Source organism: Marmota monax, unplaced genomic scaffold (genome assembly GCF_021218885.2).
Source record: "Marmota monax isolate L192 unplaced genomic scaffold, Marmota_monax_Labrador192_F-V1.1 WCK01_AAM20220418_F8-fsc00015, whole genome shotgun sequence".
NCBI classification, from domain to species: Eukaryota; Metazoa; Chordata; class Mammalia; order Rodentia; family Sciuridae; genus Marmota; species Marmota monax.
In genome coordinates, this window is record NW_026692194.1 from 22,433,024 (window position 1) to 22,554,919 (window position 121,896).

The following is a 121,896-nucleotide window of genomic DNA, read 5'->3' on the forward strand; positions in this document are numbered from 1 at the left end:
CTGATTTTATTTTTCTTCTGGTTCCCTTCCCATGGATCTTTTCTATAGTCTCTGTGGCTTTTTTAACCAGACTCCAGCATGGACACTGCATGCTAATGAGACGATACTTGGTCCAATCTCAGGCACTTGTATCTGAATAATTAGTCTGGCACTTTACCAGCATCTACCAGCCTTGGTTTTTCTGATGATTAAATAAAAGGCCAAGGCTCTTAACAATCGCCCACTAGCTCTTGGGTTAGGTTTGGCTTCATGTCATATTATCACATGGGGGAACCTGGAAAGATCTGATGAAAGAACACTCACTCCTCCCCTCCCTTCCTGTTCCCCCTCTCTCTCCCAAAGCATAGCTCAGGCTGCAGGAGGTTCAGCTTCCAGGAAAATGGAGGGAGGATAGGATGTCCTGACAATTCCCACCCCTCCCACCCATTTCCAGTGTCATCTGGATCCTCCTGAGCCCCTTCCAACCTCTGGCAATCTCACCTCTCCCTCTTCTGCTATCTCTTGTTTCTGAATGTGATCACTATCAGCTTAAGTTCCCCAGACTCTACAACACAAACCCTAAATTCAAAATAAAAGAGAGTCTACTTTCCACTGGGTGTGTGTGGGGGGATTTGTTTTTAAACAACAACGGGTTTTCTTATCTTCAGATGTGAAAATGCCGAACAAAATCTCCACCTTTTAAACAAGCTTCAGGGCTTCATTAAGGATGACTTTGAAAGATGAAAGAGAAAGAAGATCGGTCTGCAATCGGTTTTTGTGAAGTCCTGCCGGCAACCGCACAGCTTCCTGAATTCATGTGGGACAACGGAGGCACTGAGATGGCAGAGATTGTTGTGGCAGAAGCAACTGGAAAATGTCCTGAGACTGAAACACAGACAGATTAACGTCACCCTGGTGGACACTAATGACTTGCACTTTGAAATGCCAGAGGCTCATACTGCCAGTTACGCAAGGAAAAAACACATTTCTAGTCTCCAAAGACTTTAGATCTTTCCAAACTCTGCAGGCAAATGGAGGCCCATGAATTTCTGCAGTGAGGCTGGGCAGCCCCTTCCTGCCGCTAGGGGAATCATTGCCAGAGTTGCCATGGGCAGCAAAGTCAGTAAAGCTGAATAAAACAATCACTGAAAACCTCCCAGAGGTTAAGTTAGTAATGACTCAATTTATAATTCAATGCAATCAAGCCTTCAGCATTTCCAAATACCAGAATTATTTTAGTAGTCCGAGGTAAACTACTCTTTCCTCACAAGCTCAATAAATGGGTTTCCAAACAAGTTTTATGATTTACCATCGACAGATAATTCGAATGTTTTTCAATCACTGGCATCTGGGTAAAGTAATTTTGTCCCAGCATGGACATTTCTGGGAAGCAAACAAAAGTCGAACAGGAAAGAGCTTGCTGGAGGCTTTCTCAAAAGGAAAATCTTTCAAGAACTGCTCTAAATTGCAGGAAGGGACCACTGCCACACTGATTTGATCAGCAGAACAAATGTGGATTTCAAGTAATACAGATCCGGCAAAAGGATAGCTGATGTGACTGACAGAAGGATCTGGTTAAACATCTAAAATTCAAGTGCAATGTAAATCTCAAAATTTCAGTCTTAAAAGATTATCTAAACTTCATTAATAACAAGGATTTTTTTTTTTAAGGTTTATTTATTTGGGTTCTGGGGGATTGAATCCAGGGACACATTACCCTGGAGCTAAATCCCCAGCCCCCTTTTAAAAATTCTTATTTTGATATCAGGCCTCACCAAGTTGCTGAGGGCTGGCTTTGAACTTGCAATCCTCCTGCCTCAGCCTCCCGTATTTCTGGGATTATAGGTGTGTACCACACACCCAGTAATAGGTTTCTAAAGCTAAGTTAGCACTTCCAAATCTGGAAGGAATAACAGGATACTGCTCCAGGTGCCCTAAGCAAATGGAGACTGGACCTGAGTTTTCAGTAAGTCCTCATATAGTTGAGAAGGCAAAACTAACAGAAGCAGAAACAATTAAAAGTTAAATAGTGCTATATTTACTAAGTACAAGAAGTTTGGAAATGAGAGAAACCAGGATTGGCTGGAATGAAAGAATTCCCGGGAAAGAGAATAGCAAAAGACATCAAATGAACCTAAATATGTCTGCTACTGGCCTGCCTGCATTGTTATCATTATTGCTGTGTCTTTGTACTAAGGCTGTTTTTTGAAACTGTTTGTTTACCAGCAGTGGTTAAAAACTGGCTTGAGAGGGCTGGGGCTGTAGCTCAGTGGCAAAGCGCTTGCCTAGCATGCGTAAGGCTCTGGGTTTGAGCTTCAGCACCACATAAAAATTAACAAAAAAAATTAAGGCATTCTGTCCATCTACAACTACAAAAAAAAAAAATTGGCTTGAGAACCAATCTTCCTGGATTTCAATCCTGGTTCCACCACTTACTAGCTATGGAATCTTGGGCAACCAATCCTTTCCAAGCCTCAGTTTCCTCATTTATAAAATAGTGGGTTTTTTTTTTAACAGCATTTACTTTTTGGAACTTTTATAAAAATTAAATGAGGGGTTGGGGCTGTGGCTCAGTGGTTGAGCACTTTTCTAGCATGTGTGAGGCACTGGGTTAGAATCTCAGCACCACATAAACAAATAAGATAAAGGCATTGTGCCATCTACAACTAAAAATATATATTTTTAAAAAAGTTAAATGAGTTAATTTATGGAAGACATCTAATACATTTATAATTTGGTGTGCAACAGAATCACTGGGGGAGTTTATGTCGTGGAATCTGTAGAAACTGAAGACACTAAGCTCTCTAGAGTATGTGATTATATTTGGGAAGATGGAGGTAGTGCATAGTATAGAATTTAATTGAGACTTTTATCTTTGAAAGTCTCATTTCTAGGCCATTTCATCACAGGCCATTTCACCTTGGCTTTAGGGTGTCTTTCTTTAACATTTTGCACTATTTTGCTGTGGATTATTTTTGGTATGTTAGTTTTTACTTAAAGAGTAACTGATTTTTTTTAAAATTCACTTTCTTAAAAAAATAAAAATTCGCTTATTTTTGACTTGTTCTATTTGCTAAAAGGTTGGAATATGGCTGGGGCTGGGGCTCAGTGGTAGAGTGCTTGCCTCATACATGTAAGGCACTGGGTTCGATTCTCAGCACCACATAAAAATAATTAAAGATATTGTGTCCATCCACAACTGAAAAATATTTTTTAAAGAAGTTTAGGATAAAGCCAGTTCTATTTTAATCTTTCACTATTTTCAGTGTATCATTTTTTAAAAATGTAATGAAGTCATGTTCAACAAAATGAGAAAATTTCATGGGAACACAGAAGATTAGTTAGGACATTTAATTAATACTAATAAAGATGAACATTTATTTGTGTTTAGAAGCAGAGTATAGAAGCAAGCGGTCTAACACTAGAGAGAATAATGATCCTATTACAAACTCAACATTGTATTAAGTCAGATCTTTTCCTAGTGCAAGCAGCAAAAACCCCTCTCAAACTAGCTGAAGTACAAAGGTGGGAAGTCTACATCTGGATATGGAAATACTGATGATGTCATCAGGCCTGTCTCCATTCTTTGGCTCTTATTCTCTTGTGTTGTCCTATTCTCCTACCACACACAGGTTTCTTAGTGGGTGGGAGAGAGGTAGGGAGAGTGGCCACCAGCACTTACTGATTTCCATTTTCATGCCTTAGGACTCAAAGATTAGACATCCTTTTTCTTAATTGCAAATAGTGAAATCCTAATTAATTATTCCAATTGATTAGGTTTGAGTTCCCAAAATAATCACTCCAGTCAAAAGGAGAAGTTTCTCTCATAGGTTAGGCCTGTGTCACATGCTGATCTCTGTGACCAGGGGGTTGACATTGAAAATCAGAAATATGTCTATAGAGAATCATTATAGAACAACAGTAAAATGCTGACATAATCTATTCCTTGACTTCAAACATGCAGGGATAAACATATAACATTCTTTCCACAATTAATTTTGAAAGTGCTTTAATTTAGTAAAATTCAATAGAACCACACTCAATTGAAAAAAATACCACTCACTCTACAGTAGGAGATAACCCAAAGATAGACATCATCTCTACATCCTGCTCTATGAGCCATGTTTGAGTGATTTGCGTTCCCCCCTGGATATGGCTCATTATGATCTAATAACCTATGGCTGAATTACAAATTTACCTACCCCCAACACGCTCAATACACTGTAGTGGAAAGAAAATCAGATTTCCAATATAAATTCACACTTAGGAAAGGAAAAGGGGGTAAATAAACAAAAGTGGTCACTGTCACCCTAGAACACAAACCATTTCCTATTGGCAAGGGTTATAAAGACAACTTTCACTAGTAGTGGAGTGATTTTCTTAGTCTGCAATCTGGCTGTAACAGTTCGACCTGATGGAAGGACTTTTTTGTCCCTTATCCTCCATGGCCATATCTGAAATCAATATTGGAAAGAACTTTTATTCATGTGTTCAGAGGGCGTGAGGACAGCCTTAGGTTTAGTGTAATTACAAGTCCCTATTTATGAGGGCCATAGATTTCTCATATAGCACATTTTCATTGAAACACTAGTCAACTGACCGATTTTTATGGTTACATTGGCTATAACCAATGCCAAAATCTCATCAAGTTATGGTCCCTGAGTCTGAACCCTGTGTTGCCATTTCTATCCCTTGGTCATATTTCGACAGCTTTCATACAACTTCTCCCTCTGAGTGAAGTAACAGCACAGCACAGACTGGCATGGTGGATGCTATAGATCACTACCAAGATATCCCCCTCCATGACCAAGGCACTGATTTCCTCAGCTGCTTAGAGTGTTGGAAGCCCATGACTCTCGTTAGTTCTTTGAGAATTGCCTTCGGCCTCACCAGGTCCAGGCCCTTGCTTCCCCCCTGAGGAGTCTATAGTCAATGACTGATCAGGGAGGGGGGCATAAAGGACCTGTCACAAGATTCTAATATGAATCCTAGATAATCACTTGACAGAGGCAGGAATGTTGCTTTCATCAGGGGAAGAAGTACAGGAAAAGGAGCGTTGAGGACAACTTGAATCTTGAGGCTTCTATTTTTTCTGACTTCTCTTGAATCCCAGTTATTTCCTCTTATGATGTCCACTTCCTTGACTTTGCTCACAGCAACTAAAATTAAAGGTAGAGAATTCAGGCCTACATATGAGAGAGAGGGTGACTGGAAGGAAGTTACTCAGAAAAGCTGGATGCCATTCTTCTTCTGCTTTCAGGTGATTAAGCATGGAGGGAAGTTTTTTCTTTCTTCCAGAATGCTAGTGGAGACCATAAACAGGGTTGGGGATATAGCTCAGTGACAGAGCATGTACAGAGCATGGGCAAGACCTTGGGTTATATCTTCAGCACCACAAAATAAGTAGAAAATAAATAAAAATAAAAATGAATAAATATGTTGTATATATATATAATACTCTAAGCACATTTTACAACTCCGTTTCTTCATATCAAATTCTCCATTTCTTAGGATTCTTTCAGATGTAAATAACAAAAATCCTACTCAAGGCAGGTAACAGAATCAACAAAAATGTATTAATTCATTTTCCTGGAGAATTCAATAAGCTATCAGAATGTTGATCTTATTATCTCCCATTGAAAATGGATGCTCTTCACATGGTAGAGAAGAGACCGTCTGCAGGCAGGTCTTCATATCTTTCAAGTTCCAAGACCTTAAAAGTAAAGACTCCCCCTACAATCTCCTTTAGAGGAAAACTCTTTTTAGGCCAAATTTGGTCTTATATCTGGGATTATTGCAGAATCACCACTTTGACCTGGTCTAGTAAAGTGCCCATCTTGGGTTCATGGGTCAGGATCTATTAGAAGAAGAAAAGAAAACAAGGAGAGAAGCCAAAAATAATAATCATACTAGTGTCTTGTGATTTAATGTGATGGAAAATGTGTGTGTTTGTGGGGGGGGGGGTAGAGGGTGGAACCCAAGGCCTCATACATGTGAAGCAATTGCTCTACCACTGAGCTACCTCCTCATCTCTTCATATGTATGTACATAATTGTATTAAGCCTACATGAATTCTTTTAGTCTTTCTTCTCCCAGTTAAAATGAAATTATCAGAAGGCAAGTTGCATAAAAGTGTCCAAGGGAAATTATTTTTTAACCCTTAGAAGGACACATGCTAAAACAGAAGTTCCTCATTATATATGTTTAAAGAACATTAAATACACTTTCTATTTCCTTGAAAAAAAAACATACAAAAAACATCAGCTAAATGGCAGATTTGAGAAACCCATGTCACATTTTAATAATTAACAATGATTGTTTAATAAAGTCTTGATAAAGTTTAGTTTTTGGCTATCATAAGGATTACAATCATTTTCTGTCTTAAAGGGACTCAGTTGTGTGTATGTTGAAAGCCCATTATGTTTGACTACCATTCTTTATTGATTTATCCAGACACTATCTGCCCTATGGGAAACACATAAACTTTCCAGCCTTCACACATGGTAACACTGGGAAAATATCAGCAACAAAGCCTTGTTGCCAGCATGGGTTACTTTCTTATAGTAAATGACCCTGCATCTGTCTTCCTGGTTTGTATGCTTGTGAAAGAATCATCCTTTGACAGAACTGTTGCTGAAGGGTATAACAATGACCAATTGGATCTCCACTTATAATGAGAATCTCAGAGCGGTATGCAAACAAGGGTCTGAGCAGAATATTTTTTGAATAATTAGAAATTACATACATGAATAAATTTGGATATGAAAAATGTGGTCACAGATGGGAGAAGCCCTTGATTTATCAGTTAAGTTGCCTTAAGAGAAAACACAACCACAGCTAAACATTAAATCTGCTGCTTAAAATATGTTAAGGCTTTTAAGCAAAATAGGCATTTACACTCAAGGCAATCACTTGATTCTTTGCTCACACTATTTTGAATGTGTTCATGTGAAAATTGGAGGGGACTCCAAAAAACACAAACAGAAACAGTTATGAGTGATCAGTTTTATTTTCTGATTCTTTGTATTCTCGTAAATTATTGTAAGGCAAAAAATAAATCATTGACCAAAGAGAAACAAGATTAATGTCCACTACTTTGTATATTTGCCACTAGGTGATGAGTACCATACTCTCAGCTCAGAATTTTGAAGATGAAAGTTTTACTTTCTTTTTTAATTTTGGTCTTAAATGAAAATCTTTGACTTAGAGAATAAAGGATATCCTCTCAGATACTTAAAACTTTATGTAAAATAACTTATAAAACAACTGAAAGTTTTGATATTTGAGCAACTATTCTTTGGAGAAGTTAATCAACCACATTGTTCCTAAGGACAGGTCACCAACTGCCAGGAGTACAGCCTGGTATATTTATTTGTCTATCTGATGCTTTTATCTATTTTTTCATTTATATCAACATGATTGAATATGATGTTTTTCAAACTTCAAATCATGCTGTATTAATGAGCAGTGAAATAAAAATGCAACCAGCATTTTAAATTATTTTTCTTCATGAACATTTAAAAAAAAACACAGGTTAGAATAGTAAAATGACCTCCCAAATATCCATCACCTGGATTCAATTGTTAAGATATTTTCATATTCTTTCTTCTATTCTATGGTTTTCTTCTCTTATTTATTGGGGAAGTATCTTAAAGGCAATTTCAGACATCATGTTAATTTACTAATACATATGCCAATATGTTTCTCTACAAATACATATTTTTTTAGGTAACTACTAAGGCATTATCAGACCTTTTAAAAATTAGCAGTAATTCTTGGTATTGTGTAATACCTGTCCATCATCAAATTTTCTTGAGGGCCTCAAAAATGTCTCCTGATAGCTGGTTTGTTCATATTAGGATCACTCAAGATTAAACAATGAAATAGAATAAAACTAGTTAATATCCAAGAGCATCACATATGGTAGGGTTAATTATTGCTTCAGGAAATTTCCTTTTGCAAGTGTACATTTATATCCTCTATAACATGTAGGTTTTAATATTGGTCACAGTCAGAGTCTTTTATTTTAAATTATCATTTGTTCTGCTTAATTGTACGTGATAGCAGAATGCATTTCAATTCATCAAACACAAATGGAGTGCAACATTCAATTTTCTGGTTGTACACAGTGCAATCATACATGTACCTGGGGTAATGATGTCCATCTCATTCTGCCGTCTTTCCTATCCTCATAATCCCTCCCCACTCTCTCCTTTACCCAATCCAAAGTTCCTCCCTTCTCCTCCTGCCCCCCACAATAGATCAGCATCCACTAATCAGAGAAAACATTCAGCCTTTAGTTTTTTGGGATTGGCTTACTTTGCTTAGCATAATATTCTCCAACTCCATCCATTTGCCTGCAAATGCCATAATTTTATTCTCTTTTAATGTTGAGTAATATTCCATTGTGTATAAATACCACAGTTTCGCTATTGTGAATTCAGCTGCCATAAGTATTGGTGTGGCTATGTCATTATAGTATGCTGATTTTAAGTCCTTTGGGTATAGATCAAGGAGTGGGATAGCTGGGTCAAATGGTGGTTCCATTCCAAGTTTTCTGAGGAATCTCCACACTGCTTTCCAAAGTGGTTGCGCCAATTTGCAGTCCAACTAGCAATGTATGAGTGTACCTTTCCCCCCACATCCTCTCCAACACTTATTATTGCTTGTATTCTTTTTTTTTAAATTAGCTACACATGATATTGCTTGTATTCTTGATAACTGCCATTCTGAATGGGGTGAGATGAAATCTTAGAGTAGTTTTGATTTGCATTTCTCTAATTACTAAAGATGTTGAACACTTTTTCATATATTTGTTGATTGCTTGTATATCTTCTTCTAAGAAGTGTCTGTTCAGTTCCTTAGCCCATTTATTGATTGGGTTGTTTGTTTTTTTGGTATTAAGTTTCTTGAGATCTTTATATATCCTGGAGATTAGTGCTCTATCTGATGTACATGTGGTAAAAATTTGCTCCCATACTGTAGGCTTTTTTTTTTCACCTCAATGATTGTCTCTTTTGCTGAGAAGAAGCTTTTTAGTTTGAATCCATCCCATTTATTGATTCTTGATTTTATTTCATGACTTTAAGGAAGTCGGGGCCTAATCCCACATGATGAAGATTCAGGTCTACTTTTTCTTCTGTTAGGTGTAAGGTCTCGGTCTAATTTCTAGGTCCTTGATCCACTTTGAGTTGAGTTTTGTACATGGTGAGAGAGAGAGGTTTAATTTAATTTTTCTACATCTGGATTTCCAGTTTTCCTAGCATGACCTGTTGAAGAGGCTATCCTTTCTCCAATGTATGTTTTTGGTGCCTTTGTCTAGTATGAGATAACTGTAAATATGTGGGTTGGTCTCTGTGTACACAGAATCTTGAAAGTCACTTGGTTAATGATTCTCTCCTTTCCTTGATAAGGCAGATACCTCTGGGAGTTCTGAGTTCAAAAACACTTCCTTCCGTTTAAAGTAGTGCAGGGAGGAGAGCTCTAAATCTTTGTTCTTGCTGTTTGCTCTGCCTAGAACTTCTCTCACCACCATCTCTATTGTTTCCCATCTTCCCCAGCCTTAGAGATGAAATGCCATTCTCATTCTGAGACTTTCTATTGTCCCAACCAGCTGTCCCTTGGTTTGAATTACACTGCCTTATGTGCTTTATATGTTTTATCTTTTACCATAAACTAAGATCATAAGTGAGCTTCTTTCCCCTGAAATGTAACTTGTCATGTACTTTGCATAAATAACCACTTAACTGAATACCTGGATTAGTAGTTAAGATGCTATCGATAGTTATTAGGCCATGAGGATGTTTGTGTCAAAAATTGGACAAGGGAAGACTGGAAAAAAACCAAATTCATGAGGTTTAGACTGATCCTGAACATAAAAATACAGGTTGAGGATTCATTATCCAAAATGTTCAGATTTTGAAGGTTTTTCTTTTTCTTTTTTGGAGGTGGGGGTAGCGGATACTGGGGATTGAACTCAGGGACACTCAACCACTGCCAATCCCCAGCCCTATTTTGTATTTTATTTAGAGACAGGGTCTCACTAAGTTGCTTAGTGCCTCACTTTTGCTGAGGCTGGCTTTGAACTCGTGATCCTCCTGCCTCAGCCTCCTGGACTGCTGTGATTATATTTGTGCGCCACTGCACCCAGCCAGATTTTGGAGTTTTAAAAAATTTTCAGAATATGTGAATACACTTTATCAGTTGAACATCCCTTGAAAATCCTAAACTCCAATTCTAAAACACTCCAAAATTTAAAACAGTCATGACAGTTTTCAAAAAGCTTCAGTTTTTGAAGCATTTCTGATTTTGGATTTTTGGATGTTCAACTGGCAAGAGCCGCAATATTTTTTCAGAGATTTTTTTATGTGCCTGTCACAGTAAGCACTTATTTTATCTAGTGTTTCCCCAAAAGCCTGAGAGGAAAGGTAATTATTACCAATTTTACAAGGAAGGAAACCAAGGAGTTCAGTATTTTGGCTGTCTGGCTTCAAAGATGTTCTTCCTAATACAATTCTGCTCTGAGGCTATTTTATTCACCAGAAACAGGATCCTACCTTTTAAAATCAATATTTAAGTCCATTGTATAGTTCAGGATAACTTAAAAGAGAAACTAAGGACAATCTCCTTGTTCTTCTCTTCAACTCTATGTAGCTTCTGGAATATGTCTAAGGAAATCTGAGAAGACCCTCAATGTCATGATCTCTGTATTTCAGGTGAGATACACTATCTCATGGAAACCTGTCTCTTTTATTTAGAATCTGTATTTCCCTGTGTAACTCATTTAGTGTGATTGTTTGATTAATATCTCCTTTGCCCTTTGTAATGTTAAGTCCCACAACTGTAAAGATCACTCTGCCTTTACCCACCATATTTTTCTTGTCAGATTGCAGGTGTTCAATAGATAGTGAATAAATTTATCATAAATAAATGAATGCCCAGACAAATTTGATTAGCAGTTATTTCATACTTTGAGAGGAAGCCTGGGGCTTGTGGTGTAGTTTCAGTGGTAGAGTGCTTGCCCAGCATGTGTGAGACCCCAGGTTCAATCCCCAGCATGGAAAATAAAATAAGAATGTTGGCTGGGGGGTAAGGTTCTCAGGGCTAGAAACACCTAGAAGAGAACATCCATTCATTCTCATCACTACTTCTTCTAACCTTATTGCATCAGTACCTTATTGCATCTGTATTCCCTCCTCCGACAATGCCTGGATTGCACATTCTTTTCTAAAGCCAACCCTTTCCTTTTTGTACTGAATTTCATTCCATTGTCTGCTCAATGTATTCTACTTTTGTCTTTCATGCATTATCAATTTTTCACTTCCTGTTAGTGGAATTTTCTAAGATAATGTTCTCTATTGGTGCAGTCCAATATGGTCGCTACTAGCCAGTGTGATTATTGAGTTCTCAAAATGTAGCTAATCTAAGGGACTGAATTCTAGAACTTCTTTAATTTTTAAAATTTAAATGAAATAGTCACATGCAGATGGTTCCCATTTACACCAAACATAAATAAGTCACTCATATTGTCGTCCCCCTTTTAGATAATATCCCATTTCTGTGTGCCTTCCTTCAAAATACAGTCTACAAAAGTTTTGTCTATATTCAGTCTCCACTTCCCCTTCTTCTACATATTTTTAAATTCACTTCAAACAATCTTTTGACTCAACAAGTCATGAAAATGGTTCTTTTTATGATCACTAGGGAACCTCAGAGTGGCCAAACCTTGTGTCAATGTTGAGTGTGCATTTTAACCAGACCTAATAGCAGCATTTTATTTTATTTTTTATTTTTTGGTATCAGAGACTGAAACAAGGGGCAAATTGAATCACTGAGCCACACTCCTAGCCCTTTTTAAAAATTTTATTTAGAGACAGGGTCTTGCTAAGTTGCGATCCTCCTGCCTCAGCCTCCAGAGCCACCAGGATTATAGGTGTGCACCACCAAGCCTGGGGATAATAGCAACATTTTACATGGTTAATTCCCTCCTTGAAGTACTTCCTTCTCTTAGTTATTGGGGGCCCTTTGTTCTCCTCTTCCTCTAGCTATTCTTTATGTTTTCTTTGTAAGATTTTCATCTACACATCCTCTAATATCGAAACATCACAAACTTCAGTCCTTGAACCTCATCTCTTGACTACATTTTCTTCCTAGATGCTTTCATCCAATTCTGTAGCTACAAATCTTAGAGACAGGATATAGTACTCAATGGATCTCTAGCTCTGACTTTCCCCCTTAATTAGCCAGACTTGTATGTCCTCTAGACAACGCCCTACTCGAATTTCACATCTGGACTTCATCTTTTTTTATTTTTTGAGTTGTCAATAGACATTTGTTTTATTTATTTATATGTGGTATTGAGAATTGAACCCAGTGCCTTACACATGCTAGGCAAGCACCCTGAGTCACAACCCCAGCCCCCTGGATGTCATCTTTTAAATCTGCTTCTCCCTGAGTCTTCCCCACTTAAATCAGTGCAGTTTCCATCCTTTTATTGTTAGGCCAAGACTTTTGGAGTCATTCTTGATTTATACATCATAGCCAATCCATGAGTAAATTCTTTTGGTTCCGACCTGGTCTCTCATCTCACCTGTCATTCCCTAATCCAAGTCACTACCATCCTTAGTCTGAATTATTGAAAGAACTTCCTCTCTGATCTTCTTATATTTTCCCTTTCTGCCCTAAATCTCCTCCTCAAACAGAGCAACCCTTTAAAAAACGCAAATGGATTCATACCACAGAAAACACCAAACTTCACAATGTTCATTTCATTCTGAACATAAGTTCTGAAGGCTGTCTTTAAAGTCCAGCATCATCTGGCTCCCAACTACCTCTCTGACCTCCATGTTCACCCCCTACTCATTCCTTTCTTTCATCACACAGTTCTCCTCCTTTCCGCGCTTCAAACAGACTACACCTGTTTTGCATCAGGACTTGATTTTTTGCTGTTCTCTAACACTGGAGATTTCTTAATTCTGTGCTCCAGAAAATCCTTTCGGCTTCCTCCCCATCTTCCTTCAGGTCTTTGTTCAGATGGTAACTCTTTAAAGAGGTTTTTGGCCTGATCTTTCCCATCTAATGCACCCTCAATTCTTCCACTCTGATTTATTTTAAATCACAGTTCTTATCTGCCTTCTCAAACTCAACTTTGGGATGAGTTTCATTAGAATCAAGACTTGGTCTGTTTTGTTTTGTGTTGTATCCCCAGGATCTCAAACAGTGCCTGTCACAGAATATGTGTTCACTAAATAATTGCGGAATGAGAGAATAAGTAAATTATATTCCAATGCTCAGAAGTATTAATTACTTAACTTTTTTCTGGGGGTGGATATCAGCTCCCTCTTGTTCAAAGGGCCTGTAATTTCCAAGTACCCATCAATTCAATAAATATTGAATGCAACCTACTATGCACCTTGCATTTGGTAGGTACTTTGACTACAGTAAGAGGTCACAGTCCCTTTTCTCAAGGAGTTGGGACAGAGAGTCAAATGGAAAATTACAGTGGGAATTCCGGAGGAAGTATCTGAGCTTCCACTGGGTGGATGGTCAGGAGGCAAGTAGATGAAGAGGGAGTGGAAGCCTGTTTCCAGCTTCCCAGGTGCGCACACGGAACCCTTCCAATCTACAAGCCCTGTGAAGGAAGTTACATATTTAATTTGCTCCAGGTTTGGGGTGCAGAGTCCTCCTTGCAGACACCTCCTACACAGGTGCATTTACGGAAAGGTGAGGTGGGGTAAGAGTGAAGAGGCGGGAAAGAAAATGAGTTCAACTCCAGCTTTAAAACTAGATAATATTTGTTAGAATCCATTCATTTCATAAAAGACGGCACTGTGTAGAACATTTAGGGTTAGATCTGCACATTCCTTTACATTGTCCCCAGGGCTCGATAATAAAATTCACATTATATTTAACCTTCGGGGCCCACAGCACAGTGCAAAGGTCCTCAACGTTTTCTCTGTTCCGCGTTTTTGAAGCTAAGGCAGGTCCTATCAGAGCGGCAGCAATCGCGGCGTGAAGGCAGAATCGCTGAGCGTCACTCACAACCTCCGCATTGGAGAAACACAATTGTCCCACACTCTGGGATCTTCATAGTCGGCTCTTCTCAAGAGTCTCCGGGTACTTACCAGTTGGCCCCCCGCAATTCCCTGCGCTGACCTGGGAGGAGTCGACCTCCTGCGGACTCTACCAACTGAGAAGCGCAGGGGTGGAGTGACTGAATGTTCTGAGTTAAGTGGAGTAGGATGGAAACGAAAATGCCTTAAATAATAAATCAAGCAATTTTGTTTAACAAACTATTGGGCGAAACTCCCTGGACCTCTGAGAAATAGGTTTTTCTATCTTTCAATCTAAAATAACCCCTTCATTTCCCTACACTTGGCGCGCCTAGCCTTTGGTCTCTCCCGCGCCGGGTGACCCCGCCGTCACGTGCTCCTCCTGTCCTTCTGGCTGAACGTGCATCCTGCCGAGGGAACTGCCGACCCATGGCAGCCCTTTTGAGACCTGCCCGCTGGCTCTTGGGTGCTCGGTCATCCCTCCCGCTCTCCCTGCGTCTCCTCGCGGGAGGCCCGGGTCGGCCGCACGCCGCCCCCTGTCTGCCCGCCGCTCGCGCCCGGCTTTTTGCGGGGTGAGTGCGCGGGTTCTGCTTCCAGCCAGGCTCCGCGGGGTCGTCTGCGCTTGCCGTAGCTGGGCCCGACTTTAACGGGTCCAGGCTCCTAGCTACCCCACGACCTAGCTTCCTGGGGCTTTTGGACCACTCGCTCCTCCAGGGTTTTCTAGTGACGGGGTCGTACGTCTTCAGAAGGTCATGGCCATGGGCAAGGCTCGCTTCCGGCTTGTTGCTGCCCTCTCTGCTTCGGGACTGGGTCTCTTCTGCCCTTTGGCTGCTCAGGGCCGGTGAAGCTGAGGGGGGCCTTTGAAGGCTGTTTTGGGGGTCGGGTGGTGTTTCCCTCTTTAGGATTGGCATGCTTGGGTGCTGTCCCACGTGGGTTCACTGTTGGTGATTAGTAACCGTGTAGTATTTAGGACCCGAAAACTTTAGTCTTTTTTTTTTTTTGGCGGGGGAGATGGGTTGGGAGTTTTGGATGAGCCAGGGATAGTTTAGAGCTGGACATCTGATTATGATCCTTTTGGGCTTTTGGCTGCGTTTTCTTAAATGGAATTTTTCTTCCATATTTAGGAAGGTGGGTTGGGAATTGTCACAGTGGAATCTGACATTGAATGAGTGAGTGAACACATGCAAAGTACTCTATTAGGATCCGGCGAAATAAAGGCACGTTAAAAATTCGGTGGGTGATACATGTGTGATTAAATGCCCTCCTAGATTGAGATTATAGGGAGAAAAGTTTGGTATCAATTTTCCGGGAGGGGATAAGGGAGGTTGATGAACGTGTTAATTTGAGTAATAGTCTAGTTACCTGGAAAGGAGTGTTTAAGTTTAACATTGGAGAGAAATGATGGTGGAAGAGTTCATAAAAGTACTTTGAGAGTTAGCATAAAGACTGAGAGCTAATGATATGGAATGGGAGGGTGTGGAGGAGGAAGTCTGGACTGCAGGCTCCTCAGTTTATTTGCATTATGCCATTGGACAAATCACTTACCATCTCCAGACCTCAGTTTCTTAGCTGTAAGATGGAAGCAGTAAGAGTGTTGTTAGAGTATTGCATGGGATTATATAAAGCATTTAATAAAGGGCCTGACATATAGTAAGTGCTATATAATGACAATGATTATGTGGACCTTTTTGCACCAGCCAGCTGATCTCTACATAAAACTAAAAGAAGAAAATCCTTGCTTATTTATTTATTTATTTTTGTGGTGCTGGGGATTGAACTCAGGGCCTAATGCATTTGAGGCAAGCACTTTACCAACTGAGCTATACTCCCAGGCCTTTTTTATGATCATGTGACTTACTCATAAATCTTTGGAAACTAGTGCTTTTTGTATTGGGCCTGAACAGTTAACCTTCAGAAATCATGCCTTGCCTTCATAGAATGACATCTCTTCGTTTTCAGAGTTTCTTTGGGAAACTTGTGCCAATTACTCTTTTATTTTTCTCTAGTCTTTTCATCCCTGTGAGGCCAGAGGAGGGTCAATGTCATTTTTCATCTTCACCCTTGCATTTGAGGGAAGCTGACTAAAAAGGTAATGTAGTAGAAAGGTTTTTGGTCAGGGTGCTCATCAGACCTGGGCTGTTTCCTTTCTGTATAATCTTAGATGTCTTACCTAAAATGTCTGAGCCTAAGTTTTTTTTTTTTTTCTGTAGAGGTAACTAGGCCTTTCCCCACTACTGGCAATGCTAGTTTCTTGTTTTGGATTCACTTAAATGTTTTCTCAGAGAAGGCCTACTTTGACATCAACCTAAAAATCTACATTATCCTATTTTGGTTTTATCCCTGGCATATTTCCCTTATCTGATGTTAGTATTTATTGTTCTCTGTTTCCTTCATAAAAGGCAAGCTGCCTGAGAGCAGGATTTTGTCTTTGGCCGGTATGTTCAGATCAGAGCAGGCAATAGAGAAGTATTTGCTGTTTCCTGGATTCTGAACATTCTCTCTATACAGTCTGGCACTCCAGAGCTTGTCAGCAAGACCAGATTGTTTCCAATTGGAAACAAAACTTTTCACAGGATTATTACTCTAGAAGCTTTCCAGTCTCTTTCCTGTCCATTCTCTATTCTCCTTCCTTTTCTCGCTTCTCATTCAGTCTTCTACCCACTGTAGTCACTGGCATAGGACATCATTGTGTTGTTAGTAATTTTTTTGTTGAAACTTCTTTAAATTGTAAAACTCATGTTTTTTGAGGAACAGTTGTAAGGTGTATGGTGGGAGAATAAATCAAAAATCACCCTTACTTCTGTCATCCAAAGAGAGCCATTTATATAGTACATATCCTTTATTAAGTATGTGTAAAATGTATGTTCATTTTATTTTTAATTTTTGCAAAGGACATCTTAATTACCAAATCCACTTTTTAGTCTTTAATCTCTGAGTTACTATTCTGTTTTCTAGTTTTCTCTTCATGAGAGCCTTACCCTGGCATCGATGACAGTTTTGATTCTCTTTTCTGTGGGATTTTTCTCTCATTGCTTTCTTCCTATGTTCATTGAATGCTTGTGTCCTTGAGGGTTTTACCTTTGGTGTTCTGTCACTTTTCCTTCTCTGGGGGTGACCTTTTTTATTTTTAGGGTAAAAATATTATTATTAGCTCTTGCCTACCTGTCTGGTGGTAGCCTTGTTTCTCCTCTTGGATGTGAACTGTCTGCTAGGTACCTCTGCCTGGTTGGATGACAAGTCCTTCAAATCTAAAACATCTGAATCTGGACTCACCTTTCCTCCCAAATCACTTCCTCCTGTGTTCCCTGTTTTTGTGAATGTTGTCTTTTCTGTTTCCCGAAAGAACCCGGATATCTTTGTTCTTGACTTCTCCTTCCCATCTAATTCCCCTTCATTTATTTATTGCATGAATGATTAAATTCTGAGATCTACTTTGGAACAATCACTACTTCTCCAACCCCATTATCATTCCCTAGTGTTCCTGGTAACTTTACCTTTATTTTGTTTATTTATTTATTTTTATGTGGTGCTGAGTATTGAACCCAGTGCCTCAAGCGTGCAAGGCAAGTGCTCCACCACTGAGCCACAACCCCAGCCCCTGTCCCAGGTAACTTGATCATGTCATTTTCCTATTTATAATTAAGCCCTGTTGTGTCATCTTGTGGTTCCAGTATCAGATCCAGAAGCTAGCATAGGTATTTCTAAGCTAGAGATGCCTCTGGGAGCCTCACCACTTATGTGTCCCTAGAATATGGGAAGACTTCTGTTCTCAAAGTATAACCAGAGCATTCATTAACATTATTGTATGTGTAACCACCAGTATTTCAGATCTGGCTCTTATTCCTCAAAGGCAGGGTCTGATTCCTTTTGTCTGTGTCTAACTTTGTGACTTGTAGTAGGTGTCAAGTATTTGTTCAGTAAACAATGAACACCTTAGATGTTGGTAAAGGAATATTGTGAGATACAAAGAAGATTAAAGGGTTCTTAACCCATTCGTATTATTACATGTGCTTGCACAAATTCATACTAATCTTGATTTCTAGGTATGTCCTGTCTCAGAAGGACAGAGAAAAATGAAAAAAAAGTGAAATTATTAATCAATCTGTTTTCAAAACTGAAGGACCAGAAAGAGTGTACCTCTGTTTTTGCTTTGTTCTTGCTCTTCATTCCTTATTTTAGTACTTCAGCACTTTTTTTTTTTTTTTTTTTTTTGTACTGTGGATTGAACCTAGGGTGCCTCAGTCCTTTTTTTAATTTTTTATTTGAGACAGTCTTGCTAAGTTACTACAACCTCTCTAAGTTGCTGGGGCTGACCTCTAATTTGGGAACCTCCTGCCTTATCCTCCTGAGTTGCTGGGATTACAGGTATAACTGTACCTGATGCCCTTTTCTTTTATTTCTTTTCTTTTTTTTTTTAAACAAATGCTTTCTTCCAGCTCTTACCTTATTCTCTGTGAGAAGGGGGGGAGTAAATACTCTTGTTTTCTCACATTTTTCTTGTGAGAAATTTTAGAATAATGCTTGTGTGCTTCATAGGAAAGATATAGTGTGAGCTATATCTGTTTGGAGTGGATTTAGACTGATGATTGACCCAGAGGTGAAAATTACATATTACTTTGTGATAGAATGGTGTGATTTTTACTTATAAAGTTGGAAAAAAAAGAAACTTTCCTTTGTTTACCTCTCGGTTTGGAAAAATCTTAATGTATTAAGAGTCTATCTGAATCCTTTGGTCTTGTAAAGTCTGACAGATTCACCTCTGCTCAATGTTTGTGAATTACAGAAGACTATGACAAACACATTTATACCTATTAGATGTATGCTGTCCCCAAGAGGGGAATATAGTGCTGTGGTATTTCAAAGAAAAGAATAATCACATTTGTTTTGTGGTAGGGGACTACTTGAGTTTTAGGGTTACATGATTAAGGATGTGCAGTATTCCAAGGGTAGAGAAGCCCATGAAAATATTGAGCTGTGCTTTTATTCTGTGCAGCATGGAGGAGGCTGATAGGACAAAGACCGGTTGATTCCTTGAAGCCCAAACAGGTTGGTTGACTGGTTGATGGTTAGAACCATTGGAGGATTAAAACCCATTGGAGGATTTTGATACAGGTCTTGATAAAGTTTACATAGATTACAGGATAGCTAGACGTTGGGAGTGGACAGTTAGGAACAATGTTGGTACTGCAGGGAGAAAGTTCATTGTGACTAAGCTTTATAAGATTAAAAAAAAAAAAAAAAAGCAAAACAAAAACCCAGACAATAGAAATCTATTGAGTGCCTTCTGTTTTAATAAGAGCTATTATTTATTGATCACTGCTTTGTTAATTTAAACATCTATTTTTTTTTCCTAATGTAATCTTCACAAGGTAGACTTTGTTGCTTTGTGATGCTGGGTATTAAGCTCAGGGTCTCACACATGCTAGAGCACTACACCATTAAGCTAAATCCCCACCCCTAGGGTAGACATTTTTATTCAAATGAAGAATCTGTGCTTAGAAAGACCTAGTATATTTCCCAGAGTCACATAGCACAGCTTGGATTTGAACAAGCCTTTTAAAATAAGTCTTGTGATCTCTGCTAATTCATTTAAAAAAGAAGAAAATGCTTTCATAAACACTTAGTTAATATTTGTTATTTGTGCTTTGCTAGGTCCTTTGTTTACACTTTCTTAGTGTTGCTCAAACTTCAGGCATTTGTATACTGCCTTCAGATTTTTTGCCAAATCTGAGTACTTTTGAGCTGTTACTTATACTTAATGTTTTTTCTGTTGGCCTTAGGTAGGTTTAAACTAACATTTTAAAAATTTAATTATATCTCAAACAAAAATGATAGTAAAATAAAGACTTGATGTAATAGGGATTTTAAAAAAATTATGTTTAAAGATAATTAAACCAATGGACAACTTAGTCTCAATGCTATGTAAAGTCATCTTACCTAGCAGAAATGTTTATATTGGGGAGCACGGCACGGCATCATCTCATTTAATCTTCACAAGTAATAGCCTTGTAAAGTAAATACTGTTTTTATCCCCTAGATTATAGGCTTAAAGAGTATCTTGTGTTGTAACAAAATACTGGGTAATTTACAATGAAGAGAATTTTGTTTCTCAGTTCTGGAGGCTGAGAAGACCAGGACTGAAGGGCTGGCCTGTGGCAAGGGCCTTCTTTCTGAATCATCTCATGGTGGGAGGCAAAAAAGAAAGAGGATCCATTTCTGAAATCCCCTTTCAAAAGGCATTGAATCACCCATGAATGACCCCTTAAAGACCCTTCCTTCCTTCCTTCTCTCTTTTTCTCTCTCTCTTTCAGTGTAGATGGACTCAACACAATGCCTTTATTTTTATGTGGTGCTGAGGATGCAACCCGGGTCCTGGTCTACTGCTAAGCCACAATCCCAGCCCCCCACTTCTTAATACTGTTACACTGGCAATTAAATTTCATCAACTGTTTTGGAGGAGTAAACCTTTATTCAAACCAAAGTGGAGAAAATTGCAGTAACTTGGTCAAAGTCACACATTTTACAGATAGCAGAGCCTAAAGGCAGGCCAGAACATGAGGCTTAAGCCCGTGTTCTTAACGCTGTGGTGTTTTCACTATGCCTTGAAGCCTCTTGTTTGTAAGATTATACTTATTAAGTGTTCATAAAAATGGTACATAATCCAGTGGGATGTATACAGAGGGTTAAGTAAGCCTACTTAGGGCACTTTTACATGAAATTTTCTTCCATTGTGTGGGAATTGAGAATTAATAAGTTGTATTGGTGAGACTGTTGCCTGGAGTTTGTATTTAAGTCAGGTAAGGGCCTTGGGAATATGTTTCTTTCCCTTCTGCACTGCCCACTCTGGGTTAAGCTTCAGTTGATTTCCCACCTAGACTACTGCAATAGTATCTGTTTTATCAAAGGACTGTATACCATTGGGTGTCTGGGACAATTTTTCCCAGTAGAACATAAGGATTTGGAATTGCTTGGTGGATTGGAACAACAGCCTTATTTTTTTCCCTAATTGGTGTCTATTTAATAATTCTGGTGGTTCCTCCCAGCAGCCAGATAGTTTAATGTTTTTCCCTCAAAACAGAACTGGATCATATCATAACTCCCATTTATAAACCTTCAACAGAATCGGCTAGGATTCACTTCTTTGAATAAGATCTACCTAGGATAAAATCCCAATTGCTTACCTTCAAAATCCATGATCCAGCCCTGTCTTTTCTGTCCTGCCTCATCTCTGATGCCATCTGTTGTTTGCTTACTTGGCCTATTGACTGCTCTACCTCTATCTGGAACACTCATCCCCTGTTAGATGGGTAGCCATTCCTTTTTATCCTGAGCCCAGACCTTTAAATATCACCATCCTTAAACATTTATCTAAAGTAGAGCCTCACTGTTAGTCTTTTATTACTTATTAATTTTCTTCATAGCTCTTTCCACAATTGGTATATTTATAAAAAGCTTAATTATTATCAGATATATTCGCTAGCTAAACAGAAATCTTAGCATAGTGCCTTCTACAGAGAAAGGTGCTCAATATTTTGTTTAATAAATGAAGGAACTTAGGTCCATTGTGATTAAAGGAATCAACAATTATAGGATCTTAAAGGAAGGATGACATGAAGAAAAACGGCTTTGGGAATACTGATTTGGCAATTTTGTGGAGAGAAGTTGAAGCCTGAGAAGCTAATGAAGATTTTATTGCAAAAAATCTGTGTGTTCTGGTTTCATCAAAGGCCTAAGAAAGAAAGAGATATTCAGGGACTCAGCAAATGGAATGTGAAGAAGGTGAGAGAGATTGAGCAGTTAGATAATTATCCTTAGATTATTATTTTTTTTCATACCAGGGATTAAACCCAGGGGTGCTTAACCACTGAGCCACATCCCTAGCCCCCTTTATATTTTTTATTTAGAGATAGGGTCTCACTGAGTTGCTTAAGGCCTCCCTAAATTGCTAAGGTTGATCCTCCAGCCTTATCCTCCTGAGACTCTGGGATTACAGGGCATACCCTTAGATTTTGAATTTGAGGGAATAGCAGAGTAGTGGTATAGTTGGTAGCAGTGGAGGAATTCAAAGGAGTATCAACCACTTTTAGGAGGAGTCATCATCTTTTTGAACTTTTGACATGTTAAAACTCAGGTGTATCCAGCAGTGTATAAAAGAAGTATCTGCTAGGACCAACCAGGTGGTCAGGTATGCAGGCTGGTTCAACATCAGTTGGTATAATTCACCATATTAACAGGTTAAAGAAAACTCGAGGGGAATAGTTAAATTAGGGATTGGTCAGAACATAAGATGTGCATTTGAGATCTCCATTGTCTATAGAATGGTGCAACAAAATAAACCAAGAGAATTGCTCTATGGAAATAAGTCTTATATTTTACAAACATGCCATAAAATCCAAATTCTTACTTGTTGGCCATTGTAGGCTTTCCATGATCTATTCTTACCTTCCCTGAGTAGGTTTAAGTTTTATTACTCTCCAGTGTGAACTCTTCTTTGCAGCCAGATTAGTTTCCTTAATGGTGTACCACATTGGGCTCATTTCAGAATGAAGACTGCCCAAGTACAGATCCTGGCCCTGTCATCCTGTTATTAGTGAAATATTACGGTGACTTTTTGGGCAAGTAAAATTAGGGTTATAGTCAAAATTTTCTAGTATCTAGCATGTATTAAACACATGAAAAACATATCTGTATTTCTTTTAAACTCGGAGCTCCTGAGTGACACTAAAATGGCTCATAATGTCAGTGAAGAAGAGAAAAACAAGGAGGGCAGTGTCTTATGAACTGGTATGATTAATTTGGTATATATTGAAGAAATGCTAATGCTTTACTAAAAATTTTATTTAATAAATAAACAGTATAAAAACATACAAAGAAATCTAAAAAATCAATAAGAAAATTTATGGCCCAATTAAAAAAATGGGCAGAGGAACTGGGGATATGGCTCAGTGGTAAAGTGCTTGCCTAGCATATGTGAGACCCTAGGTTTGAATCCTCGCACCACAAGGGAAACAGACAAAACAGCCAGAAAATCTGAATAGATGCATCATTAGAGAAGACACAGAGGTATCAAATAATCATATGAAAATGCTCAACACCATGTGTCATAGAGTTGTAAATCAAAATGACGATGAGATAGAGATGCTATACCTATTATGACTAAAATCCAAAATTCTGAAAATATCAAATGCTGGTGAGGATATAGAAAAACAGGAACTCTTTTTGTACATTGCTGGTAGGAATGCAGAGTGGCACAGCTATTAGGGCAGGTAGTCTGGCAGTTTCTTAAAAACTTAGAAACATAAGTTTATCCAGATTAGTTTATCCAAATGAGTTAAAAATTTATGTCCTCACAGAAACCAGCACACAAATGTTTATTTAGCTTTATTTGTAATTGCCCAAAGTTGGAAGCAACCAAGAGGTGTTTTAGTAGTTGGAGGTACAAATTGTATGTATCCACATAGTGTAATATGAGGCAACAATAAAAAGAAATGAGCTTTGATACCATGAAAAGATATGTAGGAACAGTAAGTGAACACTACTAGAAAAGAGCCAGTATGAAAAGGCTGTGTACTTTATTTTGTAACTGTATGACAGCCTGGAAAAGACAAAGCTACAGACACATGAAAAAATCAGTTCTTGCCATGGGTTCAGAAGGAAGGTGGAAGGCAAGACTAGGTGGAGCACAGGTCATTAGGGCAGTGAAATATCGTGTATGGCATAATGATGGATACATATATTTTTCACTCTATGGATTTGTACACAATGAACCCTAGTGTAAGCTATGGACCTTAGTTAATAATAATGTACCAATATTAGTTAGTTGTTTGTAACAAATATAGGACCCTAACATTAGACATTAGAGGGGAAACTGGTAAGGAAAGAAGGAATATGGGAACTGTACTTTTTGCACAGTTTTCAGGTAAACCATATATTGCTTTTAAGAAATGGTATAGGCTTAAAATGGGAATTCTGTGGAAGTCTCTATAATAATCTTGTCCATATGTACATATAAATATATATGAAATATATATTTGAAATATGGACACTTGCATATAAAGTTGGTATTGTATTAAAGAGTAAAAAGTAAAAACCACTGGGCTGATAATGTACCTCAGTGGTAGAATGCTTGTCTAGAATGTGCAAGGCCATGGGTTTAATTAATCACCATACTGTAAAAAAATAAAACCATTACCACCACTATTATTTTCGTAAAACATACAGGCCTCCAGATAAATAGCCATTTAAAATGCCAGATGTTACCAGAGGAAATCATGTGTAACCTGAATATTAGTGGTGAGTGCCAGAGTTTCAGGAGGGAACCTGAGGTGTTTAACTAAAAAATGTGAATGAACTACTATGATAGTTGGTTGAGATGATAAAATAATTTTCTCTTATGTGGTTACATCAGTTTTGGTTGTTAGAATCTGGAGATAGTGTGCTCCAATTTAAGCATGCCCTTAGTGTGGAGCCACTTTTATTAACCCCTGTTTCTTTCCTTCCATTACAATATACCCGTTGCTCAGGTCAGTGAAGTTCTCATTTCCCTCAAGGTGTATTACAGTGGATTTAAAAATACATACTAGGCAGTGGTTAAGCACTTGCTTAGTATGCTCAATGGCCTGGGTTCAATCCCCAGTGCTACTAAATGACTGAGTCAATGAATTCTGGGCTGTATAATTAATGTAGAAAGCACTGGAGAATTCTTTGTTTAAATATATAATTCTCTTGACTTTTTAGTAAGGAAAATGAGCTTGAGAGTGTTCATAATGATTTACTGGTTTCTACACATCTGTTTTATCCCTGAATCTTGTTTGTGCCTTTACCAGTTATCAGATTTGAGTTGTGTGAAAAACTGGCAAGAGTACTTCACTGCCATTTTGAAATTTCTGTGTTAATTAGCTTTTCACTCTTGCCTGAACTTGACACATTGTTATGGGGGATTTAAAATAATTGTTACTGTTTGCTTGACACCAATAAGGGCATAGTTCAGTAACACCTGATACAGGAACAAATAAGTGGCCAAGGAAACCTTTGGGAAGTAAGGGACAAATATGTTATATGGTATGTTGGTAGTGCCACACTTAGTTAATTCAGCTCGTTTAATAGACATTCATCTATTAATTATCTACAATGTGCAGGTCATTAAGTTTATAAAGATAAGACATTGTGAGCTGGGGATGTAGCTTGCTGGAGTGCTTACCTAGCATGGGCAATTCCCAGAACTGCTAGGAAAACAAAGGAAGAATAAAGGAAAAGAAAAGGTAGTCTTTTTGGTTGATGTCCCAGTTTTTCCCATTGTTTTCCGATTTATTTATTTATATAAGTGGAATTATATCATCTTACGATGGAATCTCTGGTATAGTTTTCTTTAGTGTAACTTCACCTACATAATCGTTCCATTTGGGACTGGTTTTCTAGGTTAATAGCATAGGGTAGGAAAGCAATAGCTTTATTTTTCTTGGGTGCTGGTGATCAAACCCAGGGCCTCATGTATGCAAAGCAGATGTACTATACCACTGAGTTATACCCCAACCCCTGCAGTTTTTTTTTTTTTTTTTTTTGTATATCTTTATTTATTTTTATGTGGTGCTGAGGATCGAACCCAGTTTCTCACATGTGCAAGGCAAGCACTCTGCACTGAGCCACAACCCCAGCCCTGCAGTTTACTTTTAAACTCACCACTGACTATGGTAGAAATGTGCACATGCTAGAAAAATGTGATTATCATCCTGGAGGCATTTTCTGAATTAATAAATATTTTTACATTTTGCTTATTAATTATATACTTAGTATGTAATACTTGGTTATACTTATTGACTGCTATAATTAAGATATTTGTGGAGTAAGTGTATAAATTTTCAAGAATTACAGGTGTTGTCAGTTTAAAATGATAGATATTTGAATGCAGAGAAAGCCTTTAAATTCAAGTGTTTACATCAGGACTTTGGGATACATAAGGATTATTTTCTTAAGTCTGATATTTGTGGATCAAGTGCAGACACTATATTGCCATGGAGTGAAATACCTCTGATCTCATATTTTAGATCATTTGGTTACATGTTGGTCTCTGTATTATTAAAATACTGAACTGTTTAAAGATTGCTTCCCTTTTATAAATACATGTGTATTACTATGACCTTAGCTAATTTTTAAACATTTTTCTTTCTCTTCTGACTTTTCTAAAATTATTGAAGTTTAAAATGGGAAGCATAGTTTTTAAAAATCATTTATTTATTTTAGTTGTAGATGGACACAATATCTTTCTTTTTATTTATTTATGTGGTGCTGAGGATCAAACCCAGGGCCCCACACATGTGAGGCAAGTGTTGTACCACTGAGCTACAACCCCAGCCTGCATAGTTTTTGTTTATTTTTTAATGGTTAGTTGTTTCAAATAATTAGGGAACTACACAACTAACTTTTTGACAGGTAAAAATTGATGTTTCAAATTTCTTTAGACTGCTGAGAAAGGATTTTGACCTGAATAATCCTATAAAGAAACTGCCTAGAAATTAACTTTTTATTCCAAATAAAATAAGCTTGCTATTTACATTTTAAATACATAACCAAAAAAACATTTGAAAGTAGTTTTAAGAATTTGGATATATTTTAGATATATTGTCTCACTTATAGAGGCAAGAAGAACTTTGTAGTATAATTCATTTTCCTTTTTTTAACCATGATTTAAAACACACCATATTATTACCTTTTAAAACTATTTGAAATTATTATTATTATTTTGGCGGGAGTATCAGGTATTGAACTCAGGGGACTCGACCACCGAGCCATATCCCCAGTCTTATTCTGTATTTTATTTAGAGACAGGATCTCACACTGAGTTGCTTAGAGTCTCACTTTTGCTGAGGCTGGCTTTGAACTTGTGATTGTGCTGCCTCAGCCTCCTGAGCCCCTGGGGTTACAGGAGTGGGCTACCGTGCCTGGCCAAAATGATTTTATGTTGAATGTTATCAAGGTACTCTCCATTGCTCAGAAGATACACTGTGTATATAATTTGTGTGTGTGTGAGAGTGAGAGATTTTATCTAAAACAAAAGTCAAACTTTCCTATCGATGCATACTTCTCTGAATATTATTATGTGATTTAAGGTATTTATTAACTAATTAGTAACTTTATGTAAATTTTGCTCAGAAAGATGATCTATATAGATAGCAGTTGACTTAGTTTATTCCTAATTATGTTTCATTTTATAGAAAACTACTAAGCCAAGTGAGGCTTTATGCCATTGTTGCTGAAAAAAACAATGATCTTCAAGAGGAGCCTACTTCTTCTTCTAGAAGGAATGCTAATCAATTTGATTGGGCTCTAATGAGACTGGATAATTCTGTCCGAAGAACTGGCCGCATTCCAAAGGGACTTCTGCAAAAAGTCTTTGATAGCACATGTCGTTCAGGTATTTCAAATTTTTTTCTGCTTAGAAAGTTGAGCCTTTGGGGCGGGGTTGTGACTCAGGGTAAAGCACTTGTCTAGCATGTATGAGACCCTGGATTCAATACTCAGCACCACATAAAAATAAATGAATAGGGCTGGGATTGTGGCTCAGAGGCAGAGCGCTTGCCTCGCATGTGTGAGGCACTGGGTTCGATCCTCAGCACCACATACAAAAATAAATTTAAAAAAAGTTTATAAACTCTTATGATGAGAAGTATCAATTATAACTACATTCATCTGTATTAAAAAACCATCATTGTTACTTCTAAGTTATTCAGAATTGTTCAACTGCCACTACAGTCATTTTTAGAACATTTTTGTCACCCTTAAAAGAAACCCCTGCAATCCTTACCATCAGTCCCCACCCACCCCACAGTCCCTTCCAACCCTAGTTAACCATTAATCTATTTTCTGTCCCTGTAGTTTTGTCTCTTCTGGATATTTCATATAAATGGAATCATAAAATAGGTGGTTTATTTTTGTCTTTTGTCTTAAAGTCAGCTTTCAGGTACATGTATATAAAGGTTCTATACATAGGGAGGAGGAAATTTATATTATTGTTAACCAATTATAAAACTATTGGATATTCTTGAGTTTTAATTGGGTTCAATATTCTAATATTCTTGAGCGTTGTAACATTATCGTAAGATACTGAGAAATATAACCTTAGGTTCTGTGTTTTTAGAGTCACACATTACATAGATTTTATAAATTTCTTAAATGTATAAGTTTTTTACATTTCTTAAAGTGGACTAATATTAAAAAAATTTAACTTGTGATTTTTAGTAGCATTGTGGATTAGGATATGCTTTTTCTAATATTTGGGTACTACAATATTATCTTTGAGCCAAACATTTATAAATTTCAGTTTAAATTTTGATATTTATCTACATTATGTTGGCACTATTAAACATTGTCGATTTTTCTTCCATAGGTAGCCCAGGTGGTAATCAAGCCTTGCTTCTGTTGCGCAGCTGTGGTTCTCTCTTGCCTGAATTGAATCTTTCAGAGAGAACAGAATTTGCTCATAGGATATGGGACAAACTTCAGACACTGGGTATGATTAGTTGAATAACAGGATGTGTGTTAAAGGTCCCCCCCCCCCCAATAAAAAATGTGTTTCTTTATATAAATGCTGTAATTTTATGGAAGGCCTACTTGATTCATGATTTTTTGGTAATGTTTTATTTGGTGAGTTATAGTGACATCTAGGGGCATTAAGAATATAGTGATTTTTCATAACAAGTATTCCAACTTTGGTAAGAATAAAATAGGAATTTGGGGCTGGGGATATGGCTCAAGCGGTAGCGCGCCCGCCTGGCATGTGTGAGGCCTGGGTTCGATCCTCAGTACCACATACAAACAAAGATGTTGTGTCCACCGAGAACTAAAACAAAACAAAACAAAAAAAGGAATTTAGCCTGTCAAAGTTATAACTGGACATACAATTTGATCAAGCAGTTACATTTGTTAGAATTTTGGTGCAGATGTACTTACATGTATAAAGGAGTATTCATTTTAGTTTGTAATAGCAGGAAATTGGAATCAATGCTAATGCCGTTCACTGGGGATTGGATGAATAAATTATGGAAAGTCTATGATAGAATACTGTGCAAATCTTTAAAAAATGAAGGTTGTGTTTGAATACTAATGAGGGATGTGTTCTCTAGATTATAAATAAAAATTAAGATTCAGAACAATATATAGTATAAAATACTACTTTGAAATAGTGTGTTTTCCTTACATGAATATGCATACAATATTAAAATATTTCTGGAAGGATGATAAACATTAGATACAATTTTTACTCTGTCCTTTCTTATATCCTTTCAATTTTAAGCCATATGAATATAGCATATATTCAAAGAATAACTTATAAGACCAAATTTAAAAGACTGGCTTTTAAAATTTAATATACATTTCTGTTTTTTTAAAAATTTTAAATCTAGAAGGATGCTTCTTAAGCATATTAGAATCTAAAACCATCAGCTGTTATGCATAATACAATAGAATGTGCAATACTACTAGAAATGATTGTTTTTTACATGGTATGATTCTTTGTGGAATCCTTAAAATAATTAATTTGACATAGTAAATGTTTGAGAATCTGTAACTTTTCTAGTTTCAAAATAAGATTGATAGAGGATCCAATTAAGTGGTACCACAAATATGTAAAATATCTGGGACTAGTCTTCAAAATGTAGAAAAAAACTGTAGAATAAAGACAGATCCTTACATCACAGTTTTGGATTCCTCTTGAATTCAGATTGATGACAAATTCATTTTTTAAAAGTCTAAAGAGTATGTATAAATGTTGGATTTCAGTATGGAAAAGGATTTTTGTCAGTATAAAAGCAACAGAATAACTGGGCATGGTGGCACACATCTGTAATCCCAGAAGCACCAGAAGTTGAAAAAGCTCCTAGGTTGAAACCCTAGTACTCAAAACAAAAACAAAAAACAGCAGAAAAGTGATAAATTTTCTCAATCTGGCTTATTTCACCTAACATGTCGTTCTCCATTTATCCATTTACCATCAGATTTCACAATTTCATTCTTCTTTATGGCTGAGTAAAATTTCATCGTGTATATATATCACATTTTCTTAATCCACTCATCTATTGATGGGCATCTGGACTGATTCCACAACTTGGTGATTGCGAATTATGCTGCTAAAAACATTGATGTACCTGTATCACGATAGTCTGCTGATTTTAGTTCTGTTAGATAAATGAGAGTGGGATAGCTGGTTTGCTAGTATGGTGATTCCATTTCTTGTCTTTCAAGGAATCTCTATACTGCTTTCCAGAGGAGTTGTACTAATTTGCAGTCCCATTAACCCATATATGAGTGTACCTTTTTCCTCAGATCCACATCAACATTTATAATTATTTGTGTTCTTGATAATTGCCATTCTGATTGGTGTGAGATAAAATCTTACTACAGTTTTGACTTGCAAAAAAAAAAAAAAGAAAAGTGATAAAGAATTGGCTATAGGGCCAGGGTTGTGGTTCAGTGGTAGAGCACTTGCCTAGCATGTATAAGGCACTGGGTTTGATCCCGGCACCACATAAAAAAATAAACAAATAAAATAAAGGTATTGTGTCCAACTACAACTAAAAAGAAAGAATTGGCTATAAATATTGAAAATTTCTAGGGATGGGTATATAGCTCAGTGATAGATTGCTTGCCTAGTATAAATGAAGCCCTAGGTTTGAGCAACATACTGAAATTTTCTTTTTGTCAGTAAGTCATGTAATTAAAAATGGGCTGAAGTGCGAAATATTTGCCAAAAAGATTATTATTATTATTCTAAAATTTCTGAAGATTAATATTCTAGAATATAAAAGGTCCCTTACATGATAGTCATTAACATCTTAATGGACAGCAGAGCCAAAGTTGTGAGATATTATTTAAGGTACAAGGATGTGAGGTAAAATATTGGAGGCAATGCTGTTATATATAACCTTTGGTTGCTGAGGTAGGATATTTCAGGCTTATATCCCTAAATTTTGAGATTTTAGTAAATTTTAGGTATTTCTAGATTCCCTTGGTAGATACTGAGACCCTGTCTCAAAATAACAAAAAGGGCTGGGGATGTACCTCAGTGGTAGAAAGTCCTTAGGTTCAACACCCTCCCTTGCCTCCTGAAAGTAATAGGTCTCAGCTGCCTAGAATCTCATGAGCTGACACCAGATAATGACCACAGACTGAGACCACTAGCAGTTGAATAAGGGTATGGAATTTAATTCATGAAAATTTAGTGAAACATGTTAGCCTAAATCGATGGGATGACTATGATGTCATGAATGGAGAGGGTAAGGCTGAATGGTAGCCCTAATTGACATGGTCCTAGGCAGTACAGACACAGAGAGAAGCCAAAGAAGGGCATTGGAATACAGGTAAATAAGGCAAGTTGACTAAAAATGATATTCAGCAACAAGGGATGGAGTAGTTCCTTTAAACAAAGGCTTTTAGTGGCCTAGTAAAGAAATAAGAAAAATTGCCAGTACATTTATCTGTATAAAAGAACTACAGTTGTAGTCTATCAATAACTGCTTTATATAGAAAAGGTTTCAAGTTACTTTTATTTATTTATTTATTTTTATGCCTTTATTTTTATGTGGTGCTGAAGATTGAACCCAGCGCCTCTCACGTGCTGGGCAAGCACTCTACTGCTGAGCCATAACCCCAGCCCTTCAAGTTATTTTTAAATATGGAGGTATTGTTGGCCAAGTGTGATGGTGCCCATGTGTAGTCCAGCGACTTGGGAGGCTGAGGCAGGAGGATTGTAAGTTCACTGCCAGACTAGTTAGCTTAGGGAGACCCTGTCTCTCAATAAAAAGGGCTGGATATATGGTTCAGTGGTAGAAGTAAACCTGGGTTCAATCTCTTATATCTAAATAAATAAATAGGTATTGTTAGCATTTTCTAACAGGAAGATGATACTATGCTTCATAAGTAATAGACCTTTTAATATCTGAATAGTCAGTTACTTACAACTGTATAGCAATTCAGTAATTATGTCTTATTGACTTAGCTTGCTATGTTCTCACAAGATATCTGTATACATGGGTTAAGTGTTAATATTATCTGAGTGAAATGCTATAGTGTTAATTTTACCTTTTTTTTTAATTGTTAAATTTGGGTACACATGATTTCCATTGTGACAAGGATGTGATTTTAAATGCTTTTCTAAATTGGTAAGTCATATAATTAAAAATTTCATTTAAATTTTCTTTGTAGGCACTGTGTATGATGTGAGTCACTACAATGCTTTACTTAAAGTTTATCTTCAAAATGAATATAAATTCTCACCTACTGATTTCTTGGCAAAAATGGAGGAAGCAAACATTCAGCCAAATCGAGTAGGTAGTTGTTATGGTAAATATTGATTGGCCATACCAACTTTTTTGATTTCTTTTGCCCAGGGGAAAAAAATTCACCAGCCCATTTCATTGACAGGTGACATACCAGAGGCTGATTGCTGCTTATTGTAATGTAGGAGATATTGAAGGTGCCAGGTATGGATCTCTATAAATGTAGGTTTATGCAAACCAATTTATAAATTTTGTAAACCTGGAGTATGTTCATTTTATTTTCTCTTATAATCTTTTCTTAATAAGGATAGTTATTTCAGAAATATTTTAATATTACACATTTTGGTAATATGACTTAGATAAAATGTAAAATTGTATAAGAGGACAAGATGAATAATCTGTTTTAATTATAAATATGTTGTTTTAGAGCACAGGTATAAAATTATTGAGATATAAAGGTGTCTTTACTTTTTTTTTTTCTTAGAGAAATGTTCTTAGTTTTTTAACTGTGTTCACTTATAAAACTAGGAATCCCACTGATTCATATAAAATCAGTGGTAAAATATTACTGCTTAGGTAAAATTTTGCCACTTTTGTATTGAAGGCTTGGGAAATAAAGAGAAATTGAAATACAATTTTATTTTTAACTAAATGTCTTATTAAATTTTGAAGGTTAATTAATAATGTAGAACAAACAATCAGATTTTCAGAAAATTACAACACGAGTACTTCAAGATTATTGATACTTTAGGGATTAGGATTTCATGAAAGGGGGTCAGATTTCACTTTATAAGTAAACGTGGTGTTATATTGAAAATAACTGAACACCTAATTTATACATGTAAAAAGTGGTTTTTGGCAATCAAGGAGTGTCTTCATTTCTCTTATTGCAGCAAGATTCTTGGATTTATGAAAACTAAGGATCTTCCAGTCACAGAGGCGGTGTTCAGTGCTCTTGTTACAGGGCATGCAAGAGCCGGGTAATGTTCATCTCAAGATTTTCATTCTTATTCAGTGTTTAAATTATTAAAAAAAAAAATTGTAGAAAATTCACAGAACATGTTTATATCTTCAGAAAAAAATCTGTAGAATTAGTACTTATTACATTTTTAAAAATTGCTGTTATAATTTGTTTTAAACATTATTTGAAAATATTCAGTTTTAAAAATCTGGAGTAATTAAATTTGTAAAGTTGCTCTGGAGAATTTTTTTTTTTTCTCCTGGAAAAAAATTTTTTAATTTTTATGAGTAATTTATTAAATGTTATTATTAAAAGGTAAATTAAATGCAAGTCATACTAACTATAAGAGGCTACATTATTTAATGTTTATGTAATTATTACATAATTTGGGTTTTGAGAGGGAGGAATTACCTAAAAAAATTTCTTGATGTTTATGACCTTTGTTATTTTAGAAATGTAGAACTAGTTTAACATGCATTTGTCCTTTTTCAATATCACAATTTCAAATAGTATTTAAACTTATTGTAATAATCATAGGTAATATATTTTAGGTTGAATAATTGTATTTGGAAATATTATAGTAATCTGTTTTATTTTCTTTGAATTAACTTTTAGAGATATGGAGAATGCAGAAAATATTCTCACTGTGATGAAAGATGCTGGAATTGAACCTGGTCCAGACACATTCCTAGCATTACTGAATGCATATGCTGAGAAGGGTGACATTGACCATGTTAAGCAGGTATGACTCACGTAAATAAACATGAACCTCATGTGTGCAAGGAGGTTGTAGCGCTGTTTTTAAAGATGTCTCCTTGAAGAGAGCAGTATTTAAGAAAAATTCTTACTTTGGTACCTTGATTTTATATATATAACAATTGTTCAAATAGAGTATTTCCTGCTTTATTAAAGAAGTCCCAAAACTTTGTTCCTAATTTATTGAATCTTGGTATTTTAATTTACTTAAATTTAAAACTCTGATTTCTAACTTGTTCTAATTTCTGGAACTGTTTATAGACTCTGGAGAAGGTGGATAAGTCTGAAGTTTACCTTATGGACCGTGATTTATTGCAAATTATCTTGAGCTTCAGTAAAGCTGGATATCCTCAGTATGTCTCAGAAATTTTGGAAAAAATTACCTATGAAAGAAGATATATTCCAGGTAATATAAACATTTTTATTTACATTGTTTTTTTGAAATACTTTTTAGTTGTTGATGTACCTGTATTTATTTATTTTTATTTATTGGTATGTGGTGCTGAGGATCGAACCCAGTGCCTCACACATGGTAGGCATGCACTTTACCACTGACCACAACCCCACCCCCTGCATTATTTTTATATAAACCTGAATTGCTATTTCTTACATGTTGGAAAGGGCATTCTCTAACAATAGATTGTGGTAAGTGATCATAGGACTTTTAAAAAAGCTTAATAAGTTAATAAACACGAGTTAATGAGTACATGGAGATGTTTTTATTTGGAAATGTTTATTTATTAGGCAGACATATCCTTTTGATGTTTGGAATTCCTAATTTTGTCTTTAGTACTGGTTGTAGGGTGAAAATATCATTCAGTTTAGTAACAAAAAATATCTGTTTTCTTCCCAGATGCAATGAACATCATTTTGCTTTTAGTCACTGAAAAGCTGGAAGATACAGCATTTCAGATTTTATTAGCATGCCCTATATCAAGAGAAGACAGCCCAAATGACTTTGGCAGTTTCTTTTTACGTCACTGTGTGACTATGGATACGGTATCTTGTCCATTTTTACTTTGTAGATGGTATTACTGGTAGTAATATTCTTTAAAATAGAAGGTTTATGAAATTAGACTAATTGTAAATGTAATAAAAACCTTGTTTTTGTCTTGCAAAATTTTGGGATAGAAAGAGGATGAGAGGTTCAAATTTTTCATCCTCAAAGTGGTAGAATATTTGCAGAATGTCCAGAGGTGGGTTATTTGCCAACCTAGTGACGTGGTGACTTACTTTTTTCTAGCCTGCAGAGAAGCTAACCAACTACTGCAAGAAGTTAAAGGAAGCCAGGATGCATATGTCTCCTTTGCAGTTCACACTCCATTGTGCTTTACTAGCCAATAAAACAGGTATTCTACTATTTTTAGTTAAAACCAACACTAGCAGGTTTTGCTGAGGTAGATTAGTGATGTTTTATGGTATGTCTTTCAGATTTGGTAAAAGCTTTAATGAAGGCCATGAAAGAAGAAGGTTTTCCTGTCAGAGCTCACTATTTTTGGCCATTGCTAGCTGGACATCAGAAGAAGAAAAATGTTCAAGGTTAAATTTTGTCTTTTACTGATTTGTACCCACATCTAAATCAGTTCTTTGGGAAAGCATACTTATTCATAACTCAATGTTAGATCTTGTGAGGAAATAGAATTGTGTTAAATCATAGTAAAGTCTCTGAGCATTAAAATAAACAAACATAGGGCTGGGGATATAGCTCAATTGGTAGAGTGCTTGCCTCACATGCATAAGACTCTGAGTTCAATCCCCAGCACCACAAAAACAAACAAACAAACTAAAAAACAAACACACGATTTCTTTCATCTTAATTTCATTTTTTAATTCATCTCATTTTGATTTTTAACATTTCATTAAGTTTTTTTTTTTTTTTCAAATCTTTAGTGTTTGAAAGTAGTTTGTCTATCCTTTTATAAAGTTGTACATAATCAGGTTTATGAAAACAAGAAGTGCACCATTTTCTTTGTGGACCAGTCTTTTTCTTCTGAACTGAGCTTGATTACAATAATAGGAAAGGCAAGAAAACTTTTATTGCAAAATGAGTGCTTGTGACCTGACAGCCTGCTGATTGAAGGACAGAAATGTTCAATCTTTCAGGTACTTAAGTACGTTTAAGCATTTAGCATACTTTTCCCTTGCACACATGGGATGTCTATAGGATATGAATAAGAATTGAACAAATATTAAATTTTAGAGTACAGTATCTAATTCTTTGGTTTGCATTATTGGTAATTCAGAAAGAGTAGTTTTATAAAAAGATGCTTTTAACAGAAGTACTTCCCCCTTGGGGAAACAAAAAATGGTCTTTTTCATTTTATCTCACAGTATAATGTGCTTTGGAATGAGATGCAGAGTTGTTAGTGTGACATTGGGTGACAAACAAAATGCACAAACAACAAAAAAAGTGCTTTTAGCAGACTTTCATATTGCAATTTTATTTTAAATATATAGCCGTCTTCTGGTTTAAAGGAAATAGTGAAACAAGTATTCCCTAATTGTTTCTGGCTATAAAAGTCTCTAAATCCTTTTTAGAAAAATCTTTGTGAAAACAATATGCTGGTTGATTAACTCTTTGTCTATCCTTCAGTTTTGAAAGTTACAAGAGGTAACCTTTAACCCAGTATCTTTAAACCACAGAAAGTTTACATCATTGCATCAGACTCTTTAGGCATGTATTATTTACCTTTACACAGGTATGAAAATAATTTTGATACCCCGTTGAAGTGTGTTTATCAGGTAAATTTGCTTTTCTAATCATAACAGGGTATCTAGACTTGAATTGGTTATGACATTATTGCTACTTAGTAAACATAAAAGAATTTAGGTAATTTATTTCCATAGTTATAGTGAGTTGAACTAGTAGAAAATGGACTTTATCTTGAATCCATCTTTTCATAGAATTGCAGAATTTAGATTTCAAAGGTGCCTTTTTGAAAGCTCATATTGTATTAAGGAAGGAACTGAGAGCCACAGAGGGGATTCAGTGACTGACCTTAGGTTTTCCATCTAGCTGTCAATAATATTGGGATTAGAATGGAGGATTTCTGTCTTATTCAAGTATTCGTTTTATACAATAATGCCTCCGTTTTAGACATTTGTAAATATTATAATGTATTTCTTTTATAAAAATTCTTAGTCATCTTTTAGAAATTGGGTACTAATTTTTACATTAAGGACTTTTTGTGTGTGTGTGATGTTATGTATTGAACCCAGGGCCTTGTGCATGTTAGGCAAGCACTCTACCACTGAGATGTACCCTCAGCCCTTATTAAGGACATTTTAAAAAGAGGTGGAATATTTTACTCAATAAAAATTTTATGTGGAAATATACTGATGCTTATGCTTCATTGATAGATAATGAATTAAGAATGTAAGAGTTGTCAATTGTTTTACAGTTCCATTTTTTTCTTCTTTGTAGGAAGTCCTGGAAGATCATTCTATTCTATACTTTTATATAGTTTTCTTTCATTTCTTTCATTTAACAGGGAAATGGCAATATGTATTCGATATGGTTTCTGTAGAAGAAAGTAACATTCTTATTGATGTAAGGAACTTGATCTTTGTCCAGTGAAAGTCATATACATATGTACTCATAGAAATAAAAGAAGAAGATAATGGCTTTAATGTTGGAGAATATGTGGGAGTATTTTATAATGAATAAATAAAAACCCTTCAAGAAATCAAAGAATGCATTTTCAATAGTAGGATGATCAAATTTCTGATCAAATATTCTGGTTGCGAATGTAGCAGTCACCATAAGATTCTTTGTGTGTGTGTGTGTGTGTGTGTGTTTTACTGGGGGTTTTTATTTTAAGACAGGGTCTTGCTAAGTTAAATGTGGCCTTAAACTTGAATTTGTGATCTTACTGCCTCAGCCTCCTCAGTAACTGGGATTGCAGGAGTGTGCCATAAGAAAGATTCTTAAAATGACTTCCTCATGGCTCATCTTACTAGTATTTTTCATTGTGGCATAAATGGAAAAGTCACCACTTAGAGTGATAACATTTTCAGCATCTTGACTAGATGAGAGGAAATGCCCAGAATGAATAGGGATGTACAGCCTTTGGGATAGTTGGAAAACATAAAAATAAGAACATGGAGAGGGAAAAATATATAAGGAAGGGGTGATCAGAAAACCTAAAGCCAGTTGAGTGAAGTGTCAGAATACAGGTAACTTACTTTTCAAAAAAGTAAGACTTTACCTCCTAATAAAGTGAGTGCATTGGGAAGAGGTAAAAATCCCACGAAGCAGGCAGTTATAGTCACTAGAAGTTGTTCAAGTGAACCCTTTCTTTCCCAGAATGGTTCAACTATTTTAATTCTTATTAGACTTCTTTTTTTTTTTTTTTTTTTTTTTAAATATTTATTTATTTATTTATTTTAGTTCTCGGCAGACACAACATCTTTGTATGTGGTGCTGAGGATCGAACCCGGGCCGCACGCATGCCAGGCGAGCGTGCTACCGCTTGAGCCACATCCCCAGCCCACTTATTAGACTTCTTGAATGGAAACTTTACTCATGGTACATTGTAGTAATTTTATTAGATTATTTATCTTAGGTTAAATTACTAAGTTCCTAGGAACTTAGTAATTTAACCTTAGGTTTGGAATCCTCTTGTTTATTTATTTATTTATTGGTACCAGGGATTGAATGTAGGGGTGCTTAACCACTGAGCCACATCCCCACCCCTTTTTATATTTTGTTAGTGACAGGGTCTCGCTGAATTGCTTAGGGCCTTGCTAAGTTGCTAAGGCTGGGTTTGAATTCATAATCCTTCTGCCTCAGCCTCTGAGAAATCCTCTGACTTAATGTTAGATTATTTTTATCTTTCTTTGTTTTAAGGAGGGAATTACATTATTTGTATAGATATGTCAGCTCAGCTCAATCCTCTTTTATTACATTATTTTTGTACTGTGGATTGAACTGGGGTACTTTGCTACTGAGCTACATCCCTAGTCATTTAAAAAAAATTTTTTTTTTTTAGTTAGACACAATACCTTTATTTTATTTATTTTTATGTGTGCTGAGGATTGAACCCAGGGCTTTGCAAGTGCTAGGTGAGTGTTCTACTACTGAGCCACAACCCCAGCCCCTTAGCCGTTTTTATTTGTTATAGCCTCAAGTTGCTGAGGCTAGCCTTGAACTTGGGATCCTCCTGCCCCAGCCTTGCAAGTTGCTATGATTACAGGCATGCACTACCCAACCCCACTATCTCTTTTCCTTTCTTTTTAAAAAGTGCTTCTTTCTTTTCATCTGACTATGGTTAGTGAAGGGTGCCTGAGGGAGTGATCTTAGCTGGGCTTTCAGTATGATTCCAAGGCTATCTTAAGCCTTTTTTAGTTTCGGTTAGAAATTTATGTAAGTCGAAAATGCTAGCAACACAGATTATCTAAATAAACATGTTTATCCATGTTGTTGCCAATGATGGGATTTCTTTATTTTTTTAAGGCTGCATAATGTCCTACCCTACTGTCCCTTGTATATTACATTTTAGTTTTCCTTTTTTGCAATACTGGAGATTGAACCCAGGGCTTTGTGCATGTTAGGCAAGTGCTCTTACCACTGACCTACATCCCAAAGTCTTTAAAATTTTTATTTTGAGACAGGGTCTTATTAAATTGTCCAGGTTGTCCTCAAATTCAGGATCTTCCTGCTTTATCCTTCAAGTGGCTGGTAGTATGTTAGTGTGCCACTATGTCAGACTATTACACCACATTTTCTTTCTTTCTTTTTTACTTGTTCTTTCTAGATATATATTTTGATATACTATATATAAGTAGAATAAAGTGTAACTTGTTCCAGTTAGGATCCCATTACATGGTTGTATATGATATGGAGTTCCTTTGGTTGTGTACTTATTTGTACTTTATCCATTCATTTGTCAACAGAATATTGTTCCCACATCTTGGCTACTGTGAATATTGCTGCAGTGAACATGACATGCAGACATCTCTTCAAGATACTGTTTTTATTTCCTTTGTAAATTTATGTAGAAGCGGGATTGCTGGGACATGTGGTACTTCTATTATTGAGCTTTGGGGGAACATCCATTTCTGATTTCCATAATGTCCAAATCAGCTTATATCCCTACCATCAGGGTACTAAGGTTCCCTTTCCTGCACATCCTTACTAGCGTTTGTTATCTTTTACCTTTTTAATAATAGTCATTCTGGGTTTTTTTATTTGGTTTTGATTTTTCAGTGTAGGGAATGAAACCTAGGGCTTCGCACACGCTAGGCATTTTGTCACTGAGCTGTACCCCAGCCTGGTAATAGTCATTCTCATAGGTGTGAGGTGATATTATAGTTTAGATTTGTATTTTCCTGATATTCAGTGATGTTGAACATTTTTTCATAAACCTGCTGGCCATTTTATGCTTTCTTTCGAAAAAAATCTATATTCAGGTCCTTTGCCCGTTTTTTAATTGGGTTGTCTGGGTTTTGCCATTCAGTAGTATGAGATCTACTTATAGTATACATATATATGTATAGTAGTATCTCTCTATATATAGTAGTAAATATATATGTCTATGTATATATCTCATATTACTAAATGGCAAAAAAAGAGACAACCCAGTTGAAAAATGGGCAAAGGACCTGAATATGTAGATACATAGATAGATAGATAGAGATACACATACATATGGCTATAGATATTGACATATATACCATTATCAGATAAGTGGTTTGCAAATGTTTTCTCTCATTCTGTAGCTATCTTTTCATTTTGTCGATTGCTTTCTTTGGCATCCTGAAATTTTTTAGTTTGTTGCAGTCTCACTTATTGAGTTTTACCTTTGTTGCCTGTGCTTTGGTGTCAAATCCAGAAAAAAATCATTGCCAAGACCAGAGTTTTCTTCTAAGAGTTTTACAGTTTTAATCTTTGATTGTTGGTCATTGTTGATGGTTTGGTAATTGTTACTAACATTTCTTCATCCATTTTGAATTGATTTTGTGTATACCATCAGGTAAAGGTCCAGTTTCATCCTTTTGCCTGTAGATATCCAATTTTTCCACCACTATTCTAAAACTATTCTTTCCTCATTGTGCATTCATGGTGTCTTTGTCAAAAATTAGTTGACTGTGTATGTGTAAGCTTATATTTGGGCTCTCTATTCTGTTTCATTGGGCTGTTTCTACTTTTTATGTGAGTATAAAACTCTTCAAAAGTTAAAATATTCTGATCTATAATCTGAATCTTATCTAAACAAATGTGAAGATGTTTCATAATATAGTTAAACTTACCTGTATCTTTCTGTACTCAGTGGGAACTTATAATCATTTGTACTAGAGCACATTATATAATAAAATTTTTTAGATATGTAATTTTTCTGTAGGGGACATTGTATTTCAGAAACAAAAACTTTTAGGAGAAGTTTTAATAATATGAAAGTAATGCAACTAAAGTAGTAAGTTTTAAAAAGATAAATATGTCTTTTTTATTAAACTGTTATTAGTTTTATAGAATTAATTGAATCTGATATAAAGAAATCAGTTTGTACTATTTGAAGCTAACTGTAGCTTGGAAAATATGGAATGATCTTTTAAGAAGTTATTAAAATATGTTTTTGTGAGTGGGGAATGGAAAGGAATATTTTACTAGATTTTTAAATTAGTCCTTGTTTTGTTTTGTTTTTGTGGCGCTGGGCATCAAACCCAGGGGCTTGCGCATGTGATGAACGTACTCTTCCACTAAGCTACATAACCAGTGCTTTGAATAGGTTTTAAATATAGTAAGACAATAATTCATTAGATCATTTGTTCTCTATTCATTTTTTATTTTTATATTATAAAATATGAAGTCAGAGGATGGTAACAATTAGAGTACTTTTTACTTAAATGCTTAATCAAAAACACTTTTTGAAACTGGTTTTGTGTTTGACAGGTCCCCGTATTCCACTCCCCAAGCCCTTCCCATTGCAAATGTTTTATTGTGTGAGTCCATCATCCTGCATGATAGCAATGATGTTTTATGATCCATTCTGTTGGGGTGCTAGAAATGTTAGGCATGTTGTTTAATGGTTTTAAGTTTTCTAATACTCATAATTTTAAGGATATTTTCTTAGCACTCGCTACTGACTTAATAGAGTGAGATGAAAAAAGAATTTTAAAAATTTATCATCATACACCTCCCAGTTTCCTAGCTTTTCTGCTTTCTCTTTTAGACAAACAAAATGCTAAGTAATTTCCCTGCATTATGATTCAGAAAATAATTGAACTGAACTTTCTGACATTTTGTTAATTTCTTCCAGGTTCATCTCTGTGCTTCTGTATTTTATCTTTCAGGTATAATTGATGTCCTTAAAGGAATGCATGAAATGGGAATAAATCCCGATCAGGAGACATATGTAAATTATGTGTTTCCAGCCTTTGATAGTATAAAGTCAGTTCATGCTGTTTTACAGGTGAGTACAAGTGTAGTTTTAATTGGGTAATTGAGGAGAATGTCTTTCCACCTTAATATTTGATAGTCACCAAAAGAAGACATAATTGAGCTAGGAACTAAAAGTGGTCATGTGAATAATTTTTTAAAGCTTTCTAAAAATATTAGCTAGTATATATAGTGGTTTAACTTAGAAAGGCAAAGCAGCATTTTTGTTTTTTGGTTAAGACAATATGCCATTATCAGCAAAAGTTAAAATAAAATAATATTCACTCCTCAGTCCCAGCCTAAAATGCAATTATAATTTTCAGTTTTTGAATGTTTCTTCATTTCTATATGAATTTTCATAAATGCATCCATAATATATTTATCAGTCTTGTGGGTTTTTTTTTGTAATAATCTTTGTTTGACTTCAAAACATTATTTTTCTGCTGTGTACTTCTTATCTCCACCAGAATAGGCAAGGCATTGATAAAGGGGCGCATGAAGAAATTGACTTGGACAGTGCAAGGATTGCATTTTTCACTTTGAAAACAAAGTGCTATGCAATTAGGAACAGCATGGCAGAGCAGCAAGTACTTAATAGAAAGTATTTTGTTCAAAAAATCTGCTACCTAGGCAGTTATTCACATAATGCCTTGATTTTTCTAATAATGTTGCAGTGTTCCTTTCTTTCCTAGAAATAATTACATAATTACAATCCTCTAAATGTTAGTGTTTATATCTTGAGTGTCTTTACTTTTCCTCCTAATTTCTTAGCAGAGTATTTTTATTCTATGCCACAGGTATTTTACTGTTAAAATAATTTTAAAACATTTCCCTAAATGTTTTCTTTCTTTGTAGACATATAACCCAAGCCTGGCGTGGTAGTGCATGGCTGTAATCCCAGTGACTCAAGAGGCCCAAGCAGGAGGATTACAAATCAAAGCCAGCTTTAGCAATTTAGTGAGGCCCTCAGTTACTTAGTGAGATTCTGTCTCAAAATAAAAAGGGGCTGGGGATGTGGCTCAGTGGTTAAGCACCCTGATTTTGATCCCTGTTACCAAAAAGAAAGAAGGAAAGAAATATAACCCAAGATTCCATTTTCTTTTTCTTTCTTTTTTTTTTGAGATGAGGTCTTGCTATGTTACCCAGGCTGGTCTAGAACTTCTGAGCTTAAGCAGCCCTTCCACTTTAGCCTCCCAAGTTTACAGGCATGTACCACTGTGCCTGTGTCTTCTTGGTATTTTAGGGAGGTATGATTTTGAAGTTTCTCCTAAATTTGCTTATATTTATTCTCATTTTAACTCTTTTTCCTTCCTTACTGAAATTTTCCTTACTGAAGTATTTTTGACTCAGAAATAAGTGCTGTTAAATGGTTAGTAGAGCTGATGGTGTTGCTATTGCTGATGGTATTGTATCATTAGTTAATCATTAACAAATATATGTATCATTTTTTAAAAACTATATAATACACACTCATTGATTAAAATATAAAATGCTATTAATTGATAAAACTACACAACTCATCCACTGTTCCTTTTGCTTGATACATGTATTCTTTTTTTTTTTAATTAGTTACACATGACGGTACAATGACCTTGAAATATCATACATTTGAATCAAATGGGATATAATTTCTCATTTTTCTGAGTGTACATGTTGTAGAATCATATTGGTCATGCAGTCGACATATGTATTCTTTTACATATGAGTGTGCTTTAGAAATCTCTTAGCAAAAATTAGATTATATTATTCATATTATCCAGCAAACTATTTTTTTCTATTTCATACCTTTCCATACCAATATGTAATTTCACAAATTTTTTATGCCTATATATTATTTTCCTGTATGGATATATCAATTTATTTTTATTCATTGTCTAGTATTTATTATTCAGATGGTTTTTGATCTTGTGCTATTGTAAAATGATTCCATAAGTATATTTGAGCTCGATTTTGTTCCTGTACTTAAATTGTTAAATAAATAATATTGCACCAAGTGAAGAACTACTTGGAGTTAAATGTTTAATCTTTTTTCCCCCCCTTTTGGTACTGGGGATTGAACCCAGGAGTGCTAAACCACACCCTCGTCCCTTTTTAATTTTTATTTTGAGACAGTATCTTGCTAAGTTGTTTAGGGCCTTGCTAAATCGCTGAGGCTGGCGTTGAATGCTCTTTTTTCACCCTCCCAGGCTGCTAGGTTTACAGGTGTATGCCACCATGCCCAGCTAAATATGTTTAATCTTTATGTCATGATATGTCCCAAAATATCATTTAGTTCTATGCATTGAATTTTTGTTTTGTCCTGAGTGAGAGAATATTAGTTTTCAATAATAAAGTCTTCCTAGAAAGAAGACTCTATGTGTAACTGATATTTAAGTTAAGCATTCAATTTAAAATGTTGGAACTCTACTACAGAACTTTTGCTAAAATTCATTTGTTCTCTATATTGTTCTACAAGATCATTTTTAAAAGCTATATTATCAGAATATGGTGATAAAAAGCGATATTCAGAATGTAGGAAATTTGAATGATGTATTAAAATATTGTTAACTGAGGCATATTATTGCTGATACATGCTTTATCCCTAGAAAAATGAATGTCTACCTGAAAGTAGTACGTTTTCTCAAGCTGAATTGAAAAGTGAAGCTGTAAATGGGAACTTGGACTACATTTTATCATTTTGTAAGTATGCAACATTAGCAGTAAATTTGACAGGTATCAATTTTAGTTACAGTTGAGGGCATGCAGGTAGCTCATGCAGTGCAAGCAAGAAAGCTTTTATATTAAAGTCAGACTGATAAATCAGTTTGTGATTGAACTTGTGAATAATTTGGAATTAATTTTTAAAGTTGGAAGGAGCTTGGAGATGGTATTAGAGTGGAGGTTAGACTGGGAACCCTTAAGACTCAGGTCCTACTTTTAATTCAGCAGCTGGTATGTGACCTAGAAGTTGTCAACCTGTCTTTGCTTTACTTTCCTTAAATTGGGATGGTACTACTTATCTACTCTATGGGGGCTGTTGGGAAAATCAGTTGAGACAGTTTCTGAAAGTATTTTTCACATTTGCATCTATCATGATCTTTAAGTTATGTGAAGATATGTCCTAGGTTTTCTTAACAAAAACACTGCAGATGTTTACTGTACATTTAAAACTGCTAGGATGCTTTACTGCTCATCACTTCTTAATAAAATTGCCTCAAATGATAGATGGAGAAAGGCACAGTGAGGTTACATGAATTGCCCGAGGTAGTAGTAGTGCTTTGAGTCAAAAGCAAGATTTTCTGACTTTAACTATTTTTTCCCCATACCATATTTTATTTTTATTAATTTAAAAAAAAACTTACCTTAATTTCTTCATTTTTAAACATATCCATGATGTTACTAGACATATTTCAGAACTTGTGGAAAATAACATCATTTAAAACCAACACACAAACAGTAATTTCTTGCTCCTACGAGCTAGATTTGATTAATGTATATTCAAATTGTATAGGTGGAAGCTTTTTAGAAACCAGATTATTAGGTATATATGAGCTGTGTATGTGTCATTTAAAATAGTTCATTACTGCTAAAATAAAATAAAATAAAAAGTTTATTAATGAACAGTAGTTAATAGTATAAGGGAAAGGCAACATGTCCAGTTGTCATGTTTTCATTTTCCAACGTTACAATTATCTTCAAATAGTACAAGCCTATTTCTTTATATCAGATAGTTAAAGTAATAGTTATTTGAGTCAAAGGTTGTGTAATACTTGCTGCTATGTGAGCATATTGATTTTGCCTTCCACTCTATATAATATATAGATTTTTCTATGCTGACAAGATGAAAACAGAGAAACATTAGTGGAGGAATCTAGCTCATAAGGTGCATACTTGAGAGCTGCCTTTTCCTTTTGTCATACCATCATTTCCACTTTATTGTCAGCTTCCTGATTTTTCAGACTTTCTTTGTTGCTAATGAAACTAGATACCTGTGTCAGCAGCCTTCCAGCTTGCTGAGATGTTTCTGACCACCTTTTTAAGGCAAAAAACTTCACAATACTGTATGAAATACTATTTTGAATAGTCTGAAAAAACATTTTTAAGAGGTTGTTTATTAAATTTGAAAAAGAACAATGCCAGCCACTAGAAGGCTAAAGAATATATGAGTTAACTTTTGTAAGTACCCTCCCTTCACCTTGGATTTATAGATCTTTGGATCTATAAATAATTTTCATTGGTTGCTCTATGATATGAACTATTAGTTACTACATCACAAGGAATATCAGATATTAGGTAGGATAGATGGATTTTCTTGATCAAGTTTGTGGGAGATTAGGATATATCTTCCCTTTCGTATCTATAGGAATATAGGAATGGCAAATTAATTTGATCAAGCAAAATTAAAGGTTACTGAGAGGCCTGTGGTTGTATCCACTTTAAAATTCCTTGAGTACCTAAGTACAGCTCATTTTAAAGATTTTTAGATTTTCAAATGCTATGAAACCATAGCCATAGAGTTTTTGTTCAAGGGATATAATAGTTGATCTGGGATGGTTTTATTTATATGTAAGTGAGTCAAAATAAATTTTTAAAATTACTGTTTCTTCCCATGAGTTTTTTAAAAAATTAAATCAGATAATACTAAGAGTCACATAAACAATATTTATTATCTCCAGAATTTGTCTTTACTTTGAATTCTTCTTTCATTCCACTAACTTTGAATTATTTAGAAGCCACATTACGTTTATAGAAAATTATTAAATCAGTTACTTAAAACATGATAGTATAATTGCAGGGAAAAATAATTCAGGAGAGCCAATAGTGATTTCTTGCTAGTTATGGCAAAAGTTGTATGAAGAATTAGTACAGGGCCTAATTCTAAGCAAATCAGGCTTATGATGTCAGCATTGAGATGAATTATTGACTGTTAAATGCCAAATGGAGTAGTATAGCAAATAAATGCTCAGAAAGGTGAAAATCAGTATAAATCAATTACATAATAGAGGTAAAGACCTATTTTTTTATGACTCTTGTATCAGTGCAGTTATTAATCATGGAAGAAAATGGAATGAGAAGTATGAATGGTTCAAGAGAACCCAACATTACTCTGAAAAGAACTTGACCTTTTTCTGTTTAAAGGACAAAAGTCATTTCAGTCTCTTTCCATAGTGTGACAGTATCCAGTAACATTCAGCCTCAGATGTGTGTCAGAGTGATTTGAGAATGCTTATACATTAGTAATTACCATTTATGCAAAGGAATAGTTATAAATTCATTAATTGTACATACTTATGAAAATGAAATAAGATGCTTTAAAAATAGTTTATATTGCACATATTTGTTACCATATTATCTAAATAATTTGATATAAAAACACTTAAAAATTTTTTAAATAAAATTTCCCAATTGAAAGTAAAAGTATTGTAATCCCAGCTACTCAGGAGGCTAAGGCAAGTAGATTGAAAGTTCAAAGACAGCCCTGGAAACTTAGCAAGAATCCGTCTCAAAATAAAAAATAAAAAGGGCTGGGGATTTCAATAGTAGAACATCCCTGGGATCAATCCCCAATATCTCTCACACATGCGCGTGCACAAGTTGGTAACTCATGGTATTTTTATTGTTTTGTTTTTTGATCTGAGATTTATTGATGATTATTTTCTTTTGCAGTGGAATCAAATACAGAGCCTTTTTCATTTAATTCTTTGAGAGGTAGCCTGATTCTAGGCTTTAGGAGGTAAGATGATCAACTTAAATGTTCTTTGTCTGAGTATGTACTTATGTCTCTTGTTCTTTTGATCTATTGAATGAAGAAAGATCTTACTATCTGAAACAACCTATCTGCTCTATTCTTCAAGTAGTTGAATTGAGTTTAGGCAGTCTCTTATATCATTTTTTTTTTTTTTTATGGACACAATATCTTTTTTTATTTATTTTTTATGTGGTGCTGAGGATTGCGAGGCAAGTGCTCTACTGCTGAGCTATAACCCCAGCCCCTTATATCATGTTTTTCAAGGAATAGAGCTTTGGTGAAAAATCCCGTTTCCAGAAAATGCTAGTTGGAAAAGGCAAGTTGAAGTTATAGCGAATTTGCATGGATATTCGGTTTATTATTTAATTACAAGGTGACTTTTATTCAGTGTGGTCTATGTATTCAAATAATGTTAATGATCTTTCCCTTCCATATTGGTTTATTTTCTGTTATTTTAATGAGATACCTGAAGCAGGCTAACTTTATAAAGGAAAGTTTATTTAGCTCATAGTTCTGGAGATTCAAAGGCATAATAATGCTGGATTTGGTTCAGCTCTTTGGTGAGGCTTCTCTTGGCTGTGAACATCATGGAAGATTATGTCATCATGGGAGTGAGTATAGGAGGGAAGGCACTTCACACACAGGAAGACAGCAATTCTGCTATTGGCTTCCCTCATTTAACTTGCTCTGGCAAGAGCTCTAAAGAGAGAGCTATAATCTCTTCAGAGGGCATGTCCCTAGTTACATAAGGACCTCTCATTAGCCTTACCTCTTAATATTGCCATACTATTGACCAAGCTTCCAACACATGAACCTTTGGGGGCTAAATACAAACCTTATCCAAACTATAGCACCTTCCAATTTTGTTGTTTGTAAAGAACAGTAAATGAATCACCTACATACCTTTTATCTAGATTCACAAATTATTGATCTTATGCCACATTTACTTGCTTTTTCTCTCAGATGGTCTTATTCTACACACATACCCACACACACACAAAAAAAAATTTTCTTTTTTGCCAGACTACAATGTTAATGGATCTCTCAGCAAACATCCCTTAAGAATAAGGTATAATCTATACAATAATATCAGTATCCTAAAATATTAGCATTTCTATATCATCATCTAATATGCATGGTCCATGTTCGGATTTTCCCCGTTTTAAAAATTGCTTTTATAGGTATTTTACTTTTAGACTGAGGATTCAGTTACATTCATGCATTTTATTTGGTTGCAGTTTCTTTTTATTCTCTAAATCCAGAATAATTCCCTTGTTCCCCTCCTGCCCCTTTAATGACACTAACCTATTTTTGAAGAGCCTAGGCTAGCTACCCTCTCTCATATTTTCTATTTGTTTTGTTTGATATTTTTTTCTTCTCATGATGAGACTCAGATTAAACATTTTTATCAAGACTGCATAGGTTATGGGTACTTCTCATTGTATCACCTCAGGGAATGTAATATCAGGTATCCATTGATGCCATCAACTAAGTTGGATCATTTTGGTGTGTTAGTTTTTTTTATCCCTATATCAAAATATCTGAGATAATTAACTCAAAAAGAAAAAGGTTTATTTTGGCTTATGGTTGTGGAGGTTGCAGTCCATAATTGATTGTCCCATTGCTTTGGGCATATGGCAAAAGCACTACATCATGATGGGAGTGTGTGGTAGAGCAAAACCACTTACCTCATGACCGGAAAGCAAAATGGAAAGAGGAAGGGGCTGAAATCCCATAGTGCACTTTGAGGGCATGCTCCATTAAGGGCATTCCTCCAGTGACCTCAGAACTTCCCACCAAGCTCCTCCTTCTAAAGATTCTACCACCTCCCAGAAGCACCACTGTGGGGATCAGTGGTACCTTTGACATATGGCCTTTGGGGTGCACTCAAGGTTGTAGCACTTGGTTAATGTGATAATCGCCACATCTGCCCCTCATAAAGGAACATCATCCCCTTTGTAATTACTAAGAAATCTGTGGGGTATTACTTGGGGACAGTGTATCCTCATTGAATCAGTTGTCAACTTTGGTGGTTGCTGAAAGGATGAATTTCTAATTTTGTCTTTCATTCTGTATTTATAATGTTAATGACTTTTGACCTCCATAGTAGTCAAGAGGTCAAACAAGTAGTTGAGATTCTGTGTTGCTGCTCTTTCTTTAGTCAAAGCAGTTCTACTCTTTTCAGTGATAGTCTTATGTTTACAAAAAGGATAAGGTCTATGCCTTTAAAATTAAATTTTGAAAAGTATAGAATTATAATCAAGTGAATAAATGCTAGCAGAGCCATATTTCTTTTAAAAAGTTCATAATGTATTATGAAATAAGATGTAATAAAAATTTCATACAACTTTCCTTGAAGACTTGAAAGAGTTTTTCACTTCTATGTCCTGGATGGGTATTTCTTTTAACTTTATTAACCTTATACTTTTAAGTCAGTTTGAATGGCATTTATTTTAATTCACAGATCTTAGACTTCTCAAAGTACTTATATTATAAGTTGACCCAGTGTGATGGACAAAAAGCCAAAACCTGAATAGTATATTTTGTTGTTTACCTAGGTCAGTCATTGAGGTTTTAGTGGCCTGCGCATTAAAATCCATACACCTACCTGCTCCTGTAGTAAATATTTTTGGTTGCTGTATCTTCCCTTATTCTACTGTTTAACAGTATCATGTCTGTCCTGTAATTGTGTGTGTCTGTGCGTGCTTTTACTATCACCTTGATAACCTGAAGTATACTTAACCTTCAGTAGCCTGCGCACACTTAAAATTTTGCTGCTTCTCATTGTATGCTGAGAATTAGGCAACCTAAGTCATTGTAAGGTGGAGTAATTAAAGGTTCTGAATAGGACATAAATATCTTTTTTTTTTTTTTAGATTTTGTGACAGATTTTTGTGGCATCTATTTGGATTACGCTTTACGCTGAAGAAAGTAGGCTAATGTGTGGTGTGGAGCCTACTTAGAGAAGACATTTCAACCTCAGACACTGTCTTTTTCATCTCTAGACATTCATTTTGGATTTTTTAATGTCTTTCATGACTCTAACATGTTCAGGCTTTTTCTTCTTGAATATAATAATATTAATGATAAATGTTTTGATGTCCTTGTCTATGAATTCTGTTACCTGAGTCTTTTCTGGATCTATTTCATTTGATTAATTTTCCCTCATTATTGATTGCAGGTCATACTTTTCTGTTTTGTATTTTTTATTGGATGCCAAACATTGTTAATTTCACACTGGTGGATACTGGATTTTCTTATATCCCTTTAAAATTTTTTGAGCTTTGTTCTTAGTTAAGTTGCTTGGAAACAGTTCTGTTGCTTGCTTTTATGCTTTGTTAGGCAGGACCAGAACAGCCTTTTTGGTCTAGGATTATTCCCATTAAACTGGTGTGAGGCAATATCCTGGGTATTCTTCCTGATGGGCTGTTTATATTGAGGTTATTGGGAATGTGAACTATTCTGAGAGCTTTGTGTGAAATCTGGAAATCATTCTGGCGCTCTCACTGGGAGTGTGTGAATGCGTCAGAGGTAGTTAACTAGGCTTGAGTGTTTCCTCCCACAAATGTGCATATAAGTTCTCAGCTAAAGAATAAGGCAGCTTTTTCCAGATTTCCAGAGGATGCTCTGTTCAGGTTGACCTCTCTGAGGTTCTCTAACCCATGAGTTCTGACTGTCTTGACTTCTGGATTCTCATCTCAGGAAATCCATTGGATTCTGTGTTTTTTCTTATTGAATTGGGGCCTAGAAACTTCCCAGACAAAGAGCTGGGGTAGTTTTGGCATTTACCATGCATGTTTCTCTTCCTTCAGATGTCACTTTTTCCTCTGCCTGTTGTCCAATGTCTGAAACCATTGTTTCTGGCTTTGTACTTGTTTGAGGTAGGAGACAAATGTATTCCCTGCTGTATCGCATCATTGCAGAGAAGTGGAGATGACATGACAGAAATCTCCAAGATCACCATCATGTATAGTGATTCCGTAGGGTAGGTGTGCCCACAGGATTCACCAAATACTCAGCTTATAGTCATACTCGTTTTTGAGATTTATTATAGGACACAAAGCAGAATCAACAAGGGAAAAGACACATGGGGCAAAGACTAAAAAGAAACTAGATACAAGCTTCCAAGATTCCTCTCCCAGTGGAGTCACTTAGGACATGCTTAATTCTTCCAGCAATAAGTTGTTTTAACATATATGAAATGTCTATGAGGGAAGCTTATCCGAGCCTAGAAATCCCAGGTTTTTATTGGGCCATTAAGTACCTCCACTTAGCATATACCAAAATTCCAGACTTCTGGAAGGAAAGTAGGTGTTCAGTCTAAACAAGTCAGGCACAGTAGCCACTCTTTACTACTTAGTGAATGGTGGGGAAGTCTCCTGGAATCTAAGTTCCCATATGCCAGCCAAAGGCCAGTCCTGCAAATAGACCTTTCTACTGAGAGCAGTTTTGAACCTGTAATATTTAGTCATTTCTGCACAGATGTTAGAACTCAACTAGGACTTTGGCAGTGGAAATAATAAGGGGATGTATAAGAAACTGTGGAAGTTAAGTTTATAGGCCATGACGACTCGGTGGATATTAGAAGTTGTTGATAAGGAAAAAATTAACCAGGATGGAGAAGGAGGAGTAGCTTACTTTGGCTGTATCAGTTTGGGGATAACCTTATGTTTTCTATATAATGCTATTTGGTGGAGATGAGAATTGGATTTGGGTATCACCAGTGAGGGAGTGATTGAAGGCATTGAGGGAAACAGGGTGGAACAGTGATTCTTTTTTTTTTTTTAGAGAGAGAGAGAATTTTTAATATTTATTTTTTAGTTTTGGGCGGACACAACATCTTTGTTTGTATGTGGTGCTGAGGATGCCAGGCGAGCATGCTACCGCTTGAGCCACATCCCCAGCCCAAGGAACAGTGATTCTTAAATCCAAAAGGGTTCTTGAAGTATTCCCTTGCCCCTATAAAAGCCTTTGTTGTAGAAACCAAAGTAAAACAAACAAAGAAAAATTAATTATTCTTCCGTATTTGTCTCTGTAAACAGGCATCTAGAGAAAATATTGAGGTTTTATGTTTTTTATAAAAACAAAAGTGGTATTACACTTTATATATTACTCTTCAATCTTCATTTAATGCCTGCAGAAGATACATAGTATACCCCAGTAAAATTATACTGTTGTTTTTCAATAATTTCCCTATTGATGGACTCATACTGTTTTTAATTTTTACCATTGCCAAAAAAAACCCAAAGTGCTGCAGTAGATATTAAGTGCACATATCTGTTTGTGTTTGTGTATGTGTTTCTATATGCACATATTTTTTTCCCCCTTAATGGCTAGAATTTTAAAAAGAAACTTTCATTGGGTATGATGGTGTATGACTATAATCCCAGCAACTTGGGAGACTGAGGCTGGAGGATTGAGAGTTCGAAGCCAGCCTCAGCAACTTATTGAAACTGTGTTTCAAAACAAAAAAAAATAAAAAGACCTGAGTATGTAACTCAGTGGTAAAACATTAGTAGGATAAATCCCCAGTACTCCCCAAAGAGAGAGAGAGAAAGAAACCGACTTTCTATTTCAAAGGATATACATAGTCTTTTTTAGTTACTGACATATTACTTTAAAAAGAAATTGTATTAGATTATATTAGCAATTTCACTGCAGAATATGAGAGTACCCATTTCCCTGCATCCTTGGAGGTACTGAACATTATATTGCTTTTTAATTTTGACCTAACTGATGTATGAGAAATGATATCTTATTGTATATCGTCTTAACTGTTAAGCAGAGTTGAAACATGTTATCTGTTTACTGGCCATGTGGATTTCCTCTTCTTGAAATACTATAAAAATCCTTTGTCTAAATTTTCTACTAGGTCATATGCTTTTTCTTACCAGTTTGTAAGATACTGTGTATTAGGGATGTTTATCCTGTATCATGGGTGAAATAAGTGATTTTGAAGTTTTTTGTTTGTATGTTTGTTTCTGTGTTTTTTTTTTTTGATCGTTTTGTAGAGAGTTGGGAGGGAACGCTATGATAAAATCCAGGGTAACTGGAAGGAGCCAGTGAAGAAAGGAAATTTTAATTACAGAAATTTTACAAAAGGAAATTGTAGTTAGTGTTGTAAACTACAGAGATGTAGGAGAGGGCTAAAGAAAGAGGGTGTTCACTTTAGAATTTTGAAAAGATTATTATCTTTTATTTTAGAAAAGATTTTTATCTGATTATCTTCAAGAAAAGAGTTTTTAATAGCATTATAGGGGAGAAGGGGAGACTGGAAGCTGTGAGAATCTTGGTGTTTTAAAGTCATTGAATTAAATACTACATTGCTGAATTTATCTGTTCTTTGAGATTATTTTTATTTGAATAGATATGTTGAAAATATTGGAAAATAGATTACTTTATTTGTAAACCGCACCAAGCTAAGTGCTTTGCTTCTATCATTTAAATCCTCTTTTGGTTATTTCCCTATTTGTTAGCATCTTAAATGCTTACTTGATTCTTGGCAAATAGCCACATATTAATAAAAATTTAAATATATTTAACAAAAGGCCTGCTTAGTGTTTGAGCAGTTGCAAATCCTTCTTTGTTCTTGCCATAATCTTAGTGAAAATAAGTTTAATTAATCCCTTCTAGAAATAAATATGTAGGCTCTAAAACTTTATTTTGTTAAGCAGTTTTTCTTATAGTAAAATTTTAGGTTATGGTGAGTTGGCATTATTCATAATAATATGTACATAATTGGAAGCATTTATGACATGAGGTGATTTCTTTATTTCCCTTCCAACCCCAAAACTACAAAAAATTCAAAACATAACTGATGTAATTAGAATCCTTTATCTTAGAATTAATGTAGCCAAGCCATTCTTTCATGTGATGTCAAATCAAATGTTATATATTTTTATAAATCCCTTCACCAGTACATTCAGTGCAGTCATTGTTACAGTCACCTGTTGTGTTTGTCAGGGTTCCATTATATTCCCATTATACACTTAAGAATTGCCTAGGTGACTGGGAAAAAATTCAGCACAGAGTGGCAGTGAATCCCAGGTCAACTGTGTCATTGCCAATAGGGTCCATGTTAAGTTACCTGTAACTCTTAGGCTCATGAGCACATAAGAGATTGAACAAAAGAGGGGCTGGGGTTGTGGCTCAGTGGTAGAGCTTTTGCCTAGCATGCATGAGGCACTGGGTTCGATCCTCAGCACCAAGTAAAAATAAATATTAAAAAAGAGAGGTAGATTAATTCACCAAAAGTGATTCCGTGCCAAAAATAAGTTAATCAAAAGTTACCCATAACTTACATGGATGTAATTAGAATTGGAATGCAATGTTTAGAGTATTATCTGCCTTTTAATAAGACCTGCCTAGTAGTTCAGTGCCACGAGGACAGTAGTTAGTGTCTAGCAATCTGCAGCCTGATTTGCTTCAGGTTTATATTTTAGGCTATCCCATAATATTTATGGAAACATGCTTTTCTTTATATCTTTTGAGAGTAGTTTAAGTGGAAAGCTGGTATTTCTGTGTATTGATAAGCTCAGGAAATGGTAATTAAAGATCAGTCAAGTGTAATACCTTTCTGGAGTTTTCCATTTTATAAGTTATCTTTTAGCATACATAGGCAAAGTCATCAGTCAAAAACTATTCAAATTTAATATTGCTTAGAGTGAGGTTATTCAAGATTACTAGGGAATTTTTTCTTTTAAACCTTTTTTTCAAAAAAATCAGTCTATATATCAGGGCATTTTAAAGAGTGTTTAGATCTGACTGATAAGTTAGTGAATTCTCATGTCAAATGCTAGAACTTGAAATTTTAAAATAAATACAGTTTTTCATTCCTCCTAACAATCACACTAGTTTAACAAAGTTCAAATGGAAAAGTGTGCAGTTTCAACAGCTAAAGTATTAAGTCTCTTCTAAGAGACAAATTGACTCTGAGGCTAGTTTAAAACTTGGTTGTGAAGATAACATATCTAAAAGACAAGTATTTCAGAATTAACCTGGGGATATATCAGTCTTTAGTGCATAGAAAAAGAGTCGTGTGGTAGAAATTTTCTGACCTGAAGGCAATAGCCTGAACTTGGTAAGTGGGGGACAGTACCAAGTACTGCTACCTTCCATATATTGATTGAAAACCAGGTTTCTGATTCTAAAACTTGTAGGATCAGACATTAGCTCCACTGAAGTGCTCAGGTTTCCTGGCAGCTAGGTGCTGTGGTGCATGCCTACAATCCCAGCGGCACAGGAGGATCGAGAGTTCAAAGCCAGCTTCAACAATGGGGAGGCACTAAGCAACTCAGTGAGACCCTGTCTCTAAATAAAATACAAAATTTGGCTAGGGATGTGGCTTAGTGGTTGAGTGCCCCTGAGTTCAATATCTGGTAGCCCCACCGCAAAAAATAAAAAAATAAAAAAATAAAAACTTTACTGCCAGATTTTAAGGTACTCTTTTTTTTTAAAAAAAAATCCTCCAGCAAGTTTTAATGAATGGTACTTCTTACATAATGTGTTATACTAGCTCAGATTAAAGATTTTCTAATAATCATTTCTGATAAAAAAATTTCTTCCTTTCATAGCACCTGAAGGCCCACTCTGAGGTGAGAGAAGCCTGGGCTCTGAGTTTCTTGGAGAAAATCAATAAGTTGACATGTTCTCTCTTTACAAAGAGATGGGACAGGGAGAGCTAGTTCTAGCCCCAAAGGAAGAGGGCTGAGCCAAACCCACAGCCCTAGTCTCTGTTTTCTATATGTACAGTGGAAAGAAAAATATCTTAGTTTGTATGATATTTTGTTGATGCTTTTTTTTTTTATTAGTAGTTCCTTTATGTTTCTCTAAAATAGTTTTAGAAAGTTATAAAAAGGTTATTTGCAAATATTCTCATTTTTGAACTGTTTGGGAGTGTTAGCATCATTGTGTGAAAGTTAGAAAAGTACTATCAGATTTACCCAGATGCTTTAGTAGTAGTCCATGGTAGGGCTAGAATGTTGATGTTTCTTCATGATTTTCTTTCAAATCCTGTTATTCCACTAAAAAGACTCCCTGAAAAGCTGAAATTGGCCTTGAACAGAAATGCTGTTAACATTTTACTTCAGACTTGTTCTTCAGAAAGGGGTAAATTAAATTAAGTGTACAGAAATCATGTCTTTTGTCAACTTATATAAACTTCTTGTTGTGGGCAGAGGGGCTAGCAAAATTTGTTAATTTATCACAAAACAAATGCCAAGGTTCATAGCCAAATTACCTGAGCTCAGGACATCTCTACTGTTTTATTAGTTGTAAGACCTTGGAAATCTTACTTTTTACTTTTTTATTGTGAATTATGTTGTACATTCAGAGGAGTATGTAAAGCTGAAATGTACATTAGGGAAAAGAAAGCAAATGCCTGTTACCACTGAGATTAGGAAATAGAATGTCAGTGGTACTTTAAAAGCCTCAGTGTGCCACTCCTCAGTCCCATGAGGCTTTCCCTGGTGATCCCTGCTGCCCTGTCTTGAGTGGAATTGTTATGAGGCAGACCGCTCAGAAAACACATCAAATCCCAGCTTTGTCCAAATTGGAGAATCTTTTTTATTAGCCAGCTGGTGATTGCTCCCTGTAGGACCCAAACTGTCTCTGCAAGTAACAGACCCTAGCCTGAGCATTTCAAGGTATTTAAAGGCAAAAAACACATCCAGGTTGACATAGCTGCAGGCAAACGGGTACAGAAGCTGAATTGAGCAGTTAGAAAGACAATACAATACCCAGAAACATATTTTCATTCTGGGTACATTCGGTGTTTCCCACGGGACTTTCCATAATCATAAGAAGAAGGGAAATAGGTCAAAATGATCCTTGTTGGGTACGAGTTAAAGAATGGTAGACAATCTCTGATAGGGTACATTGTCCAAGAAAAATGGGAACCAAAGAGAGAACAATTTTACATTGTATAAGATTTGCCATTTTGTGTGGCCAAACGTGTTATGCTAAGCAACTATTAATAGGTACACAAATGTGTTATGCTAAGCAACTATTAATAGGTACAGAGGCCAGGTGTTCCCATGGGAGAGGATTTTTTATATGACATGGAGTCTCAGAGTAAAATGAAGTCTGTTTGGTCATTGCCCATATAGCCTGGCCCATAACAGGATCATTCTCTTGCTTTTCAGTATAATTGTGCCACTATTATATATCCCCAAATAATATATGATTAATTGTGATTTGATTAATTGTGAGAAACCAAGAAGTAAAGGGAAACCTGGCAATAAGAAGTAACACTGCTGTTATTAGAAAGTCTTCCAGAAGGTAATCTGAACAGAATCTTTGGATTAGGGTCTGACTTCAGTATTTCTAAAAGTTTACAAAAGCCCCTCTCAGGGAAGACAGTGGGGAAGGTATGGGTGAGTTTTGAGAAGCGTGGAGTTCCTTGTGTTCAGGAAGTTTGTGGCCATACTAGACATCTAGCAGAAATATTTATTCCTCAAGTGTGTGCTATATCAAGCTCATTGTGGCCTTTTTTGGAAGTAGGTTAGAGTAAAACACTTCCCTGGGAGAAATGAATGCCTTTAGCTGATCTACACAACAAAGCAAAAAGGGGAAAGGAAGTATTTTATCAGTACATAGTCAAAACAGTATCTCAGGCTTAAAAAGAAATGTGGTTATCTTATGTGGCCCACAATCTGTACCTCTAGTTATCTTTTTACCTGGGTGCTTCCTTCACTTTGACCCAGGAGATTCTCTTTGTTTTGGTGCAGGTTGAATCTTTACTTTCCGTGTCTTAGACTTGTCTTTTGTGAGGAACAGGGTGTGGGTTACTCTCCTTTGAGTGGAGGACATCTTTTGGGAGCTCCTTGAGAAAAGCATATGTAGGGTAAGTGTTTTGAGATCGTTAATGTCTGTATTGTAGCCTCAGACATGGTTGATAATTTGCCTGCGTATAGAATTCTAGGTTGGAAATAATTTGCCTTTAGAGTTTTTTAGGCATTGGTCCACTATCATCTGTCTTTACAGTATTGAGATTTATTTTTGTAGAATTTCCTCTGGAAGTTTAGAATCTTTCCCTTAGTACTAGTATTTTTACATTTGACAATTAAGGAATTTATATCCGTTTTAATTTTTATCTCTGGAAATTTGAGGACTCTTCACTTTGTAATTAGTTGTTCTAGAAATTTCTAGAATCATCTCTGGAATTCTCTAGACTCTTATAGAAGGCTTTTTTTCCCTCTACCATTCATCTTCTGATATTTCACTATAAAGTCATCTTATATATTTTGTGCTTATTTATTATTATCTGTTGTGCTGGATATACCCAGTGGATGCTTTTAATCCAGACATTTGTATTCTTCAGTTCTTGGTTGTTTTTGTTTGTTTGCTTTGTTTTGTTTTTTAAAATCTTCTCTTTCTGGAACTATTGGACTGGTGCTTTTTCTTGCCTTTTTTCTCTTTGTACCAGGGATTGAACTCAGGGGTACTTGACTACTGAGCCATATCCCCAGCCCTATGTTGTATTTTTTTAATTTAATGACAGGGTCTCTCTGAGTTGCTTAGCGCCTCGCTTTTTCTGAGGCTGGCTTTGAATTCATGATCCTCCTGTCTCAGCCTCCTGAGCCACTGGGATTACAGGTGTACACCACTGCGCTCAGCTTGTGTTGGTTTTAATATTGGTTTGGATTTGTGTGCTTTGGTTTTTATGTTTCAACTTTCTGTGATATTTCTTTTACTTCTTTCATTGAATTTTTCATTTCTGCTCTCATTTTTTATTTCTGAAATCTCTTTTGAAGTCCTTTCCTAAAATAGCATCTTACTGTTTCATAGATAATAAGCTTTTCTTTCTCACAGATTATTGGTGATAGTTTTTTGGATGCCTTTCCTCACCATGCTTATTTTCTCTGTTCTCCAAGTTCTTATTTGTATTTTTCCCCCAAATGTCTTTAGTATATTTGAGTAGGAAATGTAAAAAGTGATGAGAAGCGCTAAGTGTGTTAATGGGGCTTGATGACTTCCCTCCAGGATTAGCTGAGTGACTTGAGATTTTAGTGTTCATGTCATCTTTCCTCTTAGGTTTGGGCATTGTAATGAAATGTCTTCAGGATGTTGTATGAGGGAGAGCCAAGGATTAGCTTTTAGTGCATATTGTTTCTGAACTTGGAATTTTCCAGGGACTTTGTTTTATGCTCTGAAGAAGAATCCTTAGATTTCTGCTGTGGTCAGAGAGGAGCAGAATCCCAATGTGGAGTTGAGGGAGATGACCTAGGAGTTGTCTTGCTTTAATCCTTTCCTTTTGCCTTAGGAATGTAGAACCTGACCCTTTTGAAAATTCCATAGTATAAATTGGTTTCGATCCAGATTTTCTTACTGCTCTCTTGGGAATTAACATTATCTTTACTGCTAAATTGGTTACTACTTTTAATGTATAATATTTATTTCTAGTCATCTGTATCTCCCATTTATTTTATGTGTCATTGAAAGAAAAAAAAAAAAAAGCTCTTTTTATCTAAGTAGGGCATAGGGGCATAGGGAAGGAGAAATTTAAATGCAAACTGCCAATCTGGTATCCCCAGTTAATTCAGAAAACCCCTGGATACATTTTAAAACTAAGTACTTTGTACCTCAGTTCCTTCATCTTTATAGGGGTTCTGATAATTGCCCTTAAAACAGAGATGTTGTGAACAGTAAATAAGTTTAAACAGAAAGTTCTTAAAAGAGTTCTTAATGAGTTTGTGTATGCTGAAAAAAATTAGTGCTTATAAATGTGGATCATGGACTAGGAATGCTGGATAATAGGTAAATCAAGGACAAATAGAATTAAGTATCAGTATGTACTAAATGCTAATCCCTGGCACTTTCCCCCAGATTGTTCACAGTTGGAGACCAGAAAGAAAGCAACTACAAACTAGTCTTGGTTATTAATGACTGTTTAGAGGAGAAGGTACTATCTCTTTCTGTGAAGGTTGGGGAATGGATGGGCCAGAGAAAGATGTACTGAGAAGTTGCTGAGATGAGTACTGAAAGATAAATAAGAATTTGTACAGTGGATAGGAAGGGCATTTCAGGCACAGGCATTAAGACTGAGAGAATAGTGCATCTGTTCTCAACTTAGGAAGCCATGAAATAATGACAAGAAGTAAAGTTAGGATGGTAGCTTTAGGATTCCTCAAAAGGACCTCCTTCTAAATTAAAAGGTTTGGAGCCTGATTCATGGCTTTAAGCCATTGAAAGGCTTACATGATGAAGATAAGATTGACATGTATTCAGAAGGGGAGAAAGGTGCAAGTATGGGTAAATGGGGGAACAGGCAATATTCAGAGATAATTAACTATATGTGAGATTGATTGAGGTGCCTATTGAACTTCCAAGTGAAAATATTTTTTTTAACCTAAGTCTGTTTCATTTTCTGTTATACAGGAATTTAAATAACTATATGCAAGATTATCTTAAAAATGAAAAATGTAATATATGTAGAATCTGGTATAGAGGCTTGCTTTTTTAAATTTTTAAAAATTTTTTTGTAGTTGTAGATGGACAGAATTCCTTTATTTTATTTTTTTATTTTTATGTGGTGCTGAGGATAGAAACCAGTGCCTAACACACGCTAGGCAAGTGCTCTGCCACTGAGCTACAGCCCCAGGAATGCTGGATAATAGGTAAATCAAGGCTTGCTTTTAAGGAGGTAAGAAAGGATAATTTCTAAAGGAGATTAAGTAGTACTAGGGGGAACGAGGAGCACTAGCAAATAGTGGTCAACAACAAGTCTCCATACTCAAAAGTCAAAGAAGAGTAAAAGGTTTTGAATTTTGAATTGAGATTACAGGTAATTTTAGCATGAGTAGTTTCAGTGGATCATGGGCTCAAAAGTGAGATTGCATTGAATTGGGGAAGTTTTTACTATTCTTAGGTAGATTGATTAATTATTCTTTTAAAAAAGCTTGATTTTGAATGATTGTGGATATTTTTGTTTTTGGTTTTTGTTTTAAATGTATTATTCACAATGAAACTGGTAGATATGTGTATAATTTTGAAAGTTTGGGGGCTGGGGATGTGGCTCAAGCGGTAGCGCACTCGCCTGGCATGCGTGTGGCCTGGGTTCGATCCTCAGCACCACATACAAGCAAAGATGTTGTGTCCGCCGAAAACTAAAAAATAAATGTTAAAATTCTCTCTCTCTCTCTCTTAAAAAAAAAAAAAAAGTTTACTTTAAAAAAAAAAGAAAGTTTGTCTGAGCTTTCTGTAGGTACTTCATCCAGATTTGAGAGTAATTTATTATCTTTTAAATTAAAATTTGATAAGAAGTTGGTATTTTGATGAAATAATTGATTAAGGAAGACCAGCTTATGAGAGTTGAGAGTTGGAACAGAAGTGCAATATATATATATATATATATCATATTTATTTATTTATTTATTATTATGGAGTTCAAACATTCATTAAAACAGATCTCTGTACCTATCACTCAGCTTTAACAGTTAAGATTTTGGCAATCTCTTTTATCTATTTATTTCCTTCTTCCCTGCCTTTATTTCCCTTGGACTTTAAAAAATAATTATTGGAACTCTAGTCATTCCACTCATACATCCAGAATATATCTCACAATTTATTTTAAATTAAATAGTTTAACTTCATATTATCATCACTCATGACAAAATTAACAGTATGTGAGAATTCATCAGATTCCCAAAGGGACTCAAGATACAGCAGAGGTGAAGAAGTCTTGCAACAAACACTGTGCATTTGGGGGGCATCAGCTTCTCACTCTAGCAAACTCTTTGATTTTTCCCTACTTTCCCCCTATTTGTTAATTGTAGTAAGCATCCTTAGGTTAAGATTCTTTGGGCTGGAGATAAAATTCAATGGTACTGTGCTTGCTTAGCATTCGGGGCAGGGAATTCCTTAGAATTCAAGCTATTTGTAGCCTTTACTATATCTTACCCTTTGCTGTACAATATTTTATCTTCATAATATCTTGAAGCCTCACTTTTTTTTCTCACTTGTTTGGAAAAAAAAACAACTTACTCTTTTTGGATATAGAAATGATAAGTAGTAAGAGGATTCTGCTCTGTAATTGATGGGTGGCTTAGATGAAAATTCTTTTGTAAGAGTTGAGAGATTATTTTCCAGTACAACCTAGAGATATGATTTTTAGGTCAATTTATCATTCCTTCTCCTAATGGATTTCTCAAAAGATTTTTGTTCCCCAAATCAAAATAAATACTATGTTAAACTCTGCTGATATTTTTTACTTCATAAGCTCTTTTTTTTTTCACTTCTAGATTCTCTTTTTCAAAGTTTTTCTAATGTGTTTCAGAAGAGATGATTATAGGAAGCAGATTCCAGAGGCGCTGTTAAGCTGTTGAGTTAATAAGTAATTTTATATTTTGAAATATAGATTATAGGAACCTGCAAAGACAGGAATTAGAATGCCTGTGTACCCTCGACCCCCTTTCCCCCAGTGTTTATGTCCCACAAAACTAGAACATTATCAAAACTAGGAATTTGACATTGATACAACTTGTGTACATAGTTAGGCATTTTTTCAAATGTATATTTATGTAACCATCACTGTAAAATACAGAATTATTCCATCACCACATATATGGTGCTGCCCCTTAATAATCATTTATCCTCCCCCATCCTTACCCTGTAGCAACCACTGATTTGTTCTCCTAAATGGATTTCTAGTATGTCCTTTGTCTTTTCACTCAGCATAGTGACCCTAAATCTGTCTAAGTTGTTGCACGTACCAGTAGTTCATTCTGAATATCTTTTTAGAATAAAAATAAGTGTTCTGCTAGGTGCAGTGGCACATGCCTGTAATCCCAGCGGCTCTGGAGACTGAGGCAGGAGGATTGTGAGTTAAAAGCCAGTCACAGCAACTTAGTAGGCACTAAACAACTCACTCTGTATCTAAATAAAATACAAAATAAGGCTGGGATGTGGCTCAGTGGTCAAGTGCCCCGAGTTCAGTCTCCAGCACCATAAATAAATAAATAAATAAATGTTCTGTTAACTCACTATATCAAAATTAGATCCACCCCAAATTGCACCTAACTTCAAGTCTAAAAAGGCCTATGCTTTTTTGTTGTGTGTGTTTATATTATAAAATTGCCATGAACATGTAATTAGTTTTTTTAAAGTTTGCATTAAACATAAAAAAGACTCCAGACATCAAGGGTACAAAGCTTAGAAATGATGTAAGACTAGTGTTTGTTGTTTTATAATGTTTTTTTCATTTAAGTAGGCAAAATTTGTGTCAACCATTTTTTATAACTTTCTTTGAAATAATTTGAAATTTTCAGGCATAGTACAGGGATCTCATCTATGCTACATTCACCAACTTCTAGTATTTTGACACATTAACATTATTTACTGCCTCCATCTGTGTACCAGTTTGCAGGGGGAAAAAATGTATTTTTCCTGAATTATTTGAGCTTAAATTATATATATCATGGCCCTTTACCTTTTCAATATGTCAGTACATAATCCTACAGAGCAAGGCTATTCTCTTACACAACCTCAATAGTTAATAAATTTAGGAACCTTAACATTACTGAGATATTTTTAGCTAATGTTGTTCATGTTCAATTTTTTTTGAATTTATTTTTTAGTTTTAATATGGTGCTGAAGATCAAACCCAGTACCTCATGCATGCTAGGCAAGCACTCTACCACTGAGCCATAACTCCAGCCCTTCAACTTTATCATTATGTCTTTTTTAGAATTTCCTTCTTTTCTATACAGAATTCAGTTCAAGGATGGATATTAGTTTTCATTTATTTTTAATTTTCTCTAATCTGTAGCAGTTCATCCTTTGTCTTTTATGACATTAACATTTTTTGAGAATTTAGGCCAATTATTTTATAGAATGTTCCTCATGTTTCCCCTTGATTATCTTCAGATTCTGTAACTCCCAACTGTAGTGATATTCTTTTAGGGAATTATATCTAAAGGCACACAGTGTCCATCAGTATCTCATTAGTTATGTTAGTTTTAATTGATCACTCATTCAAGGTGTTTCATTTCTCCATTATGTAGTTAGCTATTTTTCTCATTATAAGTTACAGACAGTCTCTGGGCAGACCCTTTGAGGTCATACAAATATGCTGCTTCATTAAACTTGCACCCCAGATTTAGGGGTGGTTCTTTTAATGATTCTTACCCAAACCAATTTTTTTATTTTGAGGATTCAAAGTGGGTGAGGGTCATCCTTTCCAAATTGCTTGTTCTAATGATTCAACTTGATTTTGCAAACATTTATTTACTTGTTTATATAAAGTTTTGATTTTACATATTACATAATATAATTGGCAATGCATTTTAACTTAAAATGTTTTTTAAACCTCTGGGTTTATTTTTAATCCTTTGCTGCCCTCTGCAGGTCTATGAATATAGATCTTTGGAGCAAGGTAAGTATGCCTAATCATTCAAATCACAAGGTGATATATATAAATAGCCAGTAAGAGCAAAAATTTTAATAGCTTCACACATTTCTGTTATACTGTTAAAATTAATGGATTTAAAATCTTGAAAATGTTAGTTTTAAAACAGCAGGAAGCTTTTTATGGAAGTAGTCTTTGACTTAGTCCTAAGAGTCCTTAAGATTTTCAACCTTTCCAAAAGTATTTGACCTTATAGGTTTAATAATTAATTTTCTTTCTGTATGTAAGTATGTATATTTGTGTATGTTTCTGTATACGAATGGTATGCAAACCAACATCAGCCTTTTTAAGAAATTAACTGATTTTATGCAGGAAGCATAATTATAGTGAATTGCATAAAAGATTTTCATCTTAATAAAATCAGAAGGCATGTTATTAATTGAAATTCCCAATTCTATTTCTGGTATTACTTGAATTGCTAAATTAGAAATGATACTGTTTTGACTAGAGATATTTTCATTGGTTTATTCATTAAATGTGTTTTTGTTCAAATTGGCATTAAATGTTACTGTAAGTATGGCAAAAGTTTCTGGTAGAATTTATTATTTTCTATGTGTGTGTGTTGATTAAAGGACAGTTGGTAGGTGAAGATTGTTTTGTTTTTCTTTTGCACAATTCTTATTTCTACATTAACTACCTTTTGAATTAACATTAACTATAGCATGGTTTGTATAGAGGCATGTGATCATTTTGCCTGATTTTTTCAGATTAATAAGTAAACAATAGTAGAAGTACAGTTTGGGCCTGTAAACACTTAAAATACATGTGCTTTAATAGCACATAAGCTCAGCTGTTGAATATGCATAAAATACATTAGAATTCTTCACACATGTCATTTGGACAACTAGTATATAGTTCTTTTCTGTCTTCAGCCTCAGGATATATAGTTAAATACCCTTTTCAAAGTTATAACTTGTCATCATAGGTTGTGTAATAATTTTGATTATAAAATATGTTATTTGGGGCTGGGGATGTGGCTCAAGCGGTAGCGCGCTCGCCTGGCATGCGTGCGGCCTGGGTTCGATCCTCAGCACCACATACAAAGATGTTGTGTCTGCCGAAAACTGAAAAATAAATATTAAAAAATTCTCAAAAAAAAAAAAATATGTTATTTGGATTTTTGAAATTAGAAATTTCTTTTGGTTGGTAGATTTAATGTTGAAAAATAAGTGTGTATGTCTTTTAGTATATGTGAATTAATTGATAAGAATACTTAAGAACAAACAAGTTAAAACTTTTGACCTCTTTTGTTTTAGTGCCATTAAAATGAATGAGAAAATGTCATGGAACAACTAAAAAATTTAAGTTACTGGTCCAGCATATGTTACTTTTTATTTCTATAAAACTTAAAAAGGAGGACACTAATCCCAGTTAGTGTCCTCATCAAAATCAAAATGATGAGAATATTGGTTCATTATTCCTATAAATTACTGTTTATAACAATTTAAAATGATATATAAACAAATCACTTTATAGCCTCTCTTTGTGACATTTCATAAAACATTGCTGCTTTCCTTCATCATGGGTTTATTTTTATTTTTAGAAGACAAACCTATTATTTAAAAACAAAACAATCTCCTTGGTGGGTGGGGGTAGTGTTGGATTACTACAATATAGAATAATACCTTACTGGGGAGACGTTGTATTATTTCAAGAATTCAATTTCAAATTGTATTTGTTCTTGTTTGCGTCTCTTGCTGCAATGCACGAATTTTCTGTCTTACCAGATAACAGAATTGTTGTACAAGGATGGACGTTATTGCCAGGAGCCTCCAGGACCAACGGGTAGCGTTTCAATTTCGATGATTGTAACTTATCCACAAATTCATTCTTCTGTGTAATAATGGACTAGAAGGATTATAGCAGGGAACACTTTTCTTTTGCAAAGTGAAATTTGAAAACATTTGGTTACACATCTTTATATTGATAACCACAGCATTTTGAGATCTGTGAGGTGTTTGGTTTTATAATAATTATTTTTAGAAGGCAGACTTGGGATACTTTCTTTTCATGCAATAAGGAAATGCTTCTTACAGTGTCTGTGGCATAGGCTTAAAAAATCAGAGATTCTTAATATTTATGTGACTTTAATGTTTTGCAAGTGTGGCTAATTTTAAACAAAGTAGGAAAAAGGTCTTGTGGATTTTTTCCACTTAAATATAATTTATTATATAAAAGATTATTTTGTCATTTAATGATTTTCATTCGTCATTTAAGGAAGCTTATAATATATACTTTTCTATAAGAAGCTACCTTTCTTAAAAAGTTCAAATCTCCTATCCCAGGCATTAGCACATGGCCCTGTACATTTTATGCTTGAATGCATAGGAAAATTACTGTTGTTACAAAACATCTTTGTTAATCTTGGTTTTTCATTGGCTAATAGGCAGCTCTCCACAGGATTACTATATCTGCTTATTAATATTATTTAACTTTCTATACTCAACATGTATAATCCTTTGTAATTTTATGTGTTTCCCTAAATATTATCCACAAAAAATTAGTGTAGAAAAGTGTAAAGACATTTATTTATTTTTACTACTTGTGATTTGGACAAGAGAGGGGTAAGGCCTTGGGCAGGACCACTTCTGTCACAGAATAGTGGAAAAAAATAGATTGAAGTAAGATTCAGTACTGAAAAGCTGTCACTCGGTCTGAAAATAATTAATATTCCTTTCACTCACCAGTTAGATATGTGCTCCCAAACCACATAATCTCTATGCCTCAGTGATCATTGTTGCCATTTCAGAGCCTCTCATCAGGGTGACATCTCACACCAAAATGATTTCTTATAAATTAATCTTGATAACATGACAGTCTCGGTAATTTTAGTGGAATGCTTTCTCTTGTTTTTTTCCACAGAAGCTGTTGGCTATTTTCTTTATAACTTGATTGACAGCATGAGTGACTCAGAGGTACAGGCCAAGGAGGAGCGTTTGAGACAATACTTCCATCAGCTGAAGGAGATGGTACCATTTCATTTTTTGCTATATAATGCCTGTCCTGCCTGACATGTATCTATTAGATTTGAAATTGCTGCTTTTAAGTACAACCAGACCACTTCTCAATGACATGCAAGAGTTGGAGACTTAAATTATGTCTGAGATAATTTCTGTTAGACAAATTTCAGTTTAGTTGTCTAAAACTCAGGTTTCCCCCCCTCCCTTTCCTTTGCACAGAATATAAAAATTCCTGAAAGTATCTACAGAGGCATTCGAAATCTACTGGATAGCTACCATGTTCCTGAATTGATTAAGGTGTGTGAAATGCTTAATTTATATATAAAAACCTGTTAAATTTTTTAAAAAATACGATGCTTTTGACAAAAAAGAAAAGTTTCATTGGCAGTCATTAAAACAAAGCTTTTTCATTGATTGTTGGTAAAAACTATTTATATATTGAAGAATACATTTAAAACCTTAATTGTAATGGTCAGTATAGTATGAACAGAATTGCTGTAAAATGTTGGAAAGGTAGACAAGTAGCATTAAAATGAGTGGGACTTTCAGATTTTTCTTTGGACATTTGCTATTTTAATTTTCCTTGTGTCTTCTAATTTTGTGCTAACTTAAATCCCAATTTAGGATGTTAATATGATGGTTGAAAGAAAGAAGATAGATTCTCGTAAAGTAAGTAGGTTTTTGAGTGGGTTCTACATGTTATAATAACTGCATTTAACAAGCATTCTAGACTGCGCCCTTATAAAACCAGTGTTTCTTAATATTTTCATCATTTTGTATATGTGTAAGAATTTGGCAAAACCTATTTGTCATCTCTGAAAAATCAACAGATCTAGGAAATTTGCAGATAGTCTTGCAAGATTCATTACCCCTAGAGTCCATCCATTGATCCCAAGGTAAATATCACTATGAGCATTTATAACATAAAGGAAAGTCAATTTAAAGGGTAGGGTGACAAGGGTCAAGTTTTCTTTTTGTAGTAAATTTTTCTTCCTCCTTTCTTTTTTTTTTTTTTTCCTGTAGTCTCAGCAACTTACACCATCTGATTTGGAGTCTACACTTGAAAATCTAAAAGCTAAAAATCAACCTATAGGAGATGTCCTAAAGCAACTGATAATAATGCTTTGTTCAGAAGAGGTAACATTTGTTTAAACATTTCAAATATGCTATTAGGGTAAAAAAAAATATTGTTCATAATAAGCAAAACTGAACATAATATTTATGATTTTTACAATTGATTATTATGTCATGCTTGTGAACAATGCAATTAAATGAAAGGTTAACTAATTTCAGCTACACCTTGAATGGCATGTTTTCGGGTTGCTGTAGTTTGTTTACAATAATCTACAAAGTGAATGATAGTAACAGCCGTGATAGGTTTATCATACATGCCAAATGTCCTTTCAAGCCATGGCTCCAGTCTCTTATATCTAGATTGTCAAGCAACTGATACATGCAGTAGTCATTTGCAAGTCAAATATTACTAGGTTGTTAATGCAGGGATTGAAATTCCATTTTCCTGCTGGAAAAAAGCTCTCTCTGAGATAAAGGGTCTCTTGCCTTTTTTTCAGTGGGCGTCCAGCTGTACTTCGTGTTCATTTTAGTGTGTGTCTGCAATTTGAGGGATATCACTAGACTTTTTTCAGGTTCTAGTTTAGCAAGCCTATGGTTTTAGAAAAAAAAAAAAATCATAACTGAGATTATAACATGGTACTGTTATTTCTTTGGTACTAAACTAGAGTCAGAAACTTTTTATTGGTACATATTTCTGCATCTAGAAATTGGACTATGATTAGGGGCTGATTTAGGAAGTATTTAATCTGGAAGTCTTCTCTAAATAGTACAGTACAAAAGCTAAAACATCAAATTTGGCATTAATAGTGGGCTATTTTACAATAAAAAATCCAAATTTGCATTTGTTAGAATTACCCTACATATACATCTGGCCTGCCTGCCTTTTAAAAGGTGAATAAAAATACCAAGGGGGCAGGGCCAAGTTGATAACATGAAACAGTTTATTTTTATTTATTTTTTATTTTTTTGAAATCCTATTTTTTTAAAAATTTTATTAGTTGCTCAAGACAATACAATGATCTTGACATCATACATTTGATTCAAATAGGGTATGAATTCTCACTTTTCCACATGTACAGATTGCAGGATCACATTGGTTATACATCCATGTGTATACATACAGCAATCCTAGTGTCAGTTGTATTTTGCTGTCCTCCCTATTCCCCCCGAAACAGTTTATTTTTAAAGTACTGTAAACTTTTTCTAAATACTGTAACTGAAAATGTGACATTTTTACTTTTATATTAATTTCTTCTTTTTTTTACTTCAATTCTTTATTTTAGAATATGCAAAAAGCCCTTGAATTGAAAGCAAAATATGAATCAGACATGGTTGTTGGTGGCTATGCAGCTTTAATAAATTTGTGCTGTAGACATGATAATGCAGAAGATGCACTGAACTTGAAGCAAGAATTGTGAGTACCCTGGCAATGAAACAACTCATCAGCGTTTATGCTGATATACCACCCTTGATGAGTCACCTAGATTGAATATTACTGCCTTAAGTAGTTCAAAGAAATTCTTTTGTTGTCAGTATTTTTGAAATTTCATAGCATAAGGCTCTTGTTTCAGCAAGGTGTCTTAAGTACAATAACACAGCCTAGTCTTTAAAGCCAAGGTTTTTTCCCATTGGTTATACTACTGGTGATAGTAACTGTTTTGTAAGGCTTGATAACATTTCCCTTTCTATACTGCACTATAAACAAAATTCTGTCCATTTCTCAGGGATATTTTTTGATCCCCATCCTTAGATTTAGCAAATAAAAATTTGTCATTTGAGGTATTTCAGTGTTCACAGTGAAGGTTAGAATTATGGAAAGTACCATAAAGCAAAAGTGTCTTCAGTAGTATCATTTGCAGGTGGATTGATGCTATATGTATGTGTAGTGTTACGATTTTTACTTCTGAAGTCACTGACTATAATTTACATAAGTATAGGCACCAATATTAATAAGAATTTAGACCTGATGGGCTTTTGGAAGTTATAGGAATTTCAGTCCTTTTTGTCGTTAGTTGTCTTCTAACATAATATAACTGGTTTTATTTCATAGTGACCGTTTAGATCCATCTGCTGTCCTTGACACCAACAAGTATGTAGGCCTTGTAAAAGTATTGGGAAAGCATGGCAAGCTCCAAGGTAAGTCTCCCCATATAAAGGAAAGATGGGATGCAAGTATTTGCCTGTGGCATAACATGTGAATTGATATTAATGGTATATCATGTCCTGCAAAGTGCTGGAACACTTTGCATACAAATTTGCATGTGAATCCAACCAGAGCCACATGGACAGTGTAGGCCATTAGTTTTAATGGATTGGCAAGCTTGTCATTTACATTTGCACAGCTCAGTGCTTTTTGCATTTCTGCAGCTAGTTTTTATTAGCATTGCTGTTTGGATTGAGTTTGAAGATCATGACTTATGGCACAATTTGCTTATATGCCTGCACTAATGGCTTTGTTTTTGCTTAAGAAGATCTGAAGGCTGAACATAAAACCTATAAACATAACATGATATATAAAAAACTGAATTTTGCACTTGTTTTTAGCTGAACTTTTAATCATATTAGCAAAATGTTTATTTCAGTTGAAGTTTCTATTTAGAATTTCATGAGAAAGGTGTAGCTAATTATATTGTTGATTTGCATACTCCTAATTTTCTCATTGTTGAGGTAATGCTAAATCTAATATAATTAAATGACACTTGGTAATAGGTTCTTACTATTTACTTGTTTCTTAACTTTCTGAATTTGGCTTTATTTTGAAACTTCTTTTTTAGCCTTCCTCACTTCCTTTTATTTTTAGAAATGATTGTTTTGATTTTGTCATAGGGAACAGTGTACGGAGAAAATATGATTTGAACATTGAAATTTTTCCTGGGAAGCCTTTCTAACACAGAAAACTCTTTATAAAGATTTGCCTGCTTTTTTGAAATCACTTTTTGTAAAGTGGTCAAAACATTTTGTCTGTGTAATAATTAAGAACAACGTTATAAAAATGCACTTATTCCATATCCTAAAATGTTTGTTTCTGCCTTTCTAATGAAGCTTAATGAATCTAATGTATTAACATGCAGTCTTTTGGAAAGCTTTCATTGGCTCTGCTTGGCTAATTAGTATCGACATAGCAAACAGGCCCTATCGGTATCAGACCATTAGTCTGGCTGTATATACAGTGTAAACACATCTTTATTATCTGGCCTCCTGACAAGCCATCTGCTGAAGAAACAATGGTGTGATTTAGCAGATGTTAGCTCTGAACGATAAAAGCATCCATTTAGGAGGATCTTACAGCTATAGGGCAGACTGTACAGGGTTATGTGGTGCCGAGTGGGCACACAGTCCCTATCTATAATTTGTAGTCAAAGTTGCAGGGAAATGATAAAACCATGCTATTGTGGATTTATAATTGTAGTCTCGTTTAGAAATGCAAGTAGTAATTAACTTGAAATCGGCATTATACACTAGAATTTACATTCCTGCTGGGCTTGAAATGCTGTTTTAATAGCAGTTTGTTTTCCCTACATGAAATTACCTAAGGGTCTTTTGTGTTACTTCATTGTAGATGCTATTAACATTCTAAAGGAGATGAAAGAGAAGGATGTTCTTATCAAAGATGCAACAGTCTTGTCCTTTTTCCACATCCTAAATGGTGCTGCTTTAAGAGGTGAAATTGAAACAGTAAAACAGCTGCATGAAGCCATCGTCACTCTAGGGTTAGCAAAACCATCTACCAACATAAGTTTCCCATTGGTCACTGTACACCTGGAAAAGTAAGTTAATTGAATTTTGAATTTTAATGTTGGCATTAAAAGAATGAATCTAATCATTTTGGGATTATACTTTGTAAGTACATTGATGTGGAAGCCTTGTGGGTCATTTGCCAAAGAATAAGGGTACTAAGATGGTTTAGGTGACCTTTAAAATCAGCAGCAGCCCTGTGGCTCTGTGGCTTCTCAATAAAGTGGTCTCTGGTATTTTTTTCCCTAGGAGCATGTGATAATATTACATGAAATTGAATCAAATTTTTGAGCCTAATAAATACTGATTATCAATAGATATAAGAAAGAAAGGTCCTCTGAGGTTTTTAATCATGTATCATAACTCTCCTTCAGGTAATAAACATAGAAATACCTATGCAGTACTCCTGGTCTCCATATAGTATTTTAATCACATACAGTTATTCTAGTTTTGATAAATGTTAGAGATGTTTCTGCCTTGTGGGAAGATGAATTTTGTTGATAGGGAAAGATTTACTGAGTTTGAAAATTTTACATTTGAAATATTCTTGTTTGTACCCAGTTTAAAATATTATCTTCAATGCAAATCATAAAATCAATTCTACTCTTTTATAATGAGTGAAACATTTTAATAAGATGCTTAAGCATACCTCATTACCTTCTTTTACTTTTGCTTTTTAATTTCTTAGATCTTACCTCTTTATCATCTTTTGTATGGCTTACTGCAGTTTGTAATCTGCTTATTCTGTGATTAGGATTTTCTCATTTTAGTATGGATGATGTCTTATCAATGCCAGGAAAAAAATGAAATTTATATTTTAACATTTCTCATCTTCCCCCTAAATATCTGGTAGTTTTTATTTATTTAATATGGGGTATAATTAACTGGATGTTATGAATAATTTGGTATTGAATTTTAAATAAAGAATAAAAAATTGTTTTAAATAGCTCGTTAGGAAATGTGAATATTGATAAGCTTGAACCCATGCATGTACTCACACATCCAAACTAATTCTTTTGCCAGCCAGTCATAAACAGTTATCAAATTGGGTGATTGGCCAAATCTTAACCTCCACAATCTCAGCATTACATTCTTTTAAAGAAATAGTGATTCAAACAATTACTGCATTATTGAGTTCTCATATTCACAGCCAACTTTATATAGAAATCCTATAATTAATATGCTTCCTACTGGAATTTTTTTCAATTGTTTAAAAGACCCATCTCTGCAAATTGCGTGTGGAACTCTGCACAGGGATTTGAAAGAAATGGGCCCAGTGCCCAGAAGAATTAGGCCCTCCTACACTACTGGGCAAAAATATAATAATTAACAAAGAAAACGAGTCCATGGTAGAAAAGTATCTTACAAACAGAAATACTTTGAAGACAGTAGAGATGTGAAAGTTTTCCAAAAGAGGTCTGCAGATGGGGCTCATGAACCAAGGAGAGCTTACCCAAGGGAAAATGAAAACAGCATAGAATTCAGATGGTAACCTGGAGCATGCTCTGTGCTTCTGATCATTTAGAACAGTTAGGTGTTTGTATGTCTCAGTCAAATTTGGCTGTCTTTGTTAATTGGACCAACAATCTAAATTTTTATCTTTTCCTTCATGGTGTCTTAATACTTTCAGAAACTTGTAGAAATTATTATCTTCTATTTTTATTTACATTGAGTTTTTACTTTTTTCTTTTGCTATCTTTACTTTGTAGAAGCAGTCTCCCCGACATGTTCTTTCAGTTTCATCTATCATAATAAAAAGATTATGTCAGCTGTCATGAGAATAAAAAGGATATAAAGGAAATTTAATATTTATAAAATTTCAGAAAGGAGTAGTAGCACTATTGTCAGGGAAAATGCTAGAATGAAACACTGACTTTGAAACTTTTGTTCAATTCTGTTTTGTATAACTGATGGAAGATAGCTAATTAATTCAGAATCATGACAACTACTAGGATTAACTACACCAACCTGCCAAAAAGGCATTTCAGTCTTTAGTAATACCATGTAATTGACCCCAGCAGGTATGAGCTCATTTGGGTAGTGAGCCTTATTTATTCAAACTTGTGATAAAATTATGAAAAACATTTCAGAATATCATTTAAAAACCTTCATTATTTCATTCAAAAGCAAGCATCTTTTTGGCATGTCATTGTGAAAGACTCTAAAGAGGATATCAGTTTCATATTATAATTCTGAAGGAAATCTGTGAGATTGAGTTCCTTAGATAATAAGTTCAGACTCCATGGATCTTAATTTTGAACCGACTTCCAACACTGGGTAAAGCACAGAGGAAATGATACCATATTAGTTTGTGTCCTTGGATAATGCTTTGTGGGCTTGGAAATAATGCATTTTGTTTTTATGCATTTGGCAAGGGAAATCTAAAACAATAACACATGTATAACATGATAGAAAAGTTTGTAACTGGCCTTTATTACGTTTGTATTAAACAGAAAAGAAATTTTTTTAAACAAATTTTTGTGTGCTTCTATTATATTACACTACAATCTGTAGGCCATTATCTATATGTAGTCCAAATGAATATTATTTTAAAATTTTCTTTTGTAACTATTTTATTTTAAAATTTATTTCTTTTATTAAAATCATGTCTGATTCAGGGAGATGACAGGGATCCTCCATATGCCGTAAAAAGAAATGCTTTGTAATAGGTTAAAAGAGCTTTTGATTAGTCTTCATGTTACGGTAAAGGAAAAACAATTAATAAAATCTGGTCCATTAGATTTTTAAGCAGAGAAATTTGTATGATGCAGTTTCAGATTCACTTGTTTTATAGCTGATCCATTTTGGTTTCATTGCATATGAAAAATATCTGAAGCTGTTTAACTGGATTATATTAGCGCAGATGATCAAAGCAGCTTTAATTTCTGCTTTCCATTAAGGACTTTTTTGTGTATGTGCTGATTTGTGCTATAGTCTACATCTGCACATATGCATTTAATTTAAGTGCATCATGGATTTTGTATACCTAATCCTTCCAGACCTCTTGGCGAATTAATCTTGAGTTTTTCATAAATGTCACAATTTTCACTAAAATGAACCTGTAACAATATAAGTTTCGAAAGTCATTGTAACACTTTGATATGTTACATAAATGGGAAATGCACTTTTTAAAATGCTAGTTATTCTGTCATACACACTCCCCTTCAATTTTAGTATCTTCATTTGTACTGGATACTTTTATTATTTATGGGAATGCTTGTCTTCTAGAGTAAAACTCTTTATGTGCTGAAAGGAAATTAAGGAGGTTTGACTCTTTTACTCCATTATTGCAATTAAGAATTTAGCATCATCAGTGCCAAAGGACAAAAAGTGTTTCATTTGCCCTAGGGGGACAGGACAGTGATAAGATGATTTTTCGTCAAGGATCATTGGGTCGTAATTAAGTTACATTCATGGCTATTGCTTTTTGAAGGATGATTGGTAAATGACAGGCTTCATGTGCTTAGTACGGACAGTGTGCAGTAGGGTTTTTTCTCTCTCTGTCAGAAAATCCTGTTGAGCCTGATAATGTAAATGTGGCATTTTATTCTGAACAAAAGAGCAGGGAAATGAGCTATCTTGTCTAATCATTCAGTTGTTTAACACCGACTTCCAGTTTAGACTCAATTGGCTGGAAAGCACTTGACATGTGAAGTTAGTGCTGTTCGGAACGCATGTTTGAGTAAATTTTAAAGTAAGTGACAGCTAAATTGTACCTAGGGAAATTACAAAGCCTTCAACACAGTTAATTTTTTGGGGAGGATTAGTTGTAATTGCAACACCAGTCTCCTTGAAGATTCCTCATTTATAGATGATGAACAGAAAAAACATTTAGCTCTTTAAGGACAGATTCTCTTAACAGAATAATTTTTATGAAGATGATGGTTTCTCTTGAATTGATTTCTCCCCATATTAAAATCTGCTGAAGATTTATAGAATAGTTTGTTTTTAGGATGTTGAGTTTGTTTTTCATTTCTTCTTAAAAACTTTCCCACCCCCGGCTCCACTTTTCTCTATTGATTTCAGATTTGAGAGCTTTTCAATCAGTAAGGCCTTTAGGTAAATTGCCACTTCAATAACACTTTATGTGTAATGTTGAAGCACTTTGTTCCAATTAAAAGTAATATTTGTCATCTTTTTTTGTTGTCTAAATTAAATATGTGCTCTGGATTGAAAAGTTACTTCCCATGTATAAGAAACTAGGTTGAGAACTATCGATAGGTGAATATAAACAGTTGTCACAGGTCATTCTGCTTTTAATAATTCAGATCGTATAGAACACATGGATGATTTTACAGTTGTATCAAAGAATTTATTTGAGTTAGGAGGGCTTTTTTTTTTGGTACCTTGAAGGAAATATTTGTTATTTTTTATTTGTTCTAATTAGTTAAGCATGATTGTAGAATGCATTTGGATACATCATACATAAATGGAGTATAACTTCTCTTTTTTTTTTTTTTGGTTATACATGATGTAGAATTTCACTCGTTGTGTCGTTATATATACACATACAGTAATAATGTCAAATTCATTCTACTATCTTGAAGAAAGTATTTTTATAACCATTAGATGCCTGCATCCTGCCTTGTATTTGCTTTTCTGTTGTTGATAATTATAGCATATTTTAATTTCCCTATTTTAAAGACTAAAACAAGAAGTAATATTAGATTTGACATATAAACTTTGAACTTGCCTTTTGTATTTTCTTTTATGTAATAATGTAAAAATGTAGTTTTATATACAGTCATATTTTTTTTAAATGAACAATTGGTTCTAGAATGAATTTTGATATGGTCCAAGTAAACCCATTCAAGATAATAAATGTAACTCTTTTTTTTTAATAGAAACAGAATATTTTTTAAATTTTTATTTATTTATTTATTTATTTTTATGTGGTGCTGAAGTTTGAATCCAGGGCATCACTCTACCACTCTACCACTGAGCCACAACCTCAGCCCCATAATGTAACTCTCATTTAAGTTTAACAATTACTTAGTGGTCTGCTGCTTTCCCATAAATGTGTGTATTTTTTAAAAATTTAGAATTACAGAATTATCTTTTCCCCCAAGTTTGCCTTTATTTTATAGGCTCACAGAATTTTGACAAAGCTTACATTTTTAATTTGCATCAATAAAAATACTGCTTTTTTAAAGCCAGGTGTGGTGGTGTAGGCCTGTGGACAAAGGCTATGGCAGGAGGATCATAAATTTGATGCCAGCCTGGACAACTTGGCGAGACTGTATCTCAAAATAAAATTGATAAAGGGGCTGTAGACATAGCTTAGTGGTAGAATGCTTGCCTAACATGTGCAAGGCTCTGGGTTTAATCTCTAGTAATACAAATGCATACATATATATACACATGAATAACTTTTTAAATGGGTTTTTTGTTGTTGTTTTTAATTTTTTTTTAATATTTATTTTTTAGTTGTAGTTGAACACAATATCTTTATTTTTATGTGGTGCTGAGGATCGAGCCCAGGGCCTCACACGTGCTAGGCGAGCGCTCTACCGCTGAGCCACAACCCCAGCCCCTAAATAATTGTTTTTTATTTGCATATATAGTTTTATTCATGAAAATTGTGTAGTTCATTGAAATTTGGGGGGGGGTATTTAAAAATGATATAGATTTTTATTTTAGAGATAGCAGTATGTTATAGAATTGATTTTCTTTTTGTATTCTTTGAGGTTTGTGAAAACCAGTGACTAAAATTTTTTTCAGGAATGGACTTTTAAAAACATGGATATAAAACTTAGAAATTGTTTATATTGAAATAAGCACAGAATCAAATTTTGAATGTAGAATTAATATATCAACAGGATGTTTTCAAGAATTATTGTTATTTTTGAGAAGAATTTAAAATCATTTCTTTTATACAAAGTGTACAAAGAAAATCATAAATCACATTGAGTTGCAGAAGTTAGAAGTATATTGATTGGAAATGTGTTGTCCCACATTTTGGCCAAGAAGCAGTTTCTACGTTTTTCCTTTTGCTATGTTGCAGCTCTTTATGATTTCATTCTGTCTTATAAAAGTGGTATTTTCACATGATTTTATCTGCTGGTGTGAAATATGTGAATAGATAGATGATCCTAATCAACACAGATCCACAGACCTTTTGGAGGGGAACCCAGCCATTTTTGTGATAACCTGTTTTTTATCACCACTTCTAGGAGTCTGAGCCATATGTAGTACTTATGGGTTGAGATCCACATCCAAAGTCCTATGAATATACAACTCTGTTCATGGCGATGCTAATTTTAGATGCTTTTCCCATTTTTTTTAAATATTTTTTTAATTGTAAATGGACACAATATCTATATTTATTTATTTTTACGTAGTGCTGAGGATCAAACCCAGTGCCTCACACATGTGAGGCAAGCGCTTTACCACTGAACTGCAGCCCCAGCCCTGCTTTTTTCACATTTTTTATTTCCAGCACCGAGTTTTCAAGCTTTTATAGGCAAGGCAAATGATGACAAAGTATGGGAGAAATATATATTTTTATCTTTTTAAAGTGGCTTGGTCCACCCACAAGTCAGAATGCAGTTTAATGGAGACAGAAAAGAACCAATTAGTCATTTATTTCATTTCTGTCTTCAGTACACTTTGTATGAAGTGTCCACTGTAGATGTCTAATTGATTTTATTGGCAATCCTAAGAGCAGTAACATTGGTACTTAAAATTACTAACAAATGTATGGATTATTTCCATTTTACTATTTTTGTCTGTTATTGTTCTGAGCATGTATAATCTTCTGAAGGATATATTTGGAGACTAGAGACATTAACATGTCGCTTTGATTGACAGAACAATTATTCATTTATTGATAGGTTTGACCTAATGTAGGGCAAATAAAAGTGAGACAATACCATTTCTAGTTTGGGGATTGATCTGAAAAAGCAAATCCATTCTAGTTTGGGGATTGATCTGAAAAAGCAAATCTTGCCAGTTTAAAACAAAACAAACATCAATATTTATTAGTTGTCCTCTTAAAAATGCTTTAGTAGTTTTCCACTCAGTGGAATTGTAGAAAGGCAATAACTGAACCTGTGTCTGAACAAGGGAAAATACTGATTATATAAAGCTTTATATCATATGTGGTAGCTACTATAGCATTTCTCTTGTATGACAGTAATCTAGCCTGCAGCATCTACTTTCAGTTTTGAAATTAACCTGTAATTTAGTCTTCACCCCAAATGACAAAAATTCAAATGACTCTGTGGGGTGCCAGAAGATGCACTATAAACAGGGCTCAGGAAGGGGATAAGGTAGAGTTCCATCAGGATTGGCTCATTTTCACTGTGTCAGTATTATTGTACTGAAATTAACACTTCTTCATTCTATTTTACTTTTTTAGTACAGCTTAAAATCTTAATCTAGATAAAATAGTAATCTGATCTAGGGCAACGTAACATTTGCATAATGGACAGGCTATAATAGGAAATTTGAAAAGACTTTTTTTGTGAAAACTGATGTGAATGTAAGAGAAATTTATATTCTCTACAAAGATACTGTTAATTTCACTAGTTATACTTTGTCTCTCTCTTTCTGACCATGCTTCTTTTTAAATCTATTACATACTCTATTTTTTAAAAAAATCTTTAATTTCTTATACCAGATTGTAACACCTTAGTAGATTATGCAGACAGCAGTGCTTTTCATGTGCAATGAGATGCTTTGAACTGAAAGTAGAAGTCCAAAGACCTGCCACCAATACTTTCCTCTGTTTACTTAGTTGCTTTAGGCAAATAAGTCAATCTCTAAATGCCTTAGTTTCTTCATTTCTTTAAAAATAAAGAAGGTGGCAAGTAGAATTGGATTCTATAATATCTATAGCTCGTCTAAGGTCTCACATATTTCTCAAGCTGCCTTTTTTCTTTGAAAGGAAAAATGATACTTTTTAAGCACCCACAAAATATATTTCTACATTCTTGTCTAAGAAACTGACTGAAATGAAAATAACTTTATTTTAATTTATTGCCATGTAAAACAAATACTTTGACTTTATAACTGGAAATAATATATTCTTATGACAACTTATTACATATTTATTTTATTTAAAATAAAATCAGAGAATGCCTTCCGTCTATTTTGACCTTTCTTTCTTCCTAAGTACCTTTAAGCATAATAATAAAAGGTAAAGCAAGGAAATAAATAATAAAAGGTAAAGCAAGGAAAATAGTGAAGTTTAGTTTACATTTTGATTGATCTCTGTGCATCTCTAAACTTATTGAGAGCTAAACTGAATTTCAATATACCTTATTTATTTATTTTAATTTTTCCCCCCCAAGGGATGACTTGTATGCTGCTCTTCAAGCTACCATTGACTGCTATGAAAAGTATAAAATATTACCAAGGATTCATGATGTCTTATGTAAACTCATAGAGAAAGGCGAGACAGATCTAATCCAGAAAGGTAAGTTTCCTAAACATATTAGTGTAGTTGGATTTTTTTTCTTGCTTGCTTGCTTAATTTGAACGTGAAGAGAAAATTTAACAGAAGACAAGCACATTCAGAGATGCTTTGTGGCATTTCAGAATTGAAAAGAAATGTGTCAGGTAGATTTTAAATATTGTAAATGTCCCTTGATTTTCCATAAATGTTTCTTTTAGAAAAATTATCCCCTATTATTTATTGTGTTCGACTTCTTGGCACTCTGCCTTTATGAAGATTTTTCTTTAACCTTATCCTCACCATTTCTCTTTGAAGTTAGTCTTAGGTACTTGATGTTATATATGAATACTTTTAGATAAGGAATATGACAGAAAATTGGTTGGTAAAGCTATGTTCTTGAAGTTATTCTTGATATTCTTTTTTTTTTTTCCTAAGTTGTAGATGGACACAGTACCTTTATTTTATTTTTATGTGGTGCTGAGGATGGAACCCAGTGCCTTCCACATGAGAGGCAAGCAGTCTTCCACTGAGCTACAGCCCAGCCCCTTATACTTGTTTTTAAGATAAAGGTTTTTAAAAATTTATCCAGATCTTCATATGATACTGTGTTTTAATTTTTTTCTTCTAATACATATGTTTTTCTTTCCTCCTATCTAGCAATGGACTTTGTGAGCCAAGAACAAGGTGAAATGACGATGCTCTATGATCTCTTCTTTGCTTTCCTACAAACAGGAAATTACAAAGAGGCCAAGAAGATCATTGAGGTGTGATTTTAACTACAGTATTCTAATTGTACAGCTATTTAGACTCTTAATTAGAATACATTTAAAATTTTTAACCTTTAATTACACTTGTTCTGATTCATGTTAATAGAATTCAGTGCCAATAATGGGGTGGGGGGGAATCGGCCAGCTTCCTTATTGTATATAATTACAGTTCAGAAAAGGCAGTCTGGTTGTATATTGAATTTGTTTCCTCACTTTGTTAAATTCACTATTATATATCAAAATGATATTTGCATATTAAATCTTGGATTGTGGAACAATTAAATTAAACTGGCATTCCTGGGTGTAAAGTTGCTAATCCTCTTTGCCAAAGAATTCTTTGTTCTTAAAAGCAGTAGAATTTAATTTGCTGCAGACCATGCTCAGATTTATTTGTAATGCTTGTCTACAAGTTAATCAGCCAAACAAGTGCTGTCTGCAACTGTTTGGCATTTAATTTAAATTTTCTTTTTCTTTCCTCACTATGGTAAGCAGCTTATGGGAAATGGTAGGTGACAAACCTGGCCTATTTAGGATTAGTATATTTTATCTAGGCTTTACTGAAATTTTTGTTACTAGAATTGATAAGGCAAAGGGCAACTATAAAGTCCATCCAAATTGTGATTAATTTCACCATTAAACAAGTCTTTGTCCAGTAAGAAAATAAAGCATTCTACAGAAGGTAGACCCATTGCTTTAAGAAAAATTAACTTCATGATATTAAAACTGTTCATTTACAACTACAAAAGTAATCACATTTCTTTGAAATCATACTTTGCTTTTACTCCATGTCCTTTTCCAGAAATGTCAATGGTAGGCAGGACACAAAGGTGGTATTTGGCCTCCTTGTGTATATGAATGACTCCTTATCCTGAAACTCGAGTATAGGCTTACAATCCAGTTTTCTCTTAATGTTTCTCTTAATGTTTTTCGAAGAAGAGAAAAGTCTAATGTGGAAAAAGAAGACTGTAAAATTAATTCAGAACTTCTCTTTCTCTGTCTTATGATTCAGATCTGCCCACCTGTCAGTATCTTAGTGCTTCTTTAGTAGTTCATTTGTATTTTCTAGAAAATGGCATAAATTCTTCCATTGCAAGTATGCAGTGAATCTAAAAATGAGAGTAGTTGTGTGCTTCTTGATTTACCACACTGTATGCGTGGTCTTAGTATTAGCAGGTCACTGATCAGAGTAGAAATGGAGCTTGGATTTTCAGATAATAGCAATGAAAGATTTCTGCAGGAGGAAAGTATGTTCATTTCTCTGTGTAATAAGCAAGATATAATAGAAAAAGCCACAGGCATTGGAGTAGTCCTCCTTTTACCATCTACTTGCTTGCATGATAATGGAGAAGTTACTAAACCTTTCTAAGCTTCCTCATCTGTAAAAGGGAATATATGTCTTTAAGATTCAATCACATAATGTATGTAAAGCAGCATGCATGTTTCCTGGATTATGGTAAGTGATCAATAATATTAATTCTCTTTGCCCCTTGAAGGTGGGGATTGTGTTGTCTTCTTTTCCCCACATAATTTTCCTTAGCCTAAAGTACGTGCTTTCACACAAATTGTCAGAAGACTGTCTCTTAATTACTTTAGAGCTTTGCTAGTATGCATCATTTAGGAATAACTGTCTACTGACAACAGAATTTTCAGAGTGGATTGTACAAAATTGTTTAAAGGATGAAGAATAACTGTACAGACCCACTGTAATAACCAAAGATAAGATAGCAAGATGTGTAATACATTAGAATATCCTGAAGGGTTTTTTCTGGGATTTTAAATAATGATTCATTGAGGATGAATTAAGGTGGGAATTTGCTTTTTTGCCATTAAAATTCAAGATATAAAGTTGTCTAAGGATTATTGAAAATATAAAATGTAATGAAAATTAATGACCTCAGACTGTAGAAGCAATATGAAAGAATTCTGTAAGTATTGAGTAACATTCTTATCATTCCTCCAAAAGTAATAGGGTCTTATCAATGGGTAGATTTCTGTGCAGTTGAATTTTCCAAAGTTTTTTTGTATTTGAAGCACTGTGGGTGATGAGATAAGCCAGACCTAAAAATGCATACATTAAATGATTTCTGTGTTTAGATAGATAGGACCTGTTTTGTTTTCAGAATGAGTTTGTGTGTGTGTGTGTGTGTCTATACATATATACACATATATTTACATATCATGTATTATAGATAATACATTTAACATTTTGTTTCTATACATAGATTATTATAGAAGAGTGGAAATAGCTAATTTTAAAATATGTATTCTGTATTTTCTGAGTTTTCCACAATGAGCATATTTACCTTTACATTTAGAAAAATTATTATTGTCTTCCAAAAGGAAAGAGTAAGAGAAGAAAACAAATCAGGTTAAACCCAGATCAACTCTCAAGTAGCTAATATGAAACTCCTTGTATAAACTCCTTTAGTATATAAAGATAACTGTTGTGTAAGACTGAGAAGTATAAATAGTTCTGAGAGTTCATGAAAGGAACTTATTCCCTGTGTAGGAAGTAGGGAAGACTTCTGGAGGAAATGGGTTTTGGTGGATATGGTTAGTTCTTTAACATTCATGCTTTTAATGGGGATGAGAAGCATGTTAGAGTTAAAGAGAAGAAGTAGAAAAGGGGGATCTCCAGTTCACTCATTCTGGGTATAAGATTTGTTGAGAAATATCTTGGAAAGATAGATAGTTTGAAGATTTTAGAGGCTCTTCAATATTAGAATAAGGAAATTAGAGTTAATTCAGAAAACAATGGACTCTAAGCAGTGTTAATTTTTTTTTATACCATCAGAACGTTATCATCTAGATTAATGGGGGCTTTTGGCAGTGAGATTAATAAAGATCTGAGTTAGGACAGTGGTTGTAGAAGGTTTTAAGATTCTTGTGTGTTTGTTTGTTTTTTACAGTGGAATGCATTTTGATATATTTTACACAAATGGAGTACAACTTCTCATTAAAATTCTTTACTTAGTCATCCCAAATGATATGTAGTAATTGAAGTACAGTCACCTTAGTGAACAGAAGGTGGGGTGAATTAATAGAGGCATAAGACAAACTAAGCTCTGATTCAGATCCAGTATAGCCTCTTCTATCATGAAGATTGAGATGAGGCATTGGCAGATTTCACTTGAAACTTCCTGAATGCAATTCTTTAATAAGGCAGTTTAGCATTTGAGCTGCTTCCCAGTTTGACCATTTCCTCTCTCCCTCTTTTTTTCCTTCCCTCTTTCTGTTCATTCCTCTCTTTCGCCCTCCCTTACTTTAACAAATAATTATTGATCATGTCATATTGGCTACGTAAAAGACCATCCTTAAAAAATAAATTATAAAATTCAGTGTGTGCCAGGTGTGGTGGCACACATCTGTAATCTCAGTGGGTCTCAAGGCTAAGGCAGGAGGATCATGGGTTCAAAGCCAGCCTTAGCAATTTAGCAACTAGGGAGACCCTGACTCAAAATAAAATATTTATTTAATAAAGGGTTGGTACTTAATCAGTGATTAAGTACCCCTGGGTTCAATCCCCAGTAAACCCTCCTCCCTTTTGACCAAAAGGCAGTAGTTGTATGCTAGGAATAGAGCTCAGTGGCAGAGCACTTGGCTAGGATGATTGAGGCCCTAGGTTCAATCCCCAGTACCACACACACAAAGCAATAGTTGCTATAAAATAAAATGTTGTAGAAAAGATCTATTTCAGTCTATGTTTTTCCAAGGTAATACTCTTTGGAAGGAGAACTGCAAGATTAATTGGGCTAGGTACAGTGGCACATTCCTTAAATCCTAGTAATGTGGGAGGCTAAGGCAGGAGGATCTCAGATTCAAGGCCAGCCTCATCAAATTAGTAAGAGTCTAAGCAACTTAATTAGATCCTGTCTGAGAATAAAAATAAAAAGGGATGGGGATGTCACTTAGTACATTATTAAACACTTAACAAATATAAGTTTGATTCCCTTCATTTTTCTTTTTAAATTTTATTATTATTACTTTTACAGTTCCGCTTAGGTTGCTGAGTCTGACCTCAAACATGATCTTCCTGCCTCAGTCTCCAACCACACCCAGCTCTATATGGCATATATAACATTGTTTCCTTTTTTTTTTTTTGTAGTTGTAGATGGACAGAATACCTTTATTTTGTTGGTTTATTTTTGTGTGATGCTGAGGATCGAACCCAGTGCCTCACACATGCTAGGCAAGTGCTTTGCCACTGAACTATGGCCCCAGCCCCGAAGTCAACCCTTTTGTCTCTTCTGCAGACTCATCTTCTGGGAACTATCTAGTTCTTTCCAGCATTCTTATGGCACATTCTGGAATTCATTATGTATGCCGTTGAGGAAATGTTTACAAATGAGTTTTATAAACTTATATGAGTATATCAGATACAATTTATTAAATATATTCTATAGCTCTCCAATTATGATCATTTTTTACACCCCCCCCCCCATGGAAACAAGTAGAATTATACATCTTATTATTTAAAATATGTCAAGTATAAAGACTGATTGTTAATGCCATTGCTCATTTAGTCTTTTTTGTGTTTTTCTGTACTTTTGTTCAATGCATAATTCACTTGGCTAGTATGATGGAGGCCCTAGTTTCAATCCCCAGCACCACAGTTTATATACAGTTGAAATGAGTTGAATCATGTATCTTACCTAATACTTTCTTCACCTGTCAACACTGCTTCTCAATTCCCCTCCAGTGAACTCCTCTAATGTCGTAACTCCTCTCATTTTTGGGGGGTGGGAGGACGGTATGGGGATTGAACTCCGGACCCTCAACCACTGAGCCACATCCGAGTCCTATTTTGTATTTTATTTAGACACAGAGTCTCACTGAGTTGCTTAGCGCCTCGCTTTTGCTGAGGCTGGCTTTGAACTCGTGATCCTCCTTCCTAAGTCTCCCGAGCAGCTGGTATTAATAGGCGTGCGCCACCGCACCTGACTAATCATTATTTTTAATGGTCACATCATCCACTATAAATGAAATAATGTTTATTTGTCCCTTTCTTCTTTGAGGAAAATTTTCATTGTAATTAGAAATAATCATGATTCATATCTTTATTAACTACAGTTATACTTGGTTTTCAGATTATTTACTTTAGATCATTTCTCAGGACTGGGTCAACTGCCCCTACCATTTTCAAAGTGCCTGATAGATAAAGACAGAAGTGCTAATGTATTTGGAGGTGAGGCCTCCTTTGTGGTTCACAGGAGAAAAAATTTGAGTTGTTAGTCAAACGCTCCTTTTGCTAGAAACTCTGGTAAAATAAAATGACATTTCTCTCTAAACAAACAAAAATAACTTCAGTACTTTAATTGTATTTTAAAGTACTTTAGTCACCTCCCAGGAAGGGAATGTTGCTGACTATTAAGATAAAGTGACACTTATTGAATATTTCAGTTTGTATTTAAAGACTGGACATTAAATCCAGGGATACATGATGTACATAAGATACAAAGTTAAATAATAGTATGAAATGTTAAATAACTGTATCAAAGGCATCTTTAAGGAAATATGTCACTTAATTTATCTCTTACTGAATGCCTATCATATGCCAGGCACTGCTAGTTATCAGTGCAGTCCAGAGATGAGAAAGATCCTGCTTTAAATGTAACCAGCTTTTCTTAATGCAAACTCTTCCCCTGGGGCTCAAACCTAAATTACCAGGTGAACAGTATAACTAATAATGGTAATTCTTTTATGCTTCACAAATAGTTTTAATGTACATCTTTATATTAGCCTCACAGAACTACTTTTAGAAGTAACTAGGGCAAAGCTTTAAGGACCAAATATGGGCTGTGGAGCTTCTTTATTAGTAGTGCCGTGGAGTTTGAAATCAGGCCCTGATTTCCCATTTTCTGTCATTTCTCCTGTTTCATCCCTACCTCTGTGACCTCCCAATACCTCATTATCTGAACTATCAAAACAATTTACCTTTCTCTTTTTCAAGTTAAACTTTCTGTCTCATCTAATTTTCTCCCCGCTTCCACCCTGTAGCCAGAGTAAATTTGCAGTCTTCTCAGTGGAGGAAATACTCTCTGTTCATGGCTTTTGGGTTAAGACCAAAAGTTGGGGGCTGAGGTTGTGGCTCAGTTGGTAGAGTGCTTGCCTAGCATGTGTGAGGCAGTGGGTTCGATTCTCAGTACCACATATAAGTAAATAAATAAAGGTCAGTCAACAACAAAAAAAATTGAAAAAAAAAAAAAAAACAAACCAAAAGTTGGTATTCTAGTGGTTTTCCAATCTTTGTTACTCTCCTCTTTGTTCTTCACTCTACCAAATTCAGGGCTTTTATCCCAATTTGCCTTCCTTAATAGGCCAGGATGGATCTCATATGTACAGAGTACAGAGTAGAGATTAGAGCTAGTTTTTCCTACCCTGACTTTCAGAATTTCAAGTTGTGTCACTTCTCATGCAAATTCAAATCCCTATCCCATGAGTTAGTTTACTGTCTCCTCTGTAATACCCAGGGAAACGAATCATGTTTAGTTTATGATGCACTGTTTCCTTGACTCCATCAGCCATATTTTCCTCCTTATTAGACATGATATTCAAATCTGTACTGAAGATTTTCGAGAGAGGTATAATTGCTAAAATGCATAGTAAGTGCTATGATACCTCTCTCTTTCCTTGCTCTTTCTTACCTATGATGGCAAATAGTTGAGCTGGATTCTTGTGTTTGCTCTTGGAAAACCTGTGCATGATTTTTTCTTCTTACTCTGCAGGACATGAGGCTGGAGTGGGAATTTTGTTGACGTTATTGTTTTCCATTTTTCACTTAAATTATATGATCAAGAAAACTCAAAAGTATGTGAAAATTTTCAGTCACATTTAAGATGATCTTTCTTTAGATTGAAGTACAGTGGGAAAAAATTCTTCATTTCTTTTTACTTTAAAAGTAATAATTGTTTGATGATCTGTTTTTACTGATCTACGTAGAAGCTTGTTATGATACCAGCAGATTTAAATCAGAATAATGTAATGAAACTAGTATAATAGGTTACTTTTTTGTGCTGATCAGTAAACGCAGAGATGTGTTTTGAAGCACAGTAACTCAGGTACAAACAAACATGCCAGTTTTTCTATTATAATAATTATTTATCTTCTTTATGAATTAAATAAATTTTATGTAGCAAAATACAGAAAGAATTATATAAGTGAGTTCATTGTTTTAATTAACATTAACTGGCTTTTGATGTTATATTTCACATCCCAATTAGAATTCTGTTCTTCTCTTCTCCATGTTTTTATTACATTTTCTATTTCTGCTTTCAACTTGGAGTGTTTAAAATTCAATAAGATGTTAAGAGATAAGCCAGAAATGTTGACTATTACAGCAGCCTAGGAGATTTAGTTAATCTGACCTAGATGTTCTTTTGAGGATTGAGATTTATATGTGAAAACAGTTCTCAATTTCAAAATGAAACATAGGAAGATCTGCTGTATAAGTCAGCTGTCCTGCTGGTGACAGGCAGATTAATCAGCCACAAACAGGAAAAGTTTACCTTGACAAGTTGTGCTATTTAGATCTTTGGCATTTGGATCAGAACTGATATTGAAAGTTGTAAGTGAATGTAGCCCTTGCATTTTGCCGTGTTCTAAAGAGGATTATTTGCTAGTTTTTCAAGGGCTTTTTGTATACATTGACGTTGGTTTCATTTTCATTTTGTAATGCATGTGAAGCAAAACAGATGTGAGGAAAGTCTTGAATAGAAATTGTGTCTGAATATGATATTAATGATATTTAAGAATATATTTCAATGGTTAATTTATCATTTATTTTTTTTATATCCCAGAATGTGGATATTTGCACCAATAGAATGAGAACACTTAACCCAACTTATACTGTATTCATTTTCCCATCTTTCTGCCAAAGCTGTAAGATGTTAGTTCTGCCTCAGTTTTTAATTTAACATTGTATAATGTTATTTTGTAAAATTAAAAATAATGAGAAGCAGGTTGGGGTTGTGGCTCAGTGGTAGAGTGCTTGCCTAGCATATGTGAGGCCCTGGGTTCAATCCTCAGCACCACATATAAATAAATAAATAAATAAATAAATAAGCAAGTAAGTAAATAAATAGTGTTCATCTACAACTAAAAAATTTCAAAAAATAATGGGAAGCCAGTCATGTTGGCACATGTGTGAAGTCCTAGCTACTCAGGAGGTTGAGATAGGAGAATTACTTGAGCTTAGGAGTTCAAGGGCAGCCTAGGTAACATGGTGAGATCTCTGTCTTTAAAATCATAATATAATTATGGAGACTTACGAGTAAGAGATCAGGGATACCTGGTTACAGCAACAAAGCCAAGTAGAGAAAGCAAGAAAGGTCCCTCCTCTAGAGTAGAGCAACCAATGCTGATGAGTTTGTGGTTGTCTTATCATAAGCGTTGTGATGGAAATGCAGTGTTTAATGGTGAAACCTTCTAAGAGATGCTGAAAATACTAGAGGCAGAAGGACAAATCCTGGGAATTATGTTGACATAGTTTTTCTTTTTATCCATAATACAACATTGTGAAATAAATTCCTGAAGCCAAGAGTTATTGACTAAATAATTTGTAATTGAGGATATAACACATGTTTAAATTTTTGAAGCAAATTTAGAGACAGGGTCTCACTGAGTTGCTTAGCACCTCACTTTTGCTGAGGCTGGCTTTGAACTTGGGATTCTCCTGTCTCAGCCTCCTGAGCCACTGGGATTACAAGCGTGCACCACTGCACCTGGCCATCAATTCTTTTTGAACTAAAGAAAAGTATAACCATTTTCTTTATTAAAGATTTATGGAATGAATATTGACCAGCAAGCCAGCATTTTCAAATAACCTGAATCTTTTAGATACAAGTTAAATATAGGTCACATTTTATGCTCTGTTTTAATCCTTATTGTAGGTCTTTGATAACTGTGGAATTATATTTATAGGTTTATTTTAGTATACTCTCTTTGAGGAAAAATATAATGTTTAACTAAAGCTTACCTGTGTGATATGATTATTTTATTTTTCAGACACCAGGCATTAGAGCTCGACCTACAAGACTTCAGTGGTTTTGTGATAGATGTATTACTAGTAATCAGGTTTGTCTTTAATTTCTGATATCTGAATTACTTAAAACTGAGAAGAAAGCATATATATTACATGTCATATGGGGGATTTCCAGCAATAGAGCGTTGTGGAAGTGGTATTAACTTGGTTATTCTTCAAATAAGTGATAGCTCATTTGTTTCTGCAGTTAACCTGGGCCCTGAAGATTTTAACTTGCTTTGTCTCAGTTGCTTTGAGCAGGCTGACTTTACCTGGCAATTTAACCTGCTTTAGTCCTTAGTGATTGGAGAAGTTACCTAACAGAACCCAATGGGATTTCTGCTTTCCTTACCCCGCAGTGCAAGTATCTGTTCACATTGTACCAAGTAAAAGCCACAGGAGTGTAATGTGTGGATAGAGGAATATTTTCATTAACTCACAGTATGCTTGAATTCTCTATACCCTGTTCTCTGCCCCAGACATCTTTAATTCTCCAAAATGTACCTTGATGAAAATTCTCTTATTTTGTGTTCTTGACTCCAGAGGGTCCAATAGCCCTTTAACTTTAAAGAAAAAAAAATTTTTAATTGTGGTAAAATATAAATATAACAACATTGTTTTAACCATTTTTAACTGTACAATTCAGTGACATTAAAGTACATTCATATGGTTGTACTCAACCCTTTAGTTTTTTAAGTGAAGTTAATCTGCCTCATGCATAAAGCTAATTTGGATTATTCAACTGCTCTCTGTCAACTGTAAAATACATCTTTTACCCAATATAAATCTACCTGTTAATCTTATTTTTAAGGTTGAAGCTCTGGAAAAATTAGTGGAGCTGACACAAAAGCTATTTGAGTGCGATAGAGACCAGATGTACTTCAATCTGCTCAAACTGTACAGTAAGTGATTTCACTGTTTCTCGTGTTTTCAGTTATTTAGTATGTTGAAGGCATTGGCAGGAAGGGGGAGTATCAAGCTTTTAGGAAACTCCAGGGATTGACAAATATGGAGTTTTCAACAGAGGCTAGGTTGAACTTTTTCACAGTATGTTACATTGTATTATTGGATATCGTGTAATCTTTATAATTTCTGACATTGATACTGGACTAATGAAAAGGTAAAATCTTCATCCTCAATTGTTCTCTTCTTGTGTTCCTAGAGCCCAGAACTGTGGGTGACTCATGTTCCATGCTGTTAAGGACTTACCAAACTCACCCATGCCAAACTGGCCTAATTCCCTTCCCACCCAACCTTCTCTCTTTATGTAATGGGAGACTAAAGTTAAGGTATAAAAAAGAAGAGGGCTTCTTTTGGTATTTTTTCATTCTTTAAAATGAAAGTGTCCTCACAAAAAGGAACCAAGAAACATGATGTAGCCAAGATACCACTAGGAATGTGTGATCAGGGTTAAAAGGTACCTTCAATGTTGATTTTTAAACTGATACTACTTCTTTTTTAGTGTTTTTCACCTTTTAAATAGAATTTATAGGAGACCATTGGTTTGGACTGAGCTCCTTTTGCACCAGGCCCAACAGACCAAATCAAAGTGTAGTTACTCGTGCTGAAGGTCTACACAACCAAATCCAACCTTTCCAGAACTCAGGAGACCTGAGAAAAAGATGATAGCCAAATCCCCAAACAGGCCAGTTTTAGCTGACAAGAAGGTCCCCTCTACTTCAAATTTACAAGAAAAGAACTTTTGAAACAACCATTCTACTTTTTATTTTTTCCTTCAGCCCTCTTTTGTCTATAAAGTTAAACTCCTCTGCTCAGCCTATTGGAATACTTATTCTATTTTATACGATGAGGGTTTGCCCGGTTTTATCATGGGAGATAAAAGCCAAGTAAGATCTTTAAATTGAAATAGAAGAGAAAATAAAATCTTCATCAGAACCATAGAATTTTGTTTTTTGGTACCAGGAATTAACCCCAGGGTGCTTTACCACTGAGCTATAATTCCCAGCCCTTTTTATATTAATTTTTTTATTTTGAGACAGGATCTTGCCAAGTTGCTGAGGCTGGTCTCAAGCTTGCAATTCTCTGGCCTCAACCTTCTGAATCCCTGGGGTTACAAGTGTATACCTCCATACCTGGCTTAATGGGACATTTTGAGGTGAAACTAATCCTTCTTTTCATTTAAATCCTGAAGTAGATGTATCAGTCACTCACTTTAGTACTCATCAACATATTCATGTGTATAGATCCTTTTGCAGAAAGATGCATATCTATTTACACACTTAAGTGTAATTTTTTTTTTTTTTTTTTTTTGCGGCAGGGAGGACACCAGGGATTGAATTCAGGGGCACTTGGCCCCTGAGCCACATCCCCAGGCGTATTTTACAGATATTTGCTTAGTTAGATCAGTCTGAACAACTTAGTGAAACTGTCTTGGAAAAAATAAAATTTAAAAAAGGCCAGGAAAAGTACTTGTTTAGAATGCACTAGGCCCTGTACTATGCATATACACATGCAGAAAATGAAAATAGACATCCTTTAGGGACAAGGAACCTTAACCCACTGAGTTGCATAGCGCCCTGCTTTTACTGAGGCTGGCTTTGAACTCACGATCTTCCTGTCTCAGCCTCCTGAGCCACTGAGATTACAAGCATGCACCACCATGCCCAGCTGCCAAAATGGTTTCTTTAAAATTATATTTTTTTAAATATTTATTTTTTAGCTTTTTAGATGGACACAATATTTTATTCTTATGTGGTGCTGAGGATCGAACCTAGTGCCTCACGCATGCCAGGCGAGCGTGCTACTACTTGAGCCATATCTCCAGCCCCTAAAATGATATTTTTTACTCAGTTATATTTTATAAGCATTTTTATTAATCATCTACAAACGACTAATATACTGAATAGATATGCTAGAACTTAGTCAATCAGTCCCCTTTTGCTTGGCATGTGAATAAATTTCAGTTTTCCATGTTATAAAACAATAGCACATTACTCATCTATGTGTTTATATCGTTGTTTATACCCTTAATTGTTTCTGTATGGCTAAATTCTTAGTATATATACTTAAGGGTAAGAAGTGAATGTGATTTCTGAAAATTTTGACTTCTTTTACCAAATATTGCCCTCATATATTTATACCACTATACACATTTGGGAGTTTTACCGTCCCTTTTTATCATTGGAAGCTTTATCTTACTTCTTGATGATTTAAATAAAATATGACTTACTTTAAAATGAACATTACAATTTTTGGTTGATTCGAAGCACACACTTTACATTGAAGCCAAAGTTTTAAGAATTACAATGATGATATAATGTAACATAGGTGAATGTGTAAAATAAAAAGCTTGTTTTAGACTCTTAGGATGCTAATTCACTTTTCCACCCATTTCTGTTTCATTTTAAAGAATTATCTTATGGTTAAATTTGTAATTTATGCAAACTTTTTTAAAAAATCCAATATACTGATTTTTATATTCAGATGTAACAACCCTGAAGATATAAAGTTAGTGCTCCCCTGGGAAAGTGGGGTGTTAGAATGTGAGGTGAGGCAAGAGTCCTGGGCAGGCCCAGGGGCGGCAGACCACACATACAAATTTTTACTCAGTTGAGTTTTTATTGTTGCTAAAACAAACAAAACAAAGAAAAAAGAAAATTCCCTCGAGGAATAGGCAGTCTCTGAGTTATCAAATCATTTTCTTCTCCTTGATTCCTCCTATCTGTTCTGTTAGATACATGCCTCCAGTTTTTTCTTGCTCTGAATAGGAGCCAGTGGTCAAAGGAGCTCATCGGGAATCTGTTTTAGGAAACCTTACTGGGAAGTATACTTTTCAACCCTGTTTTTATGCTTCCCACCTTCTGTATTGCCATAAGTAGATTATCTGGTTGTAATAGCCCTTATCCTTTTCTTTCTGAAGAAAAAGCAAACTCCTCTTTTGTAGCCCCTTATTTGTTTTGCCCTCTGACTTGGATTACAACCTAAATATTGTTACATGGACACAGTATATTAGAAAGGCTATACATGGTATGGAATAATATATAAAATGTATTATTATACTTGAAAAATTAATATTTTCCTGAAAAAATAATTTGTTTGACCTACGAAAATTTTTTATGAGCTGTTCTTTTTCATGTTATGATTTTAGCCTCTGAAAGGGGTTGTGTCAGTTACTTGAAGTATTTGTTTTTCTTTTTCTTTTCTGATATTGAAGATCAAATCCAGGGCCTCATGCATACTAGGCAAGCACTGTCCACTGAGCTTCTTCCCCTGTCCTTGGGACTTGGGAGTATTTGTTGAAAAGCAACTTTCCTTTATTTTAAAATAGTGCCTTTTGTACCTTTTTTTTTTTTTTTTTTTTTTTGCAGGGGTTGCTGGGGATTGAACCCAGGGCCTTATGCATGTGAGGCAAGCACTCTACCAACTAAGCTATATCCCCAGCCATGTACTATTTTAAATAGTGCCTTTTGTACTATTTTTGTATACACACTCGATTTTGTTGTGAACTACTACCTATTACAGAAACATGCACAAAACAAAGATAGAGCTCAGTCATTTACACAGCCAACAACTCACGAAACTATGTCAGTCTTTAACATTTTCTTATGATCTAAGTTCTTTAATTTATTCTTTGCATATACAAAATAAAGATGAGTTTATTCTTTGTATACATAAAGTACTCCATTCAAAAATACAGCTACCTTAACACTTTGCTTTAAGAATTCTTTAAATCTGCTGGGTGCATTGGTGCATACCTGTAATTCCACTGTTTCTGGAGGCTGAGGCAAGAAGATTACAAGTTCAAAGCCAGCCTCAGTAATTGTGAGGTGCTAAGCAACTCAGTGAGACCCTATCTCTAAATAAAATACAAAATGGGGCTGGGTTGAGTGTCCTGAGTTCAATCCCTGGTACCACACTCCCCTACCACCCCCCCCAAAATGTCTTTAAATCTATTTTTTGAAAATGTATGACCTCAGCATTTATTCTACCTCAGAGTTATTTTTATGTTATTTCATCAAATATGTATAGCCATTGACATTTATTTTCACACTGGGCAGTCTTTTTCCCCCTCTATTATTACACTAGTAAAATGAATATGTTCGTAAGTATTAAAGATTGAACGCTAATAGCTAACAGTGAAAATGCCATTGTGTTCACTTGCAGCTCCAAACTCCCTGCCTCAGAGGTAACTTTTGTCAATTGTCCATCCTTCCAGTTCCCTCTCTCTACATTTAATTTATATTCATAAATTTACTTACATATGCATCTATTATGTTAATTATTTTACATTGAGATTGTTTTGCACTTTACATTTTTTATATCCAACAGACTTCTTTTACTTAATGATATGAAATAAATTCATAAGAATGGACAAATACTTTCTTATTCTTCTATTAATTACTAACTTATGTACAGACGTCCTTGAAACAACCAAAGTTGACAAGTGATTTTTTTTTTTAATGAATTCATGGATTTTTAAAATATATACATCTGTGTTTTCGTTATTACCTCCCTCTCGCCTCCCATGTACTGGGGAATGATCCTAGGGGCACTCAACCCTAAGTTGCCCAGACTAGCCTTAAACTTGTGATCTTCCTGTCTTAACCTCCAGAGTTACTAGAATTAAAGTGTGCTCCATCACACCCAGTATAGTCATTATTCTTTTTAGTCTTCAAATTATGTCATTTTTGGACAGTGGGAACCCCTTCCACTGGTTCCTATGTTGTCTGATGCATACCACATTAGTCTTTGATAGTTCTTTCACTGTCCAGGCTTTTGTTTCATAATTCCCATCTCCAGACCTGGAATCTTTATTTTATGGGGAATGATACGTAGAAAAATGTAGTTTGCAGTTTACGTATGACCCAGGGAAATTTTCCTACTCATATTTTTACCTTTTTCTTTATTGCTGATTTCTGATTTCTAATGGAATCTAAGTATATTTTGCTTTTTCTCAGAATTTTTTATTTCTAGGAGTCATTAGTTATCAAAAAGCTTAGGGTTTTTCTGTTTTTTTATCCCGAGGGTGGGGAGGGTCCTAGGAAATTTTTATTTGTTTTGGTATTTTTTAATAATTCCTCTAATAGACTGTGGATCACATATATTCATGTTTTCTGAAGTGTTTGTGTTCCAGAGCAAACCCCTTCATAAAGCTGGTCCCTGTCAGAAAAGCTTTTTAAAAAGACATCTAAAACAGTGTATTTCCTTTGATTTTGCTGTTTGTGAAAACTGGGTCACCACCTAAGAGGAACCATGTTTTTCAGTGTGAAAGAATTTGTGTATGTCCTTTCCAACAGACTTCTTGTCTAGTCTTGGGGCTGGGGTTGTGGCTCAGTGGTAGAGCGCTCGCCTAGCACGTGTGAGGCCCTGGATTCGATCCTCAGCACCACATAAAAATAAATAAATAAAATAAAATTATAAAATTAAAAAAAATATAGTCTTGATTGCATTACCTATTGAGATAAGATATCTAAGGAAACATATCACACGCTATCAGAGATTCTTCATGGCAACAGAAGAGGAGACAGTTTGTCTCAGCTAAGTAAAAAGGGTTTATAGATTTGTCATTTGTAAAGCAAAGTCATTCATTTGAATGCTTTCAGTCATTTCAGATCCACAATTGTGAACTAGATATTGAACATGTGTTTACCATATTTACAAACACCAAAGGGCATGGTTGAATTATTACTTGTTTCTGATATGGATTTTGGCAATGGTCAATTCCTCAATTACTTTAAAAACAAACTTTTTATCAACATAATTTTCAGTCTTTAATAAAAACAAGGGATCTTAACAGGTAAGATTGTTTTAGTGATTTGTAATTCAAAAGGTTCAGAAATGTATACAGAAAAAAGTCCTTGCTTTTGGTCCACAATCACTTTTGGCAGTATTTGGAATAAATTCAGAACAAGTTCTGAAGATTTTCATGAATTCTGTTTAAGATCTTTATTATTTTCTGTTTAATCAAATTCTGCAGAAGCAAATGGTGACTGGCAAAGAGCTGATGCTGCCTGGAATAAAATGCAAGAAGAAAATGTTATTCCTCGTGAGAAGACATTAAGATTATTAGCAGAAATCCTTAAAAACAGTAACCAGGAAGTTCCATTTGATGTTCCTGAGGTAATTTGCTTTTAGCATCAGCTTTTATACCAAAAAGATAACTGTAGTTACAGTTTTTGTTTTACCGAATAATTTTGTTTTAAAGATGTGGTATGAAGATGATAAACATTCCCTGACTAATTCTTCATCACCCTCACCTGTGGAAACTAATATAGAGAAAGATTTGTTGAACTCCTGCCGATTGAAGAGGAACAGAGGTAAACATAACCACTGCAATCTTGTTTCTACTAACAGCATGACGTCTAAGCCCAGTGAGCTAGAGGTAGTCTAGGTCAGGGATAGAACTTTTATATATTATTTTTCTCATTTGGACACAATTGGGAGAACTTAAGGTTTGTTGTTGTTATTGTTTTTTTTGTTTGTTTGTTTTTTGTTTTTTTATGGAGTATTTTTTGTTTTGCTTTTTTTTTTTTTTTTTTGCATTGCTGAGGGTCAAATCCAGGGTCTTGCTCAAGGTAAGCAGGAGCTCTGTCACTGAGCCACACCCCAGCCCTAGGAGAATTTAAGTATTGATTGAGTAGTGGGTAATACTCAGGAATTGCTCTTATTTTTATTAGATATGATAATGTTATTATACTTTTTAGGCAATGTTCTTGAGATTCACATGAAGTATTGAGGGATTTAAAAAAAAACAACAAAGATTTCTGTAATCGTTTTTAAGCCTTAAAGAATAAAGAAAGCAAATCTGGCCAAATATTAATAATTATTAAATGTAGGTAATGCAGTTCATGATTCCGTTCTTTATACTTTTCTATAGGTTTGACTTTTTCTTAATAAAAACTGTTGTCAATGTACATTTTTATCAATGATTATAATCATGTGTCCCTAACATGGACATGTTCTGAGAAATGTGGTCTTGGTTGTGCAGACATCATGAGTGTACTCATGCAAACTAAAGATGTCGTCAGTGTTCCTAGGCTGTGCAGTGTTGTCGACAAAAATGTTGTCATGTGGTACCTGACTACACTTTGAAAATAACATGGTCACAATTTGGGAGGACAAATATGATTTTTATGTGAAAACGAAAACATAACTAGAGCCTTAACTACCATATTAGCATGTGTTGAAGTGATCAAGCAATCTCTGAAGGTTAAAGTCCTTTTACTTGTTATTTCCCCCCTTTTTCTATTAGTAAACTTTCCTGAAGACATCTCTATTCATTTAGACTTCTTTATATCCTTTCCAAATTATATATTACTCTTATTTTTGTTAATTTCTTCCCATGGAATGTTTTAATTTCTTCAATTTTGGGGTGGATTTCAAGTATGTTTTGTGATACTCTATTAAAAAAATAAATATAGCAGATTTGGGGTTTATTTGTTTCATTTTAGTATGGACAGCTTGGGACTCTATTCAGTAGAAAACACTCAATTTAGAAATTCATAGCCCTACTTAGTTTCCTTAACTAGAAATTTGGTGACACTGGCATAATCTTTCTGAAGTAAGAATAAACTAATCATCTAGAGAATATCTGTTATCCAAAGTAAAACATTTTTATTCCTTGAATTTTTTTCCTTTGCTTCTTACTCAGTCTATCATCCTTGACTCTTTTACCATGTGTCTATTAAAGCTAAATATAAAATTGTCAGTCAATACTATGTAAATTCTGGTGAAATTTTGATCTGACTAAAATGAGAGTCTGAAACATTCATATATATAGCCTTTAAAAAATGTTTTTAAGTGAATACATAAAACTAGTTATCATAATGCAGTTATTCATCAACTAATTTTATTCTGTTAATTCAGAGGTTCTAAATACTTTTTTTAAAGTATCAGGGTTTGAATGCTTAGCAAGATATAAATGCTTTGAAAGTGGAATATTCATATTAGTATTTTTCTGAAAGTTCTTAAGGGTATATTGTGATTGTCATACCAGTAGCAAAGTTGTGATAATAGTAGAATTCCTTCTTGCTTATCTGTGTGTTTTTGCTTTCTACTTTTGCCAGTGCCCTAGCACATACAAGTATAAAGCAGTTGGCAATTGAATGGCAACAAGGGTTATTCTTTGGAAGGCTTGCTTAAAATTTTATTAACTTGTACCACAGTTACTTTCACTCACCCAAATTGTTCTCCTTAGTTAAGATGCACATAGAAATATGTCATCCCTGGTTTCCCTTTTTTTCCTTCCAGTTTAACATGAAGAGAGAAGTAAGTTTTTGACACTGCCACTTCAGTTTAGTTAAGGAAATAATGCACACACTCCCGGCTTGTACATAAAAGCATTATAGTTTTTGCCTGTTTAGAAACCTTAGATAGCATAGAATGTTCTTCTGAGCATGAGCATCTTATCCATTCCTGGATTCCATGTTCTCTGTGTCTTTATGTTGAGCCTTATGTGCATAGAAGGCCATACCTGATAGTTGAGTTATGCTCTCCCTCTATTTTGATGTGTTTATATACACAAGGAAATGGATTGTAGTTTCAGTTGGCTGTTTATAGCCAGGCAATTTTATTTCAGAAAAGTAAGTGACTGAAAAGTGTAGTTACTTCTCTTTTGGTAACATCTTTTCATTCACTGACAGTTATTGTGAACAAGTGAAATAAAACTGTTAATCAGTCAAACAAATGTTGCCTAGTTTACTTGTTAGATATCTGTATATTTGAAAATTGTATGTTTTTGTATAAGTCTTGTCGTAGCCAAATAATTTGATCTCCTAATTTTAGAATTATAGGCTATATTCACTTTAATGCTATTGTGCTGAAATGTTAACCATTGTAACCACCCACTTATAGATTAAAGATTGCTTTAAAATGAATCTTTTGCTCCCCTCAATCTAAATTATACCTCTGGTTTATTTGGACTTTAACACACATTTTGCAGTTTATTTTGAAACTCGTATCATCTTTTGGCAAATTCAGGAGAGCTATTTCTCATTTTTATTGGCAAGAACATAATTTATTGACTGAAGAAAGCTAGTATGAAAAAATAGTTTTAAAAGAAAACCAATATGTGTTTCCACAACTGAAATTTGGCTTTAAAAGATTTGAAGAATGATGATATCTGCTTGTGCCATCAGCATGTATCTCTATAGAATTATAATGGTAGATAAGTATTTAAAAAGAAATATATGGGCTTAGGACTTTCGTTTTCCCCTTCCTTTTGGCCAATTCAGAATAATGTCATCTTATTTTTTTTTCTCTCATAGATGCATATAATATCTTCCTGAAAGCACAAAGGCAAAACATTGTATTTAGCAGTGAAACTTACAACAAACTAATACAATTACTGTTGTCAAAGGATAGTTTTCCACAGGCAATGCAAGTTAAAGATTTGTAAGTATCACTCTGTTAAACTTTTGCTTTAAAAAATATTGACTACAATTAAGATTGTTTTTACATGGTTTAGTAGCAATTGCTTATTTAGCCTTAGTTACCCATAAAGATCGTAAGAAATGCTAACTCCATTGTATGTTTTTTTTATCCCATAAAAAATGTAACCATTATTACCCACACATAGTACATTTTATTTTCTTTGTATGCCCACAGCTCATTTTAGACATCCATGTACATAAAAGTAATTTTTTTTCTTGTTCAGCAACTAATTCCATAGATTTTTTTTTTTTTTTTTTTTTTTTTTTGTAATAAGAGCAGCCTGTTGTAATGAAGATACAAAGGGCTTGAAAGATGAGGGTTTGAATGTTACTTGAAAGCACCTTGATTTGGGGGAAAGTTTGAGCCATCTCTGAGCCTTGGTTTTTCTTCCAGACAATAAGTTTTACATTAAATAACTTAGAGAAACTGAAGGAAAATATAGGTTCTCAAAACATTTTCTATACCATTACCAGTAATGGATTTTTTTGGTTTGGTTTTGGATTTTTGAAAGAAAAATCTCTTTGGTGCTAGCAGTGGTTTTGTCTCTTGGGCTAATCCCCTAGATGAAAATACTTTGCTAATCAAAATAAGAAGAAAGGTTTCATACTGGTGTATCTGGTAACTAACTGATGTTATCTTATCCCCAAGTTACTATCTTCAAAACTTTGATTAATAAATAAAAAAAACAGTCTAGAAGAGAGGAATTGAAAATCACCTGCCTTGAAACATAAGCATGTTGATGGGTCAGTAGTTTATTTTCAATGGAAAAGAGAACTTTTCCCTAATATACCATTTAGAGATTCTGAAGTAAACTCTCAACCAATTTTTACCTATAAAATTTTTTAAGTCATAGCACTTTTGGAATATAGAATTCTGAAATAGAAAATTGATGCTTGCCATTCTTTCAAGTCACTAGGAAACCTAGTGTTAATTTCAGTGTTGTTAAAGTTATGCTTGGTAGGTCTATTCCTAGGGTTTGTGTTTTGGTACATTTCGAAAAATGTATCCTGTCATCTATAACCACTGAAGGCAAGGGGTTGGGAGGACTATCTTTTAAAGTTACTTTTCTCAAAAAATTACTATAAAACTATCCCATAATCAAAGGTGTTCTGAAACAGTGGTGATTTGGAAAGACAGAAAAAAGAAAGGAGCTTTTTATGTTGAGAATTAGGTATTAAAGTGAGGAGATAAAACAAAACCGTTTAGTGCTGAGAATGGTCCTAAAAATACAACTAAAAAAAAATTTTTTTTTTCGTTCTTTTTGGGTTTGTTCTGGAACAGTGGCCCTTACTCTGGCAGCATAAAAAGATTCCCCACATCCCACCACAAAGGTGGGCAACTGCTAGGGTGTCAAGGCACAGGAATGTGTATTTTACTATAAGCTCCCTGGGTGATTCAGGAATCATGTGTCTCTAACATTTTGGTTACACACCCTTAATACTTGTAGTAACGTATCACATGTAAGTATATTATAGAATATACTTAAAACATTCATGAGATGAGATTGGAAAACAGAGATTTAAACGTATTCTTGCCTCTTAGGGTGGGTGCTCATTCGGAATCCTAGAATATTTTCCAGACTGCAATTGCAATCAGTTAGTGGCTCATGAAATCTAGTGGGACAGAATCAGCATTTTTCTTTTTTAAATGAAATAGACTGGAAGATATCAAAGCACTTCATTTAGTGAAGATAGCATTTTGTGAAATGTTGATTTCAGTTTTATGGGCATGTATATAGCTATATAGCATGTATATAGCATTCTGTATAGCAGTGTACTGCGATGTAGTATAAAACATCATTTCTTTCTATAGTCCTACTATGAATCTTGACATAATAAGTTTGAAAGACACTGACTTTTATAAGATAGTTATGTATAACCCTTATATTCACAGTCTGTAAAATACAGGCTTATCTTCTTTCCTTCTCTTTCTAGGTTTTCATAAAGATATTAGAATATAATTGACATATAAAAAGATGTATATGTTTAATGTATATACCTGAGTGTGTTTGGGAATAAGTATATTCTCATAAAACCTTCATCACCATCAAGGCCATAAGTATATTCATCTCCTCCCTCCTTTGTTGTTATTGTTATTGGGGGTTTTTTGTGTATAAGAATACTGATGATCTACCCTGTTAACAATTTAAAGTTTATCATACAGTATTGTTAGCTGTAAGCAATGTGTGTAGAGTTCCAGAACTTACCTCACGTGACAAGCTTTGCACCCTTTAACCATCCTCTCTCCATTTCCCCTCCTTCCAGCCCCTACCAACTGCCATTCTATTCTTTGCTCTTGAGTTTGACTATTTAGATTCCACATAGAAGTGAGACTTTCTGTACAATTGAAAACACTTTTATTTTAGCTGTCTTCACACCACCATTATTTATAGCTTCCTTCTCCGTGTAGCTCTGAGTCCAAGATCTAAAGCTTCAGATCAACTTGGACCTTAAACCAATAAAGTGTTATATTGATGTTGAATTATAACTTCATTTAAATACATTTGGAACTTTTGAAAATAACCTTGAACTGGGGATTCAGAAGCAAAAGTTCAAGTTCCAGCTAATTATGTTACTAGAGTCTGTCATATAACATCTCTGGAGTCATGTCCTAGTTCATTGCCAATGCTAAACTAGGACCATCTCTTTCCCTTCCAGCTCAGTATCAATGGTCAGAGTAAAAAGGAATTGTTTTTTTATAGGCAACTATATTGTAATATTGGCAACAATATGAGCTACTGTAGCAAGGGGCAGTGCCCCCTAGTATTATTCTGCCAGTCTTGCTCTCAATCCCTGAACAGCAATCCATGATAATTATCTACATAATGCTACTTGTTCAATCTCAAGAGCAATAGTTTTCCTGCCATCTTTGTTTTGATAATTCCTTCGCTGACTCTTAATGTGTTACAGATGCACTTGACTTCTAATGAGATTTCTTCAGTTTTATTGGCAAGGTCATTTAACCTTCCCAACAAGTAATGGAACATCTCAAAAGTAACAGTAATAGCTGCCTTGAAAATTTTTTTAAAAACCAGCTTTCTTCTATTTAGTTTCTCATGTTTCAAAAATTTTATGAGAGTGAATTGTTTCAAGGAAGGAAGGAAAACTGCTTATTCAGAGAGCAGTAAGGGTTATAAATTATTTTAAATCTCTGATAATACTAAATGGTAATCTTAGGGAATTTGAGAATCATGTAACAACAGCCCTGCTTTATCTTTTGAGAATTGCTCTTAATTTTCTCTTGTCGCTGCTAGCTTCCTATTTCATTCTTTCTGGAAATAATGCTATTCTATCACTGATGATTTTTACTGGATTAGCCAGTTTTCGTTATCCAGAGTAATATAAATTACAATCACTGAGTAATGTCCTGTATATAAGCACAATCCATTTTCATTGCTTTGAAATATCTAATGTGAAATACTTTCTGTGATAGATTAATTTTTGCAGTTGATTATAACTTTAAAGATTGATACCCTTCCCGCTACAATTTCTCCCTCTTTATTGTGGTAGTTCTTTTTTTTTAAATTTTTTTAATATTTATTTTTTAGTTTTTCGGCAGACACAACATCTTTGTTTGTATGTGGTGCTGAGGATCGAACCCGGGCCACACGCATGCCAGGCGAGCGCGCTACCACTTGAGCCACATCCCCAGCCCCTGTGGTAGTTCTTAAAAAAAAAAAAAGCCCGGGATTCTGTGCAGTCCAGTTCAGTAGCCACTAGCCATATAGAGTCATGTTTAAATTTAAGTTATTTAAAGTTAATTAGGTTTTATTATTTCTGTTCCTCTGTCATAGTGTCCTGTACAGCCACATGTGAGTGGCGAACTGTAGCACAGATAAGGAATATTTCCCATCATCACAGAAAATTTGGTTTCTAGGGGAAAAAATCAGAATTATGATCAAATTTCTTTTATTGTATGGATGAGTGCAGTGCAGAGATCTCTATCAGTAACTTTTTGTAGTTTTTCTCCTTTTACCAGTTTGGAACATATTTTGGTTGAAATTGGTCAGTTCCTCTCATGGGAATTTTTCTTTCTAATCCTTAGCTCTACTTTCATATTTATAATGAAAAGGCAGCTTCCCAAGATAGGAAGAGATTATTAAAAAAGAATGTTACAAGTTTTGAGATTTTCACACCCTCAAAGTGTATTTCACATCAATCAGTTAAAAGAAGTTTTGTTACCTCATGGTTTTAGAACCTTAGGGAATATTCTTAAGGAAATATGGTATAATAAATGTAATAATATTGGCATAAGGAGTGAGTTAATTTTTATTTAATCATGCCTCAGATTGAGGAAGTAAATCCTTTATTTCACATAATTTATAGTCTCATGCATGAGTTGTTGATTTAGGAGCTTTGACAGATGGGACAAAGGGAAAAAGTCAAACTGAGCAATGGGTGCTTTGGTGGGATTTAAGAGGATTGGTTGGGGGATAAGAAAATCCTGCATCCAGGGACCACAGGGGTGAACCTCAGAGGCTACAGGGGACTGAGGGGATGGGTGTATTTTGGTGTTTGGGGAGGATTTTATTAAGATTGGTGAGAATAATTTAGCAGTGACCCCGCTTTCCTCACAATCTGCTCAGCTCGAGGCTTCTGTGCAGGGCTGGGAGCGAGGTGACCACTGAGATTGGTGTAAGGCAAATGGCAGCAATTGCTTTTGCCCCCTTGACCTGTGGTGATTTCCTAATTCTGTGATGAACCCCAGGCATTAAAGACACCCAGAGATAGATGTCATTTCTGTTTTTGGGGGGGTTTGTCTTTTTGTTTTTTTAATCTTGTACGTTTGTTTCATTGAGTTTTTAACTCTTGAGTTTTAAAAAGTTAGGGTTCTGCTTAAAGTCTAAAACTGGGATAGGGTTGTTGTGTGAAAATTTTAATTTAAATTTAAACGGTTTTGGTTCTGCAGTATGTTTAAAAGCTTTAAGAACTCTATGTATCTAGATGACAGAAATTTGAAAATTAATCAACCAAATGATATGGTGTTGGTTAGTAATATGCTGTAGTTTATGTTTAAAATATACAGTGCTGAAAATAAATGTTCATTTTTGTTGCAGGAAGAATAGTTTTACATTTTATAATTATGGTGAATGTAGGAAAAAGTATCCAGCTTAGAATACAGCGGAACAATGCAGGGCATGCAGTTATTTTAGTCATCTAATATGTCAGCATTCAAGAATCTGAACCGATTGTTTAAAAAAAATCTTGTACTTTGTTTCTTTTGTTGCTCATTTCCAACTTTGTCATCTGTCAGAATGCAAAAAAAAAATTATCCTTCTATAACCATTGACAGGATAACACAAAAGCTGTCTCCAGGTCGATATTTTGCAGCAATATTTTTAACATACGAACAGTAGTTTTTATAATTTCACCTTGGTGCTCAACCATTTATTATCGTATCAGAAGCATGTCAGTAATTCCTTTCTAAATGTCTGCTTCTTTTAGCGCTGAGACCCACATCAAGGGCTTCGCACTGAACGATGCTGCCAACAGCCTCCTCATCATAACGCAAGTTAGGCGGGATTATTTGAAAGGTATGTCACAATGCTTGACCTTTACGTCACATTAATGCCTCTGCAGATTTTTCTTGTAACGCCCTTCGAATACTTGGATAAAGGAGTCCATTTAGCAAATTACCTGCTTATCAAGAGCCTTTTGTGGTAGCTGAGAGACGTAAATTACTGTACATGCATTTATAATACAGCTTGAATATGAATGTACTTGTCATTTGACCACTTAGTCCAGTTTCCATTCCATTTAACACAAGATGGGTTTTCTTAAGATGAATCACAGCTCTTCAGACATGCAAAATTTGTGTTCCAGAACGAGAGAAAGTACAGGCTTTCAAGTGCGTTAAAATTCACAGCACAAGTCATTTTGCTTTGGAAATTAACATACTTTCGGGTGTCTGAAACAATTCCCAGCAGTTGTTTCTTGCGTATTGTGTTGGTTGTGTGTGAGATAGCAAATGAGTTAAATTGAGTGTTAAATTTGTGGGATTGTGCACTAAATGATTATAATATTGATTTTTAAAACTTATCTGACACTTTTTTAATAGTTCATAATATCAACAGCAATAAAATATGGTATTTGTTTGAAGTTTAGAATTTATAAATGAATATTAAAAGGGTAACACAAGAGACGTGGAGATGATTTTGGGGAGGGTTGGCTTGGGGGCTGGTGGTTTGGTAGATGGTTTGCATTGAGCTGGATTTGGATGTGGAGGGCTTATGAATGAGCTTCCAAGTGGGACAGTGATGACTCTCTTAAATTTAGGTAAGTAGCTTTTCACATTAAGTTTCACATTTGAATTTTAGTCAATACAGTAATATTACAATTTTACTAATAGAACAAAACTCACATAGGAGATCTTTTAAGATTGGGGTAAAAAGTTCTTATTAAATGTTACAGGTTTCTTCCCTAGTCTGTAATAGCAGTGTTCTTCCTGGCTTGCATGTTTATAAAATATTTTGCATCTCTGAAAGTTGGCATTGCTTGTAATACACAAACATGCTGGTCTTTAGCCATTTCCCTAGTTGATTAGCACTGAATATGTAAGTGGTGATTTCTCCCTTTCCAAAATTTCCACCCTAGCATTCCACAGGCAGGGCCCCCATCAACATAGTCTTTTTGGACAGCTTTAAATTGTAATTGAGTAGAGTAGGGCTTATTAAAATTTTGGATTAACAACTTAAATACATTGAAAAATGAAAATTGTTCCCCATATAAATAAGCTCATTGTTGTAAATAGCTACTTTTCTATAGGAATGAAGGATAAAACTTTTTTTGTGTGTTTGTATTATAGTACTAAGGATTAAACACAGGGTCTCACACGTAATATTGTAGGCAAGCGCTCTATAACTGAGCTGCATCCCAAACCTTAAACAAACCATCTATTAATTTTAATTTCAGAGATTCATTTGTGGGTTGAATCTGACCCAAGTTTAACTTGACTGCTATCCTTTTGTTGTTGTTGTTGTTGTTTTAAATATTTATTTTTTAGTTGTAGTTGGAAACAATACCTTTATTTCTTTTTTTTTTTTTAAATTTTTAATATTTTTATTTTTTAGTTATCGGCGGACACAACATCTTTGTTTGTATGTGGTGCTGAGGATCGAACCCGGGCCGCACGCATGCCAGGCAAGCGCGCTACCGCTTGAGCCACATCCCCAGCCCCAACAATACCTTTATTTCACTTATTTATTCTTATGTGGTGCTGAGGATCGAACCCAGGGTCTCGAACATGCAAGGCAAGCGCTCTACCACTGAGCCACCACGACAGCCCCTAACTTGACTGCTATCCTTTATTAATATGTTAGGTGCCCCATGAAAACTATAGAAAGTGCATGGTATAATTTCTCATCTATTCTTCCCAGCTATTCAACTCAAATGGAGGATATCTGAGAAGAGAACATCCTCCACCCAATGCAACCCCCACCCCCAGCCCTGACTCCCAGCCTGACCATACACTAACCACTTGTTGGAGTAAAGTGATCATTGGCAAGGATGGGGAATCATGTTGGCCTTGTTGCCTGACCATACACTAACCACTTGTTGGAGTAAAGTGATCATTGGCAAGGATGGGGAATCATGTTGGCCTTGTTTCTATCTCTACATTTTGCTCCATTATCAGTGAAAGCCCCCAAGTTTTAAAGACCCCTTCTGTTCTTCTGCCTTTCTCTCTTTCAGGTTTTTTTTAAATAAACCCAATCTAAGACAGTAATAAAAAAATAATAATAATAAAGACAAATCCTACTATAATTTTATAAGCTAATAATGCTTGTAGAATATTAAAAACTGATATCATGGCATCTTTACAATATATTGAGTATTACTAGTGAGTGAGTAAATGATGGAATTGAATAATAGTGAGAAAAGTCTTGGGGGTAGGAATGTGGGTGGATATCATTTTTGGTGTCTTTTTTAAGTCATTTTCTCTTCAGTTCTATGTGAGAATGAGATTTAGGTCATGAGGTCTCATGCTCCCTTTGAATAAACACAAAATGATCTATTCTGCTCACCTCTCTACTCATGTATCCATAGGTGCAGCATCTGGGGTGGTTAGACTCAAGTTGGTATGTAAAGTGATATCACTTTGACCTTGGGAAAATGTTTCAATTTTCTGCTTCAGCAGCTCATATGTAAAGTTGGTACTTGCCTCATAAGGGTAGTTGTGAGTGTAGTTTCTTAGTATTGTGCCTAGTATGCAGTAAATGCTCAGCTATCATAATAAATGCTCAATAATTTTGAGTTACCATAGTCACTATCATTAATCTTATTTTTGTTTTTATTTTGATCCACTGGTGTTAAGAACCTCCCTAACTTACAATATACTTAGGTACTAAGAATACTTGGGCTGGAAATGTCACTCAGTGGTAAGAGTGCTTGCCTAGAATGCATGAGGTCCTGGGTTCAATCTCCAGTACTGAAAGGAAAAAAAGAGGGGCTGGGGATGTGGCTCAGTGGTAGAGCGCTTGCCTTGCACATGCAAGGTCCCGGGTTCAGTCCCTGGTTTGATCCTCAGCCACCACGTAAAAATAAATAAATAAAATAAAGTGATTGTGTACAACTACAAGAAATAAATAAATATTTTTTTTTTTAAAAAAGAATACTTGAACTTGATTATCTGTAGACCACCAGTTAACAAGGTAACCTTAAGCTTATTTTCTGTAATTTTTATTTTTAATAATATAAAAACATTTTTGTTTCCTATATTGCATATGATTTTTAAATTACATATTTTCCCCTTTCCCTATTTCAGAGTCACTGATTAAAATTATTTATAGATTTGGTATAATAGTATATTCAGTAATAAATACTAAACTCATCATGTCTTTTACTGTATTTTTTTAATAGACTGTTTAATTATTACCCTTTCCCATTCCTCTGTGAAAGATAAGCTGTTCTTATTCAGAGAGCTGCTTTGAGAGCTTGGTTTTGTCTAGGTTGCATTGCTGTAATTGCTATAAAGCCATGAAGTTTTCTTTGGTAGGGTGGTTGTTATGCTGCTATTGCATCTCCTTTCAGTTATCACTTTATTTAATACCTGAACTTCACAACACTTGCACATGAGTCAGTAAATTAGAAGGATATTTCATATTTATTCATCATTGAGTACTTGTAATTGTGATTCTCTGCATTTAAAAAAAAAAAAAAAAACATTGGTTGTAGCCATAAGACTTGAATGAGCTTTGTTTTATTTGAAAACTGAATGTAAGAAAATACCCACAGGTGTCTAATCATATAAAAGAAATCTGTTAATGTGAAAGTTTGACTGTTCCTATGAGGTTGATCTTGTTTGAAACAGAAAAACTCATTTTCAAGGAAGCATCTTTGAGATATTAAATGTTTTTGGTAATAATGTAATCTTTGAGTTAATAAAATCTGAAAATATATGAATTTAGGTAGAAGTTACATATTTTTGGAAACTCTTTAATTTTTAAAATTTTTCCTTATTTGTACTTTTCTGAACTTGTCAATTTCCTTGGAATGAGATGCAAAATTTTATCCCTGAATGGATAAAATTCACATTGTCAATAATAATTGTGTTCTGTGACATAAAGAAGAAATTTCTCTGGTCTCTAATACTTTACGGATAGTCAAATTAGTTTTTTTTTATTTAAGATTTCTCATGAAGTATTAATACTTTCTGTAATCTAGAATAAATTATTCATAGCTTTGTGTATATAGCCATTTGGTGCTCATATTTTCAAAGTACATTTAAGTCAATATGGATCATATAAGAAAATTTGCATCCTCTGCCCTTATATTTTAGCTGCTCTAACAACTCTGAAAACAGCCTTGGATTTGAAGCAGATTCCTTCTAGATTGTCAGTGACCCGCCTTATCCAGGCATTTGCCTTGAAGGGTGACATACAAAGCATAGAAGCAATTCAGAAGATGGTAAATGGACTTGACTCAATTGGACTCTCCAACATGGTTTTCATCAATAACATTGCTCTGGCACAAATAAAGAAGTAAGTACTTTCAAACTTTCTTGAATTATCTCTACTGCCTTTAAGAACTTTTTTAGACCTTTGGAAACCATGTTGGAAATTTCAGTGCTGATTATTGTTGCTGATTATTTCCTATTATAAATAATCATGTGTTGAAAAAAGTATTTTATCTTTAAATTAAAACAAAGAATAGACAACAGTTATCAGATTCATAAAATTTACAGCTGCTAACTTTTCTAATTTTATATAGATGTTCATGCCAGGCCTCTTGTTGTCAAAACACTTCTTTACACAAGTGAAAATGACTTCATTCATTTGTCAACAATGCTTGAGAGTGATGCTCTGCTAGCATATTGTGAAACAGGACCCAGCAAGCTTGTTAGAAATATATATTTCTAGAGCTGGAGGTGCACCTCAGGGGTGGACTAGGCGCTTAGTGTGCACAAGGCCTTGGGTTCCATCTCCAACACTAAAAAGAGAAAAAAAAAAATCATTTCCATACTCTTCACCCATCCACCCCTTCAAGACACACACCCACAAGAAGGGGAAGTACTTAGATATGATTCTCTTACCACCATCTCGAGAGTCCTTGATGAGAATCACCACTATAGAGTTATGTAAGGACTTTTTTTAAATTGACCTAACTAGCAAAGTACTTTGTTCAAATTAAAGATTCATAGGGATAAATATGGAATTGACATTCTTACTGCCTTTTGGGGGAAATGTTCTTTAGTAGTTAACCTTATGTACATTTCATAACATGTGATGTTCAAATATATGTTTTTGCTGGAGTTTTTCCTTCCCCATTTCTTTGAGCAAAAACAGTTGTATTTTATTAAGTTAGAAGATCAAGGAAATTATTCAAGGAACAGTTGGATGAATTTTTTAAAGTTACCATATAAACAGTTTTATAAAATACAGAGATTATATTTTTAGACACTATTAACCTCAACCTATGAGACAAATATATTATAACAGGATATTTGTTTTTAGTCAGTGAGGTGTTTTTTTGTTTGTTTGTGGTGCTGGGTCCTTGTGCACGCAAGGCAAGCACCCTACCAACTGAGCTATACCCCAACCCGAGTTATATATATATATTTTTTAATTTTTGTAGTTGTAGGAGAACAGAATGTCTTTATTTGTTTATTTTTATATGGTGCTTAGGATCAAACCCAGTGCCTCACACATGCGAGGCAAATGCTCTGCCACTGAGCTACAACCCCAGCCCCCAAGTTCTATTTTTTAAAGTATTAATTTCAACATAAGATTATTTGAAGTGCCTTATCATAACATTATCAAATGTAGACCACCTTAACCACAAAAATAGCGTATATTTTCTCATAATTTGCTTAATAAGACCATATAGTTAATTTTTTTTCTTATTTTTTTTCTGAGAATTTTAGTATTTTCCAAATGTATAGTGCCCAAGAAAAGGAAATTTATAGATTATGAAAATATGCCTTTTGAAGACATGGTCAGCATCTTTAAAAATCTTGAGATGCCATATATTGTCTTTACCTCATATAGTAGTGACCAGTTGTGGGTTATAAAGTGAAAATTAGAGCAGTTAAACTTAAATTTTCATTATACAGCCAAAGAGCTATAAAATCAAATATTTAAGAAAGTTATCCTAATTAATTCTTCTATAGTTGTTTGATCTTGTCCCTAGAGCAGAATTTTAAAATAAGCAACTATTTTTTAACTACTGTGAAGTAAAATATGTAACTACTATAGCATGAACCTCTCGGTGATTGCCTTTGGTATCAAATCATGAGTAGATTTAACTTGCATGTGGTTTATGAAATCTGTTTAATTATAAATGTATTTCCTTTTGTTTCCTAAAGTGTTTGCATGAGCTAATCTAAAAGTAAGTTCTTGTGCTGATACTGACTGCAATATTAATACAAAAGCAAATATTTCTTTTCAATTTGTTTTGCTTCCTTTTACAGCAATAACATAGATGTTGCCATAGAAAACATTGAAAATATGCTTACTTCAGGGAATCAAACCATAGAACCTCAGTACTTTGGCTTGGCATATTTATTCAGAAAGGTAATAGAGGAGCAGATAGAACCAGCAGTTGAAAAGTGTAAGTTGGTTGTTTTTGTGAACGAATACAGAAGCACTTTTTCTCCAGTAAAACTGGACCAAATATCTTTGGATGAGTCATACCCCTGTTTTAACAAGATTTTTCTTACCTGTTTTCCAGTAAGCATCATGGCAGAGAGATTGGCCAATCAGTTTGCAGTTTATAAACCTGTCACCGATCTTTTCCTTCAGCTCGTGGGTTCGGGCAAGGTGGATGACGCCAGAGCTCTCCTACAGGTAATGACTCATGGAGCTGGTGAGGCTTGCAGCTTATGAGAAGTGAACTGAAGTCACTAGATGTGTGTATGGAGGAATACTAGAAACAAACTGTGGTGCTGCTAGAACATTTGAATTCATTGTGAATCAAGGTTGCATGACAAGGAGGTGGATCGTAGGTTGTAGGTTGCTGGTTTTGAAAACTAGGAATATCCGTATAATTAAAAGAAGGTTTGGGATGGGAAAGATGGGTTTTGCTGAAATTATTTAAAGACAAATGTTTCTGTGCAGATAGGTGATGCAAAACGTCCATTCCTTTGATCTCTCATTTTAATTTCTCTAATGCTCTAAATACTGTGTATCACCATGGCAACACAGTTTGCAAACAAAAAGTAGGAAATGTTTGCTTTTCAAGTACAGCTTCTCACTTGAATACTCAAACATTCTCAGTGCCTTATTCAAGGTTTATTAAGAGTTGAATTTGCTTTCTATTCACTTGTGTGTCACAGACACATTAAATGACAAATGCAGGTCTCTGTGGCCCGCACTCTCAGTTAAATTAGCAATCTTCAGGGAAGGAGACAACTGCATTCATGCCACTTTAACTGCACTAAATATAAAGCTGCGCCAAGTGCGACAGAACTGTGGGTGATCAGAGCTGCCACTGGCAGTGTACACAAACAGGCACCGCTGGGGAGCCCTTCCCAGCAGGTGGCAGTCAAACAGCCACCGTGATCCCGCCAGCGGCTGTGTTTGTGTAGACTCCCTGTGTCAGATTGAGGCCTGGAACCAATTTCTGATAGTAAATAGTATTATATTCACTTACATTGTTACCAGCTGCAAGATATCTTAAGTCGGAGATAGAGAAGGTAAAAACTGTACCCATTTGCTTGAAGCTCCAGTTTTGATCTTTAAAGTTCATCTAGCCTGACAGTACAGCCAAGCCATTTTGAAAAGAAATGCCTGCAAAAATTTTTCTCCAGTTTAACAGTTGAATAAAAAAATGAAATTGGTGCTGCTTCTAGGGCTTTTGCTTTTGTTTCTGAACAGAGAGGAATTCTGATTAGCTTGGTTTGGCTCTTTTACTCTCCCCCCCACCCCTCGCCCCCCTTTTTTTTTTGAAAAGGCAATTTATGATAGGTAGGGATTTTATAAAGAATCTTCTCATTATTTTAGCGTGCTGCAATTAGTGTTTAAAGGTCTATCTTGAAAGGAATATACTCTATGCTTTGTCTTCATGTTTATGTATCTAAACACCTACTTCATAAATATCTAATCAAAGTGATGGTATTCCTTCAACTTAACACATTCTTGTGGTTGTGTTAGAAAATGGCACTTGGTACCTCCTCTGCCATCTTGTTCTGAGCTATAACCTTCATGACAACCAGGCTGTGGCCTGCTGCCCTCAGAGTTCCCTTTACCCTCGGCAGCCTCACCTGGCAGGGGCTCCTGAAATGGCTGAGTGTTGATGTGGCAGCAGCGTCTTCATTGGCATCCCCTCAGTAGACTGAGGTTCCAGATGATAAGCCCTTACCCATCCTTTACCTGCTTGTCAAACAATAAAAGAGTATTCTTACTTTAGCAAAGAACACTTTATTCACAGATGTCGAAAACATTGGTTTATAATGTAAATGTTCCATGTGTCCCCAAAAGTTCTTTTTATACTATTCGTTTTAATATTGACAGTGTTTTAAAGCTTTGGAAGAGCAATGTGCTTTGAGAAACTTAAAAGAATGACATCTATGATGAGTGTAAACTAAAATATTGTCTTGCCATATTTGATTTGACTATAGCATCTAAGATTGGATAGACACTTGATTTATCTGGTCTGTCATATAAACTTTTTTTTTTGAGTTTAACTTTTGTCTCTTTCTCAAGCACTGGCTGTCTATTGCAATGAAAGCCTTTTATAAAATAGAGAGATTGAAATCAGTCCTTTTGTATGCGTAAGTGTAGGTAATTATACTTTAAAGAGAACTTGCTTTGTACATTTTAATTTTTATAAAGAAACGAGCAGTTATCTCCCTGACACCTTATTAAATGTATAATTAACCTTATGATCCCTAGCTCACTTGTGAATGCTTGGCAGTATAATTGGAGAGGAATAGTGTTTCTTTTTTTCCTCTTTCTTTGCAGTCCTAAACCTTGTTCTGTGGTTGTTGAAGCATTAGTTTAATTTTTCCCTTTTCTTTTTAAACAAACTTTATACTTCCAGTGCCAAGGACAGCTTTCGCCAAAGCTTGGCATAACTTGCACTTGTTTTCTTTTTTGTCACCTTTAAAAAAAAAATGGTCAACTATGAGGCCTTCCTGGTGGTAATGATATACTACTGTATTATTGTGAACTTTCTTAATTGGAAATATTCACCTTGATCTGCTTGTTTATCAAAAACCTGCACTTACTGAATAATGTTTTAATTTTCAGAGATGTGGAGCAATTGCTGAACAAACCTCAATTTTGTCACTATTCTGTATCAGGAGTTCTCAGAAACCAGGAACGGTACTGTGATTTACTTGTTAACAAATCAGTGATGCTGTAAGACAGACTTCCTCATGGTTTAACATAAAAGCTTGTTGGTTCAGGATCTTACCTAAAAATATCTTCGAGACTGAAGACTTTCCCTGCCTGTATTTGCTAATTCTTTAGGATGTCGATACAGAGTTGGTCCTGACTCCTTAGTTGTGCTGGAAATGAAAAACAAGTTCATGCAGTGAATTCTTTGTTCTTGTAGTTGTGCATGGAGAGCTCAAGAAAGGACTGTTAGGAATGGAAGATAAAAATTGTATTGCTTAGGTCTCCTTGGTACATTTAATAATGCAGAAGCACTGCCAAGCGAGGCCGACGTCAGCAGTGCCTGTATCAGGTGGCTCTCCTGACCATTTATCAGGTATAAACTACCAGGTCCATGCGCCATTGGCTTTAAAATTGATGTGGTCTCCAAAATTAATGTTCCCTTTGGTAGTTATTTAAACTGTGAAAGGGGTGTGTGTAAGTGTTACAGAATCAAAATACTTTTTTGCGGGGGCAGGGAGGGTACCAGGGATTGAACCCAGGGGTGCTTAACACAAACCTCAGCCTCTGAGCCCCTGGGATTAGAGGTGATCACCACCACACCTGGCTCAAAATTTATTTATTTATTTGTTTATGTATGTATGTATGTATGTAGTTGGCCACAATGCCTTTATTTATTTTTATGTGGTGCTGAGGATTGAACCCGGGGCCTCACACATGCTAGGCAAATGCTCTACCACTGAGCCACAACTTCAGCCCTCAAAATTTATTAAAAAAAAAAATGGACACAATACCTTTATTTTAATTTATTTTTATGTGATGCTGAGGATGGAACCTAGTGCCTCACATGTGCTAGGCAAATGCTCTACTACTGAGCCACAACCCCAGCCCCTCAATTATATTTTTAATGTTAAAGGAAAAATAAAATAAAATAAAAATCTAGTTTTAAAAATTTGCATCTAATTTAATATGTTGAGTACCACGAGCCCCATTCTTAGTTTATTTTGGTATTTGTTGGCGTTTCAAAGCTAGACGAGGAGGTCTAGTTTTCCTTCTTTTTTATTTATTTATTTATTTATTTATTTATTTATTTATTTATTTTGTAGATGGACAGCATGCCTTTATTTTATTTGTTTCATTCTTATTTGGTGCTGAGGATCGAACCCAGTGCCTCTCACATTCTAGGCAAGTGTTCTGCCCCTGAGCTACAGCCCCAGCCCCCTAGTTTTCCTTCTTTTCTACACACTTTCCCCAAGTACACACACTTTTTAAAAACTTCATTTAATTTCACTTTTTAACTCTGGCTCATGTATTTATATACCATAAACAAATTATAGAAAATATTTAGTTATGCCCCTTTTCCTTTTAAAGAAATTCCTTTCAAACTTTTAAAATTTGTTATTAAAAAAGTATAAAAATCTGGGCTGAGGGTGTGGCTCAGTAGTAGAGCACATACTTGGCGCACACAAGGCCCTGGGTTTAATCCCCAGCACTACAAAACAGCAATAAGAAAAAGTGTAAGAATCTAAAAAGCACTTGTTAGTCCACATGTGGGACTGGGCCAAATTAAGAAGTCCAGAAGAAATGCAGGTCTAGGTGTGGAATGACTGAAAAAACATGCCAAAAGGAATACTGTATCAGAAAATCTAAATGCCAACCAGTTACACTGTCCGTCTGTTTGAAGTAGAATGGTTAAGCCAATTTAACCTCTGGTAAGGTGGAAACAGGGCATAAACTTATGTAAAGTTCCTCACTGGGACAGTCAGCAGCATTGGAGTCATCTAGAAGTGCTAGTAGTTGGCTTTTCTTTGGGGTGGGGCAGGTCTGGATTTTCTACAGGAAATAAATAATATCTAGTTGAGGCTACGTCCTCCTCCATCGGATCAAATAAAAATTCCAGTGAGACCCCAGTAGTGTTCTCTTCATGTAGCAGTGGAGAAAACTTCAGAAGATTTGACAGAATTCTTCACATTTCATCAAAAATATTTGTACCTAAAAATACAGCTGTTATCTCTTCCACACTTGAGATCTTATAACTTTTTGATATGGTTAATAAACAATCTTCAGATGTTAAAAATATTACATTCAGATAGATAATATTATATTTAGATATTTTAGAAAATATAAAAGTGTAAATGGAATTCCATTAACTTTTGAAAAATGATGGTTTGTTTTGGCTGTAAATTATCAAATCAACATCAAATGTTGAGATAGAAGGGGAAATAGTCCATTAAATTGAGTCAGAAGTTTTGTTGTAATTATTGTATAGATTTTCTGATACAGTATTGATATATCAATGGTCCTACTGATTACACTGTTCTTTTGAATTTGTGATAATGTTACCTGTATTTAATTTCATAGGCACCAGTTCTGACATCTTTATTAGAATTGATTCCTGAATTAAGTGAAAAGGAGGAAGCATACTCTTCTACCATGAAAAGCTATGGTAATAAAATCTAATCATATAATTTTAATATTTGTAGCATAGTAAATAAGTCTTCAGCTAAAAGGCAGTACTCCTAGAAATCAGGTAATTACTGATGATATAAGTCATTTGCTAGCTCTGGAATTTTTTTTAATATATATATTTTTTAGTTGTAGATGGACACTATACCTTCATTTTTATTTATTTTTATGTGGTGCTGAGGATTGAATCCAGCACCTCGCACATGATAGGCATGTGCTCTACCACTGAGCCACAACCCAGCCCCTATGTTTTTAAACTGTAAGAATATGAAACTATTCATATAACTTTAACAGAGTATCAGCATGTTCAGAGCAGCCCACATATATTGAGTTAGATCACAGGTTCCTGGAGAGACCTGGAAATTCACTTGTACTTACATATTAGAAACAGGTCAGTCTCCCCTGATCCCTACACCTGGAAAGGGAGCATGAAGGAGGTCTAAATTTGAGACCGTCTCTTGCATTGTCTTCTTGCTCCTTCAGTACCCCTCCACCTGCCTACCTGTTCTTTTGAAGTAACAGACCCCTTAGCTAAACAGCAGCCCAAGGTTTACCTGAAGTCCTGGTTGAAATTTCAGTCTTTTAACCAGATTGTTCCCTTGTTGCCAGATAAGCATGTGAACGGAAACCAGTACCCTCGATAATGAATATAAATGTTAGCATTTCTAAATCATGATTACCTTTCCATCTGCCACCTACTGGTTTGTTCATTGGAGACTTGGAATAAAGAAAGAATTGCTTTGTTGACTTTCTTTTTGTCAGGGCAACCGACCCAACAAGCTGAATTAGTAAACTGGGTTCTCTTGTTTTTCCATCCTTACGAGGGAACATGCTATGTTTCAAAATAGAGCTATAATCACAAACCTTGAATTTCCAGAAATTAACATGAAATAGTATCAAATGTATGAAACACTTTTTATTTGTTACTACTAAATTAATATATATATTTTTTTTAGTTGTAGATGGACACATCTAAACAGGCAAAGGAAAGGAAAACACTAGTTTTCTTTAAGCAGCTTCCTAGAGAGGAGCTAGAGCTCTGTCAGCAGTAGGGAAAGGACATGGGCCTTTGGAGAGGAAACAGGGGATTTACACAGGAGGGATTTACATGGAGGAAATTGACTTCATCCAAACTTAGAGGATCTGGTCCAATTGAGTGCTAGGGAGCCGTTTATCCGCATTCTCTTTTGGGAGAGCCATGGATTGATCAAAACACTTTTCACATCCTATTTATAATTGAGAACTTACAATCTGTGGCCATTTTAATTATCTCGGGTCTTCAGAATAGTGTAATAACCAAAGCACCTGATACCATTAATATTATTCTAAAGGCCTTTAAATAGGTCCACGTTTGTCCTTTTCCTTCTTCACAGTGAACATTGCTGGCAGAGTAGGGAAGAGCAGTGAGGAAGCTCAGAGTTGGTGGGAATAGCAGGTGGCAACTTGCTGAAGGTGTTCATTTGATAGAGGGATCCCAGAATCCCCAGTGGCAGAGTGTTCTGGTGCAAAGGGAACACTTTTTACCTATGACTAATAACTTTTTTTTCCTTTAACTTGGTTAGTCTTGGACAAAGATGTTGCATCAGCTAAAGCACTCTATGAACGTTTGACTGCAAAGAACATAAAGTTGAATGATCTGTTTCTAAAACGTTATGCAGTTTTGCTGAAGCATGCTGGAGAACCTGTCCCTTTCACTGAGCCCCCTGTGAGTATTTCTTAATTAAGGGGAGAAAATACCTCTACAGATTTATGTATGCCTCATAAGAATGTGTTAAAAAAAAGTTGAATACTTAATTACATGAGGATTAGTTCTCTGTGAAGAACCCCTGAGGGAGGGCTCCAGGGAATGAGCAATGGCTTTGGCTGGGGTGGGGGTTGGTGCAAAGCCCTCTGGCTCTGAGGTTTAGGTAGAGATCTGCCCAGACCTTCCCTGTGGCCTGAGCTTATCATATGTTCCTGGGCAGTTCTCTCATCATTTGTACTTAAAGTAGAATTTAATGGCTAGTATTTCATTAGCCAGGCCTGTTATTGCCACTGTTATAAGTTTCTTTTATTTAGTAAATTTGGTTTTCTCTATTACTACATATACAGAATTCCATTTTGTGAGATCATTGAACTGAAAGTCACCACACTATATTCATTTTAAACACTTTAACCCTCCCTGCCCAGGTATAAATGAATACCTGCAGACATAGGCCTGTGCATGCAGAGGCTCCTGGTGCTGACTTTAACTCTGAACTTATCATTTTATAAACAGGAAGATGCACCAAAGCTTCAGAGACCAGTTGGCCATAGGCCTGATGGCCATGGGCTGGGCAGTCTTGGCCACCACAAAGGCAGTGCTTGTGACTCTCAAGTTCAGTACCATCAGTTCTTGCTGTTGACTTTGTCAGTAATTCTTCTCCCTTTTTTTCTCCATAACAGGAAAGCTTTGAATTTTATATAAAGCAGCTAAAGGAATCAAAGGAAACCCCTTCATGAAATGAGCAGTCACTGCTTTGTTTTGTGTGTATTTGTGATCCTGTGTCTAAATGTATTTTTAAGATGTACTTGACAGGAAAAAATAAATAAATGAAAAATTACTTTGTTTATGTATCTTTTATTGTAATGTATGATGGTCAGCACCTTATTGACAATAACTGAGTACACTTTGTTGCTAGTCCTTTTTAATTTTCGGTGTACAATATAAATCTATTTTCTTTTAAGGCTTCTTTGGTATGAAGTCATAATTTTTCAGGGATCTTTTCTCATTTGACTCCAGTTACTCCGCTCTATTAAATTTATTACTTT

The 121,896-nt window shown here is 34.9% G+C and overlaps 1 protein-coding gene across 1 annotated transcript; it reads left to right on the forward strand.

Moving 5' to 3' along the window:
• Window positions 1-14,404: 14,404 nt before the first annotated feature.
• Window positions 14,405-121,688, forward strand: Lrpprc (leucine rich pentatricopeptide repeat containing). The gene is made up of 38 exons (XM_046425040.2): window positions 14,405-14,602; window positions 27,242-27,441; window positions 28,414-28,536; window positions 32,226-32,347; window positions 32,445-32,503; window positions 33,193-33,279; window positions 33,876-34,002; window positions 34,278-34,422; window positions 34,870-35,015; window positions 35,260-35,365; window positions 35,448-35,555; window positions 42,309-42,427; window positions 44,979-45,072; window positions 48,040-48,106; window positions 65,465-65,492; window positions 67,253-67,310; window positions 68,388-68,494; window positions 68,705-68,782; window positions 69,110-69,154; window positions 69,509-69,622; window positions 70,843-70,973; window positions 71,610-71,695; window positions 73,119-73,326; window positions 81,589-81,713; window positions 82,350-82,456; window positions 91,463-91,531; window positions 92,290-92,380; window positions 98,416-98,558; window positions 98,644-98,755; window positions 101,705-101,831; window positions 107,315-107,403; window positions 111,645-111,846; window positions 113,775-113,914; window positions 114,035-114,150; window positions 116,554-116,628; window positions 119,002-119,086; window positions 120,669-120,811; window positions 121,531-121,688. The coding sequence occupies exons 1-38, from the start codon at window positions 14,460-14,462 to the stop codon at window positions 121,585-121,587; spliced, it is 4,182 nt and encodes a 1,393-aa protein (XP_046280996.1). The 5' UTR covers window positions 14,405-14,459; the 3' UTR covers window positions 121,588-121,688.
• Window positions 121,689-121,896: the final 208 nt, after the last annotated feature.

Coding starts and splice junctions, on each gene's coding strand:
- Lrpprc (XM_046425040.2), top strand. CDS start 14,460: ATGGCAGCCCTTTTGAGACCTGCCCGCTGGCTCTTGGGTGCTCGGTCA. Junction 35,366..35,447: donor TTTACTAGCCAATAAAACAG/GTATTCTACTAT, acceptor TATGTCTTTCAG/ATTTGGTAAAAGCTTTAATG. Junction 71,696..73,118: donor AAAGCATGGCAAGCTCCAAG/GTAAGTCTCCCC, acceptor ACTTCATTGTAG/ATGCTATTAACATTCTAAAG.